This window comes from Patiria miniata, unplaced genomic scaffold (assembly GCF_015706575.1).
Source record: "Patiria miniata isolate m_02_andy unplaced genomic scaffold, ASM1570657v1 HiC_scaffold_7, whole genome shotgun sequence".
In the NCBI taxonomy this organism is placed as follows: domain Eukaryota; kingdom Metazoa; phylum Echinodermata; class Asteroidea; order Valvatida; family Asterinidae; genus Patiria; species Patiria miniata.
The window spans coordinates 43,157,103-43,267,440 of record NW_024037074.1 but is presented as its reverse complement, the minus strand read 5'-3'; the positions used below and the strand labels follow the sequence as shown (position 1 = coordinate 43,267,440).

At 40.0% G+C, this 110,338-nt stretch overlaps 3 protein-coding genes and 1 long non-coding RNA gene across 14 annotated transcripts; 1 reads left to right on the top strand and 3 right to left on the bottom strand.

The window, feature by feature from the left end:
* The first annotated feature begins 345 nt into the window (after nt 1-345).
* Nucleotides 346-10,205, top strand: LOC119744721. The gene is made up of 4 exons (XR_005273588.1): nt 346-544; nt 2,460-2,705; nt 6,978-7,044; nt 9,796-10,205. It is a non-coding gene; the product is annotated as an uncharacterized LOC119744721 (long non-coding RNA).
* A 15,602-nt stretch (nt 10,206-25,807) lies between these two features.
* LOC119744768 (coiled-coil domain-containing protein 9-like) lies at nt 25,808-56,977 on the bottom strand. 8 transcript variants are annotated; one of them, XM_038220883.1, is made up of 14 exons: nt 56,911-56,977; nt 53,587-53,670; nt 52,368-52,505; nt 50,402-50,692; nt 48,426-48,575; nt 47,580-47,720; nt 46,543-46,626; nt 45,818-45,904; nt 42,221-42,325; nt 41,442-41,522; nt 40,724-40,924; nt 38,737-38,945; nt 35,283-35,356; nt 25,808-33,323 (listed from the first exon to the last, which is right to left on the bottom strand). In XM_038220883.1, the coding sequence occupies exons 2-14, from the start codon at nt 53,623-53,625 to the stop codon at nt 32,704-32,706; spliced, it is 2,220 nt and encodes a 739-aa protein (XP_038076811.1). In that variant the 5' UTR covers nt 53,626-53,670; nt 56,911-56,977; the 3' UTR covers nt 25,808-32,703. The 8 variants fall into 8 exon arrangements, with proteins under 8 accessions (XP_038076811.1, XP_038076817.1, XP_038076814.1 ...); XM_038220889.1 differs by having other exon boundaries at nt 45,818-45,883; XM_038220886.1 differs by having other exon boundaries at nt 53,587-53,667; nt 56,911-56,969.
* Nucleotides 56,978-65,838: 8,861 nt separating this feature from the next.
* LOC119745947 (CMP-N-acetylneuraminate-poly-alpha-2,8-sialyltransferase-like) lies at nt 65,839-84,096 on the bottom strand. Of its 2 annotated transcripts, XM_038222659.1 has the most exons (8): nt 83,993-84,096; nt 82,393-82,488; nt 71,133-71,258; nt 70,245-70,395; nt 70,019-70,131; nt 69,097-69,186; nt 68,619-68,863; nt 65,839-66,350 (listed from the first exon to the last, which is right to left on the bottom strand). In XM_038222659.1, coding segments are annotated over exons 1-8 (1,050 nt in total). In that variant the 5' UTR covers nt 83,995-84,096; the 3' UTR covers nt 65,839-66,123. The 2 variants fall into 2 exon arrangements, with proteins under 2 accessions (XP_038078587.1, XP_038078586.1); XM_038222658.1 differs by lacking the exon at nt 83,993-84,096 and having other exon boundaries at nt 82,393-83,233.
* A 12,107-nt stretch (nt 84,097-96,203) lies between these two features.
* Nucleotides 96,204-108,773, bottom strand: LOC119745946 (CMP-N-acetylneuraminate-poly-alpha-2,8-sialyltransferase-like). 3 transcript variants are annotated; one of them, XM_038222657.1, is made up of 8 exons: nt 108,564-108,773; nt 106,996-107,100; nt 101,642-101,767; nt 100,743-100,893; nt 100,501-100,613; nt 99,509-99,598; nt 99,024-99,271; nt 96,204-97,206 (listed from the first exon to the last, which is right to left on the bottom strand). In XM_038222657.1, coding segments are annotated over exons 1-8 (1,065 nt in total). In that variant the 5' UTR covers nt 108,566-108,773; the 3' UTR covers nt 96,204-96,976. The 3 variants fall into 3 exon arrangements, with proteins under 3 accessions (XP_038078585.1, XP_038078583.1, XP_038078584.1); XM_038222655.1 differs by lacking the exon at nt 108,564-108,773 and having other exon boundaries at nt 106,996-108,131; XM_038222656.1 differs by lacking the exons at nt 101,642-101,767; nt 108,564-108,773 and having other exon boundaries at nt 106,996-108,131.
* Nucleotides 108,774-110,338: the final 1,565 nt, after the last annotated feature.

Sequence of the window (110,338 nt, the reverse complement as noted above, 5' to 3'; positions counted from 1 at the left end):
AATTTTGTTGGAAACAAATAAAAAGAAAAAAATGTGAAAAGGGAGGCGGCCAGGGAAAAAAAGGAAGCGGGCAGGGACGATTAACTGGTTTAGTCATATGGCTTTATTGTCCATTTGTGCTTGGCAGGTCAACGCTTTTCAGTCGGGAGTCTCCAATGGTGCCAATGAGTGTCCTTAGAGTGGCCAGGCTTGTGCACTAAGCATGAATGACTCCAAAGCCAAAGCTGGACAAAACTCAAACGGAAAACAGGTGAGCATACCCACAACAATACTGGTACTAATTCATTGACCTGTGACCTCTGGTGTTATAGAGAATCAGTCAACCGGTAACCAGTCAGCATGATTGCAATTCTACTTCCTAGTAAATTACATGGCAGTATGCACAGTCATTCAACAGTGCTTCTGTACTTGGGTTCTGTTCTGTATTTCCATAGAGCAAGGCTCTGTGGTGTAACTTACAATCAGTTTGGATTCTTGATTTCATCGGGCATGCATGTCCCGCGGTCAATTTAGGAATCAGTTACGGGAATATGCTTCATTAAAGGTGAGGTGGCTTTTATTGCAGCGAATGTTGAGAGATCACTTGGTGCTGTAAGTGCGTACACGTACATAAAGTATACGTGGGGTGAAACATCACATCAACTGGAGGTGCATTTTGTATGGAACTGCATTGATTTGAAACACCTGTTCTTCTAATTAAATGTGCACCTGTATTATAACTCTGTTTCATCTTTGTTTGCATGGGTTACTCCACAAAAGAACTGAATAGATTGAATCAAAGTTGGAAGATTGTCACGTTTTTTTAGATTTGATTCCAAATACATGTTCAAGTTTTATGTGATAAATAATTATATTTTAGAGATGCATGGGCTTAGGCCGATACATACCGGTAATCTACCGTGTACTTTATGAATGATATACAGAGGCTTCTCCTCAATGCTTTTTTTAGGGGCATGAATTTTGATTTCTATCCTAATGGAATCCAGACTTCTGGACATGTTGGATGTGTCAGTTGATTCCAAAGAAATTGGCGCTTGGACCTCAAGTTCACTTGATCCCTGTGTTCACATATACATGCATGTAAAAAGAAATCCATGCAATATAAATATTCTTAAAGGGAAAATACAACATTTGCAAACATCAAAAAATAAAACTACCAAATCATTTTGAAATACCTTGCTGGACTGTTAGTGAATGACAGTGTAAAGCATCCTGTAAAATCATGGCACCTGGTATACTGTCATTTTCAAGAAAAGTGGTATTTTTGTATCAATTTCCAACGCTGATCGGCCGATCAGCGTTGGAAACAACTGGCTTTTTTTCCCTCAAATACTGGCCCCAATTGACCATCGCACTTGTTTGCAATCGATTACAAACCTATGAACGGGTACGAGCCAGCTAGACTGGTTCCCTGACCTTACAATTCCCCAATGTATGTAAACTACTCTGTTTCTTCTTATATGGAGTCAGGGAACCAGACTACAGGAAAATGATCGTTTTTCTTGGTTTTTATAGCATTTTCGAACCCAAAACCTCAAAAATGTCAGTGTAACTATATTTGTTATATATTTCCAACCCCCCAATTCCATCCCCCCAATTCCATCCATTTCTGAAACTTACAGCAAAGGCAAATGATGTATATTCCCTTTAATAAAAAAAATCAGTCTTCTGATTGTCAAATAATACATATGGCTGCTCTTTTAGTAAAATATTTATGTGGTATTAGTAATAGCCCTGGTAGTTTTCCTGGAAAGTATGTATTTTACTCATATAAGGCCTGTATACCGGTTACATGTGCATACATAGACGTACATGTACATGTACACAGTGTACATACTGTATAGTGTGCAATGTATACTGTGCATACCTTTGGTTGTACAGGTGCAATGTAGTATACCACGGAAGAATGTCACAAATGGTAGCGCAGCAACAAAAGGATTCTAAACCTAACAGTGCATCAGTGTTTATTTCTGCAGCCTCCAGATTTCCTACAATAGTAAAGCTACACAATGCATACCGTAGCGTAGCTTCTGCATTGTATTTCTTCCTGCAGCAAGGCTTACAAGACAAGAGAAATAATGTGGCCTGCGAAGGACATCCTTGACATAAATGAACAGTTGGCTGATAACTGCTCTGCTAGCTGTTGTTCATCTTTGTTAATGTCCCTTTGGAACTAAATACCATAGCAACCATTACTGTTACAGCTCCTAATATATCCAAATGATATAGAGTGAATGTCAGGATTGTGATTGGCTAAGATGTTGATGATATCACAAAAAGGTTGACATTTAAGAGAATATTTGATAAGTTGCTGAAACCTGATTTTAAAACGGACTGTATAACATGTCTTATTTAATAACCTCATGTACATGTACATGAGATGCCATGCTGTTTTCATCTATGTGATTTTAATGAGTGTTTCTCACCCAAACTTTCTCCCCAATTTGAATTGATTTCAGCTAAATAACCACACTGCAGTAAGTAACAACAACCGTAGCAACGGCACTAAGCCGACACTAGCCGACAACATGGCCAATTCTGTCAAGACCAACAAGAAGTGGATACGCCTGGCCACTGTCTTTGCCTACGTATTGTCTGTTTCACTGGTAGCCATTGTACTGGCCATCTACTATAGTTTCTTTTGGCAAGCGTCGCAAAATATGACGACACCCGCTCCAGCTATGGAAGCAACATCACCATCAAGTGTAAGTTTTTCTTCTTGTTCAAACCCTACACTTAGTTCCCCAGGACTACCCTGCTATATTTTAAAATCCAACAGAGTCCAACGGTTACTCACATAAGTTTCCTGCTCAATCCAAGACAGTCCCACACAACCCAACTTGCCAAGCTGGTGGGTACCTGAATGTACATGACTGGCATGCTCATTCCAACAGAATCCAAGTGTGCCTTATTTTTCTGTTTCTTGCTGAATGTATCAGAGTCCAACTTGGCGTTTTTTTACCAGTACCCAACGGAATCTGACTTTGAATGTTTTCAGTTGCCTGCTGAATCCAATGGATATTCTGTTGGATTGAGCAGGGTTAGGGTTAATTAAATTAAGTTTGGTGTTTATAGGGGAGAGAGGTTTAGAGATTTTAAAAGTTTAACTCAATTCATTTTCTTACATGTAATACTCTCTCATTTTGTTCTATGGGTTATGTACCATTGATATCAGAAATTACAATGCATGACAACTTTGTCTACTTAATACTTAAACTTTATTAAATCCAAAACTGGAAATTACTTGGATGCTCTTACACATATGATTGCACTTTGAACCATCAATTCAACGTTTGTTTACATTTTGTGAAGGTGCGAACTCACAAATTTGAAGGAAATTTGAATGTGAATAAGGACTGGGATTGAATTGCAATACAGTTATATTTGCACAAGTGTGTGTGAGTGTCCAAGTATTACAAATTAAAAGAAGTCTGGAATAGTGAACTTCAATTTTTCTTCTGTAGATGTCCACAAAAACAAACTCTTGGTTTATTTGTGGACATGATATTGTTTTGTATGAAAAACATTGATGTTCCCATCCTTTCAGTAATGTTTTCAACTCATTGACCCTATATTCTCAATCTGGTTACACCTCTATGTTCCGACACCCCTATGTTCCGACTGCACATATTCCTATTCCTAACCCTAACCCTAACCCTAACCGGGAGTAACACAATCTAGGTTGTCGGAACATAGGGGTGTCGGAACATAGAGCAGTCACCCTCAATCTAATGCCAGATATTGAATCTATTTATAAACATGTTTTTGGCTGAAGATTTGCTAGTTTAGCATTATATTTGATGTGAATGTGTCATCACATACATAACATAAACAAATTAATGATGTGTACATGTACGTATCTAGGTATTGTACCTACATTCTAGTTTATATACATTTCAAATAATTGACAATGGGTACACATTTGTTGCGCCCATGCCTCCTTTACAATCAACCTGGCTATCCCCAATTAATGCATTCCTGATGCAAGCAGTCCTACTTGTAAAAAGCGTACTGCCAACTTGCCAAGACTTGCAGTAACCTACATTGTACACGTGTACATGTGCAATACACATCTATAGTTGATGCACACGATTTGATAACATGTAGCTCCCCAATGTCCCTGTACCCTGCACACTCTATTTATCTCAAAAGAAACCCTGAGATTCTGGGAACACAATGACCAACACAAAAGAGATGGGGGTGGGTCCCTATTTCAGTCGCAAAGCTCTCTTCAGATGCATTCTGTAACTCAGAATTGCATGAGATTGTTAAGGCACATCACCACGTCTGTTGCTAGTGGGTGTTGCAACTCAAGCGTGGATAATTGAGAAATTTATTCCAAACCGTTGTTCGTGTGATGGAACGCAGCACAGTGTGTGCATGTAGCAAGGTTGTACCATGGTGGCGCAAACCTCCAGCAAGAAACTAAACAATTACACTACATGTACCTACGTGGACAAAGAGAGGTTTACAGAGCATTTCTCACTTTTGTGAAGCACACCCAGTACTGCTTTGCATAAATTTGCAAATAATTAAGTACAGGTATGCCATAGGCCTATTTGAATTTGAGCAAATATTCAGTCATTGACATTAAATTTAAAACATTTTGATGAATACCATGTCTGTGTCGATATATTTTATTGAGATACTGGTACATATCCATGTATGCATATCTGATGTATGTGGGGGCGGGCTGACATCATCCAATGAAAACAACAAACTATGTATCACACCAATTTTCATCGGTTGTCATGTGTTACCATTCAGCACTCCAGACCCAAGAACCGTTGAGTTTTAAGAACATACATGTACATGTAGGTCTGGGAGCTACCGGTAGATAAGCGAATGTAAAAAAATTCCCGATGTCCGTGCCCACCTATTTGACAGATTATAAAGATGCAAGGTACAGTTGTACATAGTATGCATATATGTAGGGTCAATTTTTCCTCACAGAATTTGCTCTGAAATCGTGCGTGTAAAGTGGCTGTCCACAAAAAAGTGGCATCTATTCTATAAATAAAACTTCTCAAATTAATTAAAGGACATTTTCATCATATTCTCGATCGAGAGGGCACACATTTTCAAATATTCTGTTGAGGGTAGAATGCTATTCAGATATTCAATGGATTTACATGTATTCAGATAGTCGGTATATTCGGATTTCAATTTATTCAAGCAAGAATTTCAAGCAAAATTCAAGCACCTTTGACAGAAAAGACCATAAGTACGAACTACATTTGTACACTGAAGGCTTTTTATGAACAAACAGCACAAACCAATGGACTTCGTATGGCTAATGTAAACGTAAAACTGAGTCTTGTAAAAATGCGGATTTATTATTGATTTTGAAGAATACACATACATGTATGCAAAGATACAACACACATCCTTTTCCATTAAACTTGTCAGACATTGAAATAATTTGAGTGCGCAACAGTCCCACTAATGAAAAAAAATCAGTATGTATTTAAAGAATTATGAAGAGATGACGTGCAGTCTTGGTCGGTCTTGGACAGTTAGTGTCCTGCCTCAAATGAACAATATTATACGCAACATAGTGTACACACATACACATTTCTGCTTACATACTAAATGTATAAAACATGAATTACAGTGATTGTAATTTTGGATGGTAATTTTGCATGTTTTTGTTACAAACAAGATTTGTTGGTAAATTGAAGGGAAAAAAAGGGAAATAAAAAACCAACAAAAACAAACAACCCAAAAAACCAAAAAAAAACAAGAAGTGTATTACAATGTATTAAGATTTTAAAATAAATTTACATGTAAAATAAAGCCTACAAAATTGTTTCTGATTTATTGGTTATATTTGTTGGATAAGTGTTAAAGGGAATATACATCATTTGCTTTTGCTGTAATTTTCAGAAATGGATGGAATTGGGGGGTTGGAAATATAAAGCAAATATAGTTACACTGACTTTTTGGAGGTTTTGGGTTCGAAAATGCTATAAAAACCAAGAAAAACGATCATTTTCCTGTAGTCTGGTTCCCTGACTAAATATAAAAAGAAACAGAGCAGTTTACATACATTGGGGAATTGTAAGGTCACGGAACCAGTCTAGCTGGCTCGTACCCGTTCATAGGTTTGTAATCGATTGCAAACAAGTGCAATGGTCAATTGGGGCCAGTATTTGAAAAAAAAGCCAGTTGTTTCCAACGCTGATCGGCCGATCAGCGTTGGAAATTGATACAAAAATACCACTTTTCTTGAAAATGACAGTATACTTGGTGCCATAATTTTACAGGATGCTTTAGACTGTCATTTACCAACATCCTATTAAGGTATTTCGCAAAAACTTGGTAGTTTTATTTTTCGATGTTTGCAAATGTTGTATATTCCCTTTAAATTTTGTGGTCAAAACCATGCACATTGATTGTTGGACACCAGCGGTCATTACTTGTGCCATCACACATACTGACATAATATGCAAAGAGCCTAATTAATGTCAGCGACACGTCATAATTGTATGCGTCTGGTGTGAACATGTACATGTAGAATGGGCTGTTTCAGCTTACACAAACAAAATATATAGTATGCCTGACTTATCATGAGTTTAGGTACATGGACTGTCTATCATGATACAACTAACTTTATTACCGTAGTTGCATCGCTGGCCAAATATTCTGGTTCTTCCACGATTGCATAACATTTTGTTATTGGAAATGTTCCCAAGTTGTTCATTTGTACATATGTGCACGTTGCATTTGACACTGAACATAAAGAAGATAAAAAACAGTCCACTGGAAAATGTATTATGTCCATTTATTACTTTTTTAGTAGATTTTATTGCCAGAAAAAAAAGTTACTGAAAACTATTGTCACCTTACAAAATGTAAAATCTTGATATACGGTACATGTACGGTACATTATCATTTATGTGTGCATATTAAAGTTGTGCAGTGCATTTGTACAAGTTTATGTAAATTGTATAAATTTTGTTCCCTTTGCAATACAGGTATTGCCCACAGGTCAAACATAGGATGCATACCAGTAGTAAACAAATGGCTCCCAATTGGATACAGGTAAATATCAACTAAATTCAGTTTGCTTTGTACAGTAAATTACCATTTGACATGGAGTAGGTTGTTATTGTAGGCCTATGTGGACGTTCATAAAGTACATGTATGCGAGTGGCAACCAGGGTGACCGTAAGGTCACGGCCAAATTCTGCTAAATGCACTTCAAAAATCTGTCAAATTTATCAAAATCTGCCAAATTTCCCAGAATTACTCCAAATTTGCTATGTTTTTCTTTTAAATAACCATTTTTCAGAATTCTGCCAGAATTCTGCCAAAAAATCAATTCTGTCAAATTTTCTGTCAAAGTCGTTTTTTAACAAAAAATCTGTCAAAGTTAGCCAAAAATCGGCTAAAACGGTCACCCTGGTGGCAACGTTTGCATTCACATTGATTACAAACCAGCATACATTAACTTGCATTTGGATACACATGATTTGATTCACGTACATACGCGTACAATTTGCGTACTTGATGCACATGTACTGGTACATGTACGCGCACTGGGCTTGCGCCATTATCGTAAAAACGTATGACAATTTTATGTTCATTTTACAACTCGCAAGACAAATACCAAAATTACACTTTCTTCTGTGATAACTGGTAACATGTATTAGAGAACGATCAAATTGATTATTGTGGATATTTGCAAATTAAAGACAAAATGTTTTGGTATCAAATTTCTTGGCATTGTTATTGTTAACCACGGAATTCTGAATCATTTTTTTTTACCTGGCTTCATTGTAATGGTGTACCATACAGGTACATACCAGCACATTTTTACATTTTGGCATACATGTAGGCCTACCCTCCTACTTGCATGTCTAATGGATTCTGTGCCATTACACAAACTGTATTTTACATGCACATGTCCCATGTACATTTACATGCATACATTTGTATTGTTTTTGTTCAGACTTACAGTTGGAACCACAATTAAAGAACATACATGTATGGTACGTGTACTGAGATGGTATCATTACCGTGCATATAGGGGGTAACATATTCAAAAATTTGAGGTGCGATTGCATTTTGGTCACCAACTAGTAAACACATGATTTGTACTCAGACATGCATGGTACCATCACATCTACACTCCTGCCATTTAAGCAGTCACGGACAGTCAAAATATCCATCTATTTCACCTGGTATACTTTAAACACAGGCTAGTCACCAGCAGTTAGAACATGACTCTTGTTGAAAAGGGTCACTTGATTGATTTTGACTGAAAGAACAACTTGGCACAGAATGTATGTTTGCATAGAAGGGTTAATGGCTTCGTCATATTAGTTCTGAAACAACAATTACATACTGTACACTGTGTACTAAAGTGCATAAATTCATTTTCAAGTTGTACCCGGTAGTTGTTGAAAAAAAAAATGCGCGTTTCTTTTATACATTTCCTCAAGAACTACTTAAACATGTAAGATAACACAAACATTACCAGGAAAAAAACTAAAACAGTTTTTACACTTGCGTGTAAAAATACATACATGTATAACACTAGTGGCAGTACCGTATTTAAAGACATCCCCATCTTATAGAAACATCAAAACACATAATTTCTGGAAACTCTGATTGAACTTGAAGTCTTTGAGAGTTTGCATCTTGAAGTAGACTTCCGTCTTATCTTCCGTTTGCCTGCGCTGGATGTCCTCTTCAGTCTCACTCACTTTGCAGAGTTTTACATCCTCTCTAAGATTCTGAGGTCTTAAACCTAATGCTCCTGGAGTTCCTGTACTCTCAAGTGATGCTTTCAGGGAATGTTGTATATATATATGCACTCTAATGGATGGAATTACAATGTATCGTTGGTCAAACACATTGTGACATGTTGTTTTCGGGGAAAATTACAGCTACATGTACAGCACATAAGCCATGTGCTGCGGCACATTGTTTTTGGAGCAATAAAATGGTGATTTGGGTTTCGTTCACAGTGAGTGATACAATGTGCTCAAACATGTATTTTTTCGCTTTTACATTTTTTTGTTTTTACTTCAGAACACACATCGTGTATGTTCATGCTATTGTTACTTGGTTGTCAAAAGATTTTTAAATTTTTTTGGTAGGTTTATTATTATATTTCTTTCACAATTCAACATTCCTTCACAATTCTGAGTACATGTACATGTACACCCATGTTTGTTTTACGCTATGTGGACATTCCTTTGTTTTCGTGTACCAGTTAAGAAAACTCGGTACAAAAATAACGTTACTTAAACTGTGAAATCTCTTTCAACCCCAATTTTTTTTTGATATCCTTGAATGTTTCTCTTCATTCTCTTCATAACCCTAACCCGAAAATACCTGTTTTTCAGAGAGGGCGAAACGTTATGTGGACATGGCTTAGTCCACATAACGTCAACACAACCTGCATTATGGACATCTTTTGTTCACATGTCCACATAGTGACTGTAATACAAACTTACACGTATACAGATCACGTACAACACATTCACATAGATCAAACAGGTGCAAAATTCTTTTAACTTTAATTTCACATGCATGACATGCTTGTAAAAAATTGATGTACTACACATGTTACTGGTACATGTACATGTACGTACTGTGTGTAAAAGACACTTGCCGTAAATCATTTGACAATGCAGTAATCATTTTTCAGAAATGCCTACCTACAGGTACATACATGCGATTACGATCTCTTTCAGTAAAATGTTTGAAGCAATGGAGACATGTATATGATTGCACCTACACAGTTTGTACTGTGATTTTATTTGGCTTTGTTTTTCCTCATAGGATGTGGCTCCTGTTCCAGCATCACAATGACGTTGCATTGTGGGATACTCCTGTGTCTATCGTCACGTCTCCCCCGAACTATGTGCCCACACTCTAGGAGCCCGACGTGGTGACAAATGGGGAGAGTCAACCACCAATATGCAAAAAAAAAAAGATTAAAATTTAACCAACTTTGGATTTACGGAAATGAATGCCGAAGTTGAACGTCGCAGCAGTTTGTTTTTTAAAGCATCGTCGAGTTTTGAGATACAGTGTACATGTATGAAATGCGATGTGACGTGTGAGGGCGACGTTTCAAGATGACAGAGCTGTTGTCAGAAATGGACGGCGCATTAAAAACATTGCACGGTGCGTGATTTCAAGTTGATGGTACCACTTCAAGACGACATGGCACCATCTAAGAAGCAAAAGTTAGCGTGATATTAGAGGAGCCAACATTTTCTACAGTGTATCCTTTGACAGATTGTGTGAAGAAATTTGGCATCAAGGAGATTTATTTTTTTTTAATATAGGGTCTTTCTCATCACTGACGTAATTTCATCAACACTGCATACACAATGTTGTCGGAGTGCTTGCGAGAATAATTTGCAAGCTTGGGGGGGGGGGGGGGGGGAGAGGTGGGAATCAAACCCACAACCTCCTGCCCGCCAGTGCAGAGGTCTTTACCACCAGGCTTGTCGTCAGCTGGCTGGTTCAAATTTAAACTAGCAGCGGGTAGTCGGAATCCAGTCACTACCGTGTTTGTATGTGTATGCAGTGTTAATGAAATTATGTTAGACACGACCCAATTAAAAACAAATCCTTCAACAGTGTACTAGTAAAGCTCATGTTAACCCCAGGTTTTCAACTTAACTCAGATCTTGCTTTATTTCTCCATTGTGAAAAAGGAAATATATTTAACAAATTTATAAAAATTGTACTCCTATATATTGGTAAAGGAACAGTACATGTAGTTTCACCTTCACTGTAACGATTGTGTAGTGAGTGACATGGAACTAGTTAACGAATATGTTATACCTTTAATACAAAACCATTTTTCTTTTATTTTGTATCTAACATGATGATTTTATTTAAATTGGGATGAAAACTGTTACTTTCCCAAGAGAAAACTAAAAACTTGCCATGCTTGAAAGGAAATGCAACTTGCAACTTAATATTTCAGTCATTTCATTGCAACTTGAGAAATGCAACCAGAATGAAAAGGAAGAAACGGAGCACAACTTCCGATTTTCATTTTTATGGTGGAAGGATTTAATAATGCAAGATGAATTTCCTCTCTGCAATTTTCCTCAAGATTGTGACATCAACGATTATCGTAGGTTTATTATTTGTAATTAGACTTACATGTGTAAGTTGCTATCAACTATCCTCAGTATCATACATTTGTATACATGTAGGATTCAAAAACCGTACAGTCTGAGTAAATTGAAAAACACACCTGTATGGATACGTGTGCACATAATCAACTGGCGCTATGACAACATACTTATCGCGCCAACTACATGTACATAAAGCATTGTCTGTTCACCAACGATGGAATCTTCAATCAGTCGCTGGACCATGACTCATCATATGATATCGGTACACCCATCCGTGTTACCATGGCAACTGGTCTTCGGAGAAAAAACCTCCAGTGGTGCATGATTTTCCTAAAATGCGGAATATGTTGATCTTTAGTCAGTGAACAGGTACATAATTGATCATTTAACATTGCATATTGAGGCGTTTTACTTCGGAGGAAAAAAATCCAGTCCCTTTCCAGTTTCCATACAAAATGCCGAATATAATGAAAATCAACAAATTATGCCCAAGGTCACTCAAATGCAGACATGCGACTACATATCTATGGTACATGGCTATATAGACTCATTAGGGAGAATTAATTAAAAAAGCAACTGGTTCATTAGAAAGTTAAACCTTAATTAGAAATCAATTTCAATCACTTTGTACACTGTGCCGTGTAGTAATAAACATGTACACTACATGTACATGTACATTCACATGTGATATCTACATGTACATGTAGCGCTAATTTAAACATGTACACAGCATGCAGTGTGCACAGATGCTATGAGAAATTACACTTGCCTGATTTTTTATATGAAACTGCATTGGAATGCACTATTATCTCTACCATGCACTAAATCTGTTTAATTACCATACATCCAACATCCGTCTTTGCAGCGTTTTGATGATTTAGGAATGTATGTATTTAGCCTAGCACTATTGTATTAGGTACTTTACTTTGGGCTTGAATTCCTCAGCCCAAATTCATAGTGCCAAACAGAAAAGAATGCTTAGAACCTTTTGAGAGCTTAAAACAAAAAATCCACTGGTAACAGTTACATGCAAAAAATGGCATGTTGGCCGGTAAAGCCCGGTTCATACTCGGCGCAAAAGCGAAAGCGAACGCGAATTGGTGAGGTCATGGCAAGTATTTGCGCTGCGAATTCGTAGAAGTATGTATTTAGCCTAGCACTATTGTATTAGGTACTTTACTTTGGGCTTGAATTCCTCAGCCCAAATTCATAGTGCCAAACAGAAAAGAATGCTTAGAACCTTTTGAGAGCTTAAAACAAAAAATCCACTGGTAACAGTTACATGCAAAAAATGGCATGTTGGCCGGTAAAGCCCGGTTCATACTCGGCGCAAAAGCGAAAGCGAACGCGAATTGGTGAGGTCATGGCAAGTATTTGCGCTGCGAATTCGTAGAAGTTGAACACATCTCAACTTGGGCGAATTTCACAGCGAACGTTGCTTGACGTCAAATTCGCTTTGCATTTGCATTCGCGCTGAATATGAACTGGTCTTTATCCATTCTGTGCTCGGTAACATTCTGTGATTTTGGCTTTCATCTGGAAAACACACAGCCAGTTCAATTGAACTTGCTAGTGTTTTCTTAGACGTGCTTGTATTATTGACTTCACCGCAATCTTATTATCATCTTCCTTCAAGCCATTTGTAGTATGGTTAGGCTTGTATGACTATAAACCTCTGCCTCTAATACTCAGCCATGACTGCCATTGGTTGAAGCGTTGAACCAAAGTATCAGAATGCATGTCTGAATGCACAAATGTACATGTACGCACACTGCATGCTGAACAACCAGTACATAATATTGCGTCAATTAGAATGGTGTGAGAAATAATCTCCAAGAGTGGGCATGAAAGACAACGGTACATGTCTTCTGAAAATCACCGTGACTGTGCAATGAAATGCGAATGAGTGACAAAACAGCAACCTTTTTGTGCCTAACAAACATGTACGATATATTGACATGTACAATATGTATATTATTAACAGTAAACATTTGATAACAATGTATATATAAAGACTTGTTTGGTTTAATTTATTAACACGTTTCAGGTTTGAAGTTGTAGTTTAAACATTGTACAAGCACTTGTTCCCTTAGAGTTGGTCAGTATATTTTTTTGTAATTTTCAGTATATTTACTTTTAAGTGTCAACTGTTCACCTTGTCGGGTAGGATACATTTAAATTTAAACCATTTCATATAACCCTTTATAGAATTTTGCTTAAGAAAAATGTATCAATTTACCATTGTTTGTTGTTACCCGTACATTTAAAAAACCTTTAATCATATTTGTAACAATTCAATTACCTAATTATGACCTTAATTATAAAAATGAAAGCGTTCTTGGAAAATTAAATAATGAATTAATAATTAGGGAACATGAGTGCTACTCTCTTTACGGTGGATCTTTTTGTCTTTTTCTGACTTACATATTTGCATGTAATCTACGCTGTTTACTAATTTGTTGTGTAATAACGTATCATCAGAGAAAAATACAGGGTTGTATAAGAAGAGTTTTTTTTTTAAATGTGATATACAGTATCCATTGACAAAAAGTGAAAAAGTTGCACTGTTATGAAAACTTATAGAACAGCTGTTTCTTATGTTTTTTTTTGAATTCTTGCGTTCTTAATTTATGTTTCATGATATGACAGATGTCGAAACTGTCTTGGCAGCCAAGAGAGAGGGGGATATTCCAAAATGTGATGAAAACAGCATTATCACATTTCATCTATTTAATATATCTATCAAAGCATCAACTCTCCCAAATTTGGCCAAATTTCAACCTCATCAACCCATCTGTAGGAAGTGACGTCATTTGAGAGAGACCTATAACGAATGTAGCTAATAGAACTTTTGACCTACATGTACATTAGCTGAAGTGAAAGGCAGTCGCACGATTATCCGATTGTCATTTTGTTGTATTTATTCTGCTCACTTTTTTCTCTGCAATGGGCAAAGGTTTGATGAAAAATTGATTTCAACATTTCGTAATATTCATATTCATTCTATTTTTTTTTTTTAGTTAAAGAGCTTTCCCTTTGGGAAGTTGCAAATGTCTGTGTATCTCAATTGCATACATGTGTGAAACATAGTTTTTAGAAGACATGATACCTCTCATATCGGTAAATAATACATTTTCTGAAATTTGAAACACATTTTTACAGTTTTGCAAAGTTTGGGAAGACAATTGATGTCTTACATACATGTTTGAAACGTTTCATTTTTGACTTTTGATGCATTTTTGGTTTTGTTTGTTTTTTGTTTTTTATAAGGGTGACGTAAACTTTAATATCGAGTTTATCCGCTGCCTAAAAATGTTGTAAGCACTGTACATGTACACAGGTATGCTTTGTGCTTTTAAAATGCTTGTGTAAAACAATTACAATGCTGTCTTCATTTCTGAGCCAGCCCTTCAGCCCTGCCAAGCATAGTTATTCAGTTTCACAAACATACGCTGTACGATAATTTAAAAAAAAAATTCATGAAGGGCAACAAGAGTGATAAAATGCGATCCGTTCCTGTTTCACTACTGTGGATATTTTTTCATTGGCTTGTTACTAATACCTTGAGGATTAAAGTGCACAAATGTAGTACGCTGAAGACGCTACATTGAATGTGCATAAAAAAATTACGTGGCCAATCCCTTGCAAGATAATATAAACCTTTTACTTGTACTACACAGATACCTTTTCTGCATGGAGGCTAGTGACCCATGCTAGTGTATTTATTTTTTAGGGTTGAAATATTGTATACATGTACATGTAGTCTAAATAGTCTATTTTTGACAGATTTTCCTTTATTTATAGTCCAATACATATTATTGACACTAGTACTACATTACTTTTGCAATATACTTGTACCACTTGCATATGTTACTTTTTATTTTCTCTTAGGTGTGCAATTTCCTTTTCTTAGGGCCTATCACCATGACCAAATTAGCAGTACTCCACATGTAGCTGACCAAACATTTTAATTTTTTTCTCTTCAATTTTCTGAATTAGAGCAGAGATAATAGAATCATGTGATGACCTGATACGACCAGTGTCTCTTGATACAGTGTAATAGATATCAAGTATGGTAATTTGCTCCATGTTGTGTCGGTACAGCTTACGCTGGAGACGGCAGTAGCCATGGCTGATCTTCACAACTGCAGGGCATGAAAATAAACAGGGCAACTGTGTGTTTTGCTAACGTCGGTCACTATGTGCATGTACATGTTGTACAGTTGTATGTTATGTGTTTCATTGGTAATCACATCTGAAGCTCGTGTTTTTTATCGGCTCAGGATCATTGTGATTGGTTCTTCTTTCTTACTGAAACAGTAGGTTTTTGTGATTTCATATTGGAATCAATTCATGACTTCTTTCAAAAGTTTTTTTTAAATGTGATTGCTAAGAAAAAAACCAAGGAATTATCAAAACTGTAGTGCGGTGTAGAGGGATATGTGTACCAGTAGTTCATTTAGGAAAAGTAAACTTCAGACTGAATTTGGTTTAAAACTTGAAATATTTGTGACAACTCTCTGAATGGTTGCGCTAATTTTTTTCCAAATTTGGAAAAATGCATATCAAAAGTAGAATTCTAATAACTCATCTATTGTTCATTTTCTGAACGAAAGATTTAAGAATTTACTTCACTGATATCAAGTAAAGGCATCTTGAAGTTGGACATCTCTCTTGTAACAAAAATTGTTTAGCTCAAATAATTGTAGTGTATGCTCAATTAATTTTGGATATAAACTGTATATTTCAACTATGTTAATACATATTTTCTCTGCGAATAATGCACTAATAGTACCTATTTTTATAAAGACATTTCATATATTCATTGAAGGAGGGAAGTTGATTGATTTAATTATTAATATATTAAGGGTTTTCATTTGTTGTGCACTGATTAGTGTAATATCCTATTCATTTATGGGAATTCTGATGCTTAATAAAGAATTAACACAGTTCAAATTTCACATCCTGTCGGCACCAAAATTCTTATTATTTTGATGTTGTATGATTTATTGGAAGATCACCAACCCAGGGTTTGCTCTTAATTTTTTTTCACTAGCCAGCCGGACTAGTGGAACAGATTCTTATCTAGTCCATGGGCCTTTTCACTAGTCCGCAATAGAATTTTTTAATTCTTGCACCAGAATGTCATAAACAAAAGTTATTTACACAAATTTTGACTCTCCAGGAATGGTTTTGACTAGTCTGCCGTTGTTTTTACTCGCATTTGGCGAGATTACTGCTGAGGTTGAACCCTGCACCAACCCCATCCAATTCCCATTGACGCTTTAAATTTAATACTGTTCTTCAAATACATGTACATATCCAATCACATAAAAAAAACATTCCTCTTTTTAAGAACCAATAATATTTTTTTTGGGATTTCTACGTACACTGGCGTCCTTCGTATTCATCTGCATTACAGGGAGCTACATGTATGTACTTCTTTACAGCGTTCTAATTCGGGGTTCTCAACTGTTATCGTGCTCCGACCTTGGCCCAGATGACAACATGCAGTATGCGGTATAGCAGCTGAACGTGATACACTTGATAATGACATTGTGCACTTGTGTTTATGTTGGCCTGCATTTAACCTCTTCTCAATACCAACGCTAATCAACTGACGGTGATGACAGCCTCCTTGTAAACAAGGAGATTGTCTTAATGTTATTACACTCAACCGAGCAGATGTGCACATGTAGCTTATTAAGTAGGAGGGTCAGCTTATTGTGTGTACATTGTATGTGTGTTCCTTCGCTGATTTATCAAATCTGTGGTTTGTTTGTGTATAGGTCATTCTATAAATTGCGGATCCACTTTTTCCTGTCCCTGTTACATCTGACATCTATGATTTCATGATTGGGGATGCACTCTTTATAATGCAGTCATCCTCCAAGAGTGATTATGAAAAACTACCTACCCAACAAATAACAAGTCATTTGAAGTCATTCTCAATTACACTTGAATGGCAAATTACAAAGTTTAGAGGTATGCAACAGGGACAGGAAAATGACACACTTTGGACCATACATGGATATAATAACCCATACGTGAATGCTACATGTATTTCAACGATTGCTGGACTTTTTGTCATAACATTTTGGACTTTGGACTTTGGACATTTTCTTCCTGTTTGAATTTTTCTGTTATTTTTAATATTTAATCTCTAACTACTTCGAGTACTCAAAAGTGTTCTGCTGCAAAAAACAAAACTGCTGGTCTGTCAATTACTATTTTGTATCTTAATGACAGTGGTTATTAATTTGTAATGTACATGTAATATGTCATTTTTGACCATACTGAACAGTGACAAGACAACTCTTTAATGAAAGATTTTTAAAACTCCCAACAGTTTTTTTGTGTAATAACGCATCCTCCATCGTGTCCATTTACAAATTTTAAGAATGAAGTAAAGTGCGTTGACCTATTGTGAAAAGGCGTGGCTTATGTCCTCGTAACAATCCCAGGGCAAAGTCTGCTTTTACAGCAGTCACAACCAAGAACACGTCATGAGACTTTTCATTATTTAATCATACACTTTTGAGTATTGGCCAATATGTTCTGTCTTCCTATAGGCTGTTTAGAAGCACTGAGGGATTGCATGACCAATCAGCATCAGCTACTAAATGAAAATAATAACTCTGGTATTCACTTTATATTTAAAGTGTAATATTTGTATGTGGTTGTATACTCACAAATGTCATTTGAGGGTGCATGTCCCCAGCAGAGCTCTATCCCCCTGCCCCCCTTTCAAATCTTGAATTGCACACAAAACAATAAATCAGTTACCTTCAGTGCCCCACTTGAACATTGGTACACCACAAGCCCCCCCCCCCCCCCCCCCCCCCCAAGTTTAACCCTGGTTACCCCGCTGCCCACATGTAGGAACAAAAAATCAAGCAAACTTTGAATGCACACTTGGCTTTCCCAATAACTCGATCAAGTAAATGAGCTTTTTCCAGTACCACACGGTAGACTATAATGAATGGTTTTTAATCAAGTACACATGAGACTGTTCCACATTCTCAGTCACGGATAAAGACAAGCCTTGAATATATTGACCCATTCAGTAAATTGCCTCAACATAATATTCTGCCCCGGAGGCAGGAGATACAAGGCGTGTCAGCTGTGGACTCTTCATCCGATTAATGCTTGACTACCCCTCCCTTGTTTCGTCGATTAGTCCCGGATGCTGGAGACCAATTTTGTATTGCTGCTTACCGGGACATTCTGCGCTTAAAATTACCATTCTGTACTAACAGTGGCAATGCAAAAATTCTGTTCTAACCATGTAAGCACAGAATCCAATTAGTTATGGGATAATTCTTCCCTAACTCATGGAATATGCTCGCCACTGCAAAAGAATTGTCTGTTTCTCTCATATTTCAAAACAGTAAAACTTCCCTCTATCCAACTAGTTGACTGAATCTAGGGACAAGATGTTTAGAACAAAATGTATTCATTTGAATGAATACGAGTTTCCACTTGACTCATTTTTGCCCACAATTTTTTCCAATTTTTCACTCTCAATCACGGTGGTCCCACTTTCAGTGGGCGATATAGTGAAATTTCATTTTGGAATTAATTGAGAAGCTACATTCTTTGCTAATGGTAAGGAGAGCAATGAAACTTATAGTCATGAACTTCCTCAAATATCTTCACAATTTCTTGAAGCCCTCTCTCATTATACTGATCCACATTTGCCGTCTATGTCATAGTGTGTAGAGCTAGTGTCCATCTACATGTATCAGAGCCTGTAACAAGATGCATCTGATCAGGCGTACATTAAAGACACACCAGTCTGCTAAGTGCTATTCAGTGGCAGCATCCGCCTTGGGGATTTTGTAAAGCATTAAATATAAATGTTTTAATTAAGTCCAAGACAGCGTCCATGGAGTATGGGATGATATATGACAAGGCGTTAAAAGCACGCCCCTCACACTTTGTTGAAGTACATAATTGTTATGGCAGGGTTACAAGGCACCTACATGTACTGTACAAGAGGCTTGTCAGTTCCACCTGCAACATTTAGTGGATTTTATAGCTGTTGGGTAGGAGAGGTTGAACTTACAGGAATGCACTTCATGGTTGGGGAAAAGAGAATAAAATGGACGGCACCAAGTATCCCTAATCCATGGATCTTAAAAAAAAAAAAAAAATTCATGGGGGGGGGGGGCAATTTAAAGGTGCTGCTAGAAGCCCAGAAAATAGAAGATTCCCTTTAGTGTTTCTCTTCATTTTGCCACAGATAAACCTAACCCAAAAAATGCCTCTAAACCTGTTTTCCAGAAATGGGGAAACATTGTGTGGATGTGGGCAAGTCCACACAACGTCGCTGCTACCTGGTTTATGTGGACCTCTTTTGTTCGGAAGTCCACACAGTGAATGTAATGCTTGTACAGGCATGCTACTCATGATTAAAATTGGTTTATTTTAAATCAATATTAGGTTTTGCCCTTCACTGACTTACAAACACTGTATACTCATTGTGTTTAATATCTCCCGAGTGAAAGTTGGAAAAAATCACTCGGGGTGTCAATCGAACCCAAGACCTCCTGCTTTCTAGTGCAGATGTCTTACCACTCGACGCAAATACCAACTTATGAAAGGTTTATTTTACAATTAACACTGCCCTGTGTGGCCATTTATTTTCATGAGCTTCATAATTTGAGGGTGTGTTCTGTTAGAAGACTAAGATTGTGCCCTCTGTTGTCATTGAAGCACATGCAAACTTGAGTTTGTTGCACAAGGTGGGATCCTGAGCAGGATCATATTTGCACGATATTATTCATGGTTTGGACCAATCACAGCCAAGAGTTTTAACCAATCAGGTGCAGGAATGAAGCACTAATTATATGCAACTTTTGACCAATCAGGGCACAGCTTTCAAACCCAGTGCTATAGTTCAGGTGGGAAAAAATGCACATGCGTTTCTCATTCTGTGGTTACAGCCTTTTGAGCAAGCTGGGTGGATGGGCTAAATGTCACATCGTGTATGGTTCACAGCTGATTTTTTTTTTGACTGGCGCTGAAAATTTCTCAGCAAAAGGTTCTGTTGAGCATTCCTTGGTACAATAGTCATATATTAAGCACTGCAAAATTAGCCGTGTCTGCATGCTGATTGGCCTTGTTTTTGGTAGAACTCACCAAGACGATGGGTTCTTTTGCCATTTTAAGTCCAGTGCGAGTACAAACAGCCCAGAAAACCTTAATTCCTCCCGGTACTTTTCCCGAGTCCATGAAGTGGTTACTTTTACCTGCCGATTGAGACAAACCGACAAACACTTTCAGGCTTTATGAGTGGCCAGTCAGCTAGTTCATGGCTGGTACAGCTTTTTGACAAAACTATTGGGAATTTCAGCTGCATGCATTAGCAGCTGATATACAATTTGCCGCAAGGCTCTTTTCCAGACTTGCTTCTCCCTTATGAACAAGTATCTATAAAAGCAGAGTAGATCATCGTAGGTAATCACACACTACCAAAGTACAGCCTGAAGGCTAGTTAAACTGACTTGTCTGTATTCATTTCCAGGTACTAGTACTCAGCAAAACTACTTGGCTACTCTAGCATGGAGAATCATGTAGAAAGTGTTTTCGTTCCCTGATGATGAAAGCGTTAGATAAACACAAGTACTACCTTTCAAAGCAACACTCGCACACTATATCTACATTGAACAGCTTTGCTAGCATCTTGTTCAATCCCGAAGGCATGAGATAAGTGCATATAGTCGGTTGAAACTGACTATAATTTCCCAGCACGCAAATACTAATGGCACAGCATGAGGCTTTCATGAAATATTAACAATGGACTTATAACTGCATGGTTTATTAACTACACCAGCAATTATGTCAGCAAGAACTTGCTGTACACTTGCTGATTCTCTGGTCAATACAAACTGAACTTTTCAATATTGGTAAATGGGGGGGGGGGGGGGGGGGGAGGGGAGGTAGACAGTGCTTCTACCTTCTCTAGAAAAAGAAGAGGATTAATTTTGATGTTTTGAGCTTTATGCTCAAGTCGTCAAGTCAAGTAATCTTTATTATATCCCACAGGGGTAATTTAAAATGCTACTCCCATTTAAAAGTTAGATTCAAATTTTAAAGGAACTATTGAATGAAATATAAAGCAGTTCCTGCAAGTATTATTGTTAAAACATTACACTGATGCACTGTATCGTTTGAAGACTGAGAAGATTGGGCTGAAATGAAATAAGGCACAAAAATCCACACTAAATGGCATGAATTTAACAATGAAACACACCCCTTGCTTGTCTCCATTTTTTCGTTTTAACAATGTATTAGAAAAGTGCACGCCACCTCGTAATCTTGTTGAATAGTTTGAGCTGCTAGTATGAGACTGGCAATTATGATCAGGCACGTAGGACAGTTAAAAGCTGCATCAGGTTCAAATACAAAATAAAAAAAATTGAAACGATTTGGGAATTTCATCTCTTGATCAGTTTGAGCTAGCTCCATACAACACATGTCATCCGTCAAATTGCTAGAAACAATTTGTTTGGATACTTTGAATCGAAATTTTGCAGGTAGTTTTTATGCACATTTTTATATTCTGGTAGGCCTACATATTGCACAGCCTGTACATATTTTTTTCCTTTATAGTTTATGGCATTTATATACCAACTTAATTTACCAGAGATTTATGGTGTAAAATAAGTAATAAACGAAACAGACTACCAGTAACAGCACACCATACTGTCACAGCTAGATGTCCAATGAATAAATCATTATTTAATGACGCCCTGGAACAGCATTTTCTAAAAACATACTGCCCCTGGACGATTTACTGTCGAGCTGTTAATTCTCTATTTCCCCTGACATACATTCGCACCAGTTACCATAAGACAGTAGTCACCAGTTGTGGCCATACATCAAGATCAAAATATAGTAGTCTCCATTAATGTCGAAAGCTGTCTGAAAATTGCAAAGAGATGATTTTTTTTAGTTTTAAGGGTTTTTTAGGGTGTGGTGGTCGGGAGTGGGGCTGGGGCTGGGGCTGGGGCTGGGGTTGAATTTGGGTGGTTGAATTGCTTGATGTTAAACCTTGCTTTTACCTATACATTCACACACATAATAAATTCTGTTTAATATTTTGTGCCATAGACAACACATTTGTTATTGTTTGGAAAAAAAATGAGACTGTTCCATATCCTTGAGTACATCAACCATGATAAGCCAGTGACAAAACAGATATGGTCTATAAGTAAGAAATGTTAAGTATGCCACTTCACATGTGACGTCCTCAGAGACACATAGACCTCACCACGAAATATTCCGAGATTTTGCGGCATGCAAGTCTGCACGTGTACTGCGTTATACGTCAATTACTCTGCCAGATGCTAACTGCTGAGGCAGATCCCTTAGGCTTATATGATGACTTTTATTAACATGGATCAACTTGGCTTGCGTCAAAAAGCGCTAGAGCAAGTACCAGTTTCGTACTCACAAGCGCTGCACCATGTGCGCCGCTTTTGTTTAAATAGCCGCATTTCAGCATCTCTAATGACAGAGGCACTGGGTTGATTTTCTGGAGGCAGTGTCTGTGTTTCATCCCAAGGCCATCTTTAGGTAACCATGACAACCGTGATGCTGATGGTCGGTATCATGTGTGATGATGCACCGTTGTTGATCTCAATTAGGCGGTGTGCACACACTGTTGGAATGTGTAGTGCTCATTTTGGTGTTTCTGTTGTTTTTATGATAGTGCTTGGGAAATATTATTACTGTGTTTTACATTCCCAATCATAATGTGCACACAGTTGTATTTTAGCATTAAGTCCGAGGACAAGGCATTGTCTTTCCCATTGTCCCTATAATGTAACACTCTCCCATAGACTAAGCACACACACTTACATCCGAGAACCGTTTTCAAAAAAAAAAAAAAGATGCACTCCCAAGAACAACAAAGAATCGTTTCTCCTGAAGATGATCAGAGCATACTGATCAGAACGTCGAGTTTCACAAGCAACCGGTTCTTTTCAGAACCACACATGTTCTCAAAGGAGATTCTTTCACATGGTGTTACAGCAAACCCTGCTGTTCACTCTTTGTGTGTCTGTCCTCGGGATGTATATGTACAAGAGCGTAAAGTCTTTCTCAAATATTATAGTGTGTACATATTAAGATGGTTGGTAAACATAAATATGTTGGAATATACTTTTACTAAATTGTGTCAGATTGATTTAGATAAATCTATTATGATAGTTGGCTTACAATTTTAACTGAAATCAATCAATATTTGTTCAGCTTTATAAACTACACCCATTTCTTTTCAAAACCTACAATTTGAAAGCACATAAAAACACCGAAAAAACTGTGTTTGGGTAAAATTCTGGAAACTTCTTACACTTACAAAAACAAAATTGCTGGTAGCAGAGGGCCAGCCTATAGTGTCCTCATTGCACCTATCCCCTAACTGACTGTCATTTTCGACTTAAGTCCCTATTGGTCTGGCATTAGCTTGACCATTCTTGCCTTTTCTTGTTTTTCATTTTTATGCATCCTGTACAATTTCATTCTTGAGAAGAAGACTTCGTACATTCTTTTATCTATCAGCCCTCAAGCATCAGATGCATCATGCACTTATGCAGGATTAGTGATGCTCCTTGCGTCATATCAGATGTGATTCTCAAGATGTTTTTGTCTGAGTATATCCTTGAGGCATGGAGAAATGAAACACATTTCTCCATGCTTGAGGTAACTAGAGGTTTATAGCCGAGTATGGAGTGAAAGACCCTACAGACATTCACATCAAACTGAAAGCAAAACACTAGTAAATGTGTGCAGGTTCAAATAAGCACAAAACCTGGTTGAAATTAATGCATTTGTAGTTTCATTTTTAAGAGTTTTCTGGGCTTGAATTCTAGATGATGTTCTATTCTCCTCCATTCTTCTTCCTTGGGGCATGGAATTGTCAAAATGATTATGTTGTATATCGCTCATAAGTAAAGTCTGTCACAAGCCACTGGCCAAGCAGGCCGGCATTTATCTCCGGTTTCAGTAGAATGAAACGACTGAGAATATTTCTATTCCCCCTGGATGGGATGCTAGTCCATCGCAGTACTCCCCAGCTAATGCCGGAACCCATTTTTACCCCTGGGTGTCGAGAGGCAAGTGGTGGCGAAGTGGCTTGCCCAGGACACAACATATGACCAGCAGATGGATTCGAACCCTGACCCTCTGATCATGAGTCACTATACCACTAGGATACACTCCTCCAAAGTTTATAAGTGAATCACGATCAAATTACTTTTTCGCCCATAGGAAATGCTCCTATCAATATGAACATGTAAACTGCACACTTTTTGTTATGCAATCGACCATTGTTAAATCCAGCGAATTGTGTAGACCAGATGCATGAAAAGACGTCCACTCTGGGACCAGCCTTACTTAAGGCTTGCCTTGTTACACAAACATCATCCAGCTGCATTTTATCAAAGGAATTTATGTATCTTGTAGTATCTTGCTAATTGCACAAACAACGCTATGCTTTCAAATTTTTAATTGAATAGTGTGAAGTACATCTTTATGAGGTATTGCTCTGGTCGGAGAAATTAACCAGCAGATAGGAAGATCTACGAGAATAATGAGAAGTCTTAATTGTAAATTACCATGGCCGAGGGAAGGATATATATACAGTCCTTGTGTAAGTTTGAGGAAAATGAGTATGTGGATAGCTTAAGAACTAGTAACTAGTATGAAGGGCAAATATTTCATATAGTTGATGCAGGGCTGTTATCAGATATGGAATGCTACCGAAGTATTTATTGCACTCCATAATAACCTGATAAAAACATAACCAGATAAAAATACTTTGCGGTTGTTGTAGGAAAGGCCACAGCAGTTTGCGGATGTCAACCAAGTAAATGATTCCGTGAAGATGATCTTTCCCGGTTGGACGCCGACTCACCACTGAGCGAGTTATGTCGGTAATGCCAGGCAGTGACAGTTGTCCAACTTATGTCAATCTGTGCAGTGAAGGAACGCATCCAGTTTTGCCTGGTTATTAATCATTTCATTCAGCTGAGGGATATGTCAAGTATTTGATCTGAGACCCCAGCTTGATACATGAAAGTGCGGTGTTGTCATATTTACTGCCTTGAATCCAGAAACAAGATTCTGATAATGCTGGAAGTGTTTCAGACAACAAAGCAACTAAGCCCAAGAATTTGTACTCCGCTGTTTTTCTGAAACACTGATGTGTATTTGTAAGAAACTGTATGTTAGTGCGGCCCTCAAAGACAAGACAATAAAAGCTGGTTACCGAGCGCACAAAATTCGATTCTATTGATACACTGGAGGTCTTTTCATGCTCTCTCTGTCTCTTTCTTGGATGTCCTTTGAACGAAGACGCATCACTGTCTGCTCAGCTGTTTTTGATGAAACCACGGAATGCACCCCAATTCTTGAGCCACATAATCTGCCGCAAGTTCTTTTCATGCATCTGTGTACGTATTTGGGCTTGCTTTGGCCCATTCATTAGCATTACAGGTAATCCTATACAACAGCACTGCACGGCTCACAAGTGACAGTCAGTTAGTAAGGAACAAAGAGGACTATAAGCTAACCTCTAAAAGAAACACCAAGATTTTATAGCAAACAATGTTTTTACGGCAAAATCTTTATGGACAAAATCACCATCTTTCATAAAAATAAAACAGGTCGCTAGACAATGCTCGTCTTGTTTGCATAACTGGCAGATCTTTATTTCTTAGCTTGTTTAACAATCCATTCCAATACAGCAATAATAAGTGCAATAAATAGCCCAAGGAATCAATTTGATTCCTTTCAATTTTAAGATTAAGTACACTTTTTTTAACTACACTTAATTTTCCAGAAATTAATTTTATTTAAAAGTCACCAATCACCGTCATTACAAAAATTCATTTGTAAAAATTTTTATGCAAATTTTTTTGTTCTAAAATTCAATTTCTACTATTGCCCCAAAGTAACTCTCGGATGTATTCATCAACTCAGAGAATACAAATCAGATTACAAAAAAATTTTTTTTTACCAACGTGCTTGCTAATTTGGAATCTTTCACACAATGGTGAGAACAAGTAAAAGGTTGTTAGACATACTGATAAATATGTTGTTATTTTCATGATTTCATCAAAAAGAATTTTAAAAGAGATCTTATGAATGAAGGATAAATTCAAGATATGTCCCTTCAAGAAACAAAAACTAAAAAAAAAACCTAGCCTTGAAAGTGACATGAAAAATGAAACACAAATGCACATAAAATATATAACAAGGGAAAAGTAAAGGTTTTATACATAATCAGCTGTCCAATATGGCTGACATTATAATATACTTCACATCATAAAAAAATCTTTAAAATGAATTTCTCCACAATTGCATCATATCTGTTTGATAGTTGTTAAAAATGGTAAAAGTATGCCAAAAGTACATTACACAATAAAACAGTTGTCCACAAATAACTGGCAGAGGAAAATCCTTACTTAAAATTGAGGGTCTTTTTAGGCGTATTTTGGCGCTGATAAATATCCATTTTTATTATAATTATTAAAATATTTGCTCAAGTTAGTATACCGTAGTTGTACATTACAGTGATTAATATTCATAACCATAATAAGTTATCCAAAAAAAACAGGTGACATTAACTGATTTTACAAGGCAACGCTTCATCCACAATTACCTGCAAATATACTCAAGGCCAAATGTTTGGTTTGCAAGAACATCATTTCAATTATACATAATTTTAAAAGTCACATTTCATTTGGTACTTTGGGAATGAAGGGCAAAGATAACGTGGGTAAAGACACCAATTATTTGTTCATTCAACACAAACAATTGGAAATGGAATTTCTGATGGTGAAGTTTGCTCTTAATGCAATCTTTTAAGAAAAAAAATGCCAAATTTTTCTCAAAGACCAGAAGTTCTTGCTTGGGGATTTTTTGGGGGAGGGGTTTCTCCCAAAAACTGGTTGAACCCTTCCATGCAATTGCTTTTCAGAGGACTACATTCCTCCAATCGTTAAAAGTTGGTCGCTTTTGTTACAATCTATTTCTAAAAATTTGACAGGAAATCATCTGATATCAAATTTCTATTGGCTTTTAAATGCATCACGGTGCGATAATTCATTTTCATAAAGGCACTATAAATATATCATTAAATCTCTTCTGTTATCCGATTCTAAGAAAAGCCCAGATAGCCGCTGTTTTTTGTGCATGATTGTCTGCAGTTGTCATATGGTTGTCATTACAATCCTCTAATAGAGCATGAAGTTCAAACCAGGCGATTGAAATTGATGATGTCTTACAGACATAGAAATCATAAGCATTTGTGATCCACTCCATTTAGTACACAATTTACAGCAAATTAGTGCGCACATCTCGTTTGGATTGGTCAATGTCCCTTCTTCTTGAAATGTACTTATAATTTGTTTGCCAAATCAAACTTGCTATAACTGTGCTCTTCAACATGTTTATTTTTGTTTTGTTTTGTTTTATTTAAATGGAAAAAGCTACTTTTTTTTTTTTACATTTCAACCCACAAAAATACCTTTTAACGGTATTTTGGTTACTTTTGCACCCATAAGGCACAAAAGACACCTCCAAATTATTGTTGGGACGCAGATAATTCAAAATTTGAAAAGTAAAATTCTCCAAAACTAAATATTTTACATTGCTACGAAATTAAAAAATGTAAAATAAAATGTTTTGTGTGAGTGTGTGAAACTTGAAAATTGCATGAGAGAGCAGCTTTAAGCAATCAGCCAATTATTGATCTCATTCATCTTGTTGGAAAACCCCTTACAACAGCTGCTCCATGTCTCCTCCATTTCGAATTAAAAGACATTTTAGTTTTGACATCTGTTTCAACAAACCAGCCCTTGTGATGAGTCACCAGAATGTATTTACTTTAAGACTTAACATGCAGCCAAGCATAGCCAGGTGCAACCAAAAATGTACCAATGTAAACCAATATAAGTGACTATTTCTGTCCACCGGACCAGGAGAGTTTTCTCAGATGCCTGTGTTATGGACAGAGAAAACAGCAAACCACTCGGCCTGATGTCCTGCGTTCCTATTGGCTGCTCATGCGTGCATATCACCATGGACCGCTAGCCGCGGCTGCCAACACACACACAGGCAGATGTGATGACATCAAGACGATGCAAGTTAACAAGTTAACCATGACATCCAGTCATGCGTGTGACCTGCCATGCTACATGTATATCGCAGGTAGCCCGCGATGATTAGCGTTATATGTGACAACCTTAAATGCTATCAACCAATCAGAGGCCCGTTTAGGCTGATATCCCACGGAGGCCTACCCAACAGGGGGTTATATCTCAATTGGGAGTCAATGTTAGTTTGACGAAGCAATATACACAGAAACCTTGCAATAATATGACTGAAAATGTTCATGTACTTCACACAATCATTCAGTATGATTGCCGAACATTAGTAACATTAGGCTAGGCCTTGTGATGCTAGGTATTGATTCTAATTATAATCCAGTAATTTATCACTCAAAGTGAATGTTCAGGCATCTCGGCTCAAGGTTGAGAACCGTGAACCTGGCTTTATACAGTACATACATGTACATGTAGCCACGATCCGTTCATACTGTATCTCTGCACTTTCAAAAAATGTCTACAGTAAACATTCGTATGGGCTCCATTTTCCCCTCAAATTTCTTTGGAATGACAGATCCTATACCACTGAAAGTTCTTGGATAAGCTCTTCTGAACGTACTGAACATACAGTGCCCGTTAAATTTCAAGATGGTAAGTGGAAGGTCTCCAACCGGGGTTTTGAAAGTGTCGAAGGTCCAGTGAATATTATAAACAAATCGTGGAAATGAAGTCACGTTCACAGGTCTACTCAAGGTTAAACTTTCATATCAAATAATTGCCCTTCAAGTCTAACATCTGAGTCATGCAAATTAATAGGTAGGGGGCCTATCACTTTACAACATCACAAAAATGAGGTAACTATATCAATCGCAATAATATGCCATAAAATAGCGCAAATGCTGTCAAGCGAAAAAAAAAAAAAAAAAAAGTTTAAAATGCAAGCTGAAAAGCAACATTTGAAATTAATGAAATAATCCATAATGATCAAATTACAAAATGTTAACCAAATTAGCAAACCATTATATTTCAGCAAAATATACAGAAAATAATATCAATCGGCGAAAAAAACACAAATTGCTTTCATATTCATAATCTTACTGAATGTTGCGAATAAGAAATGAGTTACAAAAGAGTTGGAACAGAAAATTGCATTAAAAAAAAGAAATAATTTTGGATGGTTTCATGGGAAATAGAACACGTTTCACTCCTCAGTCACTTATTTCTATCTGCGTAAATTCTTTTTTGATTATGTTTTGTGCTCTTGAATAGGCTGCCTCTAGTATAATTCAAAGTTTATTGAGTATTAATTTAAATTTCCTTAATGGAATAATATGTAGCACTGCATTAGTGATTTTGAATGAATGAAACAATTCACATCCTTTTTACAGTTTTGTTTTTCACCACCAATAGAGCTGTCCCGAATACTCAATCAACAACTGAATATTCAAATAGCTTTTTACCGGTTTGAATATTTGAAGGAAAAAACACCCCCAAACCCCACGTACATGTATATACATGTACACACAAGCCTGTGATGTTATATTAATCGTAAAGTTGCAGCGCTTTTATTGTCACTTTTTTTTGGTCAACGGTAACTTTTTATCGTTGGTAGTTTGCTGTTCCAATTTTGTTTAGCAGATTGAAGCTCTTGACAATTATAACACACTTACTGTAAAACAGTCCAGCGACCTGATATTGATCACCGCATGCAAATTTTAACTGGTGCGTGTTACGTGCAACTTTTGATTAACACGGCATGCAGTTGCAGCTGGCGCGTGCAAAACTTGAGTGAGTTTTGAATATTTGAATATTCGATCAAACACAGTTTCGAATAATCGAATTCTATATTATTTGAAATGGAGAACCTTAACCACCAGGGCTCAAGGTTCAATGTACACACACGTACTCCAGGGGTGTAAGTGAGCACTGATAAAAATAGCTGAAAAAAGGTGTAAAAAAGCTGAACTTTGGAAATCTCCTATACTTTTGTACACAGCAAGTGAGGAAAATAAAGCTGAAAACAAGCTGAAATCCAAAACAAAAAAAGCTGAAATCAGCTTTAAAGCTGAGATTTCACACCCCTGGTACTCATAACTTGAAGTGATGCCTCAAAAGCATTGGAAGACAGTCACAGATCATTTTCTGTGATCTGTGATGATGTTTATGAGTCTGTGATGCAATCATATGGTGTAGAGTGGTGGAATTTGGCGGATTCTGGAAAGCTCCTAGCAAAACTCCACAAGGAGTTAGGAGTTGAAAATATCGAGGGCAACGGAATCAACGAGGTGTTGATCTGAATGTGTCAAATGGCATGACTTACATTAATCCATTAGTAATCACATACCAAGGCCACGCACCTGACTCCATGTGGAGTCCATTAAGAATGCGCACTACAAAAGCGTTATCAGTTATGCTTCATGGTTACAGCTTTTGACAACAAAAATGTCTTTGGTTGTCATCTCAATCACCAATGTGTATGGTTTCCAAGCTACATTTCCACTGAAGGATGCACACCTGCACGTCTCAGGATGCAAGCGGTAGCCTGGAAACCATACCATCAGAGAACCATTTTCTCCCCGGATACACACACTTTGATGGTACCAAAGCTCAGCTCACATTTAAGTTGAGATAGCCTAGTTGACCAAACCATTAGCAGTGTAGTAGGTGTTTACGGAATTTGATTGTCTTCAGCAATGGTATGGTGTCCAGGCTAAGTATTATCAGCGCCATCTGACAATCCTCCAAATACCATTAGGTAGTATCTTTCAAATCCCCAATCTTCCTCAAGCATTAATTATTGTTGCGCCTTCAAGCATATTGACAGATACGAGCTTAATGGATAAAAGACAAGTAAAAATATAAATCTGTGGAATTTCACCAACAGCAAACTTAAAAATCCGTTCCAGTGTAAAGGATTTTTGTCAAAGGACTGGAGAATAAAAGGAGCCACTAGGAGGACATTGTACCCTGCATGAAATTACTTCCAGTAGAATTAGTCTTGATAAAAGTTGATTATTCCATTAAGAATTCCATGCATGCATATTAAGCATTTTAAGCTGAAGTATCATATTATACAGCAGCGTGCTGATTTTAGCGATTATGCTTGTTAGTCATGTTTTATGCAATTTTACATTTTTTTGGCTGGGTATGTCACACTTGTCATGCAATGATTGCTTGATGCAATGGGTGAAATTACTAGTGACTTTGCATAGTGAGCACAAATTGATGCAACCATTTATAAAGCGATTGGTCAAAATGACATTAAAAAAAGTCTTACATGTATCTTACATACATGTACATTGTACATGTAACATTTGTGCGTTCAATGCTTATATGTGAACAAAAAGGTGCTGATAAGTTGGCGAAATACACACACACCTCAAATTTAGGAATGCATACAAACTTGTGGTGCCACCTCATCAACCCTAAATACCCCAACCCTTCAAAATCCAACTGCATGTTTTGTGAGTACTGCACTAGTAAACTGACTTTACATGGTGTCCGGCATACCAACATAATCAGAGTCCAACAGTTTGGGTGTAGAGTTTACCATATGGTGTTGGGTTTTGCAAGAGTGAGGAAGGTTCCTAGTAAATCACTCAAGGGGGTTAGGGTTAATGATCTCTAATTGTAGTGGCTTGGTTAGTGTATGATACGGGTATGTATGTTTAGTAGTGATATTTTTACATGCTCCATTTTGAGGCAAAAACAGACAGCGTGGCAACGTTGGCTACGATGATTTGCGTGTTTCTGTTCTGACTTGCCTTCCAAGTCACATTGTGATGATTTGTGCGAATATGTAGATGAGTGTCTCATGTCTAACAGATAACTAAGTTGTTAAGCCTTGCCCACATGATGTCTGGGCCAATCACAGCCACGGATGCACAACCAAAGATGTCATACAAAAGTCTGGCATTCTTACATTCAAGATGTGCACTGAGAAGCACATGTGTTGTTATAAACACTGGGACCGGCGCCCTTTGGCAAATTTTCAGAGATAGTCTAAGGAATCCACGGTCCAGCAAGTTGGAAGGCTCTGTAGGAGAACACGAACATTTCACTGGTTCACATGTGCTGTTCATCCCTTTGCACTTGAGAATGCATACCGGGGAAAGTAAGGTTAGCCTCACAATAAGATTTAAGTTGGCTGGTTCCCTGTCCCTCCAATTAAATCTAGACTTTGAAGGCACGGATACCAGTCTATAAGCGAGAGCTCTAGTTTCAAGTTCAAAACCATTTTCATGACATTACATAAAACCACGTTCAGCATCCCTCATCAACAGTGATGTTTTGCATTTCACTTCCAAGGTGGTGCCTGCGCATGGAGTCCATATAACAATGCACACAAAAAGACAAACGGTCTATACAAAAATTCTATAATTTGGCGCTTGTACAAAAAAATTTCATTCAAAGATTTGAAACATTAGGCACATCATGCAAGCTGTGATTACCTTCAACATATTCAACAATCAAGATCCTTGCTGGGTGTTGGAATTGCTATAAACCAGGTCAGCTTGGAAGTCAAAGCCTTGGGCAGACCTGGCTTCTGTTTCAGCTGCCCAATCAGTCAGGAAGGTGTGTCCCGTCGGCGTGAACGGAGACAACGGACTGAGAGGCGATTTGCAATCATCCCCTCCTGATGGACTGGGTAACGGACCAATGTGTAGACTCTCCGTCTTGTCTGCTATATCTTGTGATGTCCCTCCCTCTTGTTTGACAGGAGGGGGCGTGTCTTTGACACCCCAGTCCTCTCCAGATGTCGGCTGCCATTGTCCAATCGGCGACTCCTGAAAGCTCTTCTCTGATTCTTGCTGGGGTGATGTCAGAGTCCGTATATCCATCTGTGACAGCTCTCGATCACTCGGTCCCGATCTCCTGCCTGGGCGACTCCCTCCACGGTCGTACCCACCACGACCTCGCCGACCTTGATCCTGACCCCGCCCACCTTGATACAAACCCCGCCCACCTCCACGTCCCCGCTGATTACTGTCAGGTGTGAATCGTCCACTGCCGATACGACTGTTATGCTGGGAACGTTGGTCTCCCATGCGGTCATCATGTTCAAAGTGACTACCACCAGTTCTCCTTTCTACAAGGAAAAATAAACATCAAATACTCATTACACATAATCCCAAACATAACATTGCAAAGATTTAGGTCGGTGTCACTGCTGTCAACACACTTTATTAACCTCAACCCTCTCAGATCTGCCAAAATCCAACAAATGGTTTTGTCTGACTCTGATGGAGTTAGAACTAAGCTGTCTAGCCACTATTATTTGATGCATGAGGAATGATGTTCCAATGGTTTACCTCAGTACATGACTTTGACATTTCAAGACAGTCCACAGAAAAGCCAAATGGTTATTGTTTACATCTGTGTATGCTATTAATCCAAAATAACTATTTATTGCCAGGAGCCTTTCTTAATCCTTTAATATCCACCAAGTAAAGAAATTATGATGTCACGTGACATGTGATGACGTCGTGATTACATCAATGTTCGGCACACATCTCCAGGTGCTAGTCTAGGTGTGTGCCAAGTATGAAGGCAATCGGATTGATTTTATCGGCCGAATGCTGGGGCCAAAAAAAAAAAATGCTATGGGCAAAATGACTGGGAAAAAAATAATATCTTAACAAAAACAAAGGCTGTTTCTGCAAATGTGATGAAACAGCCAATGAAAATAAAGAAATGTTCAGTTTTATGAGGTTGGAAGGAAACCTAGGGGAATATTCCAGGGAAAACCCACAGAATCAGGTCACGACTGAAAATCCAATCCACAAGTCAGCCTTGGGGGGGGGGGGGGTGAGAGATTAGAACCCGGGCCATAGAGGTGGAAGTCGAGGACAGAACCACTGTGCAAACGTGACTCTCCCAATTTCTGACCAAGAGGATGAGTACAACACACTTCACGCAATAAATAATTCAAAATTGTTCTCCCTGCTGGTCAACCAAACACCAAGTTTTAGTCCATCCCAACACTTAGACAGATGTGACGGCAGGCTAGAGACCTGATGATGTCTAACAGGGTGTGATGAGTCTAGAAATAGCGAGGGGTGGATGCATAATTGACGAGGGGCAGGTGTTGACCTATTTACGGTGCTAAACACGGCGGAAGGCTGCAGATTAGCTGTTAATGCAGGTCCTGCCAAAATGTGGGGTTTCCCTTTTTTTTCTCATGGACTCTGTTGGTGCTGTGCAAGCTGAAAACAGTGTGTACACAACTAGTGTTTCTGCTGAGTGTGCGTAAACCTATTGCATCCTTGTGTCAAAGAAATGCACCTGAGCCCAGGCACTGAAGTACCCATCAACGGTAATACTTTTAATTTGACTGCTGACAGCAAATGCATTAGAGTTATAGGAACAGTTCCATCGTAAGTCTAACCACAAGAGAATCACAATTACGGCAGCACAGGGAAGAACAAAGACAGAGGAATGCTATTGTCGCAGTTCATTTGAATAGCTCCTGTCTTGATTTGAGACTGAAGGACTTGTGCTGGACTGGTCTAGAACTCTGGCGTCCATGTAGCCAACCATTTTGTTCCTGATATCCTGTTAGCAGCTCTCTTTAGCTTGGTGACCTTATTTCTTTGAGACTTCATTGGGTACGTTGACCTTTGACCCAAGGTCAATGCTCCCACATGTCCGGAGCAAGTGTACACGACATGTGCACAGAATGCATACACATGAATTATAGCAATAAACTATCCCAAATGCTTTCCATTTCCTTTACAATATTTTTAGAATGAAATTAGCGGTCACCGTTTTCCTTGGACAGGGATGTGGGAATGAGTCAACAGGAAAGATCGTTAGAATGTTGCTTATTCCCTTCACTCAATTCAACGCTGTTGGTGACCACTTATCCCTGTCACAAAATAGGGAGGGAAATGCATGTGTCCGAGGCATTGGACGTACGTCATTAGCAACAAACAATGTATATGACCCGGGTCACATGTATCCAACTTGACCTCAAAGAATGAGACGTCATAAGCACATTGGACAGGGTGGTGGCGACGTGTGAATGTTCAAGCTGTATAGGGCCTACCTCTCTGTTGTGGGACAGAATCTGTGGCCTCCCAGTGACCAATTCTCATCTCTCCTTGGCTTGCCTGCTGATTGCTGTGAATGAACGACACACCAAAGGGACAGGATGAATAGATGGTCAAAAGTATGAACTTAATAGTGCTGTGACGAGAAAAAGGAATTACTGTAAATCAGCACTTGGTTTATGTGTGGATACTTGTCACAGTAACAGGAAGACTGCATAGAAAGAGCCGACCAGAACATGAGCTACAATCCTGGCCAAATCTCGCTGCGCCCCCAACCCCCCGGCCCCCGTTCAGTGTTGTCGCTCATCGCGCGGTGTGTGCTCCATCAGCTGGAGAGAACAACATTGACCGGGGGAGCGGGGGAGTGGGTGACCATGGCAGGCTCATCAGGAAGTGTCCCAACCATTTTGGCCGGGATTGTAGCCAGTTCAATTTGATAGCTTCCACAAACTCTCACTGTCAATTTGGAACCAATTAACATTTCTTTGAAATGGTGAACAGTGAACTTTTTCTCAGCTGCTGTTTTATCCAGATATTTGGTCACAGATTATAACTTTCAAATTGCCAACGAGTTGCAACAAAATGGAAAACAATGTTGATTTTTCTTTATTTAAATATGAGATTACAGAGTCAAAATCCTCGCAGTGCATTGTAACCAATAATATTTCAAGTCCCATGTCTATGAAACACCAGTATTTCTTGCCACTAGAGGGTGAAGTTGAACACAAAATCCATTTTGATGTTCTCTAAAATAATTGACAGTCTAGAGCCAATTAAGTGTAAATTATGGTTAAGCATACATGCAGACCAATGGGAGACTTGGGAGACGTTGGTGGCAGCAAATATACCGGTCATTTTTCAATTGTTGACGTTGTGTTTAAGCTAAAGCGCGCATGCTCAATATGATGCAAACAATGGAAAAAGGACCGGTATGTTTGCTGCCACCAACGTCTCAAAAAGTCTCCCATTGGGGAAGTCTAGGGCATGTTTTCGCAACCGTGACCAGAAACATGTTTCCGCTTTGGTCATTGGTCAGGCGTTTTCGCGTCTTCGGTTATGGCTGTGTGAAGTCATTGTTTCGACCAAACGAGAACCGAAGGTTGGAGTTGGTTATCACAAATTAAAAATGGCGGAATAATACTAAAACCTAAACAGACGATATTTTTGCCGTCCCAAACATTAGCGAATGATGAATTCCCTAAAGTGTTATTGCATGCAGCGAACCAAAAAGGTTACTTTCTTCCAGAATGTGAAAAGAGAGGGCAGCAGTGGTGGAAACATACCGAATGTTGGCCTGTAAAGTGAGTGAAAATGATGTTTGTCGTTTGTCAACCATGTCGTCTGCTACTTCAAATAATACTTTGCTATTATGCGCGTGCATGCGGTAAATGACGGTTTCTTGCGCCTGTGTAAACATGTTCCTGGTTACCGTTTTGACGTCACAAACATGTTTCTGGTCATGGTCGCGAAAATAGCCCCTAGTTAACAACTTGTTTACTGAGGCTGGTTACCAACAGCCAAACCCATTGTAATGTACAGCAGAGAGCCAGGACCAAGACGTTTCCTTAGCACCTGTATAACATTGTGTGATGAAGCCATAAAACCATTCGGGCACTGAGTTTATGGAAACTTGTACAGGGAATAACAGGCTTGAGAGAACTCATTGGGTTAAAGGTACGCAGGCGCAAAATATGTCACAATCAACCACTGGTCCACGAATCAACTTGCTCACAGATGCGTGTGTTACTGTTGGGTACCAGTTAAATGCCATTGCCAATAAACGCTGCGTAGCTAGGAATCACTGATCCAATGTTAATCATGTAAACACCACATGGTAAAACCATAGAGAAAACAGTCAGCCTTGGGAAGCAGCGAGTATGGACACAACTATGAATATTATAAATGACTCTCAATAAATAGGACACAGATTGTGTATGAATCCGAAGTCGCTCAGAATGCCTCCAATTCAATTTTTCTGACATTCACCCATAAGTCCCTTAACCACCCCAACGTGCCCTGTCAAATTCTCCTTATATCCTTCAAACCGCCATGGTTTCCTGGATTCATCAAGGAGTTAATTCAATGTTATACAAATAACGAATGTTTGTGAGTGCGATGGTAAGAATAATTTCATGAGGTGACAGATTGAATGTTCTATTCCACGAGGCGAAGCCGAGTGGAATAGAACATTCAATCTGTCACCGAATGAAATTATTCTTTCCATCGCACGAACGTAAAACATTCGTTATTTGTTTTATACAACACCTGAATAAATTCTCGTCATTTGATTGGTAAATTATAAACTACAATTTATTTTGATTTTAAAGATGTTGAACTACCCCTTCACGAAAATGTTTGAACCCAACGCTGTAGCGCTGGCTCTTTGGAACAATACGCGCTACGCTGAACGCGCACACCAGCATGCATTTTGCACGCAAATACCGCGTCATGGAACAAGCGCAAAGTGAAACGGTATAACGCATGGGTATAACACATGGTCGCACCGTGCATTATACCGAATAATAATATGTCACGTGATCTACAATTCACCAATCAGATGACGGGGATTTATTCAGGTGTTGTATAAAATGCAATGTAACTAGTTAATACAACATCTGTCTTTGTACTTTCTACATACATGTACATGTAAAGAGGAAGAGTGGCTTAGGCACATATTGCTGCAGTACCATCGCCTTTGATCATCGAGCGAGTGATATTGGACTAACTCTGACTATGCCCACAGATGTCAGTTTGTGGAGTTTTTGATGAGCTTATAGTCAAAATCATCTGCTGGATATGGGTTGGCGGGCAAGGCACCTTACAATGTTAAAATTAAACCTGTGAATAATATGATGTAACAAGACATGTAGGCCTACCGGTACTTTGTGCAACTGTTGGACACTGAGTTTCAGTTTCAAAAATGTCTATTTTCCCATTTCAGGAGTCCTAAATTCTGTTTTAACAATAAAACTGTGTGAGAATATTTATAAAAATAGAAATTTATTAATTTCATCAAAACTAATTGAATAAAATAAGAATGAATTTCAGCCAGACTTGTCATAAAATTAGTGACGTAATAACGGACTCTGGCAGACATTTGCCAGTGTACATGTACATGTACTAATAGCTATAGCAGGACTTGTCTGCCCAGGTCTTTTCTGGTAAATGAAACAAATTGCTCAAGAGCACCCATAATACCGTTGCCAACAAGCCAAATGACAAAAGGCAATCAAAAAAATGTTCGGTTTAAGAGCTTGAAAGAAAACGCCAAGTTAAAAAACTATGGAATCAGGTAGGGACTAAAAATCCAATCCACAAGTCAGCCCAGAAGGGATTCGAACCAGGTCACAGAGATGGAAGGGGAGAAATGTACCATTGTGCAGATAGGCGACACTAATGAAATTGCTCCCTTGACAAAAGACACTGCACAAGACATGCATGTGAACTTACTCTGTTGCCTTGTTCTCCGTATCCCGATCATCTTCAGGTTTCCATCGCGTTTCCTGGCGTGTCGTGGCCTCTTGGTGGCGCCGTATTCTCTCCTGGTCTATCTTCTCCCGTTCTCGTTTCCATTCTTCGTATTCATGTCTTTCCTTGCCCGTCATTGTGACGGTGGTTTCTGCATTCAGGTCCGCCCCCCTCTGGCCGTGGTTAGAGCCCTGGAATTCATAATAAACAAAAACTTGAACAAGTCCTCTATGGATGCCATGCACATTGCACAAGTACCCCCTCAACGGTAACAAAGACAGAGCTGGGGAGACCACTTGGAGGGACATTCTTACACATTGCTAGTTCCAACAAAATGGTTATTAACGGTAAATTGTTTTCGCTAAACACTTTTTCAAACACATTTAACGGATTTCTGTGTTTTCTATTTCAAAAGCCAATATTTTTTTTCATTCCTAATAATGTTTCAGCCATTCAACCCTGACCACATTTTTCCATGTGTACAAATACAATGCTGTACTGATAGAGCATTTCCTCATTGAAATGTTGTGACTTTTGCTCACATGTTGAAAATTTTGTACAAAACAACAAACATGAACCAACTGGTGTCTTTTTGAAGAGTTCTAGCTTGAACTATGGGATTTGGTCTTAGAAACCTCAATTTGAATAACCATGTGAGGGTTTATAGGGCAATAGGTTCTAGCTCTATGGTTTGGTGGAAGGTCAAAAGACGATGGGTTTGCGGTAGCACCATGTAATCATATCTCTCTTTAAACTAGCTATAAACAATATGGTTGAAAATGCTGGCTGCTACTTGCCACGCAAGGACGAAACAGTTCAATGATGCCAATGTATGAAATGTAATCGCATGGCATGTTTATGTACATGTACGTCCGTTAATGACTCATGGGCTGAAATGTTCATAAAATACCATAGGATCCTCACTTGATAATCCATTGAACATGTTGGTATTTTATTTTCATAGTCTGTAACTTTTCAAACTGCAGTGAAAATAATAATAAAATTGTGTTTACTAAAATAAAAAATGAATTCACTTCTGTTCTGACTTCCAAAATACATGTACGGTTATGATTACAGACCTGCAAATACCACATTGGAAGCGCATTGATTTTTATATACATTTACATATACACATAAGGTAATTATGTATACACATAAGATAATTGACTTGGCTGTTTCTTATGTGCATATATGTAAATGTATATAAAATGCACTTCCATTAAAATAATAATGCAGATCACATGTATGTATGTATACATGTACACAGCAAAGTAATATAATATGGTCCTCCGCATGTCAGTTTTGTAATACAGCTCATGCATATTCATGAGTACCAGCAGCAATGCACAGTTCCCTTGATATGCAAAGGATTCATGAGTACAGAGTAATAAAGTTTTATTATTTCTTTGTGTAGTAGTTTATTCAGGCTCACATTGAGTCAAGTCATGTACCAGTATATATGGGATAATATGTTGCACGCCTGCTTTATTACTTATATGCACAGACTATTGAGGGCAGTGTTCAACTTTTATGTGTAAATGAGACTGAAGACTCTTCTGATACACAGGTATTCAAGGCTTCAAAAGAAGGGGTGCTACATCCAGGGCTAAAATGTGGCATTACGCTGTATACGAACACTAAATTCAGTCTGTACTCAGTGTGAATCAGGGGTAGATATAGCTTTCAGGAAACAGGGAGTTGAAATGAATTGGTTGGGGGGAGGGGGGGGGGGGGGGTATACGCGTGTCGAAGGCACACCCTGCTATGGGTCCAATGGCATGCCCCCCAGAACGGTTTGAAATCTAAGATGCTTACTCCTGCATTCTAAGACAATCTCATATTCAGGAACTTTATTATTCCATTTATTATTTTTGGTCCCATGTTACCAGTATCATAAAGTTAGCCAAATCCAAGTTGACGTGCGCTGAATTACACGAACAGATAAGGGATGCTTCCAGAGACAACTCACCCCTCTACCGCGTTGGTCCTTTCTCCTTCCTGCAGCATTCTCACCATCCAGACCTCCTCTGCTGCGTTGATTCCGTCGACCTCTATCCTGACGATTGCCCCTGGAGGGTCTCTCCTGTTGAGGGTCTGCTCCGTAGCGTGAGGGGTCGTCAAGGAAACTATAAACTGATTTGGATGGGGGGTTGACAGTGCCAGCTGCTTTCTGTATGCGAACACAAATTGTGACACGTTTAGAAATAGCTGGATTCAGATAAATTTTAGGAAATCAGGAAGCTGTATGAAATTTATAATTATCTCCTGAAACCAGCACCACAAGCACATGTGCATTTTGAAACGAATAATTTAGTACATGATTCAATATTAACAAATCTCTTTGTGTCAGATGGATGAAGTACAAGGTATGTCTGAAGTCATGTTAATTTACAGAAACTTAATTGACTTCACTGTTTTCCCCCATAGAATTTGGATGGGTAAAAAAACAGTTTTGAAAGTTCGTAGAAATTCACCACAGAATTGCAAGAACATTGCTTTTGTTTTTTTCATCTAGCTAAAGCCAAAAGTTTTCTCTCCCCATTATGGAATACGTTCTCTTTTACTGTTTTTTTTTAAGCAACATTTGTTCTCTTTTATCAACTTCCATCTCTAAACACTTGTCCTTTGTTGTTCTAAGATATCAGATGACTGATGCTGTGCCCCTTGCCCAAGCCTACAATACCTACCTCATTCTCCAGGGCTTCTCTCAGTGCTGCTATCTCCGCCTCCACTCGATCAAAATTCTCCTTCCGTTTTTCTTCAAAGTCCTGAAGAAAAAAAACCAACATATACATTTATGAGTGTAAACAAAATCTGTTAGTGGTTTGTGTTATTGATAGCCTTTTCATTATAAACCACATGTAGATTACCAAATTTTAAAATTTTCTAAAATTAATTACTGGGCAATCTTCTGAGGATTTCCAGTTAGAAATCAATCTCTGAAGCTCCTCGAGGAAGCAAAAAAGTAATTAAAGCACAATCCACATTGACGTGGGCAGATCGGAAAAGGGACAGAATGAGAAAGGGAAGAAACTTTGGCTGTGGACAAAAATGGACCTATTTTAAAAATCAAGCAGATAAACAAAGTGTTCCCAATTTTGTTCTGCAGCACCAGTCTCCCTGGGGGAGTGTGGCCTAGTGGTTAGGAGTCAGGACTCCTGATCAGAGGGTTGGGGGTTCGAATCCAGCTGCTGGTCATATGTTGTGTCCTTGGGCAAGCCACTTCACCCCCACTTACCTCACTCCACCCAGAAGGGTAAATGGGTACTGGCATTAGCTGGGGAGTAACCTGCGATGGACTGGCATCCCATCCAGGGGAAGTAGAAATATTCTCAGTCGCTTCAGGCTGCTGAAACCGGAGCTAAATGCCGGCCCGATGGGCCATTGGCTTGTGACAGACTTTACTTTACTTTTACCAGTCTCCCTAGAACAGACATTTGAGGAGAAACTTCCAGGAGGATCATACCTTTCTCTTGACATCATCTCTGCTCACCCTCACCGTCCGCCCCCGTCCCCTGCTCCCACGTCCTATGGGTTTACTGGGCTCAGTCTCCACAGAAATGGTCAGATCCTGAGGTCAAGAACAAGAATTCATAAGCAACGCTTTCCAAACAAGGGAAACATGTGAGACTCAGACTTTTTCAGACATATTAGGAACACAAATGATGAGTCAGGTTCTAAATATGCAGTCCTTTGCTTTGTTACATTTTGTAATGCTTGTTTTTGGCTCAAGGGAATACCTGATGTAAACAAAGGATATTAATTTGTGATCTATTCCCACAGAATGGGAAGTCAATCCACTCACCAGGCACTTCAGTTTTTATACAATTGAATAGGTAACAAACAGTTTCTTGATGGTATTAGACTCACACATACGTACGGTGTAACTCAAAAGCACTATGATAACAACATAACAATTTGCGCACTATTATGTCAAAGCCATTTCAATTTCAAATAAAAACCCCATAATGCAAGTAAATTAATGCAACTCATAATAATTGCAAGACTATTACATGCTGAAAGAAAAGTAATGGTTATCTGAAGGGGGAAAAATTCCACAAAGCTGAGTCACTTCATTCAGGATCTTTGAAACAACAATCAAATATGCAAACTACCGGTATCCAGCCTGAACTAGCACAAGGCATGACATGTATGGAATCAACTTCGTAATTAAGCGATCCATTAAGTCCTGCCCCACAATGTTTTAACCAATCACAACCATGCTTTTATCTAGACAAAAGTCTGGCATGCATGCACTTGCATATGATGTGCCCAGCTAGAACATGAAGAAGCGCATGTTTGTTGCTCAGGTGGGCTGCAGACTACTAAATAATTAGTGGGTTTTGTGGAGTGGAATCAATTAATCATGGACAAGTTACACACCCGTAGGTCATATATTGTCTCTCTGTTTCAAGCAGTGCCCAAGTTCATGGAGCAACGAAACACACAATACTGCTTACATGTTTCGCAAAAAAAATCTGCCAAGACCCGGTTACACGCAATATCCTTCGCACAACATTTTGGCCGCTAATCTATTTTTTACCCTAAGAAATATGTGTTTGTGTTCAGCAAATTTTGCACTTAATTCTTAATGAAATTAGTCCCTGGGTCATTTCGAGCTTTCATGTCAGCTTGCAGTAGGCAAACATGTAATGTACTTGTTTATTTTGCATTTTCAGGAACGTCGTTAGTATTTTGAGCACTGATCTATTAAGAACAGGGTATCGGGATTGCAGGTGTTCAGAGTGTATAACACATGGATTAAAAGGACTGGATAAAAGAGTTTAATTTTACTTGCCCTTGCTGTAATATTGAAACACAAATGGTATCTGTCTGATGTCAATGTGCAGAGTGACTCACACAACATTGGCAAGTGAATTTATTGTTCCTGAGCCAGGAACAAGCTTTTTAGATGTTTACGCGTAACGTGAGACAATTATGATTTAATATTAGTGTATCAGCACAAGGTACATCACTAATCAACCACTAGATAACCACTAGTTAACCACTGATCCTTTATTGGGGGGGGGGGAGTGTTAAAGAATGAATAAGACATTATACCGGTACATGTTATGACTGTCTGGCATTTGATATGGGCTCCGTGCACAAGTACCCCCTCAGCGGTAAGAAAGGGAGAGTTGGGGGAGACCACTGGGAGAGACACTGGAATACATTGCCGACGATGTCTGATGCTCACGTGAAGACACTTGGGATTTGTGCACGTTCACCATTAATAAAATCAGTGGTGCGTGAAGCCCATGAACATATCTGCATAACTTTTCAGTAATTAACCTTAACTGCCTAGGCTTTTTTTGCTAGGATGTAACCTCAATCCTGCAAAATCCTCCAACTGCCTCCATGTAAAAATTGCATACAGCCTCAATCCTGCAAAATCCTCCGGCAATCGCTGTCAATACGTTGAGTCTGAGCCAGTGACATCCTGGAGCAGTGCGGAGGATTTCAAGTATAATCTAGGCCTAAATTAATGCATGGCTGAGCATTAACAACACAAGGTCCGACCTAAGACCCTGACACAGTGCAAAATCAGCCACACACTTTTGCCATTATAGCCTCAATCCTGCACTGAAAATCCTCCATTTTGCAAAGAGGATTTTGGAGGATTTGGGAAGGTTAGGATTAATGTACATCATCACCATCACTTTCTGCTGGAACTTGACAACAAGTATTCACCCATGCAAAGTGGTGACCATTAAATACAACATGTACATCCAATCCGCGTGACGAAAAGTAACCACAAAAACAATCAGCAAGCACCACATCAATGTCCGAGACAGTGAATGACCAATGGTCAGACTAGGCAGTTCATGTATATGACAAGAAACACAATAAAGGGGGCCACTTTGCTACCGTCACGTTAGCAGTTTTTTCAATGCTTGTGATTTTTTGTTAAATACATGAAACCACCAAAGAAGAATTTCAACACGTGAATGGACATGCAGCCTTTTGCTAAAGATAATTTGAGTTGATTATTTGTATTGCTTTCTGACATTACCCTCAAATTTCCATCAAATAGTGGACGGAAAACTTAGGTAACTTTTTCCGTCCATTTTTGATGGAAATTTGAGGGTGATTTTAAAAATTAAAACAGAAAGAAAGAAATGATTCAACACATATTACATGTGTTATAAGCCTACATGTCCATTTACATTTCAAAAACTTTTCGGGTGGTTTCAGGTATTGTAAAAAAAATTACAACCATTGGAAAAACTGCTAACGTGACGGATGCAAAGTGGCCCCCTTTATTGTGTTTCTTGTCATATACAATTATTAGTCCACCAGCATCAACACCATGCAACGTGTGAGCATTACAGCTGACCACTTGTTCAAACTTCTCTTTTATACAATATTTTCTCGTACTTTAGGGTGCCTCTCAATTCACATCAGGACAAGTTCCAGGCAAGTTGCAGGTAGAATCATTCAACCGATCCCGTTAGCTCGGTGGTCGAGTGGTAAGATGTCTGCACTAGAAAGCAGGAGGTCGTGGGTTCAAGTCCCCGAGTAATTTTTTCCAACTTTCACTCGGGAGGTACACACCGAGTATACAGTGTTAATACGTCGGTGAAGAGCAAAACCGAATTTGATACAATCATTCACTTTGTCCGGAAGAAGATCGGCATATTTTTCTGGGGAATTTTTGGCAGCAACTGCTTGACTCATTAATAGCGATAACTTCATTGCGGGGAAGTTGTTCAAAATCCTGCAACTTATACCTGATACAATGTCCACAACTTGTCTGGAACTCGTCCTGGATATGTATTGAGACCGGCCCTTAGCACAGTTCACGCTTTGAATACACGAAGATGAGAAAAGAGATTCCTGTTTTGAGCTTCAAAAAGAAAAATAATCTGGATAGTCAGGTTGGGACAGAGATTGAAACCCATAGAATGAATCTGGCTGGAATCGAACAAGGGTCATCAGAGGTGAAAGACAAGAAAAGACTTTACAAAAAAGAAGTTGATCAGGCAACTTTTAGCCAGCGAGGGAACTGTGGTCAGCCAAGGGTTAACGGCATGCTTATCAGGCCAACATCCAAGCAGTATACCTCTTGGTTGCCACCACGCATCACCACTTTGCGTTTCACCTTGGGCTCCCGTTCCATCCTGTCATTCTGAAATGTCACCAGCAAAGCCTGCTCAACAAGAACCCCACATAAACACCCAGACAGACACCCAGACAGACACCCAGGGGCAGGGGCATGCAGGGGCAGTATTGGGGGTAAGGTGACATGCAGGGAAAGGCAGATGGGTGGAGGGTATGGAGGTCAGAAAACAAAACTCAACAAGTCAGGAATTGGAATTTCAAAAAAATGGGGGGTGGAGTTGGGAAACAGTGCTCTATCTCTTGTCCAACCAAACATGACAAAACTGACTTATACTTGAAATATTCACAATTTATGGAGTCAGACCAGGTTGTGCGAAGAAATTCATTTGATGCCTTAAATGTATGCTTAAAATGGACAAATTTAATGCACAGACAATGAAGCTGTATCTTTTTTTCGTACATGTTCTTTTTGTCTGCACATTATTTTCATAATGTTAACCTTAGTTGACCGAAGTCGACCAATTTCCTGTGCAGTTATCCTACCATGTACATGTACATCAGAGGTGATGGTAGTACAAATTCAGCAGAATTGGACAGCTACAAAAAAGGTTTCTCTTTGCAGTGTATACCCAACAATATCCAACAATTCAACAGAAACTAGACTACCCTTGGATAACCTCTACACAATAAATGCCTGTCATGTTTCCTAACAGTTTTTACACCAACCTCTTTTTTTGGTCTTGATGATGTGTCCTTCGGAGGACCCCTTCGTTGACCTTCTCTTCTCTGGCTGGGTGGTCCTCTTGATACCTTAGGGGTCAGAAATTGTCCAAAATCTGTTCACAAAATGTTTCATTCCCAGATGTGTAGCATACATGTAACATCATTTCAACTGCTTAAGCAAAGAATGGAATAACAGTTGAGCATTTCCAACTATTTTTGGTATTGTTGTGGTCGAGTAACTTTAGTTGAGTCCGAGTCTCAAGTCACTTCGGTCCAGTCTGAATGCAATGTCTTGATTCATTTGATTTAAGGCTGAGTTTGAGTCACAAGTCATTTGATTCAAGTCCGAGTCCAAGTCACAATGGATGTGCACGTACCGGTACATGGACACATACATGTAAGCGATATGATGCGCTGTTGGTAAGCAATGTGATGCAATGTGATAAGCGATGCGCTCTCCAGGGAAACAGGGAGGGGGTATTTAATAACAAACATCATTATTTGCAACAGCACCTCGACAGTGGTGCAGTATGATTTGTGTGCTCAAGGTTCCTTAGCATTGCTTTAATGTTACTTTGGGAAATAAAAACAGGAATTATGTTTTTAAAAAGAGAATATTTGAAAAAAAAAAATGTGACATACTAGTCATTAGTGTTACGTCCAAGTTATGACGTCCAATCTTTTGCCAATGTGACTCAAGTCAAGTCCGAGTCACCGAAATTACAACTTGAGACGGACTCAGACTCGAGTCCTTAACACTGGTATATGCCTGGAGAAGGGCAGATGTGTTTAGTCAAACTGCTAGAATAACTTGTCAGTGTGAAGTCCAAAATATTACTAAGAAGTTCAATCTCTGGTACCTCAGAATGACATGTTTTTATTGCATTTTGGTTGTTTATAGGTCTTAAATACTAGAATTGTGTCAGTAACAATTGTAACACTTTGCAAAACTAAAGTTAAACAAAATACCTTGTTAGTTCATTTTGTCTGAGCAGTTTTGTTGCTAATTTCACCCCTCAATGTCAACTTTAGAATCTCACCTCCATAATTTCTCTCGACACGACCAGCCTGACGTCTCCTTGGCACTGCTTCAGGATGGCGTAGACCTCATTCAGGCTCTTGGCTTCCACATTTGTGTCGTTAATTTGGAGCAGCAGATCACCTGAATGTAAACGTCCATCCTAAACAATAAAAAAAAACAATAACTCATAAGAACAAAGAAAGTAAATTTGATAACACTTGAAAACAACCAGTACATCTGTGAATGAGAATTGGGTTTAACAGAACTTTAAATCAGGTTCCATTTACTGTACATCCAAAGAAAAAGTCATACTTATTTTGAATCGAAACAATAAATGCATTGCTTCAAAGTCTCCGTTACTCCTATCATATTTTCTTGTTGTTGGGGCCAACATTTAGGCAAAAACTAATGACTTTTCCTTAACTTTTGCAGGACCAAATTAGGGCTTTTCATGACCAATTCCTATGCCATTTTGAATGTTCACCAGGCACACGGTATTCAAGTGCTGTACTATATCTCTCCCTACATTACCACTGAGACGGTTCATATCGGAAGCCAACGACCTCAACCAATCAATGGAAACAATGACAATACTTTAGCCCAGTTCATACTTCACGCGAAAGCAAGTGCGAAGCGAAATTCATGTCGTCAACAATGGTGGACGCGCTTCGAATGTATTGTTGCCGTTAGGAATTTTGCTTCGCTTTCGCGTGAAGTATGAACCGGGCTTAAGACTGCGTCCAAATGACTTGGCAAAGGCCTGCAGTGCCACCCGTGTCTGTGGGAAACGGCTTTAGCCGCTTCCATTGGCATTATGTGCAATAACAAGCCGTATCCACGTTATTCAGACATGGCTAACTCTTACCTTTCCAGCTACTCCATCAGGCAAGATGGTTTTGACTGTCACACCGATACCAGGGAAGTTCATGACCCCAAAGCCCAGCCCTTTGCCTTCAGTGTGCAGGTCAATCTCTACTGTCTCAGTGTGAGACTTGACTGAGCTGGGCTCTGTAGGCTGGACACAGAAATGAAAAGAAGACAAATTTATACACTAATCAAGAGAATACAAAGAGGAGGCACACATTCAATGCTCTTTTGACAAAGCGGGTTGCTTAAATCCATGGGCAGCTCAAATCTATTAACCTCTATTAAATCAGTGTGAGACTTGACTGAGCTGGGATCTGTAGGCTGGACACAGATATGAAAACACAGACAAATCCAAACACTAAACCAGTGAATAGAATGAAGAAGCACGCATTCAACGCTCTTTTGACAAAGAGGGTTGCTTAAATCCATGGGCAGCTCCAATCTATTACCTTCCTGCTATTTAATCAGTCACAGACAGGCAAAATTCACTTCCACTTCCCCTCTGGTATACGTTTAACAAAGGCTAGTCACCAGCAGTCAGATCATATGTCAAGCAAATACTTTCTCTAGTCAAACTGGGTCAACAGACAAAGCAGGCAAGATGTGGTCACAGCTGTTTTATCAATCTCCTGGAGTCAAATCATAGCTGTATCAAGTTACTTAAGCAGTCCAAGGCAGTCAATCCTGCTTTATGTGGACTGGGAATTCTTAAGGGTTGAGAACAGTCACTTGATTGATTTTGACTGCAAGGACAACTTGGTACAGAATTTATGTTTGCATAGGAGGGTTAAAGGCATAAAGGATCATTTGCTTTTCATGTATTTTGTTTGTTCCAATAACAACACCACTCAAAATCCAAAGAAGAATGTTCAAAACCTATCCTGTTGAAGTTTCAGCTCAGTGGATATTATACTTTTTGAGAAAACAGTGAAAAACCATGCACAGTCTTTTGATCATAGAACACGATTTTGTCAACAGCACCCTTTATTTCCAAAAGTCAGTCAACTGACTGATCGTTGGAAGTCACCTACATTTCTTGATTCTTTCTAAATGACAGCAAGCCAGAGGGAATAATTTCACGGGGTGTTTAGTACCAGTACGATCTGTAATGCAATAAAGCTTTTTGATAATAATTCGATAGACTTTTGAGACAAATGTAAATGATCCTATATGCCTTTAAGACACATGCAGCCAGGGCCCTATTCATAGCTCCGCTTAATACTTTAAGCTAAGAATCATTGCCAACTAGGCTGCATCCGGATCAACTGTCTAGAGCTAGGTCCAGGTCTGCGCCCATTGAAAATACACGGGGACGTGCCGACAATAGATGCAACCGTAGCTCTGGAAGCCCGTTTCGGACACCGCCCTATACCAGCCAATTCTGCGCTGAGAGTACTGTTTGTCCCAAGTTAGCAAGAAGTGTTTGCTTGTGTTCATGCGTCAAATTACAAACGATTCTTGGCTTACAAATTAAGCATTGAATTTCTTTGCTAGAACTTATAGCACAGAAAGATGATCACAAGAGAATTCTTCTGTGGTTAGGAGAGCCTTGTCAGGCTCAGTCTAAGCTTTGCAATGTGAGTTTCAAGCCATGAAATGGAATAAGGACACAGACTGCATAGCTGTTACACATAGGATTTTGAATCAGACATGTACCTGGACTCATGAACCGAGGAGTAAACTGAACCCTGCCATGCAACACAGCGTAACAGGTGTACAAGCTGGTGGCACCAGCAACACAGGTGCATAAGCAGCCAATTCTAAAACAATGTGAGCTAGTCCCATTGAACAATGCCACTGCTGTATCCTGCTGCAGTTGGGGACCACAGACTCTGAGGCAGTTTGGCTTTGAGAGTTTTGACCTGTTGGATCTTGCTACACTGGGCAGGCTGCTCACTTTGACCAGTGTTGCACTGGGCAGGGTTTTCCAGACAAACTACCTGGAAGGTTCAGGGTTAAGAGTCTACCACAAACCTGAGGAGCATCTTGTCTTCGTTTGGCTCCACCACTCCCTGTTCCCCTCTCTCCTTCCCACGCATCCTTCCATCCTGTGTTTCCTTGGTCCCATCCGCCACTGCTATCCTCCCCGTGTTTGTCAATGGATGATGCTAGTGATGCAGCCCCACTGTCCCATGACGGACTGGTTGATTGCTGTACAGGGGAGTTCATGGTTTGGTCTGGAGGGGGTGTTTGGCTCATTAGTGACGAGGGGCTTGAGACTGTGCTACCTTCGCGTGATGCTTGCAGTTTATCTTCTTCGATTTCCTGTCAAAGTAATCGCAAAAGCAATCCGGTAAAATAATGAGAACTCTAGCGCCAAGAACCAAAGATAGACACGAGGAACAAAACAGATTTAGAATAAAAAGAAAGAAGAGAGAAAAAGAAGTAAATCAGCTGGACATTTCTTTCAAAATCTAACAAACTGTGATTCTGAAGGAATAGAGTGTTGCAGAGCTTTAAGAGATTATTATTTTTTCATACAGGGCTTATTAAGGAAAAGTTATTTTCCAATACAGATTACGTTATTATTTTTTTACGTGTATTTTGGACCAAAGATATTTAACGGCATAATATATGAATCACTTTTCCACAATATCAGTTGTTTCACATATTTATCTTTGTTGCTGACATTGAAAAATAAAGCACCTTCACCGATTTTGGCTGCTTGTTAAGACACATGAAAAACTTCCCAGAGTTCAGAGGTTATTAACATAACATCCCACATGTTACAATGTATATGATTCAAGCAGACAACAGTGCAAACAAATGCCATACTACCTTTTTAATTTGGAGAAAAAAATCATTTTGCGACTGTAACTACACAAGTTATTCTATGGAATTCACTTCTTCATAAACAAGCCCAGTTAACAAAAGCCCAATACATGCACAAGAAACAAATATTTAATATTGCAACCAAATCAAAAGATCAATTTGTGTACAGCTGGGTGACACACATAAACATGCACTCGTATGAACCATGCAAATTTTTATTTGAGATATTTTAAGCTGACATCCTATTTGAACACCCAATGAGAAGGCAAAAAATATAAAAATTTGTAATTTTTCAAATGTTTTAATGAATGAACTTAGTTATAGTAGAACCACGGACCATGACTGTATGTGGGTACCTAGATGTTGCTTGCATTTGACAATTCATGTACGTAGCTTAAAGTTATACATAGCCAGCCGAACCTGGCAGGCTAAGTGGTTGAGCGGTAAGACGTCTGCGCTAGTAAGCAGGAGGTCATGGGTTCGAGTCCCACCCGAGTGATTTTTTCTTACACTGAGTATGCAGTGTTTATAAAAATACGTAGGTAAAGGGCAAAAACCCAATATTGAAAGTTATATATGTTATACTGGAAATTGATAAGTTTTGAACTGCAAAAAAATTAACGTGGTTTAAGACATAGATCAAAGCAACTCAAGAGTGAAAGACAGATTTGAAATATTTCACATTTGTACAACTAGTAGGGCTGTCCCGAATATTTGAGTATTCGATCATCAGAATATTTAAATAGCTTTACACTGGTGCGAATATTCAAAAGGAGAAAAACCTATGCACGCCCACGACAATGATGTAATTTCAATTGTAAAGTTACAACGCCTTATTGTCAGATGCCACTGTTTGTCAACGGGAACAGCAACTTTTTTGTTGATGCCGGTTCATTGTTCTCATCCTCAAGCCTTTGACAGTTATAAATACTTACTGCTACTCATTCCAGCTTGCAAATTTTACCCGGCGCATTTCGCCTGCAACATTTGACGGGCGCCGCACGCAGTTGCAGCTGGCATGTGTAAACTCGATCGGCAACTTTCGAATATTCAAATATTCGGTCAAACCCAGTTTCGAAAAGTCGAATATTAAATTACTCGGAAGTGGACAGCACTAAAAACTAAACATTTTCTTGTCTACATTCTCAGAAAGTCTTGCCGTTTTTACCTGATGTCTGCGCATTCTTTCCTCATTCTTCCTCTTAATGCTACTGATCTTCGTCTCCAAGACCAATTCCTGCTCCTCTTTGCTCAAGATATCCAGCAAGGTGAAATTATCAACAATCTGAGACAGATCTTGCCGCAGCTGATGAGGAATTCCCCCCGGGGCAACAATGGTTTGGTCGGATGAGCGTACAACCAATGAGGATGCAGTGATTGTTGGAATGATCCAATGAGCGTTTTAGGTGTGTCCCAACATGAGTGCAAAGCGTGACATTTATGGCGAAGAGAGTGGGATGTACATGTACATAGAAGCAACACAACAGCAAGAAAAGCACAGAACAAAGATGGGCAGGAAGCAAAGGGAAAAGAAATAAAAGAGCAGTCAATATAATGATGCAGTTTATTTCTAAATATAATTGTATTGCTTTTTGCAATATTCAACAATATTAGTTTCAATTTCTGAATAACAAAAAAGCTAGCTCTATGGAGCAAAATATTCATTCACCGTTATTATGAAGGTGCCCCGGGTTAACACAAAAGGTACACCAAGAGGCAAAACAAAACAAATTGTCAAGAAAAATGGAAAATGAGTATTGGTATTCATACAGAATCTCATTCAAACGGAATATGAGCTCCTCACATGTACCAACCCAAATTACCCCCCCAAAAAACATTGCATCATAAATGACAATGCCCTTTTAAAACCACCAAAATAAATGAATATAAGCCCACTTTACAACAACAAAATATCCAGCACCACATCACAGCAAAGGGATTCCTCTTGTATACCAATGTGACCAAAAGGTACGCCCATTTACATTTCATTAGTTGCTAATTTATTTTAAGCCCTTTTCATGATTATTCCCAAATGTAACCAGCAAAGACAGACGACATTTTGCATTGATCTTAAGTTACTCTAATGGTTTAGAATTTCCTTCTCGACATAGCTAGACCCTAGAGAGGTCACTTGCATCTACACAAATCGATTTCCAATGGGAACATCAAAAAGCCATGACTATGGGACCATTTTATGGAGTGCTAAGCATGCATATTTACTAATGAACAGGTTACCAACCAAACTATGAAGCCATAAGCCATACATATACATGTAACTTGTGACTGGTTCCCTGCTGGGACCCATATGGCACTTACAAACACTTGTGCCTCATACAATTGCAAGAACACTATACGAGTACATGACATGCACTTTCGTCTCCTCCTACCTGGTTTGATGCAACCTCAAGATGAATATTGCTGGACATCGTCACTTTGAGAACCTGCTACAGAAAGGCATGCAGAACTACCTGCTGTAGGAACAATATCATGAGCAATGAATTATGGATTGTTAGAGAATAGTCGGTTAAACTTCCTTACAAAATTCAGAAATTGCCAAGTGCTGCAAAGCCAAACTTAACTAGCCTCTGGTCTGTATGAAATTATAACATTTTAATCCTCCGCGTTATGATCATTTTCTGGAATTTCTAGATCATGTCAGGATATTTGTTATCGTTAAGATCAGAAATTTGACTGCTTCTGATCCCGGATCTGAATCAGGCAACTTGTACTCCAATGAAAGCATACCGACTGCTTTGGAGAAATGAGAAATAGAGAAATTCAGCAAAGCAGGGCTTGCAGGCATGCAACTGTAAAGTCACCAAAAATAGAGAAATTTCTAAGATTTAGAAGTGTTTTTCAATTGTTAAAGGTAGACATGGGAATAAAAAAGAGGAAATCAGCTGATCGTAGGAACCACTCCATGCCTGGACTTGTCATACAGCCACCATGTCAGTGAGCATTCACATTTTAAGGCTACATGTACAAGAAGCAAAAGGCCGAGGATAGCTAGCAAGCACTAGCATTAATAACATTCTCTGTACAAATACTTTGGACAAACAAAATTAGCAGTCTATCTATGGAATGTGCCCACAGTGACTACTGGTTCCGGAAAGATTTCCATATACAAACTTCACTAATTTTCCTCTGTATTGACTAACAAGCCCCCAGATAGCAATTTCATGTCATCAAAGTCAATTTGAGCAGTGAGAAAATACAAGCATTTTCTTAGAAAACACTTGAATTTTTTCAGTCCAATCTCATAGGGTTTGTACACAGGGTGTTGAGTGAACTTCGTATACAATGGAAATCTTTCCCTGGTTCCTTCACTGTACACAAGTTAACCTAACTCCACCTGAAAACCTTCTCAACAACACAGTCCATGCGCGATAACCACCAAATGGAGGTGACTACACAGTATTGAGCAGAAGCAAAAGCAGCAAGAAATCCTACATGGTGACCACAGTCTGCACTGGTTCACTGAACTGTGACTGCCTAATGATGCTATTTCGGATACCGTATTGTATACAGCTTAATTGGTTATGTTCCCAGTCCAGTCTTGTAGTATGGACTACTTGGGTTTATAGGGAGTCCATGAACACAATGTGCCCAAAACACTTCAGACTCTGAACAATACATCATAAAGCCACTCAGCCATCTTTAGTTGGAGAGGAGACAGTGTAAACTGCTCAAGGGTTCCCCATGGCCCTCCCCCACTCCCCTGTCATTGTTTCCTACTACCCCTGATAATTGTAACAGTGTCCAACAGTTGCCAAAGGATGAGATTTAAGATGAAGCCTGCTGAATCCAACAGAATCTAAAAACTACACACAGTAGAGTCTACTGCCTGAGTCATGTGTAGGGAACAAAAGCATACTCATTTTAGGCCAAGAAAAAATAGCCCAGTTTCTCATCCGAGCTTTTTGAAAAAATGAAGGAGGCGCCCCTTTTTTCCCCAAGATGGTGGATGGATTCTTCCAGTTTCTTGTGTCTTTTGCTGATACTTTTATGTCCAAAGAAAGTGGGCAGGAAAAAAGAAGCGAGCGGGACTAGTGTGCACTGCATGTGTACCAAATGATAACGTTTCAACTGAAAAATTCCAGTCAGTTTTATTTACCTCTCAAAAGGAAAAAAATGTACTACATGTACTTTGAAAATTAAAATCTATGCAATCACAATCAATCTACAATCAAATAAAGCACAACTATAACCAACAAGAAAAATGATTCTCCCTCCAAAATGTTTTTTTTTTTACAATCCCCAAACCCACCGTGCCCACCAAAACTCAGGCCCAGCCTCGCATAATTTTTTGTGGAATTCATCCACCATCTTGGGGACTTTTAGCCTGCAAAAGTCACCTTGGTACTGGACAGTCATCTGCAAAAGTCAGTTTTGAACAGAACTCTTAAAAAATAGAGGTGTCCTAAAAGTAAGGATTACCAATAGGCCTACATGTAAATCCCATCATGCCACTCTATCCTGAGCATGATGGGACATCTTTGGGCAAATATCATTGAGGGTATCCATGAACAGTCTATGGATATGCAGGACATAACATTTGGATGTGTTTCCAGTCTCCCCCCCCCCACCCCACCCCACCCAACAACAACAACAACAACCCCATTTTTTTTTTAATGTGGGCCAATTGCATATTTGGGAAAAGTTCCATACTCGATCATCAATTTATCTGCTGCCAAACATATTAATTGTCGCCTCACCTTGTGAGTTCAACCAAGAGGAATCCAGAAAGTTGTGTTAAGGTGTAAAAAAATTAGGAAAAATGTGTTTTTAGAGCACATTTTTGGATGCACACATCGTGCAGAACCAAGTTGAAGCAGCCGGTCAAAACTGATTGAAGTGTCTGGAACAGCGGTACGTTGTACGCATGACATCGATATTTAAACCATGACGTCCCATGAGCCGGCCAATGATAGTGCAATACGTCATTATGAATATTTATTTTTTCATGAATATTTAGTTTATTTCAATGGATACTTCAAATACGTCCAAAGATTGATTATTGCAACAGCGACCGTGCACGGCCTAGCGGTTAAGAGTCTCGTGTATCAAGCAAGCGTCCGAGGTTCGAATCTCGATGAAGTAACTGACTGATTAATAAATAGAAATTAAGGAAAGGAGAGGGTGAGAGTAGAGGAGGGAAAGTGGAGGAATAACCATAAAAGATCTAACTTTTGGCGCTAGAAAATTAATTGAAAAAAGTGGCGATCGAGTATGGAACTTTTTCCGCATATTTTGTCTTTGTCTTTCAAATAATATGCCATACACTTCAGTGTTTTTAAGGACTTACGGTCTTACAACGCCACGTTCACGGGTCTAGGTCTTACCATCACTGAGGTTAAATGGCGAATGAAAAAAAGTTGAAGTTTAATGCAGCACTCTTTCCTGTGCTAGGCGCGGGGGGGGGGGGGGGGGGTACAGCGCTAGACACTCCCTATTTCGACAATGGCTAATGCATTGTGCAGTGTACCCTGCAGTGTCAGAGTGTGCACGTTCTCGTGAAGTCCGACTCCGACTCGACTAAGTTCCGAGCAGATGACACGACAATTGCATGCCCTGTTTGACATTAATCTTGAGCACCTGGCTCTTTGATTACAAAACATCAGAAGTATAATAAAGTGCATGTACACAAAGCTCACAAAAAGAGTATTAATTACTTAAAATAAGACTAATTCTACAAAAAAAATATTCATTACCGGTGACGTCTTGCACGTCGTGTACTGAGTTTTGTGCACACATTTTGTGTTGATGTACAAAAGTGCATGACTACCTGACTAATCCAAAGTACTGTGTCGAGAACGATGTATTGAACAGGGTACCAGCCCACATTTTCTTTAAACTAAATTTTACCGAGCTACGCGGTCTTTCGGCCAGACGGGTCATTTCGGATTACATCATGCAGAAATATCACACTTTTTAACATTGTTTGCATAGAAATTAAATTTCAAATAAAAATTAATGATGATAAAATTACCAAAAATGTACATTTATCTTAGTAAAATGGATATAATGAATTGAATCGCTAATATCAAAATAAGAGGTTTGAAAAGAACTCTCTAGCTGGAAATAATTTAACACACCGTTACCGGTTGTCGGACGCTTCGCCCATTTCCACTTCGCCCCTAACCACTTCGCCCCATCTCCGCTTCGCCCCATCCCCAGCCTCGACTCCAGGGGCGCGTGCTAGTTCTTTACACTTATCGTAACAAGGCATGATGGGAAACAACATGGCGCTGCAAGATCGTACCCACGGGGCACGAGGTTGCCCCATCCCCGCTTCGCCCCATCCCCGCTTCGCCCCATCCCCGCTTCGCCAAATACCAAAGACCCCCGATTAATGCTCCCAATTCTCGAAACTCAGGAAATTAACCGCCGAGACACACCATATCAACTTTTTGCAAATTAGTTTCATGTTAATTCAAGTTTCTGTTCAATTTTGGGGTTATCCAAAGACTATTCGAGCATTAAAATCAATAATTTGATTGTCACGTTGGTCATGTATTAATTGTCGCCCTGTACTACACCGAACTGTTTGGCACATGCATGATTTGCATAGCTATACCTGTAGCCATGGGCGTCGCCAGGATGTTTTTCTAGAGGGGGGCAAAAAAAAATTTTGCCAAAAAATGCTTGTATTTCTCAACACATTCTCGATTTATCAGTTTTAGAGGGGGGCAGGGACATTTTGCCCCCCCCCCAACTCATTAAATTTACACCACTTTGTCTTCGCGCCTCTTTTTTTTTTTTTTTTTTGCTTTTCCAGGGGGGGGGGGGCAAGTGCCCCCTCTTGCCCCCCCCCCCCCCCCTCGCGACGCCCATGCCTGTAGCTTGATGGATTCAATTTGACAGGTAACAACTACATGTACAACCTTTAAGCTGATTGGTCTCACGCGGGTTGTTACAAACCGGGCGTGCTATGATGCCGGACTGTGTGGAGAACACCGAGCCACTGGCCTGATGAAAATTGAAGATCAGTCCAGCGCTTGATGCAAAACGAAAACAATTCACACAGCATCCGTACATGTATGTGATTTGTGAAGTTTTCGTTTTGCTGAAAGAACGCTTACCTTTTTGTGATCCGTGGACAAAACTTTAAAACTGCGGTTGTGTTTAAAATTCTGTTACTTGAAAATTAAAACATGATTGATTTGAATGATTTTTGTACTAAAAGAACTTCAACAGGTTATAGTAGCACCCGATAGAAGCAAAAGCGAAAGTATGTGTAGATGATGCTAGCGCTACAGCGTAGCAATATTATTCGAATCTCGGTCATCTCTACCCGTAAATAAATCATTGAGCGACGATGTGTATACCTACGGTAAAACCAGTGTTGTAGTCGAGTACTTTTTTCCGAGTATCATGTTTTTTCAAATGTAAACCAGGGCCCCCAGGAGAACAATTCATTGACAACTGATGGGGCAACCCTGGTGAAATAACACGAAATAAACACATAAATAAATAAATAAACAAGCAAATAGGATATGCTGCCAAACGATTAGACGAATTTGAATAGGGTAGGTCTGAACTTTTTGAGAACAGTTTTTAAAATACACAAATTGGATATGAAAGTGTTTAACTTACTTGTGGAACAGATTTTAACCAAGATAAATTGAATAATGATAGGCTAGTTTCGAACTTGTCCAACCGTTCTGAATAAATCGGATATTGGAAGTGAACCGCCAGTTATTGCCATCTAAAAAAGTAGAACATTGATGTAGGTACCAGTTAGCAAGTCAACCAATCAGATTACAAGGATGTATGCAGGTATTACACAAAACAAAATAATGAATGTTTCAGATTCGTGCAATGGAAAGAGTAATTTCATTAGGTGACGGAATGTTACGGTCAGATGTTTCATGGTATGCTTTGTGTACTCCATCCTTTTGTTAATTAAATAGTCCGATTATGTAATACGCTCGGCTTGCAGTTTGAACAATAAAATCACCCAGAGCGGGCAATTCAGAACCAGAAACGAGGTGGGGCAGGACGTGTTTTTGCCTGGCTCTCCTAGGATCGTGATACGGATGAAATGTTCCATTCCACTCGGCTTCGCCTTGTGGAATGGAATATTCACCTGTCACCTCATGAAATTATTCTTTCCATTGCAGTCACAAACATTCATTATTTGTAAACACTTAGGCCAAAAAAACCCAAACCGGTCTCTGGTCAGCGCGCGTGTCGATTTTAATCATGCGCGTCAACTTTTTTTTTCTTCGATTAACACGGAAGCTACAATAGCGCCCTCTATTGCTGCACCTCCTCAAATTTTTGTATCAAGGAGCACCAAGGTATGGGAAATTGCACCAAGGCAAATGATAAAGGACACCAAGGCAAAATATGGAGGACACCAATGTATAATGAGGACACAAAAGAGCAAAATAGTACCCACCTTGTCTGTACAATTCAAGCTTGAAAAAAAAAAAAGCAAAAAAAAAAAAAAAAACGCGTTGCCGCATCAATTCCGGAACTTCGGTCTGACCAGAGACCGACTATTTTTTTTGGCCTTATTCCAAGTGCGGTACTTATTAAACATTTCAACTTTGAAGAAAATTAAAGGATTACATAATTGAGCTTTATTCAGGCGACAATTTCGGGCTCTAATGAAAGCATGTGGACTTGTTCCTGTAACCGATCGATTTGAAGACTGCACTTGTGGGATTGGTTCAGACTTTGTCCTTAAAAAAATCAGTCGCCATTCCAATTTTCAATGTAGTTATTCCTGAATCAAAAACTGTGGACCTGTTTGGTGAAGGTTAATTTTTGCTTTATGTGCATATAATCTGCGCTTTAATCTTTGTGTTTCCTAACATGGTGATATGGATTGGTTTGGTATAGCTGAATATCATAACTAGCTAATTATGTTGAGTAATATGGAACATTTAAAAAACAAACAATCAACATTCCACTTTTTACTCCATAGTCTAAACAGTAATTGGAAACTTTTTTTAAAATTTTCTTGTTAACGTTTTGTCATTCTGATTTTTTTTTAACAAAACAAAAGTTTAGGGGATAAGAGCAATATCTTGTTTGAAGGATATTTTTAAAATGTAACATAAAGCATACCTGTACAAGTTTGCTTATTATTAAAAGGTCAGCTTAATCCCTCAGGGGTTAATACATCCCTGAACTACACCTGACAATGAATAAAGAGTTACACTAGTTTAAATACAAATATTGCCTAAAACTTGAAACTTTGCCCCTTGTTAGTGGGGAATTTCTGGGCAATTTGATTTTTTTTTTTGGGGGGGGGAGAATTTAATAATTGTCAATTAAGATTTTTTATGTCAGGTGTAGTGCTGGTCTTGTAAATTTGGCGTTATTCCTTTTTGTAGTTTATGCGATGATGTGAATAATGAATGTCGGAAATATTGCTTAAATGTAACATAATGTCACACATGATTTCTTACATTTAAAAAAACCTGAAATTTTAATTTTTTTTCTAACTACATGTACGTAAACAAACTTTTTGTTTGGAAAAAGAATTCTCTGTTCTCTAAAATATTTTTTTTTTAAATTATATTGGTGTTTGATAAAGTATATATATATTACTCACATTTTCAGTGTTAAAACAGTTTGTTGATAAACAAAACTGATAGACACATTTTTCTACTTAATTATTGTGTAATTGACTCCACCATCTCATTGTTTGTATGCAACATTTTTTACAAGATCACCTTGGGATTTATATTTCCTTTTCGACTTGTTTCCACTTTTTAACCGCGTGCAATGTATGCATGCATTTTGCCATCCGATCAATCTTCATTTGAATAGAAGCATCAACTAATACCTCAAGTGGTCCGTGTACATCGCAAGCACGGGCGCTTGATCTTTCTTCAAACTGTCTCAGCAGGTGCATGTCACTGCGGCAGCGCTTAATGTACGTGAAGTGATGGAGGTGCCTCAAGTATTCGCGATTTCATGTACTAGTCGGTATGTGTTAGTCGAGTCAACTAGCACCTGAGGTGCATAAAATAGTGCCTCAGGTGTTCCTGATTCTGGGACAAATATCAGCTAGTCCACAAGTGCATGATGTGCAGTGAATTTTTACAGTATACCCCTTCACAAGTGTGTAATCAATTGCAAGGAAAACTTCTATAAACTGAATTAAGTCTGGTGTGTTCTAAAGCATTTTCCTCTTGTTCCCAAGCATAATTTGACACATTCGCTCGCATGTTTTTTTTCGGATAAAAGCAGAGCACTGAACTCAAAGAAGAGTTACTAGGAAAAGGTAAAGATCAACAAAGCAACGTTATTTAACATAAACAAACTAAAATAAAAAGTGAAAAAATGAAAAAAGTAAATGTCAAAATCCACGAATCGATAACTCATAAATCCCCAGGTAATATGCCTAAAATATTCAGTCTTGCATATTTTAAGAAGATCAAAAGAAACGACACATTTATGAAGAAATAAGGAAAAACAAAAGTAGAAACTTATTCGTATTAGAGTCCTCTATGTCTTTAAAGATATCACTACGAAGTATGACGAAATTGAACAAATTGTGTGGCATTAGACGCATTTGATTTCTGAATAACACGATTGGGCGTAGACGAGACGAAATCGAATACTCGGGTCGAAATCGTGTGCTCATTGTTTGAGCTCCCCGGTCAATGTTGTCATCTCCAGCTGTCATCTCTGCGCAACATTTGCCGATGGCCGGGGGATGGAGGGCCCAGCAAAATTTGGTCGCACCAGTGCGCGGGTATACAAAACAATCGCATGCACATCATGAATACAAAAACGGCAAGACAGAGAATGACAAGCCAAAAATAGTCAACATTTAATCGTGAAACTGAAACTAATAATCTGCACTCAAAAGTCCCGGCCATCGAAGCCACATATTGCACTCAGATATGTTCTCAATGCAAGTACATGACGAAGTTCGTACAAGATTGGAACTGACTATGGGTTTACTAGGTGCAATGCTGTATGTACAGAAATAAATATGTCGGACCCTGTTAAATTTGGAACCATTTTAAAAATTTGGTCCGACCAGATGTTTTGTCCCATTCCCACGGTGTGTGGTTGGAATTCTTAGTAAGTGGGCCTCCTCCGCGCTGACCACGTCCTGTTCAGAAGGACATCTAAGACATTGCGTCACTCCACGAATCTAAGTTTTCCTTCAAAAGTTCACAGCTTCCATTGTTTCAATTCAAGGAAGTTCGATCACGCTGACCATTGAGTCATAAAAGGAGGACCAGATTGGTCAATCCCAAGCTGGCCACATTCCCTCAAGAATGTTAGCCCAGTACTCCTTTTCTGATTGGCTTTTCCGAAGATGATATCATTATTTTAGCTTTTTGACCAATTGGAAAGTTTTCCCAAACCTGTCCGAGCGCGCGATCGGCATGGGTTTTTAAACCCTTGCCTCACCTCAATTCTTCAGAAGCGAAGAAGACCTCGATGCGAGAATATCTTAGAGTGCTACCCTTTGCACTTTTGATAAGTTAGCCTAGGAACGAATGCGGACTTAGTCATTTTCTCGTGAGAGACGTTCCTAACTCCTTCTCGCATCATTTGCCACGTGCTTTTGTTGATACAGGTAAGCCGATGTTTTTCTTATTTCTGTATAGTCCACTTGTATATAATTTTGATGATTGTGATAGCATAAGAATTGTCCCGCCTAAGGATAATTTCGAGACAGCTTCACATCCGGCATGAGTTTCAGCCATTAATAATATGATTGCCAAATTTTGATTCACTATGTATGCTGTATCTCTATTGTAGTGTAGATATTTGCTCTATAATCCTTTTATTCACTTTCCAATTCTTATCGTTACCGTTATACGATGTAAGTTTTTATCACTGAATTGATCGTAAGTTTTTGACCAATTTTCATGTAACCCGAATCCTTGCCTGATTTCAGAATAACTGCCTCGCCGGGTCAGTTAGGAAGTATGATAACTTGTGCCTGATAATTCCGCATTTTAGCAGAGCTTCAGTGTCATTTGTGTATTCTATATTCCTTGTAATCTTATGTTGAAGTAGTTTTAGTCCATGATTTTTAAGCAACTCTTGATGAGACATTTTTATTGCCATCCCTCATTTATCCGTTATGTCCCACTTTGATTCTGATCTGGTTTCACTACGCGTTGCTAGTTCTTGCTAGTTCTGTTACCACGGACACGGGATTGAATATCTTGTGTAATTGTACCCCTTAGGTGACCTTGAGTAAGGTCAGTGCCCAAACGCACACTGTCTTTTTGGCTAAATCGTTGAGTGCATGTCCAAGTGATCATGAGCAGTACGGTCAGAGAGTTTCGAATGTGACTTTTATTTTCTCTGTGTACACACATGTACAAAATACGTGTGTGTAAGGCCCCATTTGGATTAGGATTTGTTTTTGAGTCCCTTTACACTATGTTTGTCTTTAGTTCGAGATGATCACTGGGTTAAGGTCTTTCACGCATCCCATTCCATTAAGTTAGTGTGTCTTACGACCGGTTGCGGTTGAGAGTATTATGAGCAATCATGCCCTTTGCCCCACACGACCAATCTCATGTCTCAAGCATGAACATGTACAAAACACTTCCTTGTTTCTGACTTAGATTAATGTTCTGGGTGAACACCATAAACTTTAGTTTTTATTAGTTGTTAGACTATTTTGGCTTACTTTATCCTATTTGTCACTAGTTTTTAACGTTTTTTGTAGTTAGTAATTTTAATACAAAGTTGGTTCTAAATAAGAAGCGAAGAAGACCTCGATGCGAGAATATCTTAGAGTGCTACCCTTTGCACTTTTGATAAGTTATTCTAGGAACAAGTGCGGACTCCACTAAGTTATTTTCTCGTGAGAGACGTTCCTAACTCCTCGCATCATTTGCCACGTGCTTTTGTTGATACAGAATACGGAGTCCCCAGGTCACGCTTTGAGGAGTCGACCCGGTTCGATTCTTCGCCCGGCCTGTTCCTGCTTCTCACCACCACCCCTCTCCGTCTGGACCACCGTTCGCTGGACTTCGCCTGGACGCTGCTGCTTTACCTGGAGCCCATCCTAGTACGACACCGCATCGGCAAATCAAGACGAGTTCCAACGCGACGCTTTGAACCAAAATTCCTTGTTGTATTTTATTGATGTATTCATTGATGTTTGCTATAATTCCTTGTGTTGATGTTTCAGTGGTTTGACTTCATTGCGTTTGTTGTATTATTCATGCTGAACCCTATGCATACTGTTGACTTTTTGATTTACACAAAATAGACCTTGAGTACTTTGCAAATTCTTTTCTTTGGATTCAGATAATCTGAGATTTGATAAATTGTTTTTTCACATCCTTTGACATATTTTTTTGGGTCTTTTCAATTAACTTTTGTTGCAGTTGTTCAGATTTTTCCATTGTTTGGATTGCATTGTTGTTTCGAAACGTTACACCACTGAAAAGTCACACGTATGATATTTCGGATTTTGATGATTCTTTTATAATTGATTCTTGACCAATCACTATTGACATTGATGATTTATGATGTGTGATGAAATAATAACAGAGTGAATTTCTAGAGGAAAGGACCAACTTTAATTTCTGCTATCTGTGTGATTTTTATTCTGAGCAAAGTTCCGTCATTTACAACGAACCGACATAGGTCCTCAGACAAAGCTTGAGATTAACCTGTGACAAATATTACATATGGATAAGTGAAAGAAATAAATGTTTTAAATATCTAACCCAACGAATAACAAATAACTTTTAAACAATTGTTAATTATAGCCTAGCTTGTGGCGAAATAACACAATAAAATGTGTTGAAATATGAAAAGAAACAAACGAAACCACAAAAACAGATACTGGAAGACTGATAAACGTCAAGTACAGTAAACTCACTCCAATCCCGCTTTGTAATTCCAATAATGTACCCCGAAAGCATCAGAATTATCTAAAGGCCTTGATTTCAGACAGTAATTATTTTGTTTAAATAATAACGGCATGTTATTTTTTCTCAACAAAACATAAAGCCTGCGGCTTTTAAGATGCAATACCAGGTTCGTATGCAAATTTTCTTTCACGTGCTTTTGTAATAGACCTCAAAAACCTGCGAGAATTGCAGCACATCCGGTCACCACGTATATTATGACCTACAATGTGTATATAACATCCTATTTTTGCATTTATTTTGTGCCCTGACCGGACCAATCCAATCGAGGGCAATAAATGGGTATTTCGAACGAAAAGAAAGTTAATACTGTATTACAATTTACGACATGATTGAAAACGTTGCGAATTGATGACTTGTATTACAAAATTAAAGTTGTTGACCTCAACTTCTCAATCAATCATGCGGACAACAAGTGGGTGAATTCAAACACAGGAAACTGTGCCTAGACTAGTCAGTGTTTGATACCAAGACGTTAACATACCAAGTGAACGTGGACTGGCGAGACTTGCACAGTCTATTCTTTTGCTATACATGTACATCTTGTGCCGTATGTGGAGCGCCAATACTGGGTATAGTCAAGGGCGGATCCAGCACACAATTTTTTTTTTTTGGTCACCGAAAAAGTGGGTCCCAAAATTACGATGTGTGGTTCGGGGCCCGCTTAAGGGCCCCCAATCATTTTGGATAATAGATGCTCTGTGGTGCGATCTGAGGCTATTTATGACCACTTTAACCAAATCTTTTGGAGGAAAAAGATGGTGGTGTACGCAGTGCCAGCCTTTATTGCGACGCCACTTTAAAAAAAAATGGGTTTCGTTTTTGGGGGAAGGGTTCCATGGCCCCCGTTCCCCCCTCTCTGGGTCTACCGTTTGGTATAGTCTGACTGTGACACTACGAGGCGCTATTCAAAAAAGCATATTTTCCAGAAAATTACACAAGATTTTTTGAATGACAGGAGAATCCTCATTTTAAGGTTCGTTTGCCAACTGAGACTTTAAATGCAGAGTAACCCAGCATGCGCTACCTTGACGAGGGAACTTATGAAATCTCCAAACAAGAACCTAAATGCATCTTGATGATACCCTGTTCGTACAGATTGACCAAGGTCTTGAACTCCGTGTCAAAATCGTGTACTGTTTTTCCGAATGAGGGATTGTGGTAGTGGTAGGGAACTTCACTTCCGTTGATCGCTTTCTCGTACGGCCAGAAACCGAAGACGTTGATTTGATCACAGACATCGAAGAGGGATAAGATGAAGTACATACCTGTTGGGCAGAATTATAACAGAATACCGTTTTATTGCTAATGCAGTCATCTACAGGGCAATGCAAAAAGAAGGAAACCAACTTTTGACACGAATTTTAACCTACTTACTTAACTTATTTGAATTTATTTTTGTAATGTAGTAAAGTTAAACTCTTCAACCATACATTGTGACAAATCTTTTGAAAAAAAACCCCTCAAGAATAGCATTATTATGCTAATTTGAATACAAGTCACCAAAATCACTGTTGATCACGTGTAAGGCTTGTGTTTTTTGTCTTCAAATCAAGCTCCGGAGCTCAGTCAAGCGGATGGAATAAAACAGTCCATGGACAAACAGGTTCGGCACTTGAAATTTTGAAACTACCATATCTCAGAGACTAAACATGCATCTGTAACCATTTTTTCGTCACTTATGTTTAAATATCAATATTTTAATACCATTAAATTGAATTTTTGAAATATGCTCAACAAGTAGGTGAAAATAGCTGTCAAAAGTGGGATTCCTTCTTTTTGCACTACCCCGTATAGAAGAAAATTGAGAGAAGTTAAAGTAAGTTTTCGTGGGATTGTGAAGTTTTACTTCAGGAAAAACATTCAAGACCTCACTACGAATTAATAACCGAGGACGTAACGGAACGTTTCTCCCCTCCAAAAACTGCTCTCAAATTCATCGAAAATACAACTGCGAAACAGTGTTGTGGTCGAGTCCATCACAGATCGCAAGTCCTTCAGTCTCAAGTCAAGTCACAAGCTATTCAAATGAACTGTTACAAAGCATTCCTTTGTCATTATTCACCCCTTACTTGTGACAGGACTTGTGACAGGACTTGTGATGGACTCGACTACAACACTGCTACGAAATGCAGCCTCCGCTCCAAAATATTAACATCAAGAGAAATGCATGAGCCAATACTGTCGGCCAAAAGTGTTTAATGGAGAGCAAGAATTTGCTGTGGTTGATAACCTTTTTATTGGTGATTGTCAAGAGCAGTTGATATAATAGTTCGCTATACAGCCGCAAGGATATCCTTAAATTCACCATAATGAGCGCTTAACTGATTTAGAGGCAAAGCATTTACTGAGGTCCATTTCTCAAAAACATCAATAATTGATATTTGACAAATTGAAAGCACGGAAATTCCCCACCCCACAGGGGCGGCCGAACGCTTTTCAAACTGGGGGACAACACCAAAAACGGCACTAATCCAGAAAAAGGGGGCACCTTCCGTCGGTGTGAAAGTGAGGGCCCTTCGGCCTCCGCAATGGCGGATCAAGAACACAACTTTTTATAGGGGGGCGCAGTGGGTTCACAAATTCACGGCGCAGGGTTCGGGGCCAGCGGCCTGCTGAAGGGCCCGGGGGGATGGATTTTAGATGCTCTGAGGCAATTTCTGACCACTTTAACCAATTTGGGTGAAAATGGTAGGGTGCGGTAGGCGTAGTGGCTGCCTTTTTGCGACGTCAAAAAAATAAAATTGGGTTCGTATTTTTTTTTGGGGGGGGGGGGGGGTGGAGGAGCGAGAGGCATGACAATGTTGCATCCACCCTTAGGCCTTCAGCACACCGCACACCCTCCGCCCCGGCCCTGTCAGTAACCCACCTGGGTCCGCCAGACAATGTCGAGAGACCATTTTTTTTTATCGCGAGAGGGGCACTGTTGCTTTTGATGGCCAGCTCAGTGACCATCGTTTTCGCGTGAGGAGGAACACTATCATTTTTAAAGGGCAGTTTTCCATGAGAGGGGCACTAATAAAATTGTGCTTTCGATGGGGCAGTTTTCCATCTCGAGAAGCTATCGTGAGATGCACTATTGTTTTTGATGGCCAAGGTTCCATTTCAAGAGGGGCACAATTATATTGTTGCGAGAGGGTTCTCGTGCTTTCAAGGGGTAGTTTTCCATCTCGAGAAGGTGCACAATCTTATTAATGCGAGAGGGGCACTTGTGTTTTTGTGAGGCAGTTTTCTATTACAAAAGAGAAGATTTTATTTTAATTTCATTTGCAGCTTGATCATATGCTTTCATACGTGTGCGCTTGAGGGGCAGTTTTGTTTTCATCTCGAGAGGGTACATTTATAACCGCAAGAGGGGCACTTTTGTTGGCCTGGGAAAATCCGGGGGGGGGGGGCAAGATCCCCCCGGTTCCGCCGCCCCTGCCACCACATTAACTCAATGTCTCCCCGATTCTTTTCAACACGAGCAACTTTGCAATATCTTGCCAAAAACAAATCTGCTGAATATTTTGTCCCTTCTGTGCCACCATACTTACCCGTTGTTGGCAGCGCACGTTTCATTGCCATCTTGTGCCAAAGGTTGATGACGGAGTGGTGGTGTTCGGGATGCCCAATTAGCGGCTGGACCATCTTGGAATCGAAGGCAGCAGCAGCGGTTAACTGCATGACACGAAAGAATCTCGAATTGCCAAACGCTGGTAGCCACAGTTTGCTGCCTTTGAACTGTTTGAGAATGGCGCCGAATTGTGAACGGTCGGATTGTTTCTTGAACCCATTCAACCTGAAACAAAAGGGAGATTATTGTATGAAAGTGTTATATATATAGGAGGCTTTTGTAGGAATAGAAGAAAGGGGTGTGATGTTACTCTTGTGTCCCCAGCCATAATTTTTTGAAATTTATGGCAAATTTTACAATGATATTATTATGAATAGAGAGATATGTTTATTTAATTTTTGGAGATGATTTTGCAATTTCGGAGAACTTAAATACTTTAGGTTGCAAAGAAAACTTACCAGTATTTTACATAGCTAGGATTCAAGGTGGTAAAATTTGTCTTGCTTCCAACGTCTGTCTCAAATCCCTTCACCGGGGCGATATTGAACCTGCAGAAGATTCAATTTTACGCAATTTGTATGGCATCTTTACAAGTAAGGCGTCAGCTCCAACCAGCAGACGGTTGTTGGTTCGGGTCTTATCGTACTAATCTTCTGATTACAGTTTTTCGCATGCCTGGGGGAGGGCACAAAAACATCTCTCAAACTCAAATCTTAATCTTCCAAGATTTCAATTGAGGTCAAGAGGCGAACCGGCAAACCAATAATGGCGAGCTCAGTATTCGAGTGGTGATGACTTCTGTAATAGAACAAAGGAGGTCGTAGGTTCGAGTCCCATCACATCCGAGCAAGCTTGTGAATTTTCTGAGAGCCCCGAGATAAAACGGTGGTAATTCAGCAAAAATCTAATAGGCGGGTGCTAAAGTCAAGTTAATTAATAAAACTGCTTAATTTTCTTTCTCGATTAATACGGCAAGAAGTACCAGATAAATTCATTGAAATTTAGGAATGCCACACAGGTCCACAGCACAGAATAGGCCCCCTTTGCACAAGAACAAACGTCCAATTTTAGCAAAGCAAGCCAAGTACTGATTCCTACAACAACTTATAACAAAGGCGTGAACACAATATGTTTTTTGTCCTTTGCCTTTTTGGGTTAATAAAACTGTTCTTATTAAGACCACGCCATCTAAATTATGAAGTGAGTAACTCTAGAAGAGAAATGCAGTCCTCAGTAGAAACATTAACTTCGATGTTTCGTTCAATATGCTTTAAACGTCATCGGGAAAAGAAATGCAAAACCACTCGATACAGAGGGGAGAGTTCTTAAAGAGAAGGGGAGGATCTAAGGTGCATCGGTGGAAGAAGGAATCAATCTCACCTCACAACATACTGCGATCGGTCGATCTCCTTCCCACACCCGGATCCTCTCAGGATGCCGCTTGATCCTACCACGCTGCAGCTCTGAAACTGGCCTGATTTGAAGTTCGCATCCTTAGGAAAACATACACAATCGTTCCAATGATGTATCACATTAAAGACAAAAACACAATCAAAACAAAAATCCACAAAAAAATAATGAATGTTCAATTCAGGATTCTACTCACCTCTGGCAAGTAATTCCAGAGGGTTTGAGAAATGCTACGATTAGCTCCAACAATGGAAAAGCGCATCGTTGTTCCCACCTGGGCGTTATTCTTAGTCAGCGAGAAAACACCAATGTTACCTGCATCTCCCAACTCCCGCCGAAGTTCGACACTGGAAATAAAAACAAAACACATACTGTAGGGGTATTTATATATTAAGAATAGTTCCTGGATAGGGAGTGATCATGGTCTCCGTGCATAACTAAAGATGGCGCTGTTTGAAAAAGCTTAGCTTATTCACTTAGTAAATAATCGATATCACAAATTGCCCAGTCCTGAGAAGATGTCATCATGAAAATTCTTCAGTTCTCTGGCTGCCGGACTAAGAGATTATGGTGGTACATTTATACTTTATGTCTTTGGCTATTTTACAGGTTGTCCCACAGTCGAATCGGGCATGTTTTCAGAAAAAATGGGGGTAGTATTCAAAATTGTGTCATGTATTTGATAAGAAAAATTGGTCTTCCAAATGTTTTTAGTTGGTTTCATTAGGATGTCTACGGGACTTGAAAAACCACTTGGGACAAAAGTTTACAGATCGAAGCCGGTGGAATAAGTCACACGTTACTCTTGAACAAAGGAAATAAATCCTTTGTGTGTTTCTCTAACTGCGCTTTCTCACTTTCAAGGAAAGTAGCCCAAGACGATTTTCAACCCTTGAGTTCGATAAACCATAGCGCTTGTTGCAATACATCGATTTGAATGAAATGAAGTTTGTATGGTAAATTGGTTATCTGACTTTAAGAAATGATTTGAAAATATTCCCAAAATCACATACAATATACATGTGCCTTTATTAATGGTTTTCGACTGTTTTTTTTGTGTGTGGGACAACCTGTGTAAGATTACCTGAATTCACGTTTTTTCTTCGCACTTGGTTTCCTACCCCGGCCCTGTTCTATTACTCCTTTGAGGTGACGGAAAAACTCTGTAGCGTTGTTGCTGTAATTATGGCGGTATTTCTCAACAAAAGGTCTGAAACAAGAAGAAAACCAAATAATCCATACGATTGTATATGAACTTACGTGATTTCCCCTTTTTTTTGCTAGTACAAAAACCAGGATGCCATCCAACATATTGTGCAATAAAAATCTTTGAATGTCTTCCTTAAATAAGGTTGATATATCACACTCACGCCCCCAACGGTGCTGAAAGGGAATTGCCTGAGACGACGCAACGGACACAAAACGGACAAAAACCGCATTTTTGGAAGGCAAACGCCTGACGTCATTTTGCCGGCGTACTTGCGCTTAATAGCCATGCGAAGAGGACTATAATCACCAGTCTGTTTACCCATCATTCCCATCCGCGGATTACTTATAGGAAACGCCAAGAGTGCAGTCATTAGATTTGGAGCATGTGCGTTTACGGAAACATAATTAGAAATGCGTCCAATTATCCTGAAATCAAGCCTGGCCTCCATAATCTTTCTGTATCCGGGCCATGTGTCTGATCTATAAAGTGAGAGGACCACATTGAGTTTTATTTCTTTCGTGTGGAAATTGTCTTAGATGTCAGGAGATGCTTGAAATTTATTAGCAAAGGAAGATTTAAGTTTTAGCTATATTCTTCGTTTCCTACCTATTTTTTTTATCAATTCGATGAATTGCCCAAGATATACGCGCGTGATTCATGAATATTTTTGTATAGCCTAAAATATTCGTGTAAAAAACGTCCTACTCTTGATTATAATAATAATAATAATAACTGTATTTATATAGCGCTTTTTGCCAGAGGATACAAAGCGCTGGGGGAGAATGCAACCAAAGCCAGGTAAATGAAGTATATGAACATTACGAGACCCACTATGTAGCACCTTTTTGCTAGGTGCTGCAGCGCATATTGCTGCCACTGCCAGAAACACCGGGGCAAACCCCTCCTCTTAGCGACAAGTGTTACTGGGTTCTTTAACGTGCATTACACAACACACGGGACCTACGGCTTTACGTCCCATCCGAAGGACGAAGCAATAATGGTAAAGTGCCTTGCTCAAGAGCACAAGCACCATGTTCCCACAGTCAGGATTCGAACCCGTGTACCACGGCACACGAGTCGAACACCGTAACCATTGGACCACAGCGCCCCTAACTCTGTTGTTTACCAATACAAATAACCAAAATTTCAGAGCTTGTCAATAAAGCATGACAAATTGTATGGAGCGAGTTTCATTAGCTTTGTGCAAGGGGGGGGGGGGTAAAAAGGTCATACGCAAAAATAGTCACTTTCAGAATCTGCCACTTTCGACTTGGCGTACCCTAATGTCGAATATAGCGCTGGAGACGGTGGCGGAAGGCACGTTCTGCGGCCGTGAGCTTCTGAAGGAATGCACGAGAGGAGGTGTGCAATGACATCAGGGGTGATCCTGCATTCTTTAAGAATCTTTTGGCCGCAGCACGCGCCTTCCGCACCGTCTCCAGCACTGTATCGACATTCTGGAATAAGTAATTTTGTTGTATGGCGTTTAAATCTCACCATCTTGCACAAAGCTGATGAAACTCGCTCCATAAGATGTGTCATGCCTTCTTTTGATCTGAAACTCTGGTTTATTGCATTCGGGTAAACAACTGAGTTATTTAGGATCAGAAAAAGGACCGTGTTTTTATTGGCACGTAGTGGTTATATAATCGCTAACCCGGGTCCTTGCTGTTGTCATGTTTGCTGGTTTCCTCGTCCATTCCACATGCCTGCTAACATTCTCCTCCTTGCTTTCATGAAGCATGGAAATAATGTGAAGTTGAATTGAATTGAATTGAATTGAAGTGCCTCGTGTGTTAGTCGAGCCAACTACACCGATAAATCAATACAACTCTCAAGTAATCAAGGGGTTCAACCATTGCTGGTTTTACTCTAACAATTGGAGAATCAAATAAGATATTTGTGTGTGGGTCAGAAAAATTTCACTGGTTATCCTTATCCGAATATGTAGAACTCTAATGTACGTGTATCAGTACTCTTTAAGGTATAGGCTTTAGGCCAAAAAAAGTCTCCGGTTTCCGCATGGCTACGGCGACGCGCACGTCGGCAAAATGAAAAAGGTGGGTTTTTTTCAATGAAAGATGATGTCTCAAACGGCCAAACTCACTGGTTTGACTGGAATCCTGCTGCTGCACAATTTTAACGTGTTTTTAGATGGGGTTATGATCGAGAATAAGCTTTATGTGGCCTCTCTGGACTCCCATACATTTGCACGAAGTTTAGTCGGGCACAATTTGCAGTCATCAGCCAACATTTGAAGCAAAAAAAAAAAAGGTAAAAAAAAAAAATCCGCGTCGCCGCACCACTTTTTGGGCAAGCTGCATACCAGAAACCGGAGACTTATTTTTTGGGCCTTACTGGCTATTTAAAAAAAATCATTAAATCACCAGCTCTAACATTCAATTGCGTCCAAATTCAAATTCACACGCTTTTACCAAAACCAATTAGTCATTCACCATGTAATTTCCAAGTTTTGTTAACCTCTTTAGTCGTTTGGTGTCAAGAATATTCGTCATTACATATTAAATTCGTCTAGGCTGTTGCGGAATGGCAGAATTCAGATATCACATTTGTCCTCTATCAATCAATTTAAAATGTTATAAAGTGAACTAGTTTGGTGTGTTCTAAAGCATTTTCCTTGTGTCCCCAAGCACAATTTGGCACATTCATTGCCATGAATATTCGGACCAAAGCAGAGTTCTAAACTCAAGAAGAGTTACCGAACAAAAATGAAGTTTACAAAGATCAACAATACGTTCTTCGTGATTCGTGAAATCGGCTCAGTCGTCTCTTGTTGATATTAGCATACCTAGTTTTTTTGACCACATCTTCTCCTTGATAACTGTTATAATTGTTGGTTTAATGAGAAAATAATAAATTCAATGCTATTTCAATTTCATTGTGCAATTCAAAGCGGGAATCCAACGTGAATAATACATGCATGAAGTTAAGTTTTGGCAGTTCTCTGCTGGAGCGAAGGGTCACTCGGTGCTGCCTGACTATGGACCACGTGTTTTGTGACGTCATACCAATGGGCAACCGACCGGCAACCCAAACATTAAGCATCTTTTGAATGTTGTGTTGTCCATATACAACATTTGATGCTCCGTTGCGCTGAGGTTGCGCCAACCTTTAACCCTCACCCTTCGGCGGTAAGCTCCACGAATCCAGGACAGAGCTGCAGATGTTGTTTTTGCACAAAGTGCATGTGGAGTTATTTTGGACTAGAACAGCACATTTTCAGGTTTGGCATTTATTTTAATCAGAAACTATAAATATACAACCTCCCAATTAGTTTTTTGTTTATTTAGTGAAAAACAAATTTTATAGGCATGTATACGAAAAACATTCCGATCGGATGTATTTCGGGATATTTTGTGATCTTGTGGACGAAACCTTGGGTAACATTCTGATTTTCAAACATAAGTCACGTGACCTTCACTTTCCTGGTTCCTGGATGTGCAGTAATAAATGATATAAACCAAAAAAGGAGCAATATTTTGTGTACAACCAAATTACTAAAATGTCAGGGGTGGTACGCCAAACATTAAACAAATGATGATAACGTCATCTTTTAAATAGGGGTCCCTCTAGAGACACATGACGGAAGATTTATTGTTTTAAGTTATGACCATACATTTACGAGTGTTGGCCACAAACAGTTCTTGTACAACTCAACTTATTTTTTCAGTTCCAAAACGGTGACGTCATCAAGGCGAAGTTATTGTGGGAAGAATTTTGACATTTTCCACTTGAATAAACTACTTCATTTAAATACACAACAGAGATGAAACTGTGCCGCATTAACGACGGCAGCAGCTAGATTTTCCCTTGACAACATAAATATGTTGACGATACATCTTTTATCATTATTTATCAGATCCTCTCAATGCCTAAGACGCCCCGTTAAACTGCGCTGTAAAGGTATGGCCCCAAAATGGCGTCCACGTTATGCAGAAATTAAATTCGAAAAAAAAACACACATATAATTTCTGCATTTCGCAGGGACTCAAAGGCCATTCGGCATATGCTCTAAATATGCCGATAAGTATGCCCAACTTAGCACAACACATTGCGTGCGAAGGCCATCAGTGAGATTTGCCCATGTTTTATGTCAGTAAAGTGAGGCGGCTTTAAGTCAGTTACAGGTACTTCAAAGTCAGTGTACTTTGCCACAAAAAGCTGCTAGATTCCAAGAATTCAGAGTTACTGAGCACTTTAATTATAATAGAGACAACAGGTGTTATTTTATAAATCTCTTTGACGTCATCAAATTGACGTCATCAAATATCGCCCGATCACCTTGTGTTTGTGAGGCCACTGTTTGAGTGTTTTTATGCTCTGGCAGGAGATTCTACGTGTCACGTGGTCTGTCGGTCGGTGGGTCGGTGGGTCTGTCCCAGGAATATTGACCAAGTTTCCCATAAAGTACCAAATTTAGATTTCACACAAAGTAGCAAACCAAATAGATTAAATACTTCACAAAAATAGTTTGTAACGATCGTTGATGTTTATGAAAACTTCATGAATCACTATCTCCGCTCAACGCTATAGACTTCCATGCAAGACGGCCATAGCGTATTGTGCAATCGCACTTGTTTTGTTTTTATCATCGACGGGTTGATAAGCCCAACGGCTTTCAAGACCACTGACGTTTACACTGAATCCTGCTTTGGGGATCGCATTTTGCAAGAGGATACAACCACGGGGAAGCTATCCGTAAATAAACCGTGCGTGCCGCGCAGGGGCAGCGGAACTTTTTCTTTCCGCGCGCTGGGCAATCGGTAAGCCTCTTACTTGCATTGCTTACGATTTCGATGCAAATTCGTCACCGTCACTATCCGGTTCGTTAGTGTGACGTCACCTCCAGCAATCTCTGCACGATTGGAACCGGAAGTTAACGCAGTTCGAGAGTTTGCAGCCAATGGGCGCTAGTAATCGTATTTAATGCACTGTACTCATCATCGCATTATCGCTCCACGCATGCCTTTCTGCGAAATACTTCAGCTGTCACTGCCCTTATCGGACGCCATGACTTCGAAACCCGACCAAAACGAACTTTTCGAAGAGTTTTGGGGGAGTTTTCGAATTGTCGAGGCGGCGTTGCCGTGCCGGCCGCGCCATGAACTATCGCATTTATTGTGCATTGGACCGCGTGGGCACCAGCACATAGCGTACGCCGTGTTTTGAGGCCTCATCAAATGATCAGATCCTTCAGACCGAGAAAGGGGGATCAAATCACGATCAGCCCTCGATCCACCTAGCGTTAACACTAGTCGTCGATCCTCCTCGATGCAGGATCAGATCCCCCTTCGATCCCCATGGCAGGATCCAGTGATCAAGGCTACAATCTCGGCCAAAATGGTTGGGACACTTGAAAATAACCTTATAGTGAGGTACCTTAGTGAAAAAATCGTGACACAGTGGACAAAAGCACCATTTTTTCACCAAAGCATCTCCATGGTATACCTTTTCGAAAAAAAGACGGACGCAAAAAATTGGATGATGGGAAGGGCATGTATGACGTCATTATGACGTCATCAGCTAATTATTACATGCAAAAAATATAAATTGATAATAATCTTTAGAACTACAAGCATTACAGCAACAAATGTGGTATCAAATTAAAGGGGACAGCAAGCTCTTTCATTTGAGTGGTATGTCATGGGGATGAAATATAGTTAAGGGTAATTTTGTGGGTAAAAAATAATCTTTTTTGGTCAAAAGACATGTTTTTTAGGTTAAAATCATGGTTTTTGGGTAGTCACATTGACATTTTGTTTAAACATGCAAACAGTATCTGGTATTGTGAGATGTTGTCTTTAAGTTCGAGAGAAAAGTTCAAATTCTATGCCAAAAGAGTTTTTGCAATTGATTATTAGTATCGCAAATATGTTTAAACTTGTTCCAAAGATAAGCGAGCTACATTAGTAACAAAAATGCTAAGGATCGTTACATGGTATTTAAAAGCACCATTTTTTTCACCAAAGCTTTGCCAATGTGTTACGATCAAAAATAGGGTAGGATGCAAAAAAATCAGATGACAGGAAGGGTACTTTATGACGTAATAATGACGTCGCAATATACTACCGAGCTCGTACAGCAATTAATTGTAGAAAATAAGGTCGTGAAACGTTGTGATGAGATTCCAAGTAATTAATTTGGCATTTTTAGGGTCAGGGAATTGAAGAGTGATATAATCAGTGACATTTAAATAACAATAAGCTGATTTGCTGTTGCAGTGACGTCACTTTTTTCAAATTTTCTTGAAAAATCTAAGCATTTTTGATTATGGACAAAAGTGCTACAATGACGGTATTTGTCACGCAGAAAATAAATTGTGTGAAATTGTGCGGCTCCTTGAATTTGGTCTTTACCACATCCATTTGTTTTGACCATTTATTATAGCTGGAAGACGTAACATTCTTATATGTGTTGTATATTACGGGTAATGAGGTATGGGTTAGGAGCCAGACAGAAAGGAACGTGGTAACCTGAAATAGATTAACAGAGTGGCCGGAAATGGTGATGGTACGTCTTTTAATAATGTATTACAAACGGGGGCCGCCCGATAGTCTGAAGGTCCAATAGTCCGAAGGTTCTTTAGTCCGAAGGTTCGATAGTTCAAAAGCACAAATTTTCCATAAGGGGGGGGGGGGGTTCGTTAGTCCGAAAATGAAATAAGGTTCGTTAATCCGAACATTTGAAGCAATAGTCCGAAGGATCATTAATCCGAAGGTTCATCAGTCTGAAGGTTTATTTATCCGAAGGCTCGATAGTCCGAATTTAGAATAAGGTTAATCAGTCCGATGGTTCAATAGTCCGAAACGAAAATAACAAGCCCGCGGGAACGGGGGGTGCTGTGGGTGCTGCAGCACCCCCAACTTTTTGGATTGGGGTGCTGAAATATGTTTCAGCACACCCTACTCCCGGGCAAAAATGTGTTCCAGCCAGCAGTGTTCTACGATGTTGAAATTGCGCCGCTGCGCTATACATTATGCTTGCTCTAAAAATATCTCCTTCGTTTTGTTCGTTTCTAGTTTTGCCGCGGCTAAGCGCGGCGCTTCGAACGTCTAGCACAAAGTAACACTGTAAAATATCAGGAGGAGGTATTTTCTAAATTTTCAGGCAGTGCAGAATCGATATTTCTCTCAATGTATCTAAAGTCATGACATGTCTATTCCGCCATGATGGAAGCTTTGACCCGAAAAAAATAACCTCGGCCATGACAATGGTGGCAAAGTTGATTATGCTTGCCACGATTTTTTTTCATTCGATCTTTCAATAGGGGCAAAGTTCATACCTTTCCCCTGAAGGTTTTTCTTTTCATTTAAAAGTTTCATTGACGTTGCTAGCATTTTGTACTCAACATTAACAAATATCAAGGTTCACACACATCCCAACCTAATAGGAGTGGGACGGGCTTCCAGTGGAACCATTTTGTTTTAACTTGAACCAAAAAACACTCTTTCGGGTTTTATAAGTTTAAGTATATACTTCAGTATATTTCATCACAGTGCATCCAGAATCCAACATTTTCAGGGGCCTTAAAGCAGGCCCCTGGCCCTGTGTCCCCACGCCGTAAGGGCTCGGAAAATAAAACAAAACATACACGACGGAATTTACTAAATGTAAGAAAGCAGCCTAGCAACAATATTATTTACATGCGATGTCATGCATAATGATACGATTCTTTGTCCATAATTAAATGGAACAAAGAATGGAGATAAAAATACAGGGTTTTCGACTTTTCAGTACAGTAGAAACGTTATAAGAGCAACATTATATTCTAAACAAAAACGTGAAATAAATTGTCTTTATAATTTCAAAAAAACGTTAGCTAAAAAAGTCGCGGCGCTTCGAACGTCTAGCACGAAGTAACACTGTAAAATGTCAGGAGGCAAGGGCGGATCCAGAACACAATTTTTTTTTGGGGGGGGGGCCAAAAAACAATTTTGGTCCCCCCAAAAATGTGGGTCAAAAAATTACGGCGTGGGGTTCGGTGCCCGCTTAAGGGCCCCGAAAATTTTTTGGATTCTAGATGCTCTGTGGTGCGATCTGAGGCAATTTCTGACCACATTAACCAATGTTTTTTTGAGGAAAAGATGGTGGTGTACTCATTGCCTGCCTTTATTGCAATGTCACATAAAAAAAATTAAAAAAATGGTTTCTTTTTTTGGGGGGGGGGGCATGGCCCCCTTTTGGCCCCCCCCCCGGATCCGCCCTTGTCAGGAGGAGGTATTTTCTAAATTTCAAGCAGTGCAGAATCGATATTTCTCTCAATGTATCTAAAATCATGACATGTCTATGATATTTCCGCCATGATGGAAGCTTTGACCCGAAAGCAAATAACCTCGGCCATGACAATGGCGGCAAAGTTGATTATGCTTGCCACAATTTTTTTCATTCGATCTTTCAATAGGGGCAAAGTTCATACCTTTCCCCTGAAGGTTTTTCTTTTCATTTAAAAGTTTCATTGACGTTGCTAGCATTCTGTACTCAACATTAACAAATATCACGGTTCACATACATCCCAACCTAATAGGAGTGGGACGGGCTTCCATTGAAACTAGTTCCAGTGTAGTTTCGTTTTAATAAAAAAGCTATTCATGGAACAAAGAATGGAGGTAAAAATACAGGGTTTTCGACTTTTCAGTACGGTAGAAACGTTATAAGAGCAACAGTATATTCTAAACAAAAAAGTGATATAAATTGTCTTTATAATCTCAAAAAACGTTTGCTAAAAAAGTCATATGAAAGTTGCTATGAATCGCCTCATATTGCACCACAGAGCATCCATATTCCAAAACTTTTAGGGGCCCTTTAAGCCACGCCGTAAGGGCTTTGCGCTCCGCGTTCGCATTAATTTTGTCCGTCCTTTAGAAATTCCAGCACCCCCTGGCAAAAGTTTGTTCCAGCGGGCTTGAAAATAAGGTTCAATAGTCCAAAGGTTCGATAGTCCGAATTGACAATAAGGTTCGATAGTCCGAAAAGACTCTATGATGGTCCGATGGTCCGAATCGACAGTAAGGTCCGATAGTCCGAATCAACAAGGTCCGATAGTCCGAATCAACAAGGTCCGATAGTGCGAAGAGTCATACTGACGAACCGTATTGCCCATTCGGACAATCGAACCTTATTCTCAATTCGGACTATCGAACCTTTTTCTCAATTCGGACTATCGAACCCTATCGTCTATTCGGACTATCGAACCTTCGGATTAATTAACCGTATTCTATTTTCGGACTAATGGGACCTTTGGACTATCGAACCTTCGGATTATCGAACCTTCGGACTATTGAACCTTCGGACTACGAACCTTTGGACTAATAACCCTTCGGACTAGAGAACCTTCGTACTATCGGGCTGTAACCATTACAAACACAATACCAGTGCAGCAAGTCATGTCCTGCAGTTTGTAAAGGTTTTTAGTTTGGGACGTGAAAAAGACAAACAATTATCCATGATGCACAAGCACAAGTGTGTTTCTCGATTAAATGCACCATCCTTGTCGTTGATGGACCGTCTATCCTATTGAAGTATCCATCAGACATCATCTTCTGTGTGACACGAGCAGAGGATCTCTGAAGGTCCACTGTGTGAGTAATTTATCCTTTCTTGTTTCCACAAAGCTGGATTGCGACTGAGATCGTGCAAATAAATACTCTTTAAAAAAGCTTCATCTGTAGTCTTGTTTATTAACTATTAGAGATTTTGGTAAAAATGAACAGAAGTCTTTGTAGAAATTGTAGATATAATTCATCTTGCGTAAAATATACCTTTGCAAGTTTACAAACTTCCACAAAACGTATTATTTTGCAACATTGGAACGTATAATTGGTGTGAACATTCTACCTTTTTATTACTTATGTGAACTGTTACTATCGTATTTCAGGACAGTCATCATGGATTAGACTGCTTGCATTATCTGCATGCAAACTACACCAGAAAAACTACGTTGTCCACAAAAAGGTTTAAATTGTAACGCCGGAGAAGTATATGCTCAATTCCTGGCTAATGTTGAAGGGTTAAGGGCAATAAATGCATTGCCAGTTGATGTAGAATACGGAGCCAAAGGGACAGTAGAAACTTTTGTGGAAAATAATGCCTCGTGGCATCATTTCTGAGGTAACATTTATGAGATAATCATGACGTAAGACATTGCATTTTAACGAATCATTGATCACAACAGGGGATAGGATCGAGGAGCGAGGGTCAAATGTACATGTACATACATGTTTAATTTAATACATTAAATTAGAAAACATCCCTCATTTTATCAAACTATTTGTATTTAAATCTTTTAAAGAACTAAGAACAAAATTGGCAACTGCATGATTTCCTTGATCTCAGAAACGTATATTAAATGTAAAAAAACGATCCATGGCTTATTCCTAACTAATATCTCAATTTTAATGTATAAGTGTGTAATAATTAGCCGATGACGTCATAATGATGTAATAAATGGCCCTTTCAATCATCCAATTTTTGTTTCCTACCTTGTTTTCGAAAAGGTAAACAATGGAGATAGGCCTACTTTGGTGTGAAAATGGTGCTTTTGTCCACCCGTGTCACGATTTTATCACTAAGGTAGTGACCACGCCCTGCAAGTCACTGCTCTTAGCTAGTGGATCAGTTACAGCTGACCACAAGTAGGCTCTTATCAGTCTAAACATGCTAAAACATCAGGTAATCCGCTGCAGGCACTACATGCTTCATTAGGCTTGAACCTTAGAAACTGAGGTTCGAGAAAATGCATTAGATTGGGCTCAGTTCTGTAATGACTGATTGGGGACTCTCTACGTTTCATTTGTAGTTTGCAGTTCTAGATAATTTGTTTTTCTTGTTAAATTTTGTTTAATCTGTATCATTATTATGTGCAAATTGAAGATAAATCAAATCAAATTAAACCAAATCAAATCAAATCAAATCAAATCAAATCAAATTAAATCAAATCAAATCAAATCCTTCCCATTTGAGTTTTAGTCTGTCACACTGGTTTTGCAATTTTGCAGTGCGTAAGTTTCCGTGATCATTGATGTTTGTAACTATCCCCGATTGTGGATTCGATTTCCATTAGATTGCCATTTTCATTTCTGCTTCATCTTTTGCAATGGAACACGGACCATCTTACCTCGATGTGTTACGATGAGAAGAGGCAGTATTCACCCTGGGTTGAGTAGGTCTACCGGTAGCTAGTCTCAACTCCTGACTGTAGACATGTTCCTGCCTGGTCTCAGTTGCGTGAAAACCGCCCAGAAAAACCCAAATGGTAGCAGCGAACGAAACCACAGATATAAGAAAAGCAAGTCCGCAGATACGGCTCCGCGATATCCGACTACATGTACATGCACGGAAAATCCACAATGAGAGGCCGCAATATCTACCCGTGCTGCCGGCGCGTCCCACCCATTTCGCCATCGCTACTGTCTGGAATCGGTGACTTTCAACCGTCCTACCAGTAAAACTTAGTGCACGATTTGTTGTATCCTATTGTACACGGACTGGTTCAGGTAACACACGTCTGTCGATACTGAAACTGAACGTTAATCGTGAGTTTCCTGTTAATGTTGGGAATATCTGTTCTAGAATAACATATGGAGCTGATTGTCTCACTTAGGGCGCCGCCAACGATGGAACAGAGATAGGCGTGTAGAATTCGATGCCGAGAATGCTTTGTCATTTTTAAATCACTGTATAATGCTCATTTGAAGTACTCCGCACAATTTGTTCACTCGGTATCTGAAACTACAGTTATTCAAGATCATTTTGTGAGAAAATTGTAACAAACTGTGAATCTTTTGTGTTAGTAATATCCTTGAAGTTCGACTTGCATGTTTTAACCAAAACACGCGCAATGTTTATGGGTCTTTGTTCAAGCAAATCACAACACTATCTTCCGCGCCGTGTCGTGACCCATTGAACCTCATTATACAATTTGTTCACACGGCATATGCAAGAATGGCTCATGAATATCCGATTAATATTTGAATAAAACGTCAATATGCAAATTTTATGTAAGTACATTGTCCTTTCAAAAGAGGTTCACCGTACCGTGTCGTTGATCGCGTTTCGGGGACATCCCATTACCATATTTGGTCATAATGAACTGTTTCATTTCTTTGAAGGATTTATTTTAAGAAATTAAACGGCCAACTCATTTTCGAATGAGGTTTCATTGAAATTATCTTGCATGCTCCACAATGTAAAAGCTTTGACAAGTTTTTCATAGTCAGAGGGCCTGTTTTGTTAGGCCTAGGCTCAAGGGCGGATCCAGAACACAATTTTTTAGGGGGCCAAAAAAATTTTTGGTCCCCCCCCAAAAGTGGGTCTAAAAAATTACGGCGTGGGGTTCGGGGCCCGCTTAAGGGCCCCGAAAATTTTTTGGATTCTAGATGCTCTGTGGTGCGATCTGAGGCAATTTCTAACCACTTTAACCAATTTATTTTGAGGAAAAGATGGTGGTGTAATCATTGCCTGCCTTTATTGCGATGTCACATTAAAAAAAAAAAAAAATTGGTTTCGTTTTTTTTTTTGGGGGGGGGGGGGGGCATGGCCCCCTTTGCCCCCCCCCTGGATCCGCCCTTGCCTAGGCTAGGCCTAAGTATGCGTGCTGGAGCAGAGCTAATGCTATTCACCCTAGAGTAGAATGGAAGTGACCATCTGACGACACACGCACAGCGGATGCACGGAGTAATGTCGCTGAAACTAATGAACGGTCGGGAAACACTCACATTTATCGGAAATTGATGCACTTTCCTCGATGTCAATTTGTTCGCCGGCTTTCCAAGAAGGCTGTGTGGGTCTTATTTTACAAGTAAATTGTCTTGGAATATATGGATGTCTCAAATTTGCGTGAAAAATATGGGTGGTTTCGACGCACGTTTCCGTCTGTTTACATGCCAAATCCATCGACACGTTCTTACGTTGCCATGAACGCGCGCGTAATGCGCGCACTGAATGTCACTCCTGATCGGTTAAAAGTGCGTATCCAGGGTGAGCGCTGTACAAATAAATAGCCCCCTCTATCGGCTATCCCGAAAAAGGAATGAGACAAACAGTTCCATAGGTCTCGGTATCGACTAGCCCGACTGCGTAGAGCGGGAGCCAGGGGGGGGGGGGGGGGTCAGCCTAGCTGGAAAGTTAACCAATTTTCATGTACTAGTGCAGTGCCCGTCTAAAATGTGCATGTTCGGGAAACGCAAATTGCTTTGCCGCTGGTATAGGTTGCATCATAGCAGAGTTTTGGAGAACTGCTCGTGCAAACAACGCACGCGATTCAATGGTGTTGGTTTCACAGGTTGAACGCACACTTACGTCAACATTTTTGCCAAGTTTGAAGTTCGACCACCTACAATGGTCGCTCAGTCGACGGCAAAAATAATGTGCCCGTGTACATACGAAAACATGGTACGCAGTGCTATTCACCCATTGATCCATTAGTATTCACCCATACTGGACAATGTATCGCCCAGCAATGCACGTGCGCGTGCCCGTCCTTTTGCATTGTTTGCGTCATATTGAGCACGCGCGCTTTAGCTTAAACTTGACGTAAACAATTGAAAAGAACGGCAGTGCGTGCGGGTGTTATGTTCTAAGCTATATATCACCCATACTGGACAATGTATCGCCCTACAATGCGCGTGCCCGTCCTTTTTGCATTGTTTGCGTCATTGAGCACGCGCGCTTTAGCTTAAACATGACGTAAACAATTGAAAAGAACGGCAGTGCGTGCGGGTGTTATGTTCTAAGCTATATATTGCCACGTTTGCCTCAGAAAATACTGCTTTTTTCAGCTTTTTCGAGAACCGCTGGTCCACACAACTTCAAACTTGGCACTGCACATTCTGTTGTCCCAAAAAATATACCCGCCGATTTTCAACTACATACGGTGCCCGTTTCTGGAGATAATCGACGGACAGACAGACAGACAGAGATTCCTGGAATTATAGTATAGATGCAGCAATGTTCCACATCTATACTACAATTCAAGGAATCTCTGTCTGTCTGTCTGTCTGTCTGTCCGTCTGTCTGTCTGTCCGCCGATTATCTCCAGAACCGGGCACCGTATGGAGTTGAAAATCGGCGGGTGTATTGCTCGGGACATCAGAATGTGCAGTGCCAAATTTGAAGGGGTTTGGACGAGCGGTTGTCGAAAAAGCTGCAAAAAAGCAGCATTTTTTGAGACTCAACGTGGCAGAGTATAGACTAGAACTCCACGCACTGCTGTTCTTTTCAATTGTTTACGTCATGTTAAAGCTAAAGCGCGCGTGCTCAATATGACGCAAACAATGCAAAAAGGACGAGCACGCGCGCGTGCATTGTAGGGCGATACCATTGTCCAGTATGGGTGAATAGCACTGCGTACCATATGTTTCCGTACATGATGACTGCACTGGCACATGCATTTTGCAGTCGATTGAACCACTATTGTAGGCGGTGGATTGAGTTACCTTACTCACGTAGGTGAGTAGCTGCACGGGCGTAATGGTGAATATCAGTGCCGGGGATGGCCTGGCGACATGTACAAAGTGCGCTCAACCTATGAGTGTGAGTTTAACCTGTGAAAACAACACAATTGAATCGTGTGCATTGTTTGCATGATATGAGCATTTTGAAATTGCCCCTAACGAACAGGTGCATTTTTTTGACGGGCCCTGCAAAAATGACGGGCACATTGTAGGGCGATAAGCACTGCACACTATGTCTTCGTACGTACATATACGTGAGTGGCATGCACGGGCACATGCATTTTGTACTCAACTGAGCAACCATCACTGCACTGTATGTGCCGGGGAGGGGGGGGGGGGGGTGACGACATTTCGTGAGTTTAACTTGCGAGTGTGCGTTCACACCATTGAATAATGTGCGTTGTTTGCACGAGCTGCAGTTTTCAACTGCCCCTTCCGAACACGCACATTTTCGACTGGCCCTGCACTAGTCTATACTACAATTCAAGGAATCTCTGTCTGTCCGTCTGTCCGTCTGTCTGTCTGTCTGTCTGTCCGCCGATTATCTCCAGCACTGGGCACCGTATGGAGTTGAAAATTGGCGGGTGTATTGCTCGGGACCACAGAATGTGCAGTGTCAAGTTTGAAGTTGTTTGGACGAGCGGTTCTCGAAAAAGCTGCAAAAAAGCAGTATTTTCTGAGGCCTTGCGCGCCAGAATATAGCCTAGAACACCACGCACTGCCGTTCTTTTCAATTGTTTACGTCCTGTTAGAGCTAAAGCGCGCCTGCTCAATATGACCAACAATGGAAAAAAGGACGGGCACGCGCACGTGCAAGTACATGTATGTAGGGCAATACCATTGTCCAGTATGGGTGAATAGCACTGCGTACCATATGTTTCCGTATGTGATGACTGCACGGGCACATGCATTTTGCAGTCGATTGAACCACTATTGGAGGCGGTGGATTGAGCAACCTTACTCACGTAAGTGAGTGGCTGCACGGGCGTATGGGTGAATATCAGTGCCGGGGATGGCCTGGCGACATGTACAAAGTGCGCTCAACCTATGAGTGTGAGTTTAACCTGTGAAAACAACACAATTGAATCGTGTGCGTTGTTTGCATGATATGAACATTTTGAAATTGCCCCTAACGAACAGGTGCATTTTTTGACGGGCCCTGCAAAAATGACGGGCACATTGTAGGGCGATAGCACTGCACACCATGTCTTCGTACGTACATATACGTGAGTGGCATGCACGGGCACATGCATTTTGTACTCAACTGTGCAACCATCACTGCACTGTATGTGCCGGGGGGGGGGGGGTGACGAAATTTTGTGAGTTTAACTTGCGAGTGTGCGTTCACACCATTGAATAATGTTCGTTGTTTGCACGAGCTGCAGTTCTTAACTGCCCCTTCCGAACACGCACATTTTCGACTGGCCCTGCACTAGTGCATACCAATGTAAGGAAATGGACGTCTGCCGGGCACACTGTGGTGGGTATGGTCAGGAGGGCCATGAGAAAGGGGCCACAAAATTGAGCTAGATCAGCTGGTGAGTTAACCCAATGAAACCTACTGGAAAATGTTGGGCCTAGTCCCAGGTATCATAAATGGCCACTGCCAGACATTTTCAGTGGTGGAAAGTGCCCGCCGGACATGAAAAACCTGTATAGGAGGGGGCGTGGCCATAACCCCCTCCCATTCCTTTTCGCCGATAAAGTAGCAACGCATCGATCGACAGACACTTTATCGACAGACACTTTAACACTGGTTAATATATTCATACATGGAAATACATATTATTTTCACTCTTTTGTGGGCGTGGCCTAAATATTTAAATCAGGGTGTGAATAATTGCATTCTGAATGAAACGAGGAAAATGTATGATTTTGCTGGCCAAACACAGAGTCAGCATTATTAAATTATGATTATTGTGCATTGTTACTTTCATTTTTAATCATTTTATATAAGTCAACAAAATAAACTGGAGTCATGTTTTGAAATAGGCACGTATTTTGGTAAATAACTGTGATATTATACTCTGGGGCCTGTGTGGGCCTACATGTACAGTTTTTATAATGTAAATAAAAACGTTGATGAAGGGCAAAACCCCTAATTTGATTTACATCACTCCGATGCAAATTCCATCGCTTCAATAGTTTTGGCGCAGTCCCTGCTGGCAGGGGCCACGGAACGGGGGGGACACTTGCCTCCCCCTCCAGATTTTTCCAGGTCATCAAAGTGCCCCTCCACCCAAAAAAAGTGGTCTCTCTACATAACTATAGTCAAATTCATGGGGGAACCCACAGAGGTTACTGGCGGGGGCGGAGGACGTATAATGTGCCGTTTGCCGAAGGTCCAAGGGCGGATCCAAGAGAATGGGGGGTAATGGGCCCATGCCTTTCCCACAATAACAAACCCAATTGTACTTTTAGTGATAATAAAATACAATAACGAACCCAATTGTATTTTTAGTGATGTCACAAAAAAGCAGCCACTACGTACACCACCATCTTTTCCTAAAAACAAATTGGTTACAGTGGTCAGAACTTGCCTCGGATCTCATCACAGAGCATCTAGAATCCATTTTATTCCGGGCCCTTAAGCGGGCCCTGAACCCAACGTGCCGAAATTTTGTGGACTCACTTATTGGGGGACCACATTTTCCTGCAAAAAAAAAAATGAGTTTCAGATCGGCCATTGCGGAGGCCGAAGAGCTCTCACTTTCACACCGACTGAAGGTGCCCCATTTTCTGAGCAGTTGCCCCTTTTTGGTGTTGCCCCCCCCCCCCCCCCAGTTTGGAAAGCATTCTTGCGGCCCTGCCTGCTGGTACCGTACGTCAGATTCCAACTAGACAAACTTGTTTGTTTCTGCATTCAATAGGGGACGTTGAACATTATTGGGTTCAACAAATACAAAACAAATGGGATGTCTTCCTAAAAAGTAAAAATAATAACAGAAGAGGGACAATTTCGACGATTGCACGTAAATACACACTTCGGGCGGGATGTCACCACGTTATGGGGAAGTTTCTTTTTAATTTTTTATGCAAATTTTAGGAATGAGATATGTCGACTTCCTGCTGTCCCCACAGTTTTCTGTCATACATCCTAGCAACAAGTGTTTTTCCCATCACTACGGAACAAGAAAGGTGCGTTTGAACGCACCGGGAGCAAAGGAGAAATTAGGGGCAATGGTACCCAACAAGTCAGTTTATAGAAATTCGACCGGAGTCACCTGACGAGGAAAACGCTACAAAGTTAAATATTTCTATCGGAACCGAAGAGAATAGAAAGGAAGAAGGGACGTATTAAAGTGGCAGGTGTATTAAATTCGTGTGAGTACACAGCGTTTATAAATACGATATTATTAAAACTCAAAATGGCATTTACAAGAAAAATGTATGGGGCCAGCACACAAAAGAGGGATTATTGGAGTTGAGGAGAGATCGACAGGTGAACATCATATAAAGAAGAAATGACCGGCAACGGACAAAAGAAATTTGTTTGGGCGAGGATAAACGAAATGGGTGGGGGTTGAGAGAGATATCAGGCTGGGGGACAAAGAGAGTGGCAAGAAGTGGGATCATAGGAGACTTAAAAATTGGGTATTGTTTTCCTCCTGTGCCCCCTCCTTCCCAACCCCCTCCCCTCCATTCTTACCCAAGCATAATACCCTATGTATCTCCCCCTCCTTACTCTTTATCTCTCTCATATGTTTCTCCATCCATCCCTACATGCCCGTGTGTCCCCCATGGCACGTTTCTTTATATACATACCAGTACCACTGTCATTTGTCAGCAAAATTACAAATTGACCTCGTTTGAATCAGATTGCTCTTAATCACACCCTAATTTACATATTTAGGCCACGCCCACAAAAGGGTAAAATAACAAGTGTTATAACGTGAGAATGTTTTACCTTGTGCCCAAATGTATTTTAAAGCATAACTGAACAGGGGAAAAGGTGCAAAAAACCTGTTTTTGTAAGTTTTAAAGTGTTTACTATCCGTACCCTTTTCTATAAGCTCCGACTCCAGCACGTGTTACAATCTAATGTACATGTACTGCTAACCTGGTCAATAGCCTATTTGTTTCGGGAAATAGACATTTGAGGAGAACAATGTGCTTTTTTTGTTTTTAGAAATGGGTACAAAATAGCCAAAAGGCATCGGCAAACATGCCAGGAAAACTTGACAGGATTAATAGAATGCATTGCGATGATATAAACGCAAATAGTAATGAATATGCATCATAGTTTATGACGTTTGTCGGACACTCGGCGCGGCTGGCCATACAAACACGAGGTCATGAACTAAATAATACATATTCATTGTCTTGCCCAAGCGCGCTCGCATAATGCATACATTACAGCGCGGCCGCCATTTTGAAATCGCATGGGGGAGCATATTCGGGACGATATTTGTGGAATCTGATGACTGAAATTCGTCTTGTGGCCAGATGTATGAAAATATTGAGACCAAAGAACGTTTTTTCGAAAAGGTATGAGTTGCTCTACGACTAAGAACCTTAACTTTGGAAATTTGTGTCCTGGATGAAAAGATAATCTCGATCAAAAGATGTAGCAAAATCGCTACATCAGCGGCCAAAAAAATTCAGTCTCTGTGGAAGCATCGGGCGTCTGGCCGTACTACAGAGCCTACTGGAAAATGTTGGGCCTAGTCCCAGGTATCATGAATGGCCACTGCCAGACATTTTCAGTGGTGGAAAGTGCCCGCCAGACATGAAAAACCTGTATAGGAGGGGGCGTGGCCATAACCCCCTCCCATTCCTTTTTGCCGATAAAGTAGCAACACATCGATATAGAAAAATGTAAAACCAGCTTCTATATGTGCCCTGACTCTTGTAGAATACAAAATTATAGCTTACGAGTAATTTAAGATCTGACTAATTAACTTAATTGCGGCGCGTATAGCTTGGAGGGGGCGGGCTATCACCCCTCCAAGCATATTTTCGCTTATATCATTGCAACGCATTTTATTAATTCTGTCAAATTTTCCTGGCATGTTTGCCGATGCCTTTTGGCTATTGTGTATCCATTTTTAACAAAATAAAGCACACTGTTCTCATCACATGTCATTGCCAAAAGAAGTAGGTTATGTTCAATATGAACAGTACATGTACATTACATGTGCTGGGGTCGAAGCTTATAGTTTAAAAAGGGTACAGAAAGTAAAAACTTACAAAACCTGTTTTTTTGCGGTCCATTTCCCTTGTTTTTGTATGCTTTGACAGACACTTTGACACTGGTTAATATATTCATACATGGAAATACATATTATTTTCACTCTTTTGTGGGCGTGGCCTAAATATTTAAATCAGGGTGTGAATAATTGCATTCTGAATGAAACGAGGAAAATGTATGATTTTGCTGGCCAAACACAGAGTCAGCATTATTAAATTATGATTATTGTGCATTGTTACTTTCATTTTTAATCGTTTTATATAAGTCAACAAAATAAACTGGAGTCATGTTTTGAAATAGGCACGTATTTTGGTAAATAACTGTGATATTATACTCTGGGGCCTGTGTGGGCCTACATGTACAGTTTTTATAATGTAAATAAAAACGTTGATGAAGGGCAAAACCCCTAATTTGATTTACATCACTCCGATGCAAATTCCATCGCTTCAATAGTTTTGGCGCAGTCCCTGCTGGCAGGGGCCACAGAACGGGACACTTGCCTCCCCCTCCAGATTTTTCCAGGTCATCAAAGTGCCCCTCCACCCAAAAAAATTGGTCTCTCTACATAACTATAGTCAAATTCATGGGGGAACCCACAGAGGTTACTGGCGGGGGCGGAGGACGTATAATGTGCCGTTTGCCGAAGGTCCAAGGGCGGATCCAAGAGAATGGGGGATAATGGGCCCATGCCTTTCCCACAATAACAAACCCAATTGTACTTTTAGTGATAATAAAATACAATAACGAACCCAATTGTATTTTTAGTGATGTCACAAAAAAGCAGCCACTACGTACACCACCATCTTTTCCTAAAAACAAATTGGTTACAGTGGTCAGAACTTGCCTCGGATCTCATCACAGAGCATCTAGAATCCATTTTATTCCGGGCCCTTAAGCGGGCCCTGAACCCAACGTGCCGAAATTTTGTGGACTCACTTATTGGGGGACCACATTTTCCTGCAAAAAAAAAAATGAGTTTCAGATCGGCCATTGCGGAGGCCGAAGAGCTCTCACTTTCACACCGACTGAAGGTGCCCCATTTTCTGAGCAGTTGCCCCTTTTTGGTGTTGCCCCCCCCCCCCCCCCCCCCCAGTTTGGAAAGCATTCCTGCGGCCCTGCCTGCTGGTACCGTACGTCAGATTCCAACTAGACAAACTTGTTTGTTTCTGCATTCAATAGGGGACGTTGAACATTATTGGGTTCAACAAATACAAAACAAATGGGATGTCTTCCTAAAAAGTAATAATAATAACAGAAGAGGGACAATTTCGACGATTGCACGTAAATACACACTTCGGGCGGGATGTTACCACGTTATGGGGAAGTTTCTTTTTAATTTTTTATGCAAATGTTAGGAATGAGATATGTCGACTTCCTGCTGTCCCCACAGTTTTCTGTCATACATCCTAGCAACAAGTGTTTTTCCCATCACTACGGAACAAGAAAGGTGCGTTTGAATGCACCGGGAGCAAAGGAGAAATTAGGGGCAATGGTACCCAACAAGTCAGTTTATAGAAATTCGACCGGAGTCACCTGACGAGGAAAACGCTACAAAGTTAAATATTTCTATCGGAACCGAAGAGAATAGAAAGGAAGAAGGGACGTATTAAAGTGGCAGGTGTATTAAATTCGTGTGAGTACACAGCGTTTATAAATACGATATTATTAAAACTCAAAATGGCATTTACAAGAAAAATGTATGGGGCCAGCACACAAAAGAGGGATTATTGGAGTTGAGGAGAGATCGACAGGTGAACATCATATAAAGAAGAAATGACCGGCAACGGACAAAAGAAATTTGTTTGGGCGAGGATAAACGAAATGGGTGGGGGTTGAGAGAGATATCAGGCTGGGGGACAAAGAGAGTGGCAAGAAGTGGGATCATAGGAGACTTAAAAATTGGGTATTGTTTTCCTCCTGTGCCCCCTCCTTCCCAACCCCCTCCCCTCCATTCTTACCCAAGCATAATACCCTATGTATCTCCCCCTCCTTACTCTTTATCTCTCTCATATGTTTCTCCATCCATCCCTACATGCCCGTGTGTCCCCCATGGCACGTTTCTTTATATACATACCAGTACCACTGTCATTTGTCAGCAAAATTACAAATTGACCTCGTTTGAATCAGATTGCTCTTAATCACACCCTAATTTACATATTTAGGTCACGCCCACAAAAGGGTAAAATAACAAGTGTTATAACGTGAGAATGTTTTACCTTGTGCCCAAATGTATTTTAAAGCATAACTGAACAGGGGAAAAGGTGCAAAAAACCTGTTTTTGTAAGTTTTAAAGTGTTTACTATCCGTACCCTTTTCTATAAGCTCCGACTCCAGCACGTGTTACAATCTATTGTACATGTACTGCTAACCTGGTCAATAGCCTATTTGTTTCGGGAAATAGACATTTGAGGAGAACAATGTGCTTTTTTTGTTTTTAGAAATGGGTACAAAATAGCCAAAAGGCATCGGCAAACATGCCAGGAAAACTTGACAGGATTAATAGAATGCATTGCGATGATATAAACGCAAATAGTAATGAATATGCATCATAGTTTATGACGTTTGTCGGACACTCGGCGCGGCTGGCCATACAAACACGAGGTCATGAACTAAATAATACATATTCATTGTCTTGCCCAAGCGCGCTCGCATAATGCATACATTACAGCGCGGCCGCCATTTTGAAATCGCATGGGGGAGCATATTCGGGACGATATTTGTGGAATCTGATGACTGATATTCGTCTTGTGGCCAGATGTATGAAAATATTGAGACTAAAGAACGTTTTTTCGAAAAGGTATGAGTTGCTCTACGACTAAGAACCTTAACTTTGGAAATTTGTGTCCTGGATGAAAAGATAATCTCGATCAAAAGATGTAGCAAAATCGCTACATCAGCGGCCAAAAAAATTCAGTCTCTGTGGAAGCATCGGGCGTCTGGCCGTACTACAGAGCTTGCGAGTACTGTACGGCCAGACGCAGTCGGGCTAGGTATCGACCAATGCAAGCCGGCAAAAAGGGTTAAATTTATCATTTAATAACTCAAGAAGGAGGATTTTCACCGAATTTTTACTGCACACCTTTTGGGTAGGAACCTTATTGATACTCGTATGGCTTGAAAAGATTGACAGATATTGCAAACGCCAGTGTAACAGCTTTCAAAAAGGTACCTAGTCAGGCCTATTTTTCAATTTCAAAGAATTCGCCCACAAACATGAACATATCTGTGACATGTAGTTTCATTCAAAAAAGTGTTACGCGACCTTTAAAAATTGCCCTTCGCAACCACACGGCTGTACCCTCCCCTGGTACCCAGCTCCCCGGTCAATGTTGTCATCTCCAGCTGTCATCTCTGCGCAACATTGGCCGATGGCCGGGGGATGGAGGGCCCAGCAAAATTTGGTCGGATTGTAGGCATATTTGCAAAGTATCAAGACTGGACAAGTGCGTCGTATAGGGGCTTAAAAAAAGCCGCACCAGTGCGCGGGTATACAAAACAATCGCATGTACATCATGAATACAGCAAAATTTGGTCGGATTGTAGGCATATTTGCAAAGAATCAAGACTGGACAAGTGCGTCGTATAGGGGCTTAAAAAAAGCCGCACCAGTGCGCGGGTATACAAAACAATCGCATGCACATCATGAATACAAAAACGGCAAGACAGACAATGACAAGCCAAAAATTTTAATCGTGAAACTACTGCACTCAAAAGTCCTGGCCATTGAATCCACATATTGCACTCGGATATGTTCTAAATAAATGAAGCCCGGGAAGGGACAGGGTGGATTTTTTTTTTGTAATTTGCTAATTCGTTCCCACGAATTGCTAACTCGTTCCCACGAATTACTAATTCGTTCGCACGAATTGCTACTCGTTCGCACGAATTGCTATTTCGCTCGCACGAATTGCTATTTCGTTCGCACGAATTGCTATTTCGTTCGCACGAATTGCTATTTCGTTCGCACGAATTTGCTATTTCGTTCGCACGAATTGCCAACTCGTGCATCCGGGAACGCGTTAGTAATTCGTGGGAACGAGTTGGTAAGTCGTGGGAACGAAATAGCAATTCGTGGGAACAAAATAGCAATTCGTGCGAACGAGTTAGCAATGCGTGCGCACGAATTAGCAATTCGTGCGCACGAATTAGTAATTCGTGGGAACGAATTAGCAAATTACCAAAAAAAATTCTACCCTGTCCTTCCTGGGCTTCATATAAATACATGCGCTTGACGAAGTTCGTACAAGATTGGAACTGACTATGGGTTTACTAGGTGCAATTCTGTATGCACAGAAATAAATATTACATATGGATGTGACAAAAATAAATGTTTTAAATATCTAACCTAACGAATAACAAATAACTTTTAAACAATTGTTAATTAGCCTAGCTTGTGGCGAAATAACACAATAAAATGTGTTGAAATATGAAAAGAAACAAACGAACCACAAAAAACAGACACTGAAAGACTCCAAACTTGCAATAAAAATGTATGTATGGTAAACGTCACTTAAATCCCGCTTTATAGTTCCGATAATGTACCTCGAAAGTATCAGAATTATCTAAAAAGGCCTTGATTTCAGACAGTAATTATTTTGTTTAAATAATAATGCAATACAAAGTTTGTATGCAAATTTTCTTTAATGTGCTTTTGTAAAAGGACCTCAAAAACCTGCGAGAATTTACAAGAATGCAGCACATCCGGGCACCACTTATATTATGACCTACAACGTGTATATAACATCCTATTTTTGCATTTATTTTGTGTCCTGACCGGACCAATCCAATCGAGGGCAATAAATGGGTATTTCGAACGAAAAGAAAGTTCAAATTAGGTTTTGCCCTTCACCGACGTTTGAACACTGTATACTCAGTGTGTTACCTCCTGAGTAAAAGTTGGAAAAAATCACTCGGGTGGGACTCGAACCCACGACCTCCTGCTTTCTAGTGCGGATCTATGTCTTACCACTCGACCACCGAGCTAACGGGATCGACTGGCTGGTTCGAATCTGATGTACATAGTAGCGGGTACCGCATAAACTATTATAACATAATTATTTATAATAGTTTATGCGGTACCCGCTGCTATGTACATCAGATTCGAACCAGCCAGTCGATCCCGTTAGCTTGGTGGTCGAGTGGTAAGACATCTGCACTAGAAAGCAGGAGGTCGTGGGTTCGAGTCCCACCCGAGTGATTTTTTCCAACTTTCACTCGGGAGGTAACACACTGAGTATACAGTGTTCAAACGTCGGTGAAGGGCAAAACCTAATTTGATTTATATCACCCCGACGCAAAATTCCATCTTAAATTAGAAAAGAAAGTTACTGTATTACAATTTACGACATAATTGAAGACGTTGCGAATTGATGACTTGTATTACAAAATTAAAGTTGTTGACCTCAACTTCTCAATCAATCATGCGGACAACAAGTGGGTGAATTCAAACACAGGAAACTGTGCCTAGACTATAGTCAGTGTTTGGTACCAAGACGTTAACATACCAAGTGAACGTGGACTGGCGAGACTTGCACAGTCTATTGTTTTGCTATACATATTGTGCCGTATGTGGAGCGCCAATACTGGGTATAGTCAAGGGCGGATCCAGCACACAATTTTTTTATTTTTTTGGTCACCGAAAAAGTGGGTCCCAAAATTACGATGTGTGGTTCGGGGCTCGCTTAAGGGCCCCCAATCATTTTGGATACTAGATGCTCTGTGGTGCGATCTGAGGCTATTTCTGACCACTTTAACCAAATCTTTTGGAGGAAAAAGATGGTGGTGTACACAGTGCCAGCCTTTATTGCGACGCCACTTTAAAAAAAAATTATGGGTTTCGTTTTTGAGGGAAGGGGTCCATGGCCCCCGTTCCCCCCTCTCTCGATCTGCCGTTTGGTATAGTCTGACACTAGGAGGCACTATTCAAAAAAGCATATTTTCCAGAAAATTACACCAGAATTTTTTGAATGACAGGAGAATCCTAATTTTAAGGTTCGTTTGCCGACTGAGACTTTAAATGCCTAGTAACCCCCCCTTCGCTACCCTGACGAGGGAACTTATGAAAATTCCAAACAAGAACCTAAATGCATCTTGATGATATCCTGTTCGTACAGATTGACCAAGGTCTGGAACTCCGTGTCAAAATCGTGTATTGTTTTCTTTCCGATGGCGGCATTGTGGTAGTGGTAGGGAACTTCGCTTCCGTTGATTGCTGTCTCGTACGGCCAGAAACCGAAGACATTGATTTGATCACAGACATCGAAGAGGGATAAGATGAAGTACATACCTGTTGGGCAGAATTGTAACAGAATACTATGAAGCCCGGGAAGGGACAGGGTAGAATTTTTGGGGGGGGGGGATTTGCTAATTCGTTCGCACGAATTACTAATTCGTTCGCACGAATTACCAACTCGTTCCCACGAATTACTAACGCGTTCCCGGATGCACGAGTTAGCAATTCGTTCCCACGAATTAGGAAATCGTGCGAATGAAATAGCAATTCGTGCAAACGAAATAGCAATTCGTGCGAATTTCTCATTCGTTCGCACGAATTGCTCATTCGTTCGCACGAATTGCTAGTTCGTTCGCACGAATTGCTAATTCGTTCGCACGAATTTCTAATTCGTTCCCACGAATTACCAACTCGTTCCCACGAATTACTAACGCGTTCCCGGATGCACGAGTTAGCAATTCGTTCCCACGAATTAGGAAATCGTGCGAATGAAATAGCAATTCGTGCAAACGAAATAGCAATTCGTGCGAACGAGGTAGCAATTCGGGCGAACGAAATAGCAATTCGTGCGAACGAGTTAGCAATTCGTGCGAACGAATTAGCAAATTTCCCCCCCCCAAAAAAAAAATCCACCCTGTCCCTTCCCGGGCCTGAGGTCCATTTCTCAAAAATATCAATAATTGATATTTGACAAATTGAAAGCACGGGAATTCCCCACCCCACAGGGGCGGCCGAACGCTTTTCAAACTGGGAGACAACACCAAAAAACGGCACTTATCAAGAAAAAGGGGGCACCTTCCGTCGGTGTGAAAGTGAGAGCCCTTCGGCCTCCGCAATGGCGGATCAAGAACACAACTTTTTATTGGGGGGGGGGGGCGCAGTGGGTTCACAAATTCACGGCGCGGGGTTCGGGGCCAGCGGCCTGCTGAAGGCCCCCCCCCCCCGGGTGGATTTTAGATGCTCTGTGGAGCGATCTGAGGCAATTTCTGTCCACTTTAACCAATTTTGGTGAAAAGATAATGGGGTACGTAGTGGCTGCCTTTTGTGACGTCACAAAAAACAATTTGGGTTCATATTTTTTTTTGGGGGGGGGAGGAGCGAGAGGCATGGCAATGTTGCATCCACCCTTAGACCTTCAGAACACCGCACACCCTCCGCCCCGGCCCTGTCAGTAAGCCCTCTGGGTCCGCCAGAAAATGTTGAGAGACAATTTTTTTTATCGCGAGAGGGGCACTGTTGCTTTTGGTGGCCAGCTCAGTGACCATCGTTTTCGCGTGAGGAGGAACACTATCATTTTTAAAGGGCAGTTTTCCATGAGAGGGGCACAGTTTTAATGTTGTGAGCAGGGCACTAATAAAATTGTGCTTTCGATGGGGCAGTTTTCCATCTCCAGAAGCTATCGGAGATGCACTATTTTTGATGGCCAATGTTCCATTTCAAGAGGGGCACAATTATAATTGCGAGAGGGTTCTTGTGCTTTTAAGGGGTAGTTTTCCATCTCGAGAAGGTGCACAACTTATCAATGCGAGAGGGGCACTTTTGTTTTTGTGAGGCAGTTTTCCATTACAAAAGAGAAGATTTTATTTTAATTTCATTTGCAGCTTGATCATATGCTTTCATACGTGTGCGTTTGAGGGGTAGCTTTGTTTTCATCTCGAGAGGGTACATTTATAACCGCAACAGGGGCACTTTTGTTGGCCTGGGAAAATCGGGGGTGGGGGTGCAAGAGCCCCCCCCCCCCCGGTTCCGCCGCCCCCGCCACCACATTAACTCAATGTCTCCCCGATTCTTTTCAACACGAGCAACTTTGAAATATCTTGCCAAAAACAAATCTGCTGAATATTTTGTCCCTTCTGTGCCACCATACTTACCCGTTGATGGCAACGCACGTTTCCTCATTGCCATCTTTCGCCAAAGATTGGTGACGGAGTGGTGGTGTTCGGGATGCCCAATTAGCGGCTGGACCATCTTGGAATCGAAGGCAGCAGCAGCGGTTAACTGCATGACACGAAAGTATCCCGAGACACCAAACGCTGGTAGCCACAGTTTGCTGCCGATGAACTGTTTGAGAATGGCGCCGAATTGCGAACGGTCGGCTTGTGTCTTTAACCCATTCAACCTGAAATAAAAGGGAGATTATTGTATGAAAGTGTTATATATATATATAGGAGGCCTTTGCAGGAATAGAAGAAAGGGGTGTGATGTTACTCTTGTGTCCCCAGCCATAATTTTTTGAAATTTATGGCAAATTTTACAATAATATTATTATGAATAGAGAGATATGTTTATTTAATTTTTGGAGATGATTTTGCTATTCCGGAGAACTTAAATACTTTAGGTTGCAAAGGAAACTTACCTGTATTTTACATAGCTAGGATTCAAGGTGGTAAAATTTGTCTTGCTTCCAACGTCTGCCTCAAATCCCTCCACCGGGGCGACGTTGAACCTGCAGAAGATTCCATTTTTTTATCTTCAAAATCACATAAGTTTACGCAATTTGTATGGCATCTTTACAAGTAAGGCGTCAGCTCCAACCAGCAGACGGTTGTTGGTTCGGGTCTTATCGTACTAATCTTCTGATTACAGTTTTTCGCACGCCTGGGGGAGGGCACAAAAACATCTCTCAAACTCAAATCTTAATCTTCCAAGATTTCAATTGAGGTCAAGATGCGAACCGGCAAACCAACAATGGCGAGCTCAGTATTCGAGTGGTGATGACTTCTGTAATAGAACAAAGGAGGTCGTAGGTTCAAAGTCCCATCATATCCGAGCAAGCTTGTGAATTTTCTCCCATGCGCACCCCCTGAGAGCCCCGAAATAAAACGTTGGCAATTCAGCTAAAATCTAATAGGCGGGTGCTAAAGTCAAGTTAATTAATGATTGTATTAAAGAAATTGCTTAATTTTCTTTCTCGATAAATACCGCAAGAAGTACCAGATAAATTCATTGAAATTTAGGAATGCCAAACAGGTCCACAGCACAGAATAGGCCCCCTATGCACGAGGACCAACGTCCAATTTTAGCAAAGCAAGCCAAGTATTGATTCCTACAACAACCTATAACAAAGGCGTGAACACAATATGTTTCTTGTCCTTTGACTTTTCGGGTTATAAAACTGTTCTTATTTAGACGAGAGAGAATTTGCAGGTGCACGCCATCTGAATTATGAAGTGAGTAACTCTAGAAGAGAAGTGTAGTTTTTAGAAGAAACATTAACTTCGTTGTTTCAGTCATTATGCTCTAACCGTGAACGGGGAAAAGTGCAAAACCACTCGATACAGAGGGGAGAGTTCTTAAAGAGAAGAGGAGGATCTAAGGTGCATCGGTGGAAGAAGGAATCAAGCTCACCTCACAACATACTGCGATCGGTCGATCTCCTTCCCACACCCGGATCCTCTCAGGATGCCGCTTGATCCTACCACGCTGCAGCTCTGAAACTGGCCTGATTTAAAGTTCGCATCCTTAGGAAAACATACACAATCGTTCCAATGATGTATCACATTACAGACAAAAACACAATTAAAACAAAAATCCACAAAAAACATACTGAATGTTCAATTCAGGATTATAATGCATGTCCTTCTACTCACCTCTGGCAAGTAATTCCAGAGGGTTTGAGAAATGTTACGATTAGCTCCAACAATGGAAAAGCGCATCGTTGTTCCCACCTGGGCGTTATTCTTAGTCAGCGAGAAAACACCAATGTTACCTGCATCTCCCAACTCCCGCCGAAGTTCGACACTGGGAATAAAAACAAAACACATACTGTAGGGGTATTTATATATTAAGAATAGTTCCTGGATAGGGAGTGATCATGGTCTCCGTGCATAACTAAAGATGGCGCTGTTTGAAAAAGCTTAGCTAGCTTAGCTTATTCACTTAGTAAATAATCGATATCACAAATTGCCCAACCCTGAGAAGATGTCATCATGAAAATTCTTCACTTCTCTGGCTGCCGGACTAAAAGATTATGGTGGTACATTTATACTTTATGTCTTTTGGCTATTTTACAGGTTGTCCCATAGTCGAATCGGGCATGTTTTCAGAAAAAAAATGGGGGTAGTATTCAAAATTGTGTCAAATGTATTTGATAAGAAAAATTGGTCTTCCAAATGTTTTGACTTGGTTTCATTAGGATGTCTACGGGACTTGAAAAACCACTTGGGACAAAAGTTTATAGACCAAAGCCGGTAGAATAAGTCACACGTTACTCTTGAACAAAGGAAATAAATCCTTCGTGTGTTTCTCTAACTGCACTTTCTCACTTTCAAGGAAAGTAGCCCAAGGCGATTTTCAACCCTTGAGTTCGATAAACCATAGCGCTTGTTGCAATACATCGATTTGAATGAAATGAAGTTTGTATGGTATATTGGTTATCTGACTTGAAGAAGTGATTTGAAAATATTCCCAAAATCACATGCAATATACATGTACCTTTATTAATGGTTTTCGACTTTTTGTGTGTGTGGGACAACCTGTATAAGATTACCTGAATTCACGTTTTTTCTTCGCACTTGGTTTCCAGGCCCGGCCTTGTTCTATTATTCCTTTGAGGCGACGGAAAAACTCTGTAGCGTTGTTGCTGTAATTAAGGCGGTATTTCTCAACAAAAGGTCTGAAACAAGAAGAAAACCAAATAATCCATACGATTGTATATGAACTTACGTGATTTCCCCTTTTTTTTGCTAGTACAAAAACCAGGATGCCATCCAACATATTGTGCACTAAAAATCTTCGAATGTCTTCCTTAAATAAGGTTGATATATCACACTCACGCCCCCAACGGTGCTGAAAGGGAATTGCCTGAGACGACGCAACGGATACAAAACGGACAAAAACCGCATTTTTGGAAGGCAAACGCCTGACGTCATTTTGCCGGCGTACTTGCGCTTAATAGCCATGCGAAGAGGACTATAATCACCAGTCTGTTTACCCATCATTCCCATCCGCAGATTACTTATAGGAAACGCCAAGAGTGCAGTCATTATAGATTTGGGGCATGTGCGTTCACGGAAACATAATTAGAAATGCGTCCAATTATCCTGAAATCAAGCCTGGCCTCCATAATCTTTCTGTATCCGGGCCATGTGTCTGATCTATATAGTGAGAGGACCACATTGAGTCTTATTTCTTTTGTGTGGCAATTGTCTTAGATTTCAGGAGATGCTTAAAAATTATTAGCGAAGGAAGATTTAACTTTTAGCTATATCCTTCGTTTCATACCTATTTTTTATCAATTCGATGAATTGCCCAAGATATACGCGCATGGTTCATGAATATTTTTGTATAGCCTAAAATATTCGTGTCCTACTCTTGATTCTAACTTACTCTGTTATTTACCAATAGAAATAACCAAAATTTCAGATCTTGTCAATAGAGCATAACAAAATGGTATGGAGCGAGTTTCATCAGCTTTGTGCAAGAGGGGGAGGTAAAAAGGTCATACGAAAAAAATAGTCACTTTCAGAATCTGCCACTTTCGACTTGGCGTCCCCTAAATGTCGATATAGCGCTGGAGCCGGTGGCGGAAGGCAGCCTCGCTCTGCGGCCGTAAGCTTCTGAAGGAATGCACGCGAGGAGGAGTGCAATGACATCAGGGGTGATCCTGCATTCTTTAAGAATCTTTTTGCCGCAGCACGCGCCTTCCGCCATCGTCTCCAGCACTGTATCGACATTCTGGAAGTAAGTAATTTTTTTCGTATGGCGTTTAAATCTCACCATCTTGCACAAAGCTGATGAAACTCGCTCCATAAGATGTGTCATGCCTTCTTTTGATCTGAAACTCTGGTTTATTGCATTCGGGTAAACAACTGAGTTATTTAGGATCAGAAAAAGGACCGTGTTTTTATTGGCACGTAGTAGTTATATAATCGCTAACCCGGGTCCTGGCTGTTGCCATGTTTGCTGGTTTCCTCGTCCACTCCACATGCCTGCCAACATTCTCCTCCTTGCTTTCATGAAGCATGGAAATAATGTGAAGTTGAATAGAATTGAATTGAATTGAATTGAAGTGCCTCGTGTGTTAGTCGAGCCAACTACACCGATAAATCAATACAACTCTCAAGTAATCAAGGGGTTCAACCATTTCTGGATTTACTCGAACAATTGGAGAATGAAATAAGATATTTGTGTGTGGATCAGACACATGTCACTGGTTATCCTTATTCACCAGCTCTAACATTCAATTGCGTCCAAATTCAAATTCACACGCTTTTCTTTTCTAAACCAATTAGTCCCATTCACCATGCAATTTGCTTTAGTTGTTAGGTTCCTTTTTCACCAGCTCTAACGTTCAATTGCGTCCAAATTCAAATTCACACGCTTTTCTTTTCTAAACCAATTAGTCCCATTCACCATGCAATTTGCTTTAGTCGTTTATAGGTTCCTTACTCACCAGCTCTAACATTCAATTGCGTCCAAATTCAAATTCACACGCTTTTACCACAACCAATTAGTCATTCACCATGCAATTTCCTTTAGTCGTTAGGTTCCTTATTCACCAGCTCTAACATTCAATTGCGTCCAAATTCAAATTCACACGCTTTTACCACAACCAATTAGTCATTCACCATGCAATTTTCTTTAGTCGTTAGGTTCCTTATTCGCCAGCTCTAACATTCAATTGCGTCCAAATTCAAATTCACACGCTTTTACCAAAGCCAATTAGTCATTCACCATGCAATTTCCAAGTTTTGTTAACCTCTTTAGTCGTTAGGTGTCAAGAATATTTGTCATTACATATTAAATTCGTCAAGGCTGTTGCGGAATGGCAGAATTCAGATATCACATTTGTCCTCTATCAATCAATTTAAAATTTTATAAAAGTGAACTAGTTTGGTGTGTTCTAAAGCATTTTCCTTGTGTCCCCAAGCACAATTTAGCACATTCATTGCCATGATTATTCGGACCAAAGCAGAGTTCTAAACTCAAGAAGAGTTACCGAACAAAAATGAAGTTTACAAAGATCAATAATACGTTCTTTAAATAAACAAAAGAAAAGAAAACACGTTTTTAAAAAGGTGCACACAACAAATTGGTTCTATTGTACGCTGTTTCGTGAAATCGGCTCAGTCGTCTCTTGTTGATATTAGCATACCTAGTTTTTTTTACCACATCTTCTCCTTGATAACTGTTATAATTGTTGGTTTAATGAGAAAATAATAAATTCAATGCTATTTCAATTTCCTTGTGCAATTCAAAGCGGGAATCCATCGTGAATAATACATGCATGAAGTTAAGTTTTGGCAGTTCTCTGCTGGAGCGAAGGGTCACTCAGTGCTGCCTGACTATGGACCACGTGTTTTGTGACGTCATACCAATGGGCAACCGACGGCCAACCCAAACATTAAGCATCTTATGTTGGCCATATACAACATTTTATGCTCCGTTGCGCTGAGGTTGCGCCAACCTTTAACCCTCACCCATCGGCGGTAAGCTCCACGAATCCAGGACAGAGCTGCAGATGTTTTTTTGCACAAAGTGCATGTGGAGTTATTTTGGGCTAGAACAGCACATTTTCAGGTTTGGCATTTATTTTAATCAGTAACTATAAATATACAACCTCCCAATTAGTTTTTTTGATTTAGTGAAAAACAAATATATATAGGCATGTATACGAAAAACATTCCGATCGGATGTATTTCGGGATATTTTGTGATCTAGTGGACAAAACCTTGGGCAACATTCTGATTTTCAAACATAAGTCACGTGACCTTCACTTTCTGGGTTCCTGGAGTAATAAATGCAGTAATAAATGAAAGGAACCAAAAAAGGAGCATTATTTTGTGTACAACCAACTAAATTACTAAAATGTCAGGAGTGGTACGCCAAACATTAAACAAATGATGATAACGTCATCTTTTAAATAGGGGTCCCTCTAGAGACACATGAAGGAAGATTTATTGTTTTAAGCTATGACCATACATTTACGAGTGTTGGCCACAAACATTTCTTGTACAATTTAACTTATTTTTTCAGTTCCAAAACGGTGACGTCATCAAGGCGAAGTTATTGTGGGAAGAATTTGGACATTTTCCACTTGAATAAACTACTTCATTTAAATACACAACAGAGATGAAACTGTGCCGCATTAACGACGGCAGCAGCCAGATTTTCCCTTGACAACATAAATATGTTGACGATACATCTTTTATCATTATTTATCAGATCCTCTCAATGCCTAAGACGCCCCGTTTAAACTGCGCTGTAAAGGTATGGCCCCAAAATGGCGTCCACGTTGTGCAGAAATTAAATTCGAAAAAAAACCCACATATAATTTCTGCATTTCGCAGGGACTCAAAGGCCATTCGGCATATGTTCTAAATATGCCGATAAGTATGACCAACCTAGCACAACACATTGCGTGCGAAGGCCATCAGTGAGATTTGCCCATGTTTTATGTCAGTAAAGCGAGGCGGCTTTGAGTCAGTTACAGGTACTTCAATGTCAGTGTACTTTGCCACAAAAAGCTGCTAGATTCCAAGAATTCAGAGTTACTGAGCACTTTAATAATAATAGAGACAACAGGTGTTATTTTATAAATCTCTTAGACGTCATCAAATTGACGTTACGCAACACACAATACTCCGCACACAGACCCTTTACACCCCGTGGTCAGCATTATGCCCGTGTGAAGCAATGATTAAGATGTTAACCCAAACCCCCAAAAAATATATTTCATATTAAACAAAAAAATATGTAGCACCAAAAAAAGATTTTATAATTCGTATTGTTTGCCTAACCAGGGTTGTAAATAAAGACATTGTATACTACAGTTGTTGGCAGTTGTTGAAACAAGTATTCTGAGTCAATTTCTTTGTTGTTCATAACAGTCACACACAATAATTGTTTAGGTGTGTGTGTGACGAAACAGGTTGTGGGGTCATTGCGTCAAAATGTTGATATTCTCTGAACGGATTGAGCAATTTCAGTATTTTTTCATCTAACAATAGTTTTTTTTTACTCACCCAATAATAGCATTCGGTTGGCCAGTTAAAGTGTTCAGACAAGCACGCGAAAAATATTCCCAAAGTTCATATAATTACACGTCAAAGTCGTCTCGATCTTGATAATATTTTCCTAACCAATGCTAACCATGATCGCTATTCTTGCTCCAAGCATCCAAGAATGCTCCAAGTAAAACTGCTCCTTGCTCTATGCTTCAGCGACCTGAATCACACAGCTGTATTGTACATACACAATGTACATGTACATGCTATCCTACTTTTAGTGCAGAAGTGATTACAAGTCATAACGCCTATACTGACCACGCCTATACAACGCCTATACTGACCACGCCTTGCAAGTCACTGCTCTTAGCTAGTGATCAGTTACAACTGACCACAAGTAGGCTCTTATCAGTCTAAACATGCTAAAACATCAGGTAATCCGCTGCAGGCACTGCAAGCTTCATTAGGCTTGAACCTCAGAAACCGATGAGGTTTGAGAAAATGCATTAGATTGGGCTCAGTTCTGTAATGACTGATTGGGGACTCTCTGTTTCATTTGTAATTTGCAGTTCTAGATAATTTGTTTTTCTTGTTAAATCTTGATTAATCTGTATCATTATTATGTGGAAATTGCAGATAAGTCAAATCAAATTAAACCAAATCAAATCAAATCAAATCAAATCAAATCAAATCAAATCAAATTAAATCAAATCAAATCAAATCAAATCCTTCCCATTTGAGTTTTAGTCTGTCACACTGGTTTTGCAATTTTGCAGTGCGTAAGTTTCCGTGATCATTGATGTTTGTAACTATCCCCGATTGTGGATTCGATTTCCATTAGATTGCCATTTTCATTTCTGCTTCATCTTTTGCAATGGAACACGGACCATCTTACCTCGAAGTCCTCGATGTGTTACGATGAGAAGAGGCAGTATTCACCCTGGGTTGAGTAGGTCTACCGGTAGCTAGTCTCAACTCCTGACTGTAGACATGTTCCTGCCTGGTCTCAGTTGCGTGAAAACCGCCCAGAAAAAACAAAATGGTAGCACCGAACGCAACCACAGATATAAGAAAAGCAAGTCTGCAGATACGACTCCGCGATATCCGACTACATGCACGGAAAATCCACAATGAGAAGCCGCAATATCTACCCGTGCTGCCGGCGCGTTCCACCCATCTCGCCATCGCTACTGTATGGAATCGGTGACTTTCAACCGTCCTACCAGTATAACTTGGTGCACGATTTGTTGTATCCTATTGTACAGGGACTGGTTCAGGTAACACACGTCTGTCAATACTGAAACTGAACGTTAATCGTGAGTTTCCTGTTAATGTTGGGAATATCTGTTCTAGAATAACTTCATATGGAGCTGATTGTCTCACTTAGGGCGCCGCCAACGATGGAACAGAGATAGGCGTGTAGAATTCGATGCCGAGAATGCTTTGTCATTTTTAAATCACTGTAAAATGCTCATTTGAAGTACTCCGCACAATTTGTTCACTCGGTATCTGAAACTACAGTTATTCAAGATCATTTTGTGAGAAAATTGTAACAAACTGTGAATCTTTTGTGTTAGTAATATCCTTGAAGTTCGACTTGCATGTTTTAACCAAAACACGCGCAATGTTTATGGGTCTTTGTTCAAGCAAATCACAACACTATCTTCCGCGCCGTGTCGTGACCCATTGAACCTCATTATACAATTTGTTCACACGGCATATGCAAGAATGGCTCATGAATATCCGATTAATATTTGAATAAAAGGTCAATATGCAAATTTTGTGTAAGTACATGGTCCTCTCAAAAGAAGTTCACCGTACGGTGTTGTTGGTCGCGTTTCGGGGACATCCAATTACCATATTTGGTCATATGGACTGTTTCATTTCTTTGAAGGTTTTATTTTAAGAAATTCAACGGCCAACCCATTTTCACATGAGGTTTCATTGCAATTATCTTGCATACCCAACAATGTAAAAGCTTTGACAAGTTTTTCATAGTCATAGGGCCTGTTTTGTTAGGCTTAGGCTAGGCCTAAGCAAGGGCGGATCCAGAACACAATTTTGGAGGGGGGCCAAAAATTGTTTTGGGGTTCGGGGCCCGCTTAAGGGCCCCGAATTTTTTTTTGGATTCTAGATGCTCTGTGGTGCGATCTCTGAGGCAATTTCTGACCACTTCAATGTTTTTTTGAGGAAAAGATGGTGGTGTACTCATTGCCTGCCTAATATTGAGATGTCACATAAAAAAAAAAAAAAATTGGTTTCGTTTGGGGGGGGGGCATGGCCCCCTTTGGCGCCCCCCCCCCCCCGGATCCGCCTTTGGGCCTAAAGTATGCGTGCTGGAGCAGAGCTAATGCTATTCACCCGAGAGTAAAATGGAAGTGACCATCTGACGACACACGCACGTACACAGCGGATGTGCGGAGTAACGGCGCTGAAACTAATAAAAGGTCGGGAAACACTCACATTTATCAGAAATTGATGCACTTTCCTCGATGTCAATTAGCTCGCCGGCTTTCCAAGAAGGCTGTGTGGGTCTTATTTTACAAGAACATTGTCTTGGAATGTATGGATTACATGCCAAATCCATCGACACGTTCTTACGTTGCCATGAACGCGCGCGTGATGCGCGTACTGAATGTCACTCCTGATTGGCTAAAAGTGCGTATCCAGGTTGAGCGCTGTACAAATAAATAGCCCCCTCTATCGGCTATCCCAAAGAATGAATGAGACAAACAGTTCCATAATTATGATTGCGAGTTTGGGTCCCTTTTTATGTGCCGTCCTAGTCTTTAGTCAAGTCCCACGCGCTTACCCGGACACGTGACGCACCCCCGGATGCTGACACGAAAAAAAGACTAGCCTTTACCTTCTCGTTCAAGCAGTGTGCTGCTAACAGTGAATAAAAAAAATGGAGGCTACACCAACAGAGCGCCAATTAAGCCAACTCGCTAGAAATCTTGTAAAAAAAAGAGTTTTTCTCTGGGGGAATTGGAGAGTGTGAACGACTTTGGGAGAAGTTAATGATGAATCTCGGTCTATCAAGAGCCGCTATGTGTAGACATTTAGAGCAGAACAAATTTTGTGAATCCCCCGCAATGTTTTAACGCACTGAGTGGAAAGGACGCGAATATAAAAATGCCACGATTGAACGATTATTGAACGCCTGTCGAGTTTGCGGTCTTGATCATAACCTTCGATTTTTTGCTGCAGTGAACCATACCCCCCCCCCTCAAAAAAAAAGAAAAAAGAAAGAAAACACAGGTTAATCAGACGCAGATTTGGCTTTTTTTGAAAATGTGTGGCCCTGAAAAAGGGCCGGTTGGTTTTTTTATTCAGTAAAACTGAATGGACTCCTCTACTGTTTGTGGTAGCGGCTCCAGGGCTGCCTATGCAGGGTTTCCTATGTCGGACCTCCTCTATCCAACACCATGAACGCTATGTTTAGTTGGCACCTCTGGATCCACTGCACTCTATAACTCCCTACAAATACCTATTTATTCACTGTTTGCACACTGCTTGAATGAATACAAATGATACTCTTGGTCTTTTCAAACGACGTTTGAGTGTTAAACGTCGTTTAACACTCGTTTTTGTCCCATATTCCATCTAGCGTCTCCGATATTCCACTTCAAGTCTCCCCTTTGTCCGATATTCCATCTAGGGGGTGGGTCCCCCCTTTGTCCGATATTCCATTTCAAGTTTTCCTTTGTCCGATATTCCATTTCAAGTCTCCCCTTTGTCCGATATTCCATCTAGGGGGTGGGTCCCCCCTTTGTCCAGCAATAAAATTTTCAGACCCATCCTTTGTCCGATAAAATTTACACACGCCGATGCGCTCTTTTATTATGCTATAACATATCCATTGATATGCTAATTAGTTTCCTTGATATGCAAATGAGTCTATTGTTTTGTGCATTATGCATACAATTCTTTTGTCTTGTCTTTCCCTACACACTACTAGTATTTAAACTTAAAACAAAATGGGGTCACATTCCTAAAAAGAATGAAGTCACTCGGAGCAAAAGAAGTAAAGGTTGGGCTTTTCCCCCAAATCCTACATCTGTGCCGCATATGGTACATGCTTACAAACTTAGAAAACAAACGTACTTGGAAATTACAAAAGAAGGATTCAAGGTGGTCAAGTTTGTCTTGCTTCCAACGTCTGCCTCAAATCCCTCCACCGGGGCGATGTTGAGCCTGCAGAAGATGAATGTTGTTATATAATTCTACACAGTTTT

Coding starts and splice junctions, on each gene's coding strand:
- LOC119744768 (XM_038220883.1), bottom strand. CDS start 53,625: ATGTCCAGCAATATTCATCTTGAGGTTGCATCAAACCAG. Junction 45,905..46,542: donor CATCAAGACCAAAAAAAGAG/GTTGGTGTAAAA, acceptor CTTGTTGAGCAG/GCTTTGCTGGTGACATTTCA. Junction 38,946..40,723: donor AGGACCAACGCGGTAGAGGG/GTGAGTTGTCTC, acceptor TATGAATTCCAG/GGCTCTAACCACGGCCAGAG.
- LOC119745947 (XM_038222658.1), bottom strand. CDS start 82,679: ATGGCGAAATGGGTGGGACGCGCCGGCAGCACGGGTAGATATTGCGGC. Junction 71,259..82,392: donor TCTCATCGTAACACATCGAG/GTAAGATGGTCC, acceptor TTCTTGTTTCAG/ACCTTTTGTTGAGAAATACC. Junction 70,396..71,132: donor AAGAAAAAACGTGAATTCAG/GTAATCTTACAC, acceptor TTTTATTTCCAG/TGTCGAACTTCGGCGGGAGT.
- LOC119745946 (XM_038222655.1), bottom strand. CDS start 107,285: ATGGCGAGATGGGTGGAACGCGCCGGCAGCACGGGTAGATATTGCGGC. Junction 101,768..106,995: donor AACACATCGAGGACTTCGAG/GTAAGATGGTCC, acceptor TTCTTGTTTCAG/ACCTTTTGTTGAGAAATACC. Junction 99,599..100,500: donor CGATCGCAGTATGTTGTGAG/GTGAGCTTGATT, acceptor AATCTTCTGCAG/GTTCAACGTCGCCCCGGTGG.